This window comes from Peromyscus californicus, unplaced genomic scaffold, assembly GCF_007827085.1.
Source record: "Peromyscus californicus insignis strain IS unplaced genomic scaffold, ASM782708v3 Scaffold_23__1_contigs__length_62951481, whole genome shotgun sequence".
In the NCBI taxonomy this organism is placed as follows: Eukaryota; Metazoa; Chordata; class Mammalia; order Rodentia; family Cricetidae; genus Peromyscus; species Peromyscus californicus.
Genome location: NW_026294534.1, coordinates 19,482,812 through 19,624,731, shown reverse-complemented (window position 1 = coordinate 19,624,731; position 141,920 = coordinate 19,482,812). Strand labels below are relative to the sequence as shown.

Below are 141,920 nucleotides of genomic sequence, written 5' to 3'. Positions count from 1 at the left end.
TTGGGGGCCTTCTGAGGCAGGGGCTTGCTGGACTCAAGACCCTCTGGCCTCAGTTTCCCAAGCGCTGGAATTCCCGTTACTCTGCTGATACTACTGTAAAAGCCAAATTCTCCATTCTTTAATTTAAAACTTGGGGCCCAGAGAGAAGGGAGGTGTTAGTAGTTTCCTGGTGCGGCAAGCGTTCTCACGGGTCTTCCCGTTCCTTTTCTGTCGCAGGTGTGGCCACCTGAACCTCACCCAGAGCTCTGACATCCACTCCTCCCAAGGCACTGGGTCCAAAACTCCAAAGCAATCTAAGGAAGTAGTTTTTCCTCCTGCCTTCTCACATTATGCTCAAGGTCATTTTCAAGGATTCCAAGGTTGAGGGGTGTGTGGAAAGCTTGTGGGGAGCGTGTACAAAGTCCTCCAAAGGAATATCTGTGGGGCCGTGAGGATAAGTTTAAGGGAACCGCTAGCCCCAGAAACACTCTCAAAGAAACTGTCTATACCCACCCACCCCCGCCCTAGAGCTGAGGCATCTTCTTGTCGGCTCTCTAGCGCTATCTTGTGTCTTGTTCCAAAACAGCTACCAAGAGACGGTTTTGTCTTTTGATCGCATTTTTAAAAGTTTTGCAGACTCTGTGCTCGACCTCCGCAGCTCTGAAGACACCACTCCAAGGCTGGAATCAATTCCCACCTACAAGACTGCACGATCTGAGGCTGAGATGCTGTCCAGCCGCAAATACCCGCTCCCCCACTCCTTCTCCTCCCGAGGCTTTTTCTTCAGAGTTCAAGCCTCAGAAGGGCGGAGTGGGGCGAGCAGAGAGGTGGATTGAGGAAGATGGACTTTCCCTAGCACCCTACGACCTCTACCGCGAGCTGCTTCCAAGCGCGGCAGCTCCACGCCGCTTCTGTCCACGTCCACCCAAGTCACCCGCGGCGTCTAGACCGCAGAGGCTGCAAAGCTCACAGCGCTCCAGCCCGCGAACTGCCGCGGCTAGGCTCCAGCACTGCCCGCAGTGGGGCGGACCTGATGCAAGCAAATGCTTTGTGGCTCCGCCGCCGAGCCCTGGTTCACTAACAAGGGTACTCAGCCTGAGGGAGCGGCGGCTCAGCTGTGGTTTGTGGAGGAGGGGTGGAGGGGTGTGTGGCAGGAGGGTGGCAGGGGAGATGGAGGGGGACGTGGTGGTGGGGGGGGGGGGCTGGAGAGATAGCTCAGCAGTTAAAAGCCCTGGCTCCTCTTCCAAAGGTCTCGGGTTCGATTCCCAGCATCCACATGATAGCTCTCTACTATCCACCTCCTCTCTGGCTACCCACCCCCAACCCCCCGCACCAGGTACGAAGTTTGCACAAATAACATACAAGTAAAATGTCCATAAGCAAAAAAAAAAAAAAAAAAGAAAGAAAGAAAAGAGAAAAAGAAAAAGAAAGAAAGAAAAAACCAGAACGCCAGGTGTAGTGGTACACGCCTTTTGTCCCAGAATTGGAGACACAGAGGCAGGATCTCTCTTGAGTTTGAGGCCAACCTGACCTACATAGTGAGTTCCAAGCCAGCCCAACCTGGCTTAGGAAGAAGGAAGGAATTAAAAAGAAAGAAGGTATTTGGAGCATGATGCAGTTTCTGGTGTTCAACATCTTGCACCCCACTGAATGGGTCTCACTATCTCCCTTTCCTTAATACTATAATATAGGAAACTCACATTTAATTTCTTTGTATTTCAAGCAACAAGAACTGTTGTTTTGTATCATATTGTTGAAACAACATCCAAATTGCTCAACATCCTTAGTCATCAGGGAAATGCAAATCAAAACGACTCTGAGATACCATCTTACACCTGTCAGAATGGCTATGATCAAAAACAGTGATGACAGCTTATGTTGGAGAGGATGTGGAACAAGGGGAACTCTCCTCCACTGTTGGTGGGAGTGCAAACTTGTACAGCCACTTTGGAAATCAGTATGGCAGTTTCTCAGAAAATTGGGGATCAATCTACCTCAAGACCCAATGATAACCACTCTTGGGCATATGCCCAAGGAATGCTCAATCATACCACAAGGACACTTGTTTAACTATGTTCATAGCAGCATTATTTGTAACAACCAGAACCTGGAAATAACCTAGATGCCCCTCAACTGAAGAATGGGTAAAGAAAACGTGGTACATTTATACAATGGAGCACTATTCAGCTGTAAAAAAAAAAAAAAAATGACATCATGAAATTTGCAGGCAAATGGGTAGGACTAGAAAACATCATCCTGAGTAAGGGAACCCAGACTCAGAAAGACAAACATGGTACGTACTCACTCATAAGTAGATACTAGATGTAAAGCAAAGGATAACCAGACTACAACCCACAGCTCCAGAGAAGCTAGGAAACAAGGAGGACCCTAAGAGGGACGCATAGATCACCTTGGGAAGGGGAAACAGAGGAGATCTCCATGAGCAAACTGGGGATGGGGGAGTAATAGAGGAGAGGGGATGGGGGATGAGAACATGAGGGAACTGGATAGCCAAGCTGGGGGAGGGACAGAGTGGGAAAGCAATGAAAGAGATATCTTGATAGAGGGAGCCATTATTGAGTAAGGGAGAAACCTGGTGCTAGAGAAATTCCCAGGAATCCCCAAGGATGACCCCAGATTAGACTACTAGCAATAGTGGAGAGGGTGCCTGAACTGGCCTACCCTGGTAATAAGATTGGTGACTACCCTAATTGTCATCATAGAGCCTTCATCCAGTAACTGATGGGAGCAGATGCAGAGATCCACAACCAAGCACCAGGCTGAGCTCCAGGAGTCCAGTGGAATGAGAGGGAGGAGGGATTATATGAGCAAGGGGGGGTCAAGATCATGATGGGGAAATCTACAAAGACAACTGAACCAAGCTCGTAGGAACTCACAAACTCTAGACCAACAGCTGTGGAACCTGCAGGGACCGGACTAGGCCCTCTGCATACGGGAGACAGTTGTGTATTTTGGTCTATTTGAGGGGCTCCTGACAGTGGGATCAGGATCTATCCCTGGTGCATGAGCCGGTTTTGCTGACTCCCCATGGGAGGCCTTACCCTTTTGGAGGAGGGGATGGGGGTGTTGGGGAGGGAGGGAAGCTGGAGGGAGAGAGGAGGGATAAGAGGGGATCTGTGTCTGGTATGTAAAATGAATAGAAAAATTTTTTAATTAAAAAAGAAAAAGAGGCCGGGCGGTGGTGGCGCACGCCTTTAATCCCAGCACTCGGGAGGCAGAGCCAGGCGGATCTCTGTGAGTTCGAGGCCAGCCTGGACTACCAAGTGAGTTCCAGGAAAGGCGCAAAGCTACACAGAGAAACCCTGTCTCAAAAAACCAAAAAAAAAAAAAAAAAAAAGAAAAAGAAAAAAACAGCATCCAAGTCTGTGTAGCAGAGAACGACCATGAATTTCTAACATTCTTCTGCCTCCCTCTCTCCTGAGAGCTATGGTTTATGCAGTACTGGGGACTGAACTTCATACACGCTAGACAAGCACTCTATCACAAGCTGAGTACCCCGGCTTGTGTTTCTATTTTGTTGTTTGGTTTGAGACAAACTCTCTTGTAGCCCAGTGACAGGCTTATGCCACCATGCCCACTGACCCAACCCATGTTTTTTAGTACATTGGATGCCCAGACTGCTACTATGAAATGACACAGTTGTGGTTATATATTGTGTACCCTAATAAACTTGTATGAAGGTCCGAGGACAGAGCCAGCCACTAGATTAAACACAGAGGCCAGACAATGGTGGAATACACCTTTAATCCTGTCACTCGGGAGGCAGAGATCCATCTGGATCTCTGTGAGTTCAAGGCCACACTGGAAACAGAGCCAGGCAGTGGTGGCACATACCTTTAATCCCAGTACTGGGAAGCACACATGCCTTTAATCCCAGGAAGTGACATAGTTAGGCGGAGAAAGGTATATAAGGCGTGAAGAAACAGGAACTAAAGCAGTTCAGCTGAGACCCTTTCAGATGAGGACCCACAGGCTTTCAGTCTGAGGGAACAGGATGGCCTGAGGAACTGGCAAGATGAGGTTGGCTGTGGCTTGCTCTGCTTCTCTGGTCTTTCAGCTTTCACCTCAATATCTGGCTCCAGGTTTTTTATTAGAAGACCATCTAAGTTTTGAACAACACATACTTTTTTACTGTACCACAGTCATGACATCAGATTTGTCTGATTTTCTTTACCGTTTAATATTCACCCAGGTTCCAAATACACAGTGTGGTAAATAAGAGGCTGTTTGAGCATTAATAAAAATTATCTTTAAAAAGTTTCGGTTTAGAAAAAAATTTCCCCTCCAGAGCAGGCATGGCAGTACATACCAGCATGGGAGAGGAGGAAGCAGGAGAATTGACAGTTATAGCCTGTAACACATAGCAATATCTGGTCTTAAAATGCAAAGGGGGGAATGGGGAATAGAACAAAAACAAAGCTTACCATCTGCCCTGTCACTGAGAAAGCAAGCCTTTGTTTCCCGAACTCTTGTAAATATTAACTCTCGTAAAGATTTCAAAGATAACCAGTTAAGATAATAAAACCCTAAGAGACCACGGTTAAAACTGCTAACAAACACAGAAGTCTGGGCTCCAGGTTACTGAGAAAAGTAAGACGGGCTTACTGGGTTGTCTGCTGTACTGCTCTCTTCCTTAGGCTTTCTACTGCTGTGAAAAGACACCCACCATGACCACAGCAACTCTTATAAAGGAAAATGTTTAATTGTGATGGCTTACAGTTCAGAGGTTTAGTCTGTAATCATTATGGCAGGACCTGATTGCATGCAGGCAGGCATGGTGCTGGAGAAGGAGCTGAGAGTTCTATATCTTGATCTCCAGGCAACAGGAAGTGAACTGTAGCAGGTGTAACTTGAGCATAGAAGATCTCAACACCCACCCCCCACAGTGACACACCTCTTCCAACAAAGCCACATCTACTTCAACAGGTTCACACCTCCTAATAGTGCCACTCCCTATTAGCTTATGGGGGCCAATTACAATCAAATCACCAAAACTACCAAGTATAACACTCTGATAAATGTGGGTGACCCTCTCTTCAGATGCCTCTCTCTGGGGCAGCAGTTCTCAACCTGTGTGTCACACCCTCTTTGGGGATCCAATGACCCTTTCACAGGGGTCTCCTAACACCATCTGCATATCAGATATTTACATCACAATTTGTAAGAGTAGCAAAATTACAGTTATGAAGTATCAACGAAAATAATTTTATGGGGGGGGGTCACCACAACATGAGGAACTTTATTAAAGGGTTGCAGCATTAGGAAGGTTGAGAACCACTGTTCTAGGGCATGTAATGCTGTCCTTTCTTTAAATGTTTTTATTAACATATATTAATCATATATAATAATGGGCTTCATTATATCATTTTCATATGTGCATAATGTATTTTGTCAAATTCACCCCCTTTACCCTTTCTTGTCCCTCTCACTTATACTAATATCCTTTCTCTTCCAAACTAGTCTTGTCTTTCTACTTTCACATCCTGTGTGTGTGTGTGTGTGTGTGTGTGTGTGTGTGTGTGTGTGTGCATGCGCTCACATCAGTGAATTTCATTAGGATATTTATAGAAGCATGGATGAGAGTTTGTTTACAAAAACATGGGTATCAGAGCAATAGCCACACTAGTGAAGCAGAAGTCTTTCCCTCTCCCACCTGCCGTTAACTGTGTATCAATCTTCAGGAGAAATGAGGCTTCATAATCTACTTCCTGTCTGTGGTGGTTTGAAAGAAAATGGCCCCCAAATAGAGTGGCACCATTAGGAGGCGTGGCCTTGTTGAAGTAGGTGTGGTCTTGTTGGAGGAAGTGTGTCACTGTAGGGGCAGGCTTTGAGGTCTCTTTTGCTCAAGCTTCCCTCAGTGTGACTTTCAGTCAACTTCCTGTTGCCTTCAACATGTAGGACTCTCAGCTACTCCTCCAGCACCACATCTGCCTGCATGCTGCCATGCTCCCCACCATGATGATAATGGACTGAACCTCTGAAACTATAAGCCACCACCACCTTAATGAAATGTTTTCCTTTGTAAGAGTTGTGGTCATGGTGTCTCTTCACAGCAATAGAAACCCTAACTAAGACACCCTCCCATGACAAGGTATTGACAGGTCTATCCTAATTTACTGTGATAAAGACCATGACCAAAAGCAGCTTAGGGAGGAAAAGGTCTTTTGGACTCACACATTCCGATGACGGTCCGTCACTGAAGCTCAAGCAGGGCAGGAACCTGAAGGTAGGAACGGAAGCAGAAACCATGGAGGAATGCTGCTTACCTGGTTTACTGTTCATGCTTGCTAGACCTGGTTTCCTTATAACAACCCAGGACCACCTGCCTAGTAATTGGCACTGCCCAAAGTGGGCTGGCCCTCCCACATCAATCATTAATCAGCCTGTGTGACACACAGGTTGCGAACTGCTGCCCTAGAGAGGAGGCATCTGAAGAGAGGGTCATCCACATTTATCGGAGTGTTATACTTGGTAGTTGTGGTGATTTGATTGTAATTGGCCCCCATAAGCTAATAGGGAGTGGCACTATTAGGAGGTGGCCTACAGGCCAATCTCGTGATGGCATTTTTCTCAGGTATTTCCCTCTTCCTAGAGGACTTGTATCACGTTGAGAAAAATCTAACCAGCATAAAGTCCTGTCTAGTGCAGGTAATTACAGCTGTTGTGAGTTTAAGTGTGCCACAGCCCTGTCGTGCCTGGGAGTCAGTCATCCCAACCTTCCCTGTCCCTTTCTCTCCAGCACTTACATTCTTGCCCTCATTTCTGTGATGTTCCCCACTGAGCCATGGAGTGGGTGATACAAACATTCCATTTCTATCTGAGTATTCAACAGTCACTTTTTTTCTCCTCTCTTGTGTATTTCATTCTGTGTGCATTGGTGTTTTGCTTGCATATATGTCTGTGTGAGGGTGTCCGATCTCCTGGAACTGGAGTTACAGACAGTTGTGAGCTACCGTGTGAGGGCTGGACATTGAACCCTTGTCCTCTGGAAGAGCAGACGGTGCTCTTAACCCACTGAGCCATCATCTCTCCCAGCCCCAACAGTCACTTATTCTCAACACATTGACCAATTATGTCTCTGCAGTCAGGCTGGCTACTGCAAAAGCAGCTTTTCCAATGAAAGTTGATCCTTCTTTTTAAGCTTCCTCCCTTCCCCCAAATGCCCATGCTTAAATGTATATAAAAACTGTTCTTCTTCATAAACTCAGATTTAGCTTCCCCCAAAAATAAAATAGCCATGGAAGAAAATGTAGAGTGAAAGAGGCAGAGGAAAAAACACCCTGACTCTGACTTGACCCCAGGGCCAGGGCTTGAAATCCCACTAATCCCTGAGCTTTCCCCAGAGTCAGGCCACAAAACCCCACCAATCCCAATCCCCACCACCACCACCCCCCACCACCACCCCACTGAGAAACCCTATATAAGCTCTGTACCCTGTTCAGGTTTGCGGCTGCTTCTCACCCTGGAGGCAACTGCCCTCCTGGATTCTTCCTTTCCAATAAACCTCTCCAGTAAGGTTTGTTGTGTGGTGTGACATTTTTGCCGAGCAGAGCCCAACTGTAACAACTTTTGCCAGAGCCAGAGCAAAGCAGAACTGTAACACTTTCGCTGAGGGAAACTTTCCCTTAGCAGAGCAGAGTTGTTAGACTCCAGGGGATGTGAGCAGAGCTGAAACACTTCTCCAGAGAAGAAAGAGCAAAGCTGTAACAACGTTGCTGGGGAAACCATCTCCTCTGGAAACCCTCCTCCTTCCCCTGGAGCAGAGTTGTAAACTACTACACTTACAGTGACTTTGTGATCTTCCTTGACTGCCAGGATACCTTTCCATCCAAACTGCAACACTTACAGAAAACTGCTTTTAAATCTTGAGAATCTCTGAAGAGTGTGTCTCAAGCCCTGAGTTCAAAGCCCAGCACTGAAAAGAAAATTGGATTTTCTCCACTCACACCGGAGTGTGATTTGAACTCTAACCCAATCCCTTGCAAAATGGAAATAGAAAGTAGTGATTGGCACTGTTGTGTGCCATGGGATGTTTGCTTCTGTTGGGGGAACCCTTGTTGGAATTCCTGGCCACTCCCCCAGCTACATGACCGCACATACGCAGTTCAGTAGCCAAGTAAGGAGCCTTACGTCCTACGTAATCCATGTGCTGCATGATCACACAAGCTATGCACATGCGTGGCGTAGCTCTGTAAACCCATATGCACATGTGCAGGGGAATCCATAAGATTCCCAGCCTTCCCACCCCACTACTCCCCACCCCCACCGTCTCTCTTTGTTGTGTCTTCCACAGGCCTGGTCACGCTCTCTTCTGTCCCTCCCTTCTCCTCATAAAACTCTGATAGTGGGTTTTGTTGTACCTTGTGGATTTTCTCGCAGGGTAACAGCGCTGCTTAATGAATAACATTGCAATGTTGGTTTTAACGCAGAAGCGCCCAATGTTATTCATTAAGTTTGATGGCATGCTAACCTTGTCCTGCTTTCTAGAGACTGACTTGCTATTTCAGTTGGATGGCTTGGGGCTATAGAAAGCAGTAAGTTAGGCAGGGCAAGTGCCTGGGAACCCTATGTCCTTTATCACTCCTTCCGGCCTCCTAATCTCCCAGAGGACTCTCCTCCAGTGCCGTGGAATGTTCCTGTGACCCCTGAACTTGCCACCATGGAGTCCTAAGGTTCTGTTGCTCTGACAACCCATTACCCACAGTGTCTGTATCAGAGCTGCCAAGGTTCTGGGAGAAAGAGACCTGAAGCAGGGTCACAGCTGTTGAACATTTACATTCAGCTATGACTAGTCTTTCTGTGTTCAGGGACATACCCCCTGCCCAGAAGCTGGAAGGTAGCTTACTAAAGACCTACAGACACGATGATTATCCTAGCAAGATGTTCCTGGCCTACAAAGGTAGGGGCCAATCATTTCAGGGTTTAAGGTTTTCTACACATTTTGACTGGCTGTAAGTGGGCAGTGGCCCCAGTGGAGGAATGAAGAATAGTCCATGCCCCTGCAGTTGGAAAAGCTTTAGTATATTTAGTATATTATATATACTATATTTATATTTAGTATATTATATATAGTATATTTAGTATATTAACAAAACTGCCTAGGAGAGCACTGAGGATTCCAAGTCATCCCATTCCCTGTGCCCTTTGCTGAGGACTTCTGGGAATTTGGGAGGAGCCAAGTCTTCTTCTCTATCGATAGAGTACCTGCCAAGCATTCCTCAAGCCCTTCATTCAATCCCTAGCAAATAAACCAAGTATGATACTCACCTGTAACCCCAGCATCTGAGGGGTGGAGGATCAGATGTTCAAGGTCATTCTCAGCTACAAAGCAAGTTCAAGGCCAGCCTGGGAAGCTTAATGAGAGGGGGAGAGGACAAGGAAAGACAGACAGACACAGACAGACAAAAAGACACAGAAAGAGAGGGGCAGAGACAGACAGAGAGCCCTTCTCATATGGAATCAGGCCTCCCCATCATGAAAGCCAGAGCGTACTTTGTTTAACTTATTGAATGTCTAACTTATTTTGTATGTAAATTGTAAACTTTAAAATGCATAGGTTTCAGCTGCCTTTGTTGCTATTCTGTTTTGTTTGTGGTTTTTGTTTTTCAGACCATGTCTTGCTCAATAGCTCAGGCTGGCCTGAAGCTATGGACCAGGCTGGCCTGAAAATGATCCTCCTGCCTCCTCCCCTCCTTAGTGCTGGGGTGACAAGCCTGGGCCATCAAGCCTGACTTAGCGGAGGTTCTTGTTGTTGATGGTGGTGGTTGTGGTTGATATACTGTGCACCCCAAAAAACTTATCTGGGGGTCAGAGAACAGAACAGCCATTATAATAAACATAGGTTTAGGCAGTGATAGCACATGTCCTTAATCCTAACATTCGGGAGGCAGAGATCTGTCTGGATCTCTGTGAGTTCAAAGCCACACTGGAAACAGCCAGGCATGGTGACACATGCCTTTAATCCCAGGAAGTGATAGCAGGAAGCAGAAAGGTATATAAGGCCTGAGGATTAGGAACTAGAGCCTTTTTAAAGCTTTTAGCTTTTAGCAGCAGTTTAGCTGAGATCCATTCAGATGAGGACTCAGAGGCTTTCAGTCTGAGGAAACAAGATCAGCTGAGGAATTGGTGAGGTGAGGTTGGATGTGGCTTGTTCTGTTTCTCTGATCTTTCAGCGTTCACCCCAATACCTGGCTCCGGGTTTGTTTTTATTAATAAGACCTTTTAAGATTTGCGTTACAGGTGGTGTTTTGTTTTTAAACACAATCGCTGTTTTATGAAAAGAAGCAAGAAGGGAGGAGAGAGAGAGAAATATAAGTGTTCATGGGTACTTTCCAAAGCCCCAAGAAACACACACGAGACTTGTGGTTTATGGGCCACTGTCCCAGAGACCCCAAGACTGGGCACACAGAACTCCCTTTGACGTTTCTCCACAGTCTGCATGACCGAACAAGGCTATCCCTGGATTTCTCTCGTGGTGCGCAGGACTCGCCTGCAGATTTCACAGGACCCCCTCTCTGAACTATGAATACTTACCCAGGATGGGCATGAAATCATTCATCCAAGCCGCCTTGGAACTCCTCTTTGGAAAACACAGCCAAGCCATTGCTGAGAAAAGGGTGAGGCACCGAGAGGAGATACAGGCCTGCATGACACACAAGGGCCTCCACCTTGACAAAGGCAATTCCCAAGACTCTGAAAGTCCATAGATTTTGCACTGGGAAGCCAAGCTGGGATCTGAGTCTAAATCCTTCTCATTCAGTCACTCAGTTGCACCCACCCCCGCTGCTGGTTTGAAAATTCTAAGTAGGTCATTTCAATATAAAAGGAAAAAGAGGGGTTGGGGATTTAGCTCAGTGGTAGAGCACTTGCCTAGCATGCACAAGGCCCTGGGTTCGGGTCCTCAGCTCCGGGGGGGAGGGGGGGGGAGCTGAAATGCTGAGCATGTGTAAGGCCCTCAGTCCAACCTCAGAACCAAAAGTAAGACAAAAATCTGAGTCTGGGGTCTGCCGGTGTGACCCCCGATCCTTTAAAATGTTCCTTTCACGTACTGCTTGCTGACAGGTAGGGGGTGTGCACACTGTTGGTGACAGTGGAGCCTTCCAGCTTGGGGCCCAGTTTCTCAGGACGTGGCGTAAGAATTTGAAAACCGTTTGCATTGTCTCATGTCAAAAGGGTGAGTGTTGCCAATTCCTGCCCTGTGTGTCATCCTCCGCTCTTACCCTCACTACCTGTCAGGAGGAAAAAAATGGTGGCTATGCCAAGCTATGTCCACCCTTTTCCTGTGACTGTCCTACGTCAGTCAGTAATCCTTACCCCACCCTCTGGCATCTCTGCCGCCTGTTTCTCCATTCCCATGGACCCGAGCTGGTGGGGGGTCTGTGTTCCCACAGAACAGTATGGACTCATCTTCCAGGACATGGGCTTTACAGTGTATGAATACTGCATCTGGAACCCCAAGGAGTTGTGCCCAGACCCCACCTTGTTCTTCGATTTGATGGAGGTAGGAGGTCCCCCACTCAGAATCGTCTCCCTCTATAAACCTGGCTTATGGCCTATTCTTCCCCCTGACTTGTGGGCCTTCGATTGGCTTGGATTTGCCAGGATTTTTAGTGAGAATAAACCTAAGAGATTATTATTTCTCCTCGAAATGCCTGGTGTCACCGCCACATGGTTAGAGGTGGTGCCTTGATGAGACAAGTGTCTTCCTACAGCATATCCCAGCTGACAGTATCCTTGTGATTGGGAACATTATTGACTGCAGGTTCACGCAAACTCAGTGGACAAATCTGATGTCCATCATTAAGGTCAGCAGAACTTCCTGCCACGCTCCCCCCGGCCCCTATCACATCTGCTTCTCCCCAGCAACCTCGTTCTTTTGGATTTTTTTTTTTCTTGCAGAGCAAGCATATATTCCCATTCTTTGACGTTCCCTGTCAAGGTCTGTCCACAGGTGACCTGGAAGAAGACACCAGACTCTTACAGTATTTTGTGTTCCTAGGGTTTGAGTTCTTCTGCAGCCAATCTCTGTCCAAGAGTTTTGGCATTTATGGTATGGTATGGGCAGAAGGGTAAGAGAAATGGGGAACAAAAGTGTTGTCATATCCATCACACAAGTGATTTTTTTTTTTAGTGAGCTTACAAAATAATGAGCTTCTTATAATGTTCTCTCTGTCTGTCTCTGTGTCTCTCTCTTATACACACACACACACACACACACACACACACACACACACACTCATATTTACCCCCACTGCCCTACCTTACCCCTCCACCAAAGGATAGATATTTTCGACATCACTTGTCCCCTGGAAGAAGGCTAGTACTCCAGAGAATCGCAGTGTGAGCAGAAAAGAGCACCCTTGAGCTAGAAGTCGGGCTCTGTGACTAAACCCAGCTACCCAAGTTACCCATACCTGTTCTAATTAAACTTTCACCCTCTCTGGCGTCTGCCTCCTCTGCCGGAAGATGAGGAGGAAGTACTTGGCAAATCTTTCAAGCTCTCTCCTCCGTGCACACTCTTGCTTGTGGACGCTCTTTCTGCTTTGGGGGGGGGGGGGGGTCAAATACTACCCTGGCTGGGCTGAGCTGGCGGCTCCACGGCTTAGCCCTGTCTCCTGCAAGGTTGGAGGGAGAGGTGGAGGTGGGATTCTGAGCCTAAGGGAGGAGACCGCGGGGTGAAGCTGTCTTTTTCTCAATGCTGCAGATGAAGGAGTGGGGATCCTAGTTGTAGCAGCCCTCAGCAACCAGGACCTGCTGTGCGTCCTCTCGCAGCTGATGAACAATGTCCAAGCCCTGTGGGGAAACCCTCCCGCCACAGGTGCCCGGATAATCACTTCCATCCTCTGTAACCCTGCTCTGCTTGTAGAATGGTAAGGGGTGGGAGGGACTGGGCAAGGGAGAGCGACTAGGGCTCCCACATTCCTACAGACTGCCCGGCTCACGGGATCCACCCAAGTGCTTCTTTTTCTCCTATGTGGCCTCTGTATCCCACTCACTCATGCACACAGCCATCAAATATTACTGAGGGCCTTTCTGTGTGCCGTGGCTCTAGCTATGCCAAGGGCTGCCCTGCCTTGCAGGGAGTGGACAATGGCACCTTTATTTTAGAAATAAGTCAATGAGTTAGTTATCTGAACACTTCCAGACTGATGGAACCCATTATTTTGTACATAAGCACACGCACGTGCACACACACACACACACACACACACACACACACACACCACACACACGAGAGAGAGAGAGAGAGAGAAAGAGAGAGAGAGAGAGAGGAGGGATAAGATGAATTGCTAAACAATCTTATTAATAATAAGATTAATAAGATTAAAAATAAGATTAAAAAAAAACAGGAGCCAGATATTGGAGTGAAAACTGAGAGATTAGAGAAGCAGAAAGAAGCCAGCCATCTTCTTACCGATAGGAAATCCTCAGCCCAAGAGAGAGCTTCTTCCTGTATATGCACCTATATACCTTTCTGTGCCCTGCCATCTTACTTCCTCTCTCTGCCCAGCTACATCACTTCCTCTTTCTGCCCAGCTCTATCACTTCCTGTCTGTCTGTACAGACCTCCAGACCTCTATGGTTAACTAGCACTGGGATTAAAAGTGTGTGCCACCACGCCTAGCTCTGTTCCCAGTGTGGCCTTGAACTCGCAGAGATCTGGATGGATCTCTGCCTCCCAAATACTAGGGTTAAAGACGTGTGCTACCACTGCCTGACCTCTATATTTAATATAGTGGCTGACTTTTTCCTCTGATCCCCAGATAAGCTTTATTGGGGTGCACAAATAAAATACAGAGAGAGAGAGAGAGAGAGAGAGAGAGAGAGAGAGAGAGATCTGGACCTGACACATTGCTCCGCAGGTAAAGGTACTTGCTGCCAAGGCTGATGACCTCAGGACCTGATGATTCCCAGGACCCACGTGGTGGAAAGAAAGATCCTACTCCTACAAGTTGTCCTCTGACCTACACACATACACACACACACACACACACACACACACACACACACACACACACTAAAACTAAGGAGGCAAAACCTGGGAGTCTACTTTTCATGCTTAAATTAGTATGGGGCCTGGGTCACTCAGCTTCCTGTTACTGCACTTGAGAATACTTGATGGGATTAACACCCCTCCCCCAGAAAAGAAAGGTTTGTGTTCACTCTCAGTTTTGGAAGTTCAATTGATAGTGTCCCTGGATCCTAGGGTGCAGCAACACATGGTGGTAGAGTTTGGGGTAACAAATGTTCACCTTATGATGTCCAGAAAGCAAACAGAGGTAATGAAGGAGCAGGACTCCTAATAACTCCCCACCCCAATGACCTAACTTCCTCCCACAACCAATAGTGACACAGCCTTTAACACGTGGGCCTTGAGGAGACGTTTAAGACCCAAACTACAGCAGAATCAAATCCCCTTCCCCCCATAGGTGCCACGGAGCCCAGGTTCCATCCATGTGCTTCCTGACATGGGTCAGGGCACGGAAAAAAATAGGAAGAGGGGAAGCTACATTGGGAAGCGAGGAGACCCCTCAGTCCCGTTTCTTCCTTCTTGCCTTGGCAGGAAGCAGAGTCTAAAAAGTGTTGTGGAGAACGTCATGCTGATCAAAGAGAAGGTGAAGGAGAAGCTTCGGCTCCTGGGGACCCCTGGGTCCTGGAATCACATCACCGAACAGAGTGGAACCCATGCCTATCTGGGACTCAACTGTAAGTTCCAGAACAGGACAACTCTCCCCTTCCTTACCCCAGACCTATGTTTTAACACTGAGCAGCACTGACTGGATGATCAGTTTGCAGCTCTGCTCTGGGCTTTCCTCACATCCTTGGAAAAGTGAGGCTGCTTCAGAGCGTTCTAGAACCCCACTGATGCTGACACTTCTTATTCTCTAATTCTGCCTGGGCTTGAGAGGAAATATGAGCCCTGTGACTGTCCCAGATCAGCAGGTGGAGTTCCTGATCAAGAAGAAGCACATCTACATCCCTAAGAACAGCCGCATCAATTTCACCTGCATCAATTCCAGGAACATAGACTACATCACACAGAGCATCCACGAGGCAGTGGTGATAACGGAGGGCTGAAAGGGGTAGTCTTCCCAAAGCTGCCCCTGATTGGAATGAAAGCTTTATGTCATCTTTGAAAAAAAATACTGAATTAATTATGCATTACTATGCTCACTCTTTCATTTATTTATGAAGCAATGTGCTGGCCTGGGGTGGGGGAGGAGCTTCAGTGCAACACACGCCAAGCATAGGTGGAAACCTAGATTCCATCCCCAGGAGATGGGTGTGTGTGTGTGTGTGTGTGTGTGTGTGTGTGTGTGTGTGTGTGCAAGAACAATTATCCTCATAGGACATGGTTCAGTTCCTAGCCATGTGGTTGGTACCAAAGTGAACAGAAGTCAGTAGATATTGAGAGGTGCGCTGTGTGTGTGCACACACATGTGCATGCACATATGTACTTAGTTTCAAGTGAGTGCAGTTGTCAACATTCATCTGGTGTCTCTTCCAGAAACACAAGCCAAGTTGTGCTCAAGTTGTTTCCTAATATGTCAATCATATTTGAGAAATCAAAAGGCTGAACCAAAATTCATGTGTAGACACTTAAAATTACTTTACCAGAATTAATTTTGAAAGAGATCAAAGATGAAATGTTGTTGGCAGACTTTGCTTTGGGCTTCCAACTCACAAAAAGCAACTGGGAGACTCATTAATTATGAAAGCTCGGCCAATAGCTTAGGCTTATTTCTAACTAGCTCTTACAACTCAAATGAACCCATTTCTATCAATCTACGTGTTTTCACATGACTCATGGCTTTTTACCTCTCATCAGCATATCATGTTTATCTTGCTTCCCTACGAATCTCCTGGCATCTCTGCCTTCTTTCTTCCCAGTGTCCTCCGTGTCTGAAAATGCTGCCAAGCTTGGCCACTTTTTATTAAACCAATGAGAGCAACACATCTTCACAGTGTACAAATATTCTAGAACAAATGGCTGTCTTAGTCACCATTCTATTGCTGTGAACAGACACCGTGACCAGGCCAACTTATAAAAGAAAGCATTTAACTGGGAGTGTGTTTACTGTTTCAGAGGGCTAGTCCATGACCATCATGGCAGGGAGCATGTCTGCAGGCAGGTGTGGCACTGGAGCAGTAGCTGAGAGCTCATATCTTGATCTACAAGCAGGAAGAAAAAAGAGAGAGAAATGGGGCCTGGCATTGACTTTTGAAACTCAAAGTCCACCCCCAGTGACACATCTCTTCCAAAGGTCACATCCCCTAATCCTCCCTAAACAGTTCCACCAACTGGAACCCAAAGATTCAAATATAGCTCATGGGGGCCATTCTCATTCAAACCACAATAGCTGATGCTACCTAATTTCTAGTGTTACACATTATAATAATCAAGGTCTTGTGGCCTAAAAAGCAAGTAGATCAACGAAACAGAATAGTGTCCAAAAATAAACATTCCTGCTTATGAATAACTGGCTTCTTACAAAGATACAGGAGCAACATAACAAATTATGCCACGAAGGCTAGATCTGAAGGGAGGAAAGGAGGGAAGAAGAGAGAGAAAGAGGAAGTGTGTGGGTTCTTGCAAATGTGTGTAAGTGTAGTGGAGGCCAGAGACCCACCTCTCCCTGGAGCTAGAGTTACAGGTGGTTGTTGGAAACCAAACTGAGGCCCTCTGCAAGAGCAGTGTGGAACCATCACGTGTACCAGGCTGGCCTAAAACCCTCAGAGATCTTCCCATCTGTGTCTCCCAAGAGCTAGGATTAGAAACATGTACCACCACATCCAGCATAATATAGTACTTTTAAATGAGCAAAAGATTGATTGTCTTAAAGGGTGAAGGGAGTTGAGGGGCAGGGAACAGAGAGGGATCACCACTGGATCCCTTTGGAGAGAAGTGATGTATGCTCACTAATTTGATGGTGGTGGTAACTCACAAATGCACACACACACATCAAAACTCATCAGATCGCAGGCTTCCAATGTGTGTGTCAAACTAGACCTCAATTTTTACCAAGTAGGATGGAGGACATCTGTAATTCTAGCACTTGGGAGGCTGAGGCAGGAGGATTGCAAATTCAAGGCAAGCCTAAGCTATATGTTGACATGATCCTTTCTCAAAAAATATACGTCTATACATATGAAAAATGTACATGCATACATAATAAAACCTCAATAAGAATTCGTATATGAGAAGAATGATAGTGAAAAGTTGAGAGGCCAGTGTGGTACAGAATCCTTATGAAAGCAGAGGACAGGGGCTGGAGAGATGGCTTAGCAGTTAAGAGCACTGGCTGTTCTTCCAGAGGTCCTGAGTTCAATTCCCAGGAACCACATGGTAGATCACAACCATCTGTAATGAGATCTGGCGCCCTCTTCTGGCCTTCATGCAAACAGAACACTGTATACATAACAAATAAATCTGAAAGAAAAAGAAAGGAAGGAAGAAAGAAAGAAAGAAAGAAAGAAAGAAAGAAAGAAAGAAAGAAAGAAGGAAGGAAGGAAGGAAGGAAGGAAGGAAGGAAGGAAGGAAGAAGAAAGAAAGAAAGAAAGAAAGAAAGAAAGAAAGAAAGAAAGAAAGAAAGAAAGAAAGAAAGAAAGAAAGAAAGCAGAAGACAGAAGGCGAAGGCTGCTGGGGAGATCAACATGCTGGGTGGTCAGGTTAATCACTAGGCTACAGGCGTGTGAGTTGGTGGCTAGGTGGAATGGAAGAAGAAATTATGTTAAGGTGGAGCTATTGATGCACTCCTTAAATACAGGTCCTACTGTAGCCGCCTGTTTTGAAAGAGGGTGATTTTCCTGCCAGGCATGTTGTCTCCCCAGTCAAGGCATAGACAGCAACAATGTTTATTCTCAGATCACGTTCTCCTGCTATACAGACTCCCAGCCCAGGGAATGGAACCACCATAGTGGGGGCGGGGGATCTTCCTAAACCAACCTAATCAAGATAACCTCGAACAGGCATGCCCAGAGGCCCATTTCCCAAGTCCATCTAGATCGTACCCAGTTGACGTTCGAGATTAACCGTCACACCGTGTCTGAAAAATAATAAAACAATAACAATAATGTAAAATCACATGCACGAAAGCCACAGACAACACGAAAGGACTGAAAATGAGTGATTTGTTAGGGACGGCCGCAAGTGGGCAACGTTACTATTTCACCTGTTGCGTTATGGAGTGGAATTAAAATGGGGAGGGAAACACTTCCTTTGTGGGAGATAATTGCCAGTCTACGTGAGCGGCTCAGCCCAAGACGCTAGAGACAGACAGGCTTAGGTTCCAAAGATGGTCAGGACACCTCAGAAGGTAAGAACAGTCACTAGCTGCTTTGTGAGCGGTTACTGTGTTGTAGAGATTATGGGCTGCAGAGCTGTACCGTTCCAAGAGGTTTAAATCCATCATTTCGTTTAACACTCTAATAATCCACTGATGAATTACGACGATTACTATTGTGATTTTTACCATCCTGCTCAATCACACTTTTTCATGTATGGGATGAATGAATGAGTGTGTGTGTGTGTGTGTGTGTGTGTGTGTGTGTGTGTGTGTGTGTGTATTCTGTATAGTTTCTGTTCCTTTAGGGAACCCTGACTAGCACACCAATCCAGTCACTTTCCACACCATTATTCTCTCATTTTCAACACCATGGGCTCTTGCACATCACATGCCCTGTTCCAAGCAGGGCTACGGGGGTCTCAGAGTTTCTGTGCCCTGAGCCAACTGTATTGTGATGGCTAAACTTATATTTTAAGTTTAAATCACTGTGATTAATAGATCTATAGAACAAAAATGCCTCTAACCTGTAAGCCCTCTTGCCCAAGGACAGATAACAGGGTTGGTTGCCCAAGTGCATAGGATGTACTTGATCACACACAGGCAGGGGCTACATAGGCCGGAAGTATGTCAGGATGTATGCTTGCCCCATTGGATGAAGGTGGGATGTGGGTTTTGCCTTTATAGGCACCGGACTCACATAATTCCGTGGCCATTCTCTGGGAATCCTGGGTATGAACCTAGCTAGTGCCCATCGTCCTGGTCAGTCTTTGATACAGCCTGCAAATTTGACTCAAAAATTGTGGTCATGGTCTTATGTAGACGAATTTCTAAACAGTCTTATTAAATAAGAAACACAGAGCCAAATACAGAGTTAATAGCCAAAGAGATCAGAGAGCCACAACTACCTAATCTTACCACCTCATTACCATTGCTTCTCCAGAGAGAGTTTCTTCCTGCCTGACATGTTTTTATTACCTTTCAGTTCTGCCTTCTCATTGGCTCTAAACCCAAACCACATGACTTCCTCATCACTGCCTGTCTATACAGACCTCCAGGTCTCTGTGGTTGGTACTGGGATTAAAGGCTCTTGTCACCATACTTGGCTGTGTCCTTGACCACATAGAGACTCTGCCTGCCATGTGATCAGATTAAGGGCGTGGGCCACCACTGCCTGGCTGCAGTTTCTGGCTCACTATGACCTCTGATCTCCAGGCAAACTTTATCTATTAATGTACAAATAAAATCACATTTCAGCACAAATAAAATGTCACCATAGTCTTATTCTTGCCCAGTGGGATTAGCAATACATACTGCCTTGGGGACACCTAATTGGTAAAGAGCTGCATCCTATCAGGCTGACCAGAATTTAAACACAGCAGAGTGGGAATTGGTTCCATTGCACTTCATAGAACTGAGAGACCTATTGCCCACCTGAGGACACTTAGAACTGAGAAATGATTCGCCTACCACTTGAACTTCAGGGACAGTCACATCTAGTGGCTACAAAAAATGTCACCTTCTAGGTGGTCAAGCACAACATCCTGTACAGTTGAGGCAACCAAACTTGTTTACAGAAGCTAAAACACATAGCTTGTTATCTCACATGAACAACAGCCCCCAGCATTCTAGGAACTGATCTGTCCTTGGGCAAGTGGGTCTTACAGGTTCAAGGCACTTTCGTTTGGGAGGTGGTGGCGCACACCTTTAATCCTAGCACTCAGGAGGCAGAGGCAGGCGGATCTCTGTGAGCTCAAGGCCAGTCTACAGAGTGAGATCCAGGACAGGCACCAGAACTACACAGAAAAACCCAGTCTCAAAAAAACCAAAAATATAGTAATTTAGTTTAAACATAACTTTAGCCCTCACATTCCCTCTGCCCAGCAGCACTTGTCTACCCTGCTTCCCCACCCCCAGGTACCAGCTCTTACAAGACAAGTAGATACCAAGCACTGAGAGGTGGTGGGCTCTCTGCCAGCAGCCTGAGTTCTGTCTGATCCTCTCTTCCAGACAAGGCGAACACATCCCTGAGTCCCTGCAAATCTGACCCAGACCACAGAGAAGTTAATTTGATCCACACAGCATACTTAGTAACCCCCTATGTGGCCTCTCTGTCCCTTTCTCCAGACAGAGTCCCTGGCTGGCTAAGAATGCAGCTATTCCCTCCCTGTCTGGCTTGTTTATAAATTAAGCCCCCTGAAGACCTCGGGCCGTCCTGTAGTTGATCTTGGCTGTCATTTTGACTGGATCTGATCTGTGAAGGTATTTTCTGAAAGCATTAACTGAACAGGAAAGATCTTGCCCCCACTGCCCCCCCCCCCACCCCACCCCAATCCCCAGCAAGGATAGCACTTTCTGATGGTGGCCAGATATAACGAAGTCTGGAGGGAAAGCAGTGCTGCTTTGCCTGCTGACTGTTCTCCTTACTGATGAATGCATCTACCTTGCTGCTGCTGCTGCCGCCACCACGGCAGCCACCACCATCACCACCACCATCACCACCACCATCACCACCACCATCCTTCACTAACAAAGAAATCCAGCTTCTTGGGCCTTCCAAGCTGCACCGAAGACTGGTGACTCTCCAGGAATTCTCCAGGCCTTCAGCACCAGATTGGAACTGCTGAGAGATCCAACCTGCAGCTACCAGGGCTCCTGGCTTCTCCAGTGTGCAGGTAGTCATTGTTGGACTCGCTAGCCCACATCATGTTAAGCATTCTATTAGACCCCCTTTGTAATATATTCATCCTATGGATTCTTCTCCTCTTAAGAACCCCGACTGATACAGGCCATGTGGTTAGACTCTCAGTTTGTGTTCCTCACTCAACACAATCCTGCTTCTTCGAGGAGGCAGTTTGGAAGGTGGGGTTGTAGCTCAGTTGGTAGAATGCTCGCTTAGCATGTACCAGAACGGCATAAGGGTGTGGTGACTGCACGCCTGAAATGTCAGCAGCTGGTAGGTGGAAATGGGAGGATCAGAAGTCGAAGGTCTAAGGCGAGCCAGGGATAAGAAGCCCTGTGTAAGTGGTGCATGAGCGAGTGTGTGCGTGTGTGCGTCTGTCTGTCTGTTTGTGTACACGTATGTGTGTGTGTGTGTATATGTGTGTGTATGTGTATGTGTGTGTGTGCGTCTGTGTGTGCCTGTGTGTCTGTCTGTCTGTGTCTCTGTGTGTGTCTGTCTGTCTGTCTGTCTGTGTCTGTGTGTCTGTGTGTCTGTCTGTGTCTCTGTGTGTGTCTGTCTGTCTGTGTCTGTGTGTGTCTGTGTGTGTGCCTGTGTGTCTGTCTGTCTGTCTGTGTCTCTGTGTGTGTGTGTCTGTCTGTCTGTGTCTCTGTGTGTCTGTGTTGTGTGCGTGTGTGTGTGTGTGTGTGTGTGTGTGTGTGTGTGTGCGCGCACGTGTGTCTTTGTAGTTTGGAGAACAAGGATTTGAGGCATCACTTTTCCAGCAGCTTTCTTGTGTTCCTCCAATGAAAATGAGTTTCCTAGGTAGAGGAGTCTATAACCAAAGAAATTTAGCTTTTCTACATTTTCTTACAACTTTTTTTTAAAAAAGGAAAGTCTGGTGATTTGGAAAGTGTGCTTAGGAATAAGACAGGCCTGGGTTCAAATCCATGTTGTGTTAGACACTAGACAAGTTACCTGTTCTCTCTAAGTGGTTTTTCCTGTGTGAAATGAGGACAAATTCTCTTTTATATGTCTGGTAAGGGCGAGTAAGCTCACTTAGATCCCTTACATGAGAGTTTGACTCGTGGTGAGCACTTGATGAGTTAGAAGGAGTCATTTGGCAAGTCCCAGTGTCACTGAGGTCTCCAGGAAGGACTGTGTGGAGCCCCCAGGGCCAGGACATGGTCACCATGACAGCTGAGTGGCCTTCTTGGCTCTCCCACTTCCAACGAATGCCTGCAAATTCGCTTGTTTTTATTTTGTGAAATAAGGTCTTGCTAAACAGCCGGGCTAGCCTTAAGCTCACAATCTTCCTCCCTCAGCCTGTAAGGTGCCGGGGACTCCGGGTGTGCACACCACTCCTCCTCCACTTCTCCGGGTGTGCACACCACTCCTCCTCCACTCCTCCGGGTGTGCACACCACTCCTCCTCCACTCCTCCGGGTGTGCACACCACTCCTCCTCCACTACTCCGGGTGTGCACACCACTCCTGGTGGTGTGTTTGCAGATTGTGATCCTTCTGCCACACCACTTCCGTCTCCCTAGCTCTTCGCTCCGATTTCACCTTTGTGATGTCCTTTGCACTCTGGGATTTCCTCATTCAGTCCCCAACCACACAAAGCAGTGGTCCTGGAGGACAAGTCACTCACAGTCCCTGATTCTTCCAGAAAAGGATCGTGAGACAAATGAAAACCCCAGATGCGTATCTGGTGGCCCTTTGCCTTCCTGGCCTAAGGTAAGGGCCTATGTCCCTAGAAAAATACATCTTCTCGCATGCACATATAAAATGCATATGCAACGGCAGGAGCTCTTGGACCACGTGAGCTCCATCATCTCCTCAGCATCTGAGGGACCCTGTCAGGACAGGTGCCATCTTCAGTACCTTCGCAGGCAGTCACCCCAGAGTCACAGCCGCAGGAAAACTAGTCTCTACACCCCCATCTGCCTTCACATGAGCAGGAGGCACCAGTACAGGGAAATTGCCACTGCCTGAGGAAATGTGAGAACAGCAAGTCACCAACCACGCATTGAACGCCGCCCTCAGACAGTGGAGAAACTGTGACGCAGGAGCTTCCAGAAGCTTCACAGTTTCAGTAAACCCTCATTCGGGAAGCACTGGTGGCAGTGTGGACCCGGCAGGGGTAAGTGACAGAAAGCAGGAGAAGGGCGCTCCGCAATGTTTCTAGGACTGTGACAAAAAGCACCCTGAAGAGTGGCTGCACAGTAAGGTAAGTGTATGTCACTTCCAAACTGCATTCCTAAGATCCAAATTTTGCTGGGTACATTGTTATATGCCTTTAATCTCAGCACTGGAGAGGCAGAGAGGAGTGCTTTTAGTTTAGTCTACATAAGCAGTTCCAAGCAAGCCTGAGCTACATAATGGGAGCCTGTCTTAAAAACAAAGTCAATTTTATGTGGTTTTCACCAAAGCACTTTTTGCTTTGAGACAGTGTCTAACTGCGTCACTTGGGCTGTGTGGGAATTCACTGTGCGTCCCAGCTGACCTCCAACTCAAGATCCTACTGCACAGCCACACCTCCTGAGGACTTGGAATGCAAGCATGTGCCACCATGCGTGGCCTTGTGTTTTAACACAACTTTGGTTACATAGTGAGACCCTGTCTTAAGATATAGTCCTTATTTATATATGTACGTATGTATTATTTATTAATTTGTTTATCTATGGTGTGTGTGTGTGTGTTAGATGTGTGGAGGTCAGAGGACAACTTGCCAGAGTCAATTCTCTCCTTCCATTGTGTGGGGCCTGAACATCAAACTCAGATAATCAGGCTACGAAGCCAGCTAGAGTTTTCCATGCCTTTGAAAAAAGTTCCCAGGGCCGCACTTGCCTCACAGGCACCAAGCCCTGGGTTCCATCCCTAGCACCACAAAACAAACAAACAAAGAAAAACAGGTGTAAGAACACATACCTGTAATCCCAGCACTCAGAAGTTGAAAAGGATCAAAAACTTTCTCAGCTACACAGAAAGATTGAGGCTATGGAAGGCAAAGGCCAGACTGCCCTGTCTCAAAGAGAAAGGGGGCAGGGTGGGAGGGGGAGCTTCTGAGCAATAAATCCTCCAGATCTTTTAGGGTCAGTCCCGATGGGAGTCAGTGGCAGCTTTCGGTCTGTGAGCTGTTTCATCAGCAGTAAGTTTTGATCATGGGTGGATCACTGTGGTCCAGCTGACAGAATGAACACAGAGCCCTGGGAAATTGGTAGGGTTTCTTGGAGAGGAGTTAAAATGGCCCACTGATGTGTCCTGGAGTCTATGAGGCTTTTTCTGGTTATCAGCTTTTGAGACAGCAGGTGGCGATGTTTAGCAAACTTGGGCACTGACAAGAACCCTGAACTTCGAACTTGGCAATTGGTCACCTGTAGCCTGCAAACCACCTCCTTTTATGACCACAGCCAAATATGGTTTGGGACACAGGACTTTTCTTCCCTTTTAAGCTTTTTAGAGCTCCTTAGTGGGCCCTAGGAAGAAAGGCAGCTGGATCTGTGATTGTGAGAATGTGGTATGTGTGTGAGAGTGTGTGTGTGTGTGTGTGTGTGTGTGTGTGTGTGTGTGTGTATGTGTGTGTGTGTGTGTGTGTGTGTGTGTGTGTGTGTGTGTGTGTGTGTGTTCTGGATTCAGATTCCAAATGCCTCTGGAATGCAGTTCTGCTGAAGTCCTGGGTGGAGGACACCTGAAGTCTTTCTGGAGAGGTGAAGAAATTCAGAGGCATCCCAATGCCTCACTCTGCCTTCAGTAGCTCTGCCGGCTCCTCATGGTATTGGGTTTGCCACCTTCCCTCAGAAAGATGAATGTGGGCCCAGCAGCTGAATTTAAATCCCAGGACTTGGGAGGCAGAGACAGGCAGGTGGATCTCTGAGTTGGAGGCCAGCTTGCTCTACAGAGTGAGTTCCAGGACAGCCAGGGCTACACAGAGAGACTCTGTCTAAGAAAACAAGAAAAGAAGAAAGAAAGAAAGAAAGAAAGAAAGAAAGAAAGAAAGAAAGAAAGAAAGAAAGAAAGAAAGAAAGAAAGAAAGAGAAAGAAAGAAAGAAGGAAGGAAGGAAGGAAGGAAAGGAAGGAAGGAAGGAAGGAAGAAAGGAAGAAAGGAAGAAAGGAAAAGAAAGGAAAGGAAAGGAAAAGAAAAGAAAAGAAAAGAAAAAAGGAGAGAGAGGAGAGAGAGGAGAGAGGAGAAAGAGAGGAAGGAAGAAAGGAAACAGAGAGAGGAGGAAGAAGGGAAGGAAAGGGGGAAGAAGGAAAGGGAAGGAAAGGAAAAGAAAGAAGAGAAAAAAGCTGAATTTGGGATGCAGGTGGCTCAAGCGGGCCCTGAATTTCATCCCTAAAACTGCCAAAAACAAAAACAAAACAAAATGAACAGAAGAAACTGGAACTTCCTAAAACATTGTCTTAGATAGTTTTATATTTGTTAAAAAATATATTATTTTTAAAGCCCTTCTATTACATTTGTGGGGTGGGGGGAGTCCCCTGTGCCACCACATTTCTGCAGAAGCACAGGAACAACTTGCAAAAGTCAGTTCCATCCTTACACCATAAATCTCTCCTTCCATCGTATGGGTTCCAGGAATTGAACTCAGGTCATCAGGCTTACCTGTTGAACTATCTCACCAGCTCCTGATATTTTAATTTTTATGTTCATGTGTATGAGGTGTGTGTGTGTGTGTGTGTGTGTGTGTGTGTGTGTGTGTGTGTGTGTAAGAGAGACACATGTGCCCAGTGGCTTTGGAGACCAGTCAAGGGCATCAGATCCCCTGGATATGGAGTTATAGAAGGATGTGAGCTGCCAGTGTGTGCTGGGAACCAAAGCTGGGTCCTCTATAAAAGCAGCAATTACTCTTAAACACTGAGACATATTCCCAGTCCCATCTTAGACATATTTCAAAATTAAATCATATTTATATACTTTTAAAGGTTTGTTTTATTATCTATTTTTGTTGTTGTTTTTCGACACAGGGATTCTCTGTTTAACAGACTAGACTGTTCTGGAACTTGATCTGTAGACCAGGCTGGCCTCAAAATCACAGATTTCCACTGTATATCCTGGATGTCCTAACCCTACTCTGTAGACCAGGCTGGCCTGGAACTCACAGAGATCTTTCTGCCTCTGCTTCCCCAATTCATTTTTAACAATACACACACAAAAAAAAATATTCTAGGGTTAAACTGTAGCTGAGGTGGTAGTTTACAGAGCACAAGAAATCCCTGATTCAGTCCCCAGAATCACATAAATGAGACTTGGTGGCACATACCCATGATCCCCCAGCACTTGGGAAGTAGAGACAGGAAGTCCTGAAATTCAAGGTCTTCCTCAGCTGCACAGACATTTGAAGGCCAGGACCAGATGGCTCAGCAAGCAGAGGTGCTTGCTGCCACACTTAGCAACCTGAGTTTGGCATCCAGGACCCACATGGTAAAGGAGAGCACTGACTCCCATACCTTGTCCTCTGACCTCTACATGCATGCCTCCGCACCCACACGGTAACACATACACCCATATACATGTTATCTTACAAATTAAAGAAAAAAAGAAGTTGAGAGAAAAAAAAAAATTCCAGGTAGCTTGCTAATCTAAATGGGGAAAGGAAAGCTATACATATATCATTGTAAAAGAGAACATATTCATGACTTTGAGACCACAAAGAATTTTTTAGACATGGCACAAAGCACTAATTATAAAAATATTAATAACTCAAATTGCATTTAATTACACTCAGGAGCTTCTTTTCTGCAAACAGTGCCACTGAGTGTATAAAGGGGGTTTCAGAGTTTGAGAAGATATGTGTATTATATTGCCTTGTCTTTTTTTTTTTTTTTAAGTAGGATCTCCTTCCATTGCCCAGGTTGGCCTTGAATTACTATGTAGTACAGGTTGCCTCAAATTCATGGCCCTCCTTCCTCAGCCTCCTTTCACCAGAGATCGAAAAATATTAGTAAGGAGACAAGAAAAAAAAAAAAAGAGTACTAAAGATATGCAACAGTGTATCACAAAGATCTTGCTCATGTGGCAGAAAGAGAAAGAAAGAAAAAAAGACCATTAGATATTGGGGAATTATAAATTTAAACCACCGCTCAGCCCAGAGAAGGGAAATACTTCTTTAAAATACATCAATAAATAGTAAAGGTGGACACAACTGTGGGAAAACTGAGTCTTTCAAACATTGGTAGGAGTATGAATTGGCGTAGTCTCTTTGGGAAACTGTTTGGTAATAGCTCTCATTGACAAACATATACTTACCCCATGACCTAGCAATTCCATTCTTGGGTGTGAGTGTTCATCTGTGTATATGCACCGAGTCACCTGAAGATGTATAGTAATTTTATTCCTAAAAATCCAGTATTAGTTTCCTTGGGCTGCTATAAAAATGTACTATAAGCTTGATAACTTAAAAAAAGGAAAAGTATTCTCTCCCTGGTGTTCTGGAGGTTAGTACTCCAAAGCCAGGCAGAGTATTAGTAGTGCTGAGTTCATTCTAGGGACTCTGGGCAAGATTTTATTCCTTGTCTCTTTCAGCATCCAGCTGGTAGATCTGGCATATGTGTCCGTTTTCCATTACTGTAACAAAAGACCTGAGATGATTGACTTAAAAAGAGGACAGGCTGATTTTAGCTCACAGTTTTAGATGTTTCTTAATCAGCTAGTCCATTACTTTTGGACCAGTAGTAAAGTAGCTCAATATGGCGGGAATGTGAGGCAAAGGAAACCCTCATCTCAAGATGCAAAAGAGAGAAAGCAGAAGAGGCAGAGGTCCTGCTGGTCCCTCCATGTTATGTCCTCCTCCTATGATCTCCCATTAAACCTTACCTCTTAGAGTAATACCACCTCACACTAGTTACTGGTCTGGGGACTAAGATTTTAACCCATAAGCTTTGGGGGGGGGGGATGTTATGTGAATAAGCCCTAGATAGAGCACCAAAGAAAGGATCTGCCAAACCTAGCTTTGGTGAACCAATGAGTTGATTGATGTTACTTATGGGAGCACGGCCAGGGTTACTTAGAGGAGTATGAATGACTCAAAGGCAAATGGGTCACAAAAAGGCCCACTCCACCCAGGACAGCTTCATCCCAGGAGCTCCATAGGCTTCTCCTCTCCCTCAGCAACAAGTTACTGCTTTAAGAACCTTGGGATTGGGCCTTGTTGATCTTGTAGCTTTCTGAGCTTCCTGAGCCTCCTAAGTTGCCCTCCCTGCCTTGCTGACTCTCACAAGCCTCCCTCCAGGAGGGAGTGCTTCGATTGGGAGAAAATACAATACACAACAGGAGGCCTTCCAGATCCAAACCTCAGCAATGTATCCCTTGAATCTCGGCCTCTTTCTCCTGGCTTCTCCTTTTCAGTCCGTGCTGTCTCCTTCTGCTTCACTCCCACGCTCTCCCCTCCACCCTTGGTGTTGGGGAAGGAAGATTTTGCACATGCTGGCTAGGCAAGCCTCTTCTGTTGCATTCCAGGCCCTTCCCTGATCTACACCCTTCTCCCCAATGTAAGGAGAAATTCTCCAGATATCCTGATTGTTCCAGAAGACGTTAGTGTCACCGACATGAACTGAGGAGGGCTTGCTGCCTCTTGAAGTGGGGGATGTTCGAGAGAATGTTATTCCAGGAATAATGTACAACTCCAGGAGTGAAATAAATCCTAGCGTGGGTAAGGCGGTAGGATTTCCCCAACGTGGACTCACATGAGGGACTCTGAGGCTGAGTGTGATCCTCAGGTTCAAAGTTCACATACTTGTACATGTAAAGTGGCATCAAAACGGAAGAGGAGACAACAGGAGGTAAGGCAATCCACACCTGACCCTTGGCCAGCTCTGCCTTGTAGAGAACTATGCCCAGGGGTCCCAGCGGCTGAAAGAAGAAATGCTAGTGGCTGATGTAGGAAGGGCTGGAAAGAGAGCAAGCCTCTAAGGGGTGGCTTTTGTTTTTTTCGAGACAGAGTTTCTGTGTGTAGCTTTGGAGCCTGTCCTGGATCTCACTCTGTAGACCAGGCTGGCCTCGAACTCACAGAGATCCGCCTGGCTCTGCCTCCCGAGTGCTGGGATTAAAGGCATGCGCCACCACCGTCCAGCAGGGGTGGCTTTTAATGGGACAACTCAAGCGGTTTGGCCTGCAAAACATCTGCCTTCCCTGAATGTCACAAAAGGCTCTAGAAAAGTCAGGTGGGGCTTGCAGCTAGAAGTACAGAAGACTTTCTCATCTGCAGTCCAATGTTCTACTCCTGCTATACACTCCACTTTACTTTTATAATAAATAAGAACAAATAAATAAACATTGAATGAAAAAAAGTGTGTGTACAGGGTAGTGCTGTGGCAGTTGCAGAGATTTGACAGGTGAATGCAGAGGAGTTTGAGAGTCATTTATGTCTCCTACTTAGGTGTCTTCTACTCACAAGAAATTGGAAGACCTAGCAAGCTAGAAATGGGGGTGCAGAGGTGAGATGCCTATTTCCTGTGTACACTAGAATAAAACAGTGTTCAGTCGAAGGGCCCAGAGACACACTAGGAAATAGGAGACATGGGAAGTCTTTGTGCATAATGGGTAGAAGTGGGGGCACATTTGTCCTCCGGCCTTGGAGTTATTGAGGGATCTAGAGCTTTCTCTGAGAGGTCTTGACAACACCTTCATGTCATCTGTGACAGCCTTGTTAAACAAAGGCAATAGCACTAAGTATGGAAAAAAAAAAACCGATGGGCATTATCTCAGTCTACTTCTGCCAGGCTTTTCTCTCAAATTTTTTGGGGGCAAGGTTTGTTTGTTTCTTCTTTTTGGCAGTACTGCGTAATACTTCATGAATCTCAGACAAAGGTTCTACCACTAAGTCTCACAGGGCAATGGAAAGAGACCCTGATGTTGGAGACCTGCACTTCCTCATCCCTAATGAGTCAGCCCAGAGACTCTTGTTCCTTTCTCTGGCAGTCTGCTTTCAATTGCTGTAATAAACATCATGCCTAAAAGCAACCCAGGGGAGAAAAGGGTTTATTTCCATTTTACAGCTTATAGATAGTCACCAAGGGAAGTCCGGACAGGAAGTCAAGGCAGGCATGAAGCAGAGGCCATGGAGGAATGCTGCTTACTGGCTTGCTCCCCATGGCTTGCTTTTCAGCCTGCTTTTCATATATAACCCTAGACCACCTGCCCATGGTGGCACCATCCACAGTGGGCTGGGCCCTCTCTCATCATCAATCATTAATCAAGAAAATGTTTCACAGACATGCCTGTAGGCCAATCTGATGGAGGCATTTTCTCAATGAAGAGTCCCTCTTCCCAGATATATCTAGGTTTTTCTCAAGTTGACAAAAATCAACCAGTTCTGCATGGTGGCGGCACACGCCTTTAATCCCCAGCACTTGGGAGGTAGAAGCAGGTGAATCTCTGTGAATTCGAGACCAGCCTGGTCTACGGAGCGAGTTCTAGGACAGGCTCCAAAGCTACACAGGGAAACCCTGTCTTGAAAAAAACAAATAACAAAACAAAACAAAATAAAAACCAAAACAAAACAAAACACAAAACAACCAAAAACAAAAACAAAAAACAACCAGCACACTCCTCAAACCTTCACAATAGAAGGCAGGCAGTCACAGCCAACCTAGTGGACAGGTGCCAAGGCAGCTGGACACAAGAGGCTAGACAGCTATTTCCCAAGAGCTGGGTGAATGAATCACTGTGTGTGTGGACGTTTGTCACCACCACACCCTGGAATCTTCGGCAAAGAACGAGAACAGGCAGCCATTATTACCAGACTCTTCCAGCCCCTCCTCTGGACGGCCACATCACCCACCTAAAATTCCTAGAGGTCGTTTGTTTTTTTGAGTTAAACCTTCTTGTGGCCGCGGTTGGCCATTCAGAAGGCAGTGTCAGTGTCCCTGGGCTTGAATAGCTCTTCCCTCCGCCCCCAGCACCGATGAGGAGGAAGCTGCGGGCTTCTACAAAATCTGCATTCCAGATCGGAGCTACCTGCCCATCCCGGTCACTGCCCGTGCAGAGGCCCCGGAGCCTCGCGGCTGCTGGCTGTGCATTGTTGCTATTGCAGGACAGCTGCTGCCCCGCCTGTCCAGTCTAACCTGCCGGGCACCTTGCCTGTGTGCTCAGGGTTGACTGAAACTCTCTTCCTCTTTCAGTTGGACCCAGGAGTAGGCGGGGCATGGTGGGAGGAAGAGCAGTTCGCTCTCTCCACCCCTGCCGGCCGTGGGGAGGTATTTACAAACACTCCCAATGGCCTGGGAAGATTGCTGACCTGCCTTAGGATCACCAGGGGCGGAGGAAGGGTGGTGCAGTCGGTGGGCAGCCAGAGCCCCGAGTCTGCCAGCCTTGCCATAGCCCTCTCACCGTGCCTGTGTATCCCTAGTCCGGTTACGGTGTTGTCAGAATGGGAGCAGACTCGTTCTCACTCAGTCACTGAGTCTTGGGGACATTGTGCTGAGACAAAAAGAAAAAAAAAACAACAACAAAAAAAAAACACTTTGTAGGTCCGCAACTGGGCGGGAAACATCCCAGTCCTTCTTGATTGACAAATGTCTGATTCCCTCCCTGACTAAGCCTAGCCCCAGGCAACTCACTTGACCCCTGCTAGGAGTCCACTGTCTGAGAAAACGGGTCTTACTTACTGTGTGCTGGTGGTGAGGCGGCCCTGCCCTCCCCCGTCCTGCCCTCTTTGCTTAGTCAGTCTCTGGACCACAGAAACCCAAACACACCAGGTCACACACGCTCATGATTTCCCTTTCCTCACTCTACCCACCCTTTCTTTATCCCTTTCATGAGTGAAGAGATGCTGTCGCCTGCTCACCCTGAGAGACTGCCCAGCTCTGGCTTAATCCTTGCTCCCTTCCTTGTGGAAGCAGCACACAGACACAGGCACACACACACACACACACACACACACACACACACACACACAGTGGGTGTGGAAGCCAAGCAACATGGCCCATGTCTGCAATCTCAGCCCTCAGAGAGCAGAGACAGGATGAAGAGAAGTTTGAGGTCAGCCTGCTGTACGTGCAGATACCCTGTTTTTCTTAAAAATAAGTAAATAACGAATACAGTAAAAATAAATATTTAAGAGCATTTTTATTTTATAAGTATGTTTTGTTTTGTTTTTTGCCTGCATGTATGTCTGTGTACCACATATATGCCTGGTCCCTGCAGAGACCAGAAAAGACTCTCAGATCCTCTTGAACTGTAGATACCTGTGAGCCACCACTTGGGTGCTGGGAATCAAACCTGGGTCCTCTGGAAGAGCAAGTAGTGCTCTTAACTGCTGAGCTATCTCTCTCTAGCCCCAATAATTTCGGAGGAAATCAGAGCTGAAAACTTCCTCCCAGAGCCAAGTTGGATGCCGGATCTAGACTTTGTCTAGCTGGGGGACACCGAAGAAGCAGGACAGCCAATTGCGTGTAGACTGCAAGAATGGGCATGGTGCAGGCAGAGGGCACAGGGTAGAGTCTCCAGGGGGAAATGACTGAAGGTAAACAGCTGTCACCTGCTTGTTCTTCGCTGTCACAGCTGTCTGGTAGTGGGCACAGTGGAAGGATGCTACTGCTCACAGCCCTCCAGAGGCTGGCTTGACAGGTCTTACACTGAGTAGAAACTCCAAAGACTGGTGTTGATAATCTGCATGACCTGGCCACCTTGGCAGTCTTATTTCCACCACCACCACCATACCACCATCACCACCACCATCACCACCACCTCCTCCACCACCATCATCACCACCACCACCACCACCACCACCACCACCACCATACCACCACCACCACCACCATACCACCATCACCACCACCACCACACCACCACCACCACCTCTGCCTAAAGACTGAGAAACAGGAGTTGAACAAGTCACCTGCCTTCAAGGTAGCTACATCAAGTCAAACCTTGGGGGAAATCTTTGTGAAGAAGTGCTTAGTACTTAGGTAGATGGGGGCAGCAAGGACAGCCAAAAGGACAACCGGAAGCAGCTCGGGTCTGGAGGGAGAGAAACTGTCTGGGCTGTAGGCTTGTTTGTCCAGAAATCAAGGAAAAACATAGGGGTGGGACCCAAAGAGGAATGCCTTCAAGTCTCTAAGTGAGAAATCAATGCAGCTGCTGGTGATGCAACACAGCAGGGGTTCCAGATGTTAGGGAAGCAATTGACAGGCCGATGGGAGGGAACTCAGTGGAGGGGAGGGAAGCCTGGAGACCTTGGCAGGACCTGGTATTCTGAGAATGTGGTAGAGCAGGAGGAGGTGCAGTAAATTCTAGCAGTGGAGGCAGGACACCAGGGTTCTATTCCCAGCTTTAACGCAGGACCTTGGATGTGTCACATCTTTTGCTGAACTTCTCCTTAATCATAAGACCTAAAAGCCTCCAGAGCTACATTTCCAGTCTAAAGACTCGCCACAGGAGACTTCAGCCTTTGAAGGCTGATGACCTGAAACACACGGGGAAGTCACCAGTCTGCTAGAGACTGGGAACAAGAAAGCAGACAGGTGGGTGGGAGGTCAGAGATGGAGCCCAGGGACAGACGCAAGAGTCTAAGTAGGAGGAAATGGGGAACCAAGGGGATTGGTTTGGCAATCCCATTTCCAGTTCCCCCTTCTTGCTCTTCCTAACCTAGTCTCACCTTATTTGGTGAGGGCAGGAAACACAGGCTGGCCCATCACTTACCCTCCCGCCCGTCCCCTGTTCCCCTTCGCAGGCCCAAATAACATCCTTATACCGTCCCTGGTGCTTGCCTGCCTTCGGTCAGAGCAGTACCCAGGGGACCAGAGCAAGGGGAGCAGTGCTGGCGGTCTTCTTGCTTACCCTGCGCACAGTTACCACTTTCGGAACCCTCCCCACGTGTACGCAACCGTGCTGGGAACGTAAATGTATCACTTTCTTTACAGCCGTCCATGGGGGGACTGTTGCCTCGTTTTACCCGTGATGAAACGGAGGCCAAGTTTTAAGTCATCGACCCAACGTCACCCATCTGCGGCTTGCCGGTGCAGGCTTAGAAGTGAAGCACGATTTCCAAGCCAGAGCTTCCTGTCGAGCTCCTGTGCCCTCCTAGGGACTCCGGCCGCTGAGGACCTCATCTTGCAACGCTACCTTTCGGATCCAAAAGCTTCTTCGCGAGGAGCGAGCCCACGTGACCTGCCTTTAGGTTTCCCCGCCTTCGCCTGGCCCCGCCCCGCTCTCCGCCCGGCCCTCCCGGGAGCCCCGCCCCACAGGCAGGTGGCGCGCGGGCCCGGGGGCGTGGCCCGGGGGCGTGGCCGGAAGCCTTAAAGCGGCCCGGGAGCCGGGTGGGCGGTCCAGATCGAGGGCAGCGGCTACTACCTTGTGGCCTCCAAGGCGGGTGCGGCGTCGGCCACCATGTCCCTGGCGGCCTCAGCGGGCCGGGGCCTGGGGACCATGTGGTCCCCAACTCACGTGCAGGTGACGGTGCTCCAGGCGCGGGGCCTGCGGGCCAAGGGTCCCGGGGGCACGAGCGACGCGTACGCGGTGATCCAGGTGGGCAAGGAGAAGTACGCCACGTCGGTGTCCGAGCGCAGCCTGGGCGCGCCCGTGTGGCGCGAGGAGGCCACCTTCGAGCTGCCGCCACTGCTGTCCTCGGGGGCCGCGCCCTCGGCCGCCGCCGCCGCCGCCGCCACCCTGCAGCTCACCGTCCTGCACCGCGCGCTGCTCGGTCTCGATAAGTTCCTGGGCCGCGCCGAGGTGGACCTGCGCGAGCTGCACCGAGACCAGAGCCGCAGGAAGACGCAGTGAGTGGGCGCGGGGCGTCGAGGGCGGAGGAGGGGTGGGGAGGAAGGGCGATCGGGCAGCGCTGCTCCTGGGGGGGGGGGGGGCGAGCCGGGCAGCCACCGCGCGTTGGCCTCGCCCGCGAGTCTCACCTAACCCGGCTTCTCGTCCGGCTGTCACGTCCCAGCTCTCCCAGGATGGGGGCTTTTTGGAAGGCAGGAGAGGTTTTTGAATCCTCCGGGCGCCTCGGCACGCACAGTCAGCGCTAGATGAATTTTTGATGAATTGAAACAATATGCGGGTAGGAGAACTCCTGTTAGGTTGGGTAGTGTGTGCCTGATACGCGCTTTAATTTAGGTGGAAGGCCCCCTGGGTATTTTGTTAAGCTTGACGCTTTGAGCTCAAGAACCCTTGGGGACTGGGAGCAGAGAAAACTAATTGGAGGGAAAGCCCCAGCACCCCAGAGCTGGACGGTTGCTGGGCGAATGGCTAGAGGAGGGGTGAGGACAAGAATGGGGGAGGGGGGAAACCACCAGCCTGGTGATTGCTGATTCCCACCTGGAGCTGCCCCTCAGAATGAACTCTGGAACAGTTTGGTGTTTTGCTTGGGGTCTGAATTAGTGGGAGATGGTGATTCCAAGATCAGTAGAAATGAGCATTGTGACTCGTTGGAGTTTGGTAAATTCGGTCTGGTCCTGATTCCTGGTAGGTGGCTGTTCACTAGCCCACCTATTGCTCCTCAGTTGAAGGTTCTGCCGGAAAACCTGGGCAAACCCCAGTTCAGTTTAAGGTCTTAGAGCTGTATTTGTTCTTGTTCACTGGTGTTTGGAAAGGGCAGCTTAACCACTGGAGCATTTGATTATGTTCATCTCATGTACCAAAGAAAGCTTAGATTCGCCCAACTGGTTACTTTGCTTGACCTTAGAGATGCCAGTTATGTTACCACCTAAACCCTAGTTGATGAAACCCATTCGTTCAGTCCCTGCACTTGAGATACACAGAGTGTTTTAACTTTTACTTGGGGGTGGGGCAGGAGGAGCCAGAGCAACTGTAGTTTCCAGGCTAGGGTGGTTCAGTTTCAGCGTGTCTGATTCGTTTTTTTATGGGCACAGATGAATAGGCATTTCCAAACTCAAATAAAAAACGAGAGTCTTGACTTGAGGCTGGATGGGGTATCCCGAAAGAAACATCCACCTGCAATGGATGTTTGCATACCGTTCCCGCGGAGCGGAAGCGGAAGCCATCCTTATTTTCCATCTTGAGTAAACGGCGTTTGAGGGGCTTGGGTTGTTGACTGTTGGCTCTTCTTCATATTGTCCCATTCCAAGATGAATGTTCACGTCTCTGTTCACTGTTTCTTATATGACGACTTCATCCCCTTGCAAGATAGATTGGGTCCCCTGCCAGAGATGGGGCTTCCAGAGTGCTGGGTCTGATGTATGCTTGGTCCTGACTCACAGTTGGGTTGTTCTGGCTCCAAACACCCCAGTTTCCCTATTTATAAGTAGAGCATGCTGCTGCCCTTAATTGATGTTTGTGAAGAGTCGCTGCTTCCTGGATGAATGAAGCCAGTGTAAAGGTTCAAAAGGTCCTGCACTGCTGTGTGAGGGGTGAAAACCCTCGTCCTCATGCTCTTTCAGCCCTGTATCATTTTTCCTCATTTTCTCTAAGGTAATCCTAAGCCTACATGGCTGTTCCTGTTTCTGTCATGTGAGCGGGTTACCACTTAGTCACAATATTGACTGGCAGGGAAATTGTGCTTACTTAGTGGGTTTTTATAACTGCCATAGAATGTCTGCTTTTCAGCAAGTAGGTGATATTGCAAAGTTTCCATCTACCGCTTTCTGGGACTTTCCTAGCTGCTGGGGGAACCCTGTTAAACGGAGCCTGTCTGATGCCCTGGTAGAACTCTGAGGTGCCCCAGGAAGCTGAGAGTAGAAGACTAAGATATAGCCTGAGAGGTGTCAGTTTTAACAGAAAGAAACAGGTTTGGCTAGTTGTTAATGGTTTGATTCTACCTTATATGTTAAAAATCAGAAACAAAACAAAATCTAAGATCTTGGTCTGCACTGGCTCTCTCTGTCTGCCTGTCTCTCTGTCTATCTGTCTGTCTGTCTCTCTTTGTGTGTATGTGTGTGTTTATGTTTGTGTGTGTAACAAAACAGTTACTGAACAGAGGGTGGCTTTTTTTTTTTTAGTTTCAGACACTGAAATTTGAGGTCCATTATCATGTTAAGAACGCACTTATTAATTATTCTCTTGATAAACCCCTATATAGCAAATTTACTTGCAGACAAGAGAATATGCTTTTTTATCATGATTCTGAATTTTCTGTCCTTAAGTTTAATGTGATGATACACATATTTAAAGTACCAAGTAGCCTACTATATAGGGCAGCCTAATATATAGGCAGGATACATTTAGTAGCAGGGAATGTGTGGCCTTCAGTTAGGAAAGGTAGAAAGGAGTTGATTTTACTCTTGTATCTGTTAAAGACCTGAGGTTTCAGTGGGCATTGGTTAAATAGGAGCCAGTTAAGTACCGTGATAGCAGCAGATCTGAGTCGGAAGTACATTCAGGTAGACAGTTTGTAAGACCCTCAGCCCAGCTTTCTAGTCTCCTGTAGTAGACTGATTTTAAACCAAAGCAGGTGCTAAAAGCAACAAAATGTGGGAAATAATCTCTAGGCTAGATCTATTCAGTCTGAGGGCCGATATGCAAGTAAACACCATAAAATGTAGTGTTGCAGTCACTTTCAGGACGTTAAAACAGGGAGGGGGTGGTGGAGGGTCTGTTTCCTGTCTCAGCTGAGACTCCGGTGTCTGCCTATGGAAGCGTTCAGATATTGTAGAGGTTAGATGGTGTGAAAATTTTTGAAGACAGTCAGATGCTGAAATAAGTTACCCGTGGGAAATTCTGGATTATTAGAAATAAGAGTTGAGGAGTTACCTTTCTGAGAGGCTTAAGTGCAGAAATGGCTTAGCTGACCATCGATGTCTTTAAGTCACAAGTAAGCCGTTGGAGGTGTGCTCTGGGCTCCTTATGCCCATTGAAGTTGTTTTATAGCAGGGTGGAAAATTTAAGCAATATTGTTACTGGTTACACGTACCCACCCCCACCCTCACCCCCTTCTTTCTTGTAATTTCCCTTAAAGATAACGTTAGGCCTTCCTGGAACCAATCATCTCTCAGGCAGCACGGTCCCCTCCCACTCCAGTGTAGAAAACTGAGCTGGCTCTCTGTGCGTCTTGTGATAAGCACCCCTCCCTCATCTTGGCCATGGGATGAAATGACCACAGGAAGAGAGGACCTCCAAGATGTCACTAGGTGATGATGCTGTTACTTGTGATTTCACCTGTCACACGCTCAGTAAGAATAGAGGGAGTTCTGGGGATCCCCTGTGCCCGTCTCAGATTGCAGGTGGGCCACCACACCTACCTGACATTTACGTAGATGCTGGGGATCAGAACCTCAATCCTCAGGGTTGCGGGACAAGGGTTTTAGCCATTAAGTCATCTCCCCATCTCCCTCCACCTTATTAATTTGAGACGGGGTTGTTATTATTTGATTGGCCTGAGCTGGCCAGCCAATGAGCTGCAAGCTTCTACCTTCAATTGCTCCAGTGCTGGGGTTGTAGACAACACTAGCTGCTGTGCCTGGCTTTTACATTGTGCGGGGATCCGAACTTGGGCCCTTCTGCTTACCTGACAGACACTTTACCAACTGAGCCATAAGTACTTTTTAGGACTGCTGTATGCCAGATGCTGGGTATAAAGTGCCAGAGAGGCATGGTGCTTGCTTTCAGGAAGTTCAGAGCCCTCGTTGGGAAGTAGATCGTAAACAAAGGGACACAAGGAAGAAATAGTGGATTGTGCTCAGTCGTGGGGAGGAAAAGAGCAAGTTATCAAAAACAAAAGGCTGGCCCAGGAGAGACCACTGGCAGGTGAGGGCCTCGGCCGCTCTTTAGAGGATTGGGTTTGATTCCCTGCATGCACTGACTCAGATTTCCGACCCCCTCTCCTGGCCTCCAAGGACACTGCCTGCACATGGTGAGCAGGCATGTGCAAGCAAAATAAGACAACAGGAAAAAAAACCCCACACATAAAATCCAAATTAAAAAAAACATATCTTGGCCGGGCGGTGGTGGCGCACGCCTTTAATCCCAGCACTCGGGAGGCAGAGCCAGGTGGATCTCTGTGAGTTCGAGGCCAGCCTGGTCTCCAAAGCGAGTTCCAGGAAAGGCGCAAAGCTACACAGAGAAACCCTGTCTCGAAAAACCAAAAAAAAAAAAAAACCAAAAAAAACAAAACATATCTTAGAAAAAAGATTTATTAGAAAAAAAAAAAAATGATCAGGGCTAGAGAGGTGGTTCAGCAGTTAAGAGCACTTGGCTCCCCTTCAGAGGACCCGGGTTCCATTCCCAGCACCCACATGACAGCTCACAGCTGTCTGTAACTCCAGTTCCAGGGGATTTGATGCTGTCTGTCCTGCGAGGCTAGTACATGGACATAGTGCACTTGCATACTCACAGACAGAACATCCATATGCATAAAGTAAATAATCTAAAAGGAAATTATTTTTTAAAAAATGATCATTAAGAGTATGCTGTAAAGAAGGAGATTGGAAAGCAGGATATGATGGCACCTCTAGCCTCAGTTACTAGGAAGGTTGAGGCAGGAAGATTGCTTGATCCTGAGAATTCGAGGCTAGCCTGGGCTGTATAGCAAGAGCCTATCATAAAATAATAATAGGTAAGCCTTTGGTGCTGGGGATTAAACTCAGGGCTTTATGCATGCTGGGCATGTGCTGTACTACTTACTGAGCTACAGCCCCGGCTATGAATATTAGTGAATAAGATGGCCTCTGAGACAGATATCTGAAGAATAAAGAGGAATCCAAGGAAGTGCTGTGCAAAGGCCCTGAGGCAGGGGTACCTAGGAAGCTGGAGGATTGACTGTGTATAGGGTAAGACTCAAAGAGAAAGGAATAGGAAGCCACCAAGAGTTAAACGCAGGATGGTGTGGGACAATTTGAACACGGCCTAGTCTGGAATCCCAGATGAAATGGGAGGCTGTCGCAATAATTGAAGTAGTGGGTCCTTTCAGAAATGTTTTATAGGTTTAATTGCCCTGCTTCTGGTAGGGGGTGCGGGGGTGGGGGGGTGATAAGATTAAACAAGTAAATAAAGGGAGCTACGTGTTGAAAGTGAACCAGGAAACAGTTCTGCTTTCTTTCCCCAGCAATCACCCTGACACCAGGGTGAGGTCACCGTGACAAAGACAACTTTGGGCAGTGCCACTTGCGAGTTGTGTCCTCTGTCGAAAGGAATGACTCGGGCATGCCATTGAAAGCAGGGTGTGGATGTGGATGTCTACAGATGCCGATTGTTTCAGTACTGGCCAAGGACTCGTTTGCTTAATTGTGTGGCAGGTGTGCTCTGCGAAGTTGATGATGTCACAGTTTCAAGGAAAACCTAATATCACACGACAATGGAGAGAGGAGCCCTGTACAGAAAATAAGACTCAGTGTTGGAAAGACTTGGGTCTCTCCATCTTGCTAAGTTCCCTTCTATCCAAAGACCTTTATAGTGTTTCTATAGCTACCCTCCGAGGAAGAGTTTTGTTAGTATCTGATAGGTCATTTGAATGGTAGTTGTTAACTTTGAAATGTAATAATTATATTATAAGCAGTGCGTGTACTCATTAAAACGCCATCAACTCCAACATGTAGCTGCTCAGCTATCCATTAAAACATTCTGTCCTGGGAAATGCTGCTTCTCCCTCTCTCCTCCAGGAGGGACAGCTAGCTCTGGGTTAGCCCCAAGGATGAAGGTGCTCAGGACTGAGGTGGAAGAGAGAGTGACAGGAGACCATTGGATCTTTTCATCTTAAAGCAGTTCCCAGCATGCCCTTTGGTTCTGGATCTAGCGCAGGCCTCAACCTCAGGGCCTTTGAACTCCAGCAAAACTGTAACATCCAAGCCTTGTATTGGCAAGTGGGTCTTTGTCCCCACAAGGTGCGCCCTGAGTCAGACAGAGGTCGTGCCCTCAAGAAACCATGCCTGAGGGGTCTGCTTTCACCTGACCACTCCCGGTCTTGTTTATTGTGTGATCAGGGACTTGGTCATTGTTGAGAGTCCCTGAGTGGCTTACTGTGTGAATAGCTGGGATTCCTGCATGGTAATGACAGTTTGCATTCAAGGTTTTGATTTGTTTGGCTAGTTGGTTGGTTGGTTGGTTGGTTGGTTTGAAACAAGTAGTCCAGTCTGGTGGAACCCACCAGCCTCCAGCTTCTGCCTCCTGGGTACTGGAATTAGAGGAGTGTACCTTCACAGCTGGCCAGGAGAGCCTCTTTTCCTGAAGGGATATGTTGATAATCTGGTAAAGAAAAACCGAGGGTCTGAGCGCCCAGGGTCTCCCTGGGGGACATGAGGAATGTGCCTTGGAAAGAAGAAAGGCAGCTGTAATGACCTTCCCTGAATGCTGGCCTTTGCGCTACCCGAAGGGAAGGCGGTTACAAGCGGCACCAGAGATGGGTTGCTGGAGAGGTGGCGACCACACACTTCATTTTTTTTAGTGCCCTTCTATGATCAAGGACGTAGCAAACCTCCCGAAGAATTCGAGCTTCCAGGAAGCCTGCTCTAAAAAGGCCCCTTGTTATCACCAAGAATGTCTGATTTGAAGGGCAGTCCCAGCAGGCTGAGTCCTGGGGTATTTATTCAGGGCTGTGCTCTCTCAGAGCACCGGTCCCTCATGGTCAGTGAACGTGACCCGCCGTTCACCAACGTGGAACTTTTCACTTTTACTAATCATGTGTTATTAAGATGCGATTTTAAAATAAGATTCTTTGGGTATGTTTTCTTCCTGCTTTGAACTTACGGTGATTACGAGATAAATCACAGGTTCTCTGCTCCCTTGCCAGGAGCTCATGGGGGGAGTAGTTCATCTGTTGACAGGGTAAGGAGTGGACTGAGTGTTCTTTGATGTTGGTCGCCGCGGAGGTTTGTTTTCTTTGTCTTGGCCAAGGCCTGGGGGAAGCATCAGACTATGGGCTTTCCTTTCCCATCCCCAAACTCTCTTTTGGTGAGGGATGTCACGGTCGTGATAAATTAATTCCTTTGGCAGGCCAAACAGGGTAACATTGGTGGCAGTTATAGCTAGGCAAGAGCCGAGATCCCAGGTCTCGTCATACAGTAGTACCATTTGTGGCTTTCTTAAATACGATCAACTTTGTAAGTAGATAATGTCAGGAATGATAGGCTTCCATGTTGAAAAATGAGTTAAATTTCCTTCTGTCCCTCCCTCCTTTTATCCTTTCCTTCCTTTTATCCTTCCCTCCTCCTTTCTTCCTTCCTTCTTTCCTTCCTTTCTTTTTCTTCTTCAAGACAGGGTCTCTCTGTGCAGCCCTGGCTGTCCTTGAATTGGCTCTGTAGACCAGGCTGGCTTCAAACTAGGAGATCCGCCTGCCTCTGCCTCCAAAGTGCTGGGATTAAAGGCATGTGCCATCGCCACCTGACTGAGTTAAATTTTCTAATTCTTAGAAAATATTTAATAAGGGTGCTTGAATTATTGTTGTCTGCGTATAAACACCCCGATCCACATGGTGAGACCGACTGTCATGCCCGGCGGCGTTGCTAATCTCAGGAGCCGCTGGTTCCCATCCACCCACTGGGATAAAAACCCTAAAGTCCTCGGTGATGATCTTCACATTCTCCAACAAGTTCCAGAACATAGACTTTGATTGTGATATTTTAAGTTCTTCCATTAAAAAAGAAAAACACCCTTTTGGACATTATATAATACCAATTGTGTAGGTGAATGTTTTCCTACATCTTCACATGCAAGTCCGTTGATACTTACGTTAGATGGGCATGTTTGAGTATTTGGTAACGTAGTTAGAACTGTTAATCTTCTCCATTTCTGTGTCAGGAACCTTTTGACTGGGTCAAATGTAGGCTACTCAGGTGGTGGGATGTCATGTAGCCATCAGAATTGGGGATATGAAGATTGTAAGGCGTGTGCCATATGCTACAAATAAAATTGCCTGTGCATTCTGATTCCGGCTAAGTAGTAATTATAGCTGCAACCTACAGCAGTCCTTGTTCTAGACACTTCACATGTATTAAATCATCTAAAGTTTATGGCATCCTTCCGAGGCAGGTACCCCTCAGCCTTGTCTCTCAGGGGGAGCTGGAACCAGAGAAGGGTTAGGCAAGTTGCCCCAAAATCTCTCCGTTTGAAGCCGCTCACTATACTGGAAAAGAAATTTAGAGGAGGTATATGAAACTGTAGTCGTTGGATTAGCATGGGCTTGAGTGCGCTTTTAAAGGCACACTGATTTTTCTTTTTCTTGTAACATGTCTAACTTTTGTATGTGTGTGAGCAGGTGATTTTGGTTTTTGCTTTTGTTTATTTTTGCGACAACAGGATCTTGCTATGTAGCTCAGGCTAGCCAGTACTCTCTCAAATCCTCCTGCCTCAAGTCAGAGTGCTGGATTCCAAGTGAACTCCACCATACCCTGTTGTCTTGATCACTTTCTATGAGAATTTCTAAAGACCAGACATCATATAAGAAAGAACCAAAAGCTTTTTTTTTTTACATTTCCTCCCTCTCTCTCTCTCTTCTCTGTGTGTGTGTGTGTGTGTGTGTGTGTGTGTGTGTGTTGCAGTGCACATCATATGATGTTCAGAGGACAACTTGAGTCTGCTTCTCTCCTACCACATGAATCCCAGGGACCTAACTCTGGTCATCTGGGCCAGCTGCAAGTCCCTTATCTGCTAAGCCATCTCACTGGCCTCCAAATCCTTCTTCACCTGCCTTTCCTGGGTTTTCTTCTTCATGTCACTTACCAGCTCTTGGGACTAAGTTTGGTGGCTCCTAATAACTGGCTTTTCAGTGCTACTAAAATGGCTGTTTTAGAGGTGGGTGTTAAAACAGCAGCAGGAGCCATCCCCTGCTCTCAGGGTGGACTCGTTCTTCCAGTGACTGACAGTGGGCAGCAGGAAGGGCTCAGGAGTGGAAGGTTAGCCAACCGGTAACTCTGTAATCAAAGTTAGACCCTGTTGACATCTGCCCACCTCATTCCACGACAAAACTTGCTAAACGGCATAGCTGCTGTAGAGTACACACTGCCAACGTGTTACAGGTCATGAACGTCTCTGCCTCTGTTGCTCCACACTGCTGCCATGCTATCCAGGGCAGAGAGGTTTTGAATCTCAGCAGCCCACAGTGTGGCATTCTGCCCTATTTATAATCCCTGGGGAAGACAGTTCCTGAGCGGCTTCATAAGACATCTCCATGTAGGAAAAGACTGTGTCCTGCTTCCAAACACCCTTAGGGTGCTGTTCTCTTCCTCCTTCCTCCCGGAGGAGCCATAACCCTCAGGGTTTTTATGCTGGGTTTCCATAGGGATGACGATTTGTGTGCTACATCCCATAATTGAGGTTTGGCCCACAAAGGGAAGTGTGTGTAGTTGTGCTGACCCTGGAGTCTAAGCTAGACCCAGAGACCCTGAAATGAACTCTGACATGTCTAGACTGGTGGAGCTGGTGGCCTTCTCTTTTCTGGACCCTTCTGGAGTAAAAAGTAAATGCTGTATTTATTAGTTCTCCAGGATAGGTGGCTGTGTAGTTCGTAGGGTCTTAAGTTAGTTGAGAGTCCTGTTTGTGATGAATTTGTACTTTAGTAGGAGTGTCTTTTTTTTTTTTTTTTTAATATGGAACGCTTCATAAATCTGTGTGTCATCCTTGCGCAGGGGCCCTGCTAATCTTCTCTGTAGTGTTCCTTTTTTTTTTTTTTTTTTTTCCTTCCAGTGTCTGTGCTGCTGGAGTGAGCACAGGAGAAGTGTCTTTTTATGTGGAATATTTTTGCATGCTTCACAGTGAGGAAGCGTCCAGCAGTTTTCCCGATGTTTAAAGTTAGAAATCGGCAGCAGGATCAGTGGCGAGGTTCAGTGAGTAAAAGGACTTACTGCCAAACCCTTCCGTACCCAGGAGCCACTCCTAACCGACTCCTCCAAGGTATGCTCGCCATGGCAGGGCTGCTCCCACACATGCAGTGTGTGCACGCACAAATAAATAAGAAACAAATAAATGTAATTTTCAATTTTTTTTTTTTTTTTTGGTTTTTCGAGACAGGGTTTCCCTGTGTAGCTTTGCGCCTTTCCTGGAACTCACTCTGTAGCCCAGGCTGGCCTTGAACTCACAGAGATCCGCCTGGCTCTGCCTCCCGAATGCTGGGATTAAAGATATGCGCCACCACCGCCCGGCTCAAAATTTTTTTTTAAAGAAATAGAACGCAGGCTGTCCCTGTCGCAGTTCAACCAATGCTTTGCGGTGTTGGGTGCTTACTTTTCTCCCCAGCTAGAGTCAAGCCGTGGGTCTCTTCCCCACGTAACTGCAGTGCAAAGCGTCTCGGTATGTTTGCGTGGCATCTTGAAGACCGCGATGTCTCTACAGGTGCTCACCTTCTGGAATGGGAAAGGCGTGTTCGCTCCAGCCACAGAATGTTTCTGAGGCACCCCTGGCACTTTACCCCCAGTGTGAGCTTTACGCAGGGATGCGATGGGAGAGCTCATCTTTTCCCTCATCTCTGGAGGAAGATCCTGTCTTCCTCAGCATCCCCTAATTCATCCTCCCTTCTTCCTTCTCCCTGTCTCCAAGAACAGGATTTGGTTCACTGAGTACCCCAGGTCAGTCTCTCATGATCCCCCTGCCTCCGTCTCCCGAGTGCCAGCTAGGATTATAAATGTGATTGTTTATCTTCTTAAGACACCACTGTATAGATCTAGGAAACATGAACAGTGTTTTATATATTTTTAGCTGTTACCTTATCTTGGAGCCCTCACCCACCCGAACCCCTACATAAACACTACGAGGTAGATTATTTTTCACATGGGAGAGTACAGAACTGGTCATTGTTTCTAGGAGAGCATAGGGAAGGGACGACACATGTAAGGGACCAACTCTCTTGTTCTCTGGTATCTCATGTGATCAGGATTTTTATACTGTACCGGTTGTTACTTAAAAATATTACCTAGAGCCTGGCGGTGGTGGCGCACGCCTTTAATCCCAGCACTCGGGAGGCAGAGCCAGGCGGATCTCTGTGAGTTCAAGGCCAGCCTGGTCTACAGAGCGAGATCCAGGACAGGCTCCAAAACTACACAGAGAAACCCTGTCTCGAAAATCCAAAATAGATAGATAGATAGATAGATAGATAGATAGATAGATAGGTAGATAGATATAAAAGCTAGAAGGGCTAGCCCAGTGGTGGCGCCCTTGCCTCATATACACAAGATTTTAGGATTTTACATTTTGATAGGTGAAAGACTTTTTCATATCGTGGCCTTAGAAATAAACTTGTTGCATGGGATTATGGCTTTCCTGCTGCACTCTGCCCTTTGGACAGAAAACTGAGCCCAACCCTGATCGAAAGATAACGGACGCTTTCCGGCTCTATGTGAAAGGTAATGCCGGAACACCTACACGGCGGCCGCAGCTGTGTGGCCATGCTGGATCAGAGATTATTTATTAACTGCTTCTCTGGGGGGACAGGAAGTAAGTGAATTAAAAAAAAACCCACCCAAAAAAAATAAATGGTGTTGATAGTAATGTTGAAGCCCACAGCCATAATCCAATTTGGGATTCCAGAGGGTGAGTCATTCGTGAAGTTTGTTAATGAAGTTTTCAGGCTCAAAACCTGGGCTCTGGCAGATCAAAGGCTTGCCCACCGACCCCAGGGTGCCACTAAAGAGACAAGTAATACTGAAAAGCAGGAAAGGGGGTTTATGGCCACGGTGGGAAGCGGTCTAGGCCTCTGACTTGAGGTGGGTTTAAATACAGGGCAAACAGTATGCATAACTAAGCAGTTTTGTCGTGATGTGACACCCCCTCCCCAGCATCCAACAGCATAGTGTACCCTGTTAAATAGTCATATGAAAAGTTGCCAGAACCAAGTGAAATCTCTTCCTGGGAGACAGTTTCCTCCTCTAGCCTGCACCAGGCTTCCTCCTTTTCCTTTCCTCAGTATGAGACTCCTGAGGAAATTTTAATATTTGGAACACAAGTGTCTCTTTAGAATATCTTGTCTGCCCACAAGAACGCAACCCGCAGAATCAACCAAGCAGGGCTCCTAGGGCCTTACAGAGACTGAATCAACGATCAGGGAGCCTGCATGGGCCTGAGGTAGGCCCTCTGCATCTCTGATATGGTTTCTGGTTGCGATGCTTGGTGGTCTTGTGGGACTCCTAACAGTATGTGTGTGTGTGTGGGGGGGGGTAATCTCTGATTTTACCTGCGCTTGGGACCCTTTTCCTCCTGTTGGGTTGCCTCATCCAACCTTGATATGAGGGTTTGTGCCTGGTCTTACTGTAATTTGTTATGTCGTGTTCAGTTGATATCCCTGGGATGCCTGCGAGCTCTTTCTCTCTCTCTCTCTCTCTCTCTCTCTCTCTCTCTCTCTCTCTCTCTCTCTCTGGAAATTAAGGAGTGAATCTAGGGGAGAGGAAAGGTGGGGAGGGCTACTGGGAGGAGTGGAAGTAGGCAAAACTGTGGTCAGGATGTAATGTATATAAAGAATTTAAAAAAAAAAAGAAAATATCTTGTCTGCTGCTACGCGGTTTCACTGTGGCTTCTGGTTAGGATGATGTCAAGCATCTCTCAGTGGCCCAGCTTTTTAACAGGATTGTATTGGCAGAAGCATTCCTTTTCTTTCCTTGCTGTAGTCGGAACATTCTAGATGGCATTTGCTGGGATGCTTGCTACCTGTGACTCTGCTTTTCACACCCCTAAAAGGAGCCCTGGAACTTCCTGGGTCACCTGCTGACTGACTTCAGGCTTGCTTATGAAAATAAGCAGCAAGCAGAGTTGGTGAGGTTTCTGCTCACATGTGGTGCTGGAAGTTTCCAAAGCCAGTCCACTCCAGGGCTTGAGTGACGGGTAATAATTGGTGGGGAGCCTTCTGGGGTTGGCTACGAGTTTGCTTAAAATAAGCACTTTGGCCCAGGTAACCAAGGCAAGCCTGCTGCCAGGAATGGTCAGGTGGCGTGCTCTGTGAAGGTCTCGAATGTGTTTGCATGCCTCGGAAGACTAGTGGAGAAGCACTTGCCCCCAACCCCTTCTCCCTGAGTGGCCTTGCTGCCTGCAGCCCCTGCTGTGGTCAACTTGAGTTTCACATTCAACTTTCGGCCACTTCTCCTTTTCAGGTGCCTACAAGTAATATTACAAAAGCCAGACACCTTTCATCACCAAGGCAACCGAGTTTACCACGTGACTGTCAGGGAAGAAAAATACAAATAATCCTCTCAACCTCTTGACAAATATGCAAAGTATTCCAGGCCAGGCCCTGCCCTGGAACAGTGTACTGGAAAGATAGGAGGCTTGCTGGGAGAATCGAGTTAAAAGCCGGGCTCTCCCAGCTGGGGCTGTTTCTCCCTGAACACTCCTTCACATCCGTGGCTTCAAGATCGTGAAGGGTTTCTCTTGGCCAGTCCCAGCTGGCATCTCCCATCATTTTGCTGGGTCGTGGCTGGGATTGTTGATGCAGTAAGTTCTTCCTGGCAGTTCTGTGTGTGGGAACTTCAGTGGTCCTCTCACAGGTTGTGAGAGGTGGCAGGCTACGCTGGCGTTCCCACCCACCCCCCCTTTTTATTTTGGGATATTGGAGTTGAAAGTGTGTGAACTGGGTTGTAGCTGTGCAGTAGAGCGGTTGCCTGCCACCTCTGAAGCCTTGCAATTTGATCCCTAGCACCCCACCACACACATACAAACTCACTCATGTGCGCACACACACACACACACACACACACACACACACACACACACACACACACACACAGAGGGTAAAAAGTGTCTTAGACTCTCCTCAGAAAGAATTTGAAAATGAATCAGGAGTATCAGCTTAAATAGTGCTTCTTGGTCAGGAGAAGGAAGAGGAGCTCAGAACATGGAGAATCCTTGCTACGCTTTGCAGCCACGTTGGAATTGTAGCAGTTTCTCTAAGCTTCGTTTCCCTCACCTGTAAAGTGACTGCATTATCCACTCCATGCCATTCTGTGAGGCTCAAATGCCCACGATGCAGGGCACGCTGCAAGTGCACTTGGAGGGTTAGGGTTCTACATGCCTGTGTACAGAGTGAGCCAAATGGCAGGGGAGAGGTTGGCCTTTGCTGAGCTGCAGTTGAAGGTGAGGGAGGAAGTCATACTCATTTGGACAAAACCATCATTTCCTTAAAGTCCAGGCCCTGGGCTTTTAAGTAGGTCACTGAAAGAAAAAAAAAAAAAGTTCTCCATTTGTGAGATGGCCTGTGGGTGTCTCTCTGGAGTTGTCCTGTAATGCACCTGCAATGACCTGAGCTCCCAGTTCTCCAGAGATCAGGTTTCCAGATGGAAAAAAAAATGCCAAGGAAATTCCCCTTTCTGAAGTTTGCGGTCAGAATAGGTCTGGTACCCCAGCGTTTGCCATATCTTGAAGTAGCTTGCAAAGGGCCATGTAAAATACTTGAATGATGTTTGAAATATTCTTTTCTGATAGCTAAGTCAGACATGAATGCTTTCTGGTCAGTTCTTCATTATTTCAAATTGTGACAAAATGCAAAATTTAGCTTTTTATTTCTTATGAACCTGGGGATTGAATCCAAGGCATCTTATAATGCTAGGCATGTGTTCCACCATTGACCTACATTCCCAGCCTAAAATTTACCCTTTTAACCAGCTCAAGTGTGCAGTTGTGTATCCTTTCACATTGTGTAACCGGCACCACCGTCTGTCTCCATAATCTTTTCGTTTTTTCCAGTTTGGACTAGAGTTTAGTACCCTTCAGGCATGCCTTCCCTGTTCTGCCCATCCCCCAGTCCCCTCAGCCCCGTTCCACTTTCTATCTCAATGAATTTGACAGCTCTGGGTACCTCATGTTAGTGGAATCATAATACAACATTTGTCACTTGTAGCTTTTTTTATCCTTTTTTTCTTCTTGAAACCGAATTTTATATGTTCCCTTTCTCCCTGCCAGGCTTTGTTCCTTTCTATAAGCTTAAAAGAATTTTTTTTAAATTTTATGTGTATTGGTGTTTTGCCTGAATGTATGTCTGTGCACCATATGTGTGTGATTCCTGTGGAGGAAGAAGAGGGTGTTGGATCTCCTGGAATTGGAGTTACAGATGGTTATGAGCCGCCATATGGGTGCTGGGAATTGAACCAGGATCTTCTGGAAGAGCAGCCGGTACTCTTAACTATGGAGCCATCTGATATTTATATATAAATTTGTATAATAACTGTCCCTATGAAGGAAAATACGACATTGGAACTAATTTGATAGAACTCTTCTCTTTATTTTGAGGTGGGGTCTTGCTTTTTTCAGGAAGATTTGAGTGTTATTCTTTTTCTTATTGAAAATAATTTTTTCATACAATATATTCTGATCACAGTTTCCCCTCCCCCAACTTCATTCAGATTGCTACAAGACCAGATCTTTCCACTCATCCAACTCCATGCTTCTTTCTTTAGAAAAACAGGCAAATAAAACAAACATACCAGAATTTTTGTTTTGTTTTTCGAGGCAGGGTCTCTCCATAATTCTAGCTGTCCTGGAACTCAGAAATGCACTTGCCTCTGCCTCCCAAATGCTTGGACTAAAAGAATGTACTGCCATCGCCTGGCTTAACATACCAGAATTTAAAGAAAAGAAAAAGAAATTACAGAAAGCAAAACCCATAAAAACACAAAATCAGAAATCATAATATGCAAGTAAAAGATCAGTAAGGTTAAAAATATCCAAACAAAGCAATATGAGACAACAAGTCCACAAATACACTGTTGAGTTCCTTTGTTGGCCATTTACTGTTGGGCACGGGATCTGCCCTTAGGTGTGGTTTGTACACCGAGGAAGACTCTGTTGGAGAAAATTAGTTTCTGTTTGCAAGTGGTTGTCAGTTGGAGATAGTGTTATGATACTGCATGTGTGGGACCTCGGCTGGCCAGGGTATCCCACGTGTGAGGGAAAACATGCCGGGCAGATGTAGCAGCAGGCGGTGGCACATCATTTACAACCTAGGCACTGCATCCGTGAGGAAATGAGTTTGCTATAATAGAGAGAAGAAGAGAAAGATAAGGAAAGCGGGAGACAGAAGGGAGAGAGAGAGGAGACGGTAGAGGGTACACACCTCATGGGAATAGAGAGAGCGGAAGAGAGAGAAGAGGGGAGAGGTTTGCCTTTTACGTCAGGATACCGGGCAGCCCCAAGGGCCAGGTCAGAATATTAACGTTGGTTTCTAAGGGGCAGGTCAGAATACTAACAGATAGCTTTTGAGTTAGGGATGCTGGGACCCCATCTGACTTAGACCAACTGTGGTGGTCCTGTGCATGCTGCCACTGTCTCTGTGAATTCATATGTGCATAGATCCTGTTGTGTCTGGAAGACACTGTTTCCTTGGTGTCCTCTGTTCCCTCTGGCTCTTACAATCTTTCCACTTTCTCTTCCACAGCATTCTCTGAGCCCTGGGGAGAGGGATTTGATAGAGATATCCCACTTAAGGTTGAATGTTCTAAGATCTCTCACTGTCCGCATATTGTCTAGTTGTGGGTCTCTGTTAGTTCCTGTCTTCTTGTTTTTCTGAGATAGGGTCTCATTATGTAGCCCTGGCTGTCCTGGAACTGGATATGTAGACAGGGCTAGTCTCAAACTCATAGAGATCTGTCCTTGGCCCCACGGGTGCTGGGATTAAAGGCGTGCACTATCACACCTGACTAAGGTAGGGTCTTTTCTACACTCGCCTCAAAGTTGTAGTCCATTCCCATTCCCCTAATATCTGGGGCATAGGCCTGCATCACTGTGCCAAGTTCTTTTATTTTTCAGAAAGAACTCTTCATTGGATCATTATTCTAGATGATTATAAGGGTTGAGGATAGAGCTCAGTGGTGTAGAGTACTTGTGTGTTCAAAGCCCTAGGTCCAATCCCTAGTAAGATGCATCGGACTGCTCTTGTCTAGCATATAGACAAAAAAACAAAACAAAACAAAGCCCTCAAAGATAAAAGTGCCGGGCCAGGGATATAGCTTGAGGGCAAAACACGTGCCTGTTCTGCTTGGCGCCATTGTTCGATCCCTTGTCCTACAAAAATGAATGGGTAAATAAAAGCCAAGTTCTGTATTATCTCACACCTGCTTACTCCTCCTCACTGAGACAGTGTCAAAGAGCATTTGTCTGAGAGGTTAGAGCAGCAGAGAGGACAATTCACTGATGCATCAGGAGCCCCGTTGGAGCTGCTTCCATCCAGAGGTAACCTCTCGTCCTTTCTTCCTTCAGATGGTACACCTTGAAGTCCAAGCCAGGAAAGAAGGACAAAGAGCGAGGGGAAATTGAGGTCGATATCCAGTTTATGAGAAACAACATGACTGCCAGCATGTTTGACCTCTCCATGAAAGATAAGTCTCGGAGTCCATTCGGAAAACTGAAGGACAAGATCAAAGGGAAGAATAAGGATAGTGCATCGGACACCGCGTCTGCCATCGTCCCCAGCACGACACCCTCGGTCGACAGCGATGATGAGTCTTCTTCCTCAAAAGACAAGAAAAAGAAATCAAAGATTAAGACTTTGTTTTCCAAGTCGAATTTGCAGAAGACGCCGCTCTCCCAATCCATGTCCGTCCTGCCTACTTCAAAGCAGGACAGAGTGCTGCTGCGTCCTGGAGACTTCCCGTCCCGGTGGGACGGTGATGACAATGAGGACGAGTCCTCCTCCACCTCAGATGGTGAGTTTCTGTCTTTGCTCACTCACCTGCTTTCCCAGTCTCCCTGACTTTAAGGAGGAAGAGGCGGATCTACAGGTTTTAGTTACCACAGTCATGACGGTGATGAAGTTCACTAGGGCTTTGTCTAAGAGAATGTAAACATCTTCTCCAAGGGTTTGGAGCTCACCGAATAAGTGCATTTGAGTTTGTGTTTGTTTGGTTGGGTTTTTTGCTGCTTTTTGTTTTCTCACAGTCCTGGGGATCTGACCCAGGGCCTTGAGTATGCTGGGCAAATGCTCTCACACTGACCCATACCCCCAGCGCCTGTTGTATATGGAAGAATAAAAGTTGTAGGACCTTGTCGTGTGTCTGATACTTCATTAATTCCTCAGATGTCTGTTGAGCTTCTGTCGTGTGCTTAGCTCCCATGCGGCACATCCCTGATGGAAGCTAAGTAGTCCAGTCTCCTTAACTCGAGTCGTGGACTTTGAACTTTCAGCTTCATTTACTGAATCCCTTTTAGTGGCCAGCTTCTGTTACTCTGTTGGGAACATTGCCTTTTCCATTGGTTTAACACAGAATTTCTTAACGTCAGCATTGCTGACTGGCCTGGGAATTCTTCTTGTGGAGAACCGTCCTGCGTGTTGTAGGATGCTTAGGCAACACTAGCCCCTTCCGTCAGTTACCACGATTGAAGATGTGTGCCAATGTTGATAGATTGACAGGTGCCCCTACCCATTGCAACTACTTATTACCACCCGCGCACATCCTCTCTGGATGAAAATGACGGCGTCATACATGCTGATTAAGAACTCCGTCACTGAGCCATACCTCAAATCCCTCACTCATGTAATTTCTTTTTTTTTATTGTTACTAAAGATTGAACCCCAGAGCCTTGTGCATGATAGACAAATGCTTTCCCTCTGAGCTGTATCCTCAGCTTCATTTTTTATTTAGAGTGTCCTTAGGTCAGAGGCTAGCTCGTGGGGGTCAGTTCTCTTTTGACCACGTGGGTCCTGAGGACTTAACTCAGTCACCAGACTTTGCAGTAAATACCTTCACTTACTGACCCATCTCTCCAGAACTTACCCCTTTTTGCTGTTGCTTTTCTTCCCAGTCCTGTCCCACAAGAGAACATCCAGTGGAGAGCATACACAACCGAACCAGACCAGCTTCAGCCTTCCCAAGAAAGAAGGGCTGTCCTTCCTCGGGGGCCTCCGGTCCAAGAATGACTCCCTTTCGAGATCTAACCTCTGTATCAACGGGAATCATGTTTACATGGAGCAGCCGGAGGTCAAGGGTGAGATCCGGGACAGCAGCCCTTCGAATTCCCCGTCCCCGCAGGGTTTCAGGAAGAAGCATTTGTTCTTGTCCACTGAAAACCTGGCTGCCCGGTCTCCCAAGGAACCGGGGGAAGGAGATGGCCTGACCTCTGACAGGCGACTGTCCGACTCTTCCACCAAGGAGTCTGTGAAGTCCATGTCTTTGCCATCCTACCGACCTCTGACCAGTGGAGAGAGTAGAGAGAGCGTGTCTCCAGCAAACGTGGAGGCTACCAAGGAGACAAAAGACAGCAAGAAGCAGGAGACCAAGAAGTCCTCTTTGCTTTCTCTGGTGACGGGCAAGAAAGATGTGGCCAAAGGCAGCGAAGGCGAACCTCTCCCCACTGTCTCAGAGAAAGAGAAGGAAGGGAAAGCCACGCTCGTGGAAGCCCAGCTGGGAGAGGAAGAGCTCGGGAGAAGGTCTGAGAGAGATGCTGTTCCTGTTGCCTCCCAGCGGGGCAACTCCCTGAACCCCTTTGAAGATGTGCCGATCTCAAACCCAGAAGCCGGCCCGGAGCCTAAGTCTGAACCAAAGCCACCAGTTCCCGCTGCAAGGACTCCCCAGACCAAAGCTGTGAAGCCTAGGTAAGTCTTAGTTTTTGACCTCTGGGACCTTTCTCTGACACTACTTTAGCGGTCTCCACTGGAGCAGACCTGGTCCGACTCAGGATGTGTATGCGAAGGTAGGCTAGTCTTAAGTCCTTTGCACCGGTCACCTCTGCTGGCCTGGCCTGCCCAGCACAAAGGACAGGGGTGTTTCCCAGCCTAAAGCCACAGCTCAGCCGTCCGTAGGTGGGAAGTTGTTTTTCTCAGTGAGCTAACCAGACTCCGGTGAAAGGAGACAGTTTGTAGCCCGTTCTGAGCATGTGAGCTGAGCGTTCATGGTTGTGGTGGGTACATGGGCAGAACCTGCGTTAAAGTGTTCCGTGCATGCTGCCCAGTGGAGGTGGCTGCCTCTCCCCCGGTACTTGGCATCGGCTTGCAGGTGTGAGAGACCCTTGGTCCACCCTTCAGTGTACCCGTGACCTTCTGTGACCTTCTTTCTCTGTCTCCTCTGAACCTGATCATAAGAGCCTGCCTAAACTGAAGGAGCTGCTTTTCTGAGTGACTTTCACGGTGACATTTCTCTGGCATGGGGGCGGGGAGACAAACTTTTTGGAGATTGTGCACACTCCTCTCTTCAAAATCCATACCTGTTGCCTTGTGTTAAAAGCCTTTTGAGATGCTTTTGCCTGGTCATACTGTATCACTGAGGGAACTGTAGGCTGTTGGTTGCTCCAGCTGGATCTGTCCATGTGCATTGCTACAGACCCTTGTGTGACAGGTGTGCTTGATGCTCAGCAGTGTCCCTGTCTGTGGGGAGAGTATGTCTCAGTTGTGGAATATTTACTTAGCACGTATGAAGCCCTGGCTTTGATTCCTCAGCACTGAGGAAAAACAAGGTGACCCATCTGTATGTCAAGATTTGCGGTTCCCTTGACTTTGTAGATACTGCCCCAAGTGTAAAAACATCTGTCCTTCTTTAATGACTATTTTTGTATGTTTCTTGAAGTGCATCTGCAACTGACGTGCAGATTTTATTGTGTCCTTTTTGCAGACTGAACGTCCCTCCAGCGGCTCAGCCCCAGGCCAGGCTTCCCTCCCCTGACTCTGCTCTCTTTCCTGCTCTTCCTTCTAGCTCTCCTCAGGCACCTGTCTTTTCAGAGACACAGTCCTCTGAAAGTCCTTCTGCCTCCTCTTCTTTCTCATCTCCCCTGGCAGCTCCCATCTCCACATCTACTCCAATTGAACACTGGCCCCCCACAGGCAAGGGGGAGGTCCATTCTGAAGAACCTTCTTTGCTCCTCAAAGCAGTTTCTCAGAAGGAGAGTCTAACACCAGCTCCGAATAGTGGTTCTTCTGCCTCAGGATCGCCTTGCAAACTAATTACCATCCCAGTGCAGGAAGGGACGGAAGAGTCTTCAGAGGGCAAGACCAAGGAGACAGGCACCAGGACAGAAGGCCAAGGCCGCAGTGATGAGTCAGGAAATAACCCCATGGGGCAGCACAAAGACCTCCTGAAGGCTCCTTTCCCAGAGCAGCACTGGGTCCCCTCCCCTGACGAGGCCCAGGAAGTGTCCTCTGTGCTTACACTCAGCAGTGGCAGCATTGCGGACCCCGCTGAGAAGTCTCCCACAGCGAGAAACACAGACTCTGAGCATCAGTCTAGGTCTTTTGTGGAGAACGATCAGAACAGTGGAATGACTTCTGCAGTCACAGAAGCGACGCCCCCTCTTCAGGAGGAAGAGGCGGCCTCCCCATTTGGCAGCATAGCACAGAAACTCAAAGAAACACTGAGTGCCAGTGGAGGTCAGAAGAAAGTCAAGAAGCGTGTGTCCTTTTCTGAACAGCTCTTTGTGGAAGGAGAAACTGAAAAACCCACCGAGCTTGAGGAAGAGGACGAAAGTCGTCCTCAGCAGCTGACACGTGAAGGGGCCGTTGCCGGAGCCGTGCCCGGTGAAGAGTCTCCGGAGTGTCCCCACACAGCAGGCACAGGGGAGGAACCTGTGACCACGGCAGCTTCTGAAAGCCAGAGTTTCTCAAAAGATCCCACAAGTGAAGCCAGCCCAGCAAGGGGTACCCAACTCTTGAGGGTCGAGGAGAACGATGGCTTCGTGACTCAGTATCAGAGCAAAGCCAGCGATCACGAAGGGCTGCTGTCCGACCCCCTAAGCGACCTTCCATCTGCCTCTGACGTGAAATCTCCTATCGTGGCTGACCTGAACCTGTCTCTTCCTTCCATTCCCGAAGTGGCATCAGACGATGAGAGAGTAGATGAGGCCGGGGATGGAGGAGGGGGAGCAAAGCTGGTTGGTCTAGAAGTGGGAGTTTCGCCCACGAACATGTCACCTTCCTGTCTGGAGAAGGCACGTGGGTCCGTGCTCACGGAGAATCGCCATGACTTCAGGCCCGGAGCTCCCACGGCGGCTCCTTCCGAACAGACAGCAGCACTGGGAACTCCTGAGCCACCTCTGAGCAAGAGCTCCAGTGTGAATAACCAGTTACCAGGCCCTGGGACTGTCGAGGAAGAGGAACTGAAGCAAAGTGGGAGGCCAGATCCGCCTCTCGGCATATCCCAGGACCCTCCCGTGCCCAGCCCCTCGCCCTCTGAGACCTTTCCTGCTGCACGCTCTTTGCCTAGCTCTCCATATTCTGACAGTCACCACAGCAGTGTAGCGGAATCTCCAAAAAAAGCAGCAACAGAGGGCCCCGCTGGTAAAGTTGAAACTGTTGGCAAGAAGAAGCCACTTCTACAAGCCTGGGTCACACCCTCAGAGATCCACCCAGTCTCAGCTCCGCCAAGTGCTGGAGCTGGGGCAGCCAAGCACAGGTGAGAGATGATGGGGGAGATTGTCTTTGTGCGCGGGGAAGATGCCCTCTCTTTGCTTTTACCTGCAGAGACCATGTCTTCAAGCCGAAGGGACGTCCTGATGTCAGAGTTCGCCTGTTTTGCTGGCAAGGCTTGTCACACAAGGGCCATGTACTTTGTGCTTGCAATCACTCAAGATCCAGCAGCGTGTGTAGCAAGAACTTAATAGTCTTCAAAGATAGCTTGCTTAGGAATGCTTCTCCAGTGTGACGGAGCTCTGTAGCTGTGGAAGTGTGGGGCTCTGGTGTCTCCAGGGTCTCAGAAGCCAGCAGTAGATGGAGTGGTAGACCAAAGCAAGGCTGAAAACTTCCTCTGAGAACTGCTCAAAAAGCAGCTCCCACGTGATATGCACTCTCCCTTACTGTAGAAACCAGAAGGTTCTGCAGAGAGAACCGCTCAGTGGAGTCCTAGTCTGTAGCTACCCACAAGGATGAGAAACTTTCTTTCTTTGTTTCTTCTTTATTGTTAACATTATTTTATTTATTTATTTTAATTAATGAAAAAAATTGTTTTTGCAGTGCTGGGGATGGAACCTGTGGCCTCGTGCATGCTGGACAAGTACTACGTCCCAGCCTTGAGAGACCGTGTAAATGTTCTTGTGTCCATAAGCAGACTGAGGGACTTAGCATCTGTTGGGGACCGCGCCACCCCCCTCCCCAAGACAAGGATGAGCTTTGCTGGTTGTGTGTGGCTCTCTGATCCGTTTTACTTTGAATTCCACAGGAGCTGATGCATAAGCTGGATGTTGGGCCAGAGATGATTTTCTGCCCCCTTTCTCATGTTGCCGGCAGCCATCTTTGAGATGGGTAGTTCTCAGCTTTGCGGTTACGGAAAGTTTAAGGATCCTTTTCTTGTCTTTCTAGGCTTCATCCCGTGAAGCCGATGAACACAACACCCACCAAGATTGGAAACCCTAGCTTGGGGACTGCTGCCATCATCAGTGAGAACCTGATCAACGAAGCCATTATAAAGGTGTGTGTTCTGAGGAGTTGGCAGTTTGTTAAGATCTGCAGAGCTTGCACGTAGAGCATCACCATTACAGCTGACCTCAGTTGTTGCAGCTGCACAGGGGGCTGATGGGAGGAGAACTCGAGCTCGTTTAGTCTGGAACAACATAGGAGCAACATAGGAAGATGCTGTCTCAGAACAAACAGCAGCAAAAGTTAAAGACCTTGGGTGGTTCTGGGAATTACTTACGCAGACCTCTGATGAGTCTGGAGTCCGGATAACCTCTAAGGGCCCCCGGACCGTCCATTAAATGGATAAGTACATTTCCTTGTGATTATTTATTTCTCACTGACCTCTTTCTTGTCTCTAGCAACGTGATTGTCACTGGCACTGTCTGTTTACGAGTGTGGTGGTACTTTTTTATTTATTTGTTTTCTTTTGTTTTTCTTTAAGACAAGGTTTCTGTAGCCCAGGCTGGTTTAGAACTTCACTGTGTAGCCTAGGCTGCCCTAAACTCATGGCAATCCTCCTGACTCAGCCTCCTGAGTGCTGGGGTTACAGGCAGTGTTTATCTGGCAGTTCTCTTTAAAGAAAGAATTCCTTTTCCCTCTCTGTCTCTGTCTCTCTGTCTCTCTCTCTCTCTGTCTCTCTCTCTCTCTCTCTCTCTTTTTCTTTCTTTCTCTTTTTGTTTTTTGTTTCTTTGAGACAGGGTTTCTCTGTGTAGGCCTGGCTGTCCTGGATCTCGCTCTGTAGACCAGGCTGTTCTCAAACTCAGATATCCACCTGCCTCCTGAATTCTGGGATTAAAGGCATGCCCCCCCCACCACCACCCAGCTTCTTTTTTATCTTTAGGCAAGGATATAAAATTCTTGATACCGATGTACTGGGTTTTATCGCTGTATTTCAAAATAGTTGCCAACATTTAGAAAGTTGCAAACACAGCACAAAGAGCTCCTGTCGACCCTCATCCAGATTCGCCCGTTGTTCCGGATGACCCAGTTCACTTTGTCTCCTCCTGTTCCTTCCTGTCCCGCCTGCTCTCTCTCTCCATACACCTCTGCGTGTGTAGTTTGGGTGTGTTAAATCTGAACCATGGAAAAGTAGATTGTATGCATCATGTCCTTTTTCATGTCTAATGTTCTTGGGTGTGAATTATATGTGCATCTCCAGGTATTTGTGTGGGTGTGCACATGTGTGTGGAGGCCAGACGTTGAAGTCCGTGTCTTGCTCTATAGCTCTTGACCGTTTTTCCTTTTAAATCATTTTTTTCATATAATATATTCTGATCATGGTTTCCCCTCCCTCACCTCCTCCCAGATCCTTTGCACCCATTCAGCTCCGTCTCTTCTCGCTCTCTCTCTCTCTCTCTCTCTCTCTCTCTCTCTCTCTCTCTCTCTCTCTCTCTTCCCTTTTACAAAACACACAGGCAAGTAAAAACAAAGCTTAAGCCAGAATAAAAAGAAAAGGCACATACACAGAGACACACAGATAAATGAAATAGAAACCCATAAAAGCACAAAATCGGAAACAATGATATACAAGCAAAAGGTTAATAAGGTTAAAAAAAATCCCCAAACAAAGCAATATGAGACAAAAAAAATCTACAAAAATACCATTGAGTTTGTTTTATATTGGCCGTCTACGCTGGGCATGGGGCCTGCCCTAAACCCCCCCAAAAAAATCTACAAAAATACCATTGAGTTTGTTTTATATTGGCCGTCTACGCTGGGCATGGGGCCTGCCCTAAAGTGTGGTTTGTATGCCCAGTGAGACTCCCCTGTAGAACCTTTTGCAAGCGGTTGTCATTTGGAGACAGCTATTTGGTTAGGGACGGGGATTCGTATCCACTTTGCCCTCTCGGCACTGGGACCCCCGTCTGGCTTAAGCTGGCCATGCTTCCACAGTCTCCGTGAGTTCGTTACGTGTATCCGTCCTGTTGTGTCTAGAACAGGACTTCTTTCCTTTTTGTCTTCCATTCCCTCTTCCTGCCTCCTCTTCCACAGAGTTCCCTGAGGCCTGAAGGGAGAGATTTGATAGAGACATTCGAGTTTGGACTAACTGTTCTAAGACCTCTCAGTCTCGGCATATTGTCCAGTTATGGGTCTCTTTATTAGCTCCCATCTCCTGCAGGAGGAAGCTTCTCTGATGACTGTGAGTAACACAGTGATCTATGGGTATAGCAGAGTGTGGTTAGGAGTCTTTTTATTGCTAGGTTCCTTTAGTAGTATCTGGTTTTCTCCCAGGTCCATGCCTGTCTAGTCTAAGGTTCTTGCCACTGGAGCATTGTTGGGTATGGGTTCCATCTCCTGGAGGGATTTTTTTAATCCAGTCAGATAGTGGTTGGTTACTCCCACAACTTTTGTGCCTTTTTTTTTTGGAAGACAGGTCTCTCTACATAGCCCTGGCTGTCCTGGAACTCACTAAGTAGACCAAGCTAGCCTCGAACTCAGAGATCTCCCTGCCTCTGCCTCCTGAGTGCTGGGATTAAAGGCGTGCGCCACCACGCCTGACTTTTTGTGCCAGTACTGCACGAGGATATGGTGCAGGCAGACCACCACTGTCGATTGAAGGGTCGGCATTTTCCTGTCTCCTCTGGTAGCGTGCAGAGGACCTTCCAGTGCCATGAGCACTGGTCAGGAGGGGCGAAGGCTCTAGCTAGGCCCCCGTGTGGCTCTCTGTGCTCGGTGAGTTATGTGGGTGTTGTCTCCGGCAACGGTGCTTTACCGTCAGTTTGTGGGGAGTAACCAGCAGCCTTAGAACAGCCTGCGGGGTTTGGGGGATCCATGCGGCCCTTTGGCCAGTAGCTTAATTGTGTATAACTCATTCCCGGTGCTAGAGGTTTCACTCGGTGCCGAGAGAGGTCTAGTTGAGGCTTTGCCTCCCTGTTATTTGGTGACTCCATTTGTATTTCCTTCACTATTTTGAGACACTTATACTGTAGTAGGTTTCCACATGACCCCTCGAGTGGCCTTCAGTGGCAGTTGTCTCTCCCTTATCTTCCTCTTCCCTTCCCCTGTCCACTTAATCTTCCTGTTCCAGTCTCCCCTACCCCCATCACTCCGTAACTATACATTCTATTTCCCCTTCCTTGGGAGATCCTCCCCTCCCCCCAGCCTTACTATACCTAACCTCTGTATACCTTATATGGATTGTAGCTATCGAAGCTTGAGAAGGTAACATCCACATATATCCACAAAAATCAGAGTTTGTCTTTCTGAGTCTGGGTTACCTCACTCAGGATGATTTTTTTTTTCCTCGCTCCGTTTGCCTGTGAATTTCATGAATTTAGTTTTTTAAACAGCTGAATAATATTCCGTTGTGTAAATGTGCCATATTTTCTTTACCTTTTCATCAGCTGATGAGCATCTAGGCTGTTTCCACTTTCTGGCTACTATGAGTAAATAGAACAGTATTGAATGAGCAAGTGTCTCTGTAGTAGGGTGTCGAGTCCTTTGTGTATATGCCCAAGAGTGGTATAGCTAGCTCTTGAGATCTATTTCCAGCTTCCTGAGGAACCGACACACTGATTTCCATAGTGACTGTACAAGTTTACACTCCCACCAGCAACGGAGGAATATCCCCCATGTCCACATCCTCAACCGCATGAGCTATCATTTGTTTTATTGATCCGACTGGTCTAAGATGAAGTCTCAAAGTAGTTTTATTTGCATTTCCCTGATGACTAATGATGTTGAATCTTTCTTTAAGTGATTCTCAGCCATGTGTATTTCATCTTTTGTGAGCTCTGTTTAGTTCCGAACCCATTTTTTAATTTGGTCATTTTCTTGATGTCCATTTTTTTTTTTAGTTCTTTAGTATTTTAGATATTAACCCTCTATTGGATATGTAACTGTTAAAGATCTTTTCCCATTCTGTACCCTCTCACTTTGTCTGAATTATGATTTCCTTTGCCATATAGAAGCTTTTCAGTTTCATGAAGTCCCATTTATTAGTTGTTGATCTTAATGCCTGTGCTATCAGTGTTCTGTTCAGAAAGTCTTTTCCTGTACCAATGAGTTCAAGACTATCCCCCACTTTCTCTTTTGTCAGATTCAGGGTGTCTGGCCTTATGTTGAGGTCCCTGATTCATTTGTAGGTGAGTTTTGTGCAAGGTGATGAGTATGAACCTATTTATAGTTTTCTACATGCAGACGTCCAGTTCGACCAGCACCATTTTTTAAAGATGCTGGGTTTTTTGTTTTTTGTTTTTTGTTTTTTGTTTTTTTTCTAGTGTGTGTTTCTGGTTTCTTGGTCAAAAATCAGTTTGGGTGTGTGGATTTTAGGTCTGGGTCTTGAATTTGACTCCATTGATGAACGTTTCTGTTTTTATGCTAATACCATGCTATTTTTATTATTGTAGTGCTATGGTACAATTTGAGATCAGGATGGTGATACCTCCAGCAGTTCTTTTATTATTTGGGATTGTTTTAGCGATCCTGGAATTTTTTTTTTTTTTTTTTTTTTTTTTTGGTTTTTCGAGACAGGGTTTCTCTGTGTAGCTTTGCGCCTTTCCTGGATCTTGCTCTGTAGACCAGGCTGGCCTCGAACTCACAAAGATCCACCTGCCTCTGCCTCCCAAGTGCTGGGATTAAAGGCATGCGCCACCACCGCCCGGCTACGATTTTTTTGTGTTATTATATGAAGCTGAAATTGTCCTTTCTGTTTTTGTGAAGAATTGTTTTGGGATTTTGATGGGAATTAAACTGAATCTATAGATTTTCTTTGGTAGGATGTCCATTTTCACCGATAATCCTATCAATCCATGAGGATGGGAGGTCTTTCTGTCTTCTGATGCCTTCTTTTATCTCTTTCTTCAGTATCTTAAAGTTTTTTATTAGTAAGTCTTTTACTTGCTTGATTAGAGTTATCCCAAGATATTTCTTTGGAGACTATTTTGAAAGTATTGTTTCCCTGATTCTTTCTTAGTCTGTTATCTGTATATAACAAGGCTTCTTTTTTTTTTTTTTTTAAGCCTTGTATTTTTGAGATATGGTCTTTTACTAAACCTGGAGCCCACTGATCCAGCTGAACTAGCTGGCTGTCCAACTCGAGGAATCCTACTCTCTGGCCTTCCAGACCTGGGATCACAGGCACATGCAAGCACACTTGGCTTTTTCTGTGAGTGCTAGGAATCCGCACTCACGTCCTTATGGCAAGCGTGTTACTCACTGACCCGTCTCCCCAGCCCCACCTAAATTGTCGAGTGTGTAACTCGTAAGAACAAAAGAATTCTTCAAAATCCAGAAGTGTACTGTTGAATTAACAGCTTTCTCATCTCTGGCATGTGTTTCCTGGTTGTCCCAACAAGGGGACAACCCTGTTCAGTTGTTTGCGCCGCAATCCAGGCCTGCCCCTTACACTTAGATGTACTGTCTGTGTATCTTTTTTTTTTTTTTTTTTGAAGATTTATTTATTATGTACACAGTGTTCTATCTGCAAGTATGTCTGCCCAGCCGAAGAGGGCACCAGATGTCATTATAGATGGGTGTGAGCCACCATGTGGGTGCTGGGAATTGAACTCGGGACCTCTGGAAGAGCAGCCAGTGCTCTTAACCTCTCAGCCATCTCTCCAGCTCCTGTCTGTGCATCTTTCTCATTCTGGGATGATTTCTTGGCTTTTGTCCTTCAATTACTCACTTTTTTCTCTCTCTCTCTTTTGGAGGGTGCTGGGGATAAAATCCAAGACTTCTTACTTGCTAAGCAAACACTCTACTAATGAGGTGTGTCCCAGCCCCTTTCTAGTTTTAAAATCAGAGTTAGAATACTGCCTTGTTGCGAGCCCCGGTCTTTGACTGGTGACCTGCAGTGACCAGGGATGTGTTCTGTTTCAGATATTTGAGGGGGTTTCAGACTGCTGCTAAGAACTATGCTTTCTGGTTTTTGAGCCCTCACTATCCTGAAAGACCAGGCTGGCCTTGAACTCACAGAGATCTGCCTACCTCTGCCTCTTGAATGCTGGGATCAAAGGTGTGCACTAACAACTTTATCAAACAAACAAACAAAAACCCTATTTTTATAATAGTTTCTTTTTTTGGCTTTTTGAGACAGGGTTTCTCTGTGTAGCTTTGGGCCTTTCCTGGAACTCACTCTGTAGCCCAGGCTGGCCTCAAACTCACAGAGATCTGCCTACCTCTGCCTCCCAGTGCTGGGATTAAAGGCGTGCGCCGCCGCCGCCGCCGCCACCGCCGCCGCCACCACCACCACCACCACCCACTATAATAGTTTTTTAAGGGTTATTTTGTTTTGGTTTTTGAGACAGAGTCTCAGTATGTAGCCCTGGTAGACCAGACTGGCCTCAAACTCAAAGATCTCTTACCCTGCCTCCTGAGTGCTAGGATTAAAGGCATATGCCCGGCTATTATTTTTTAATAAAAAGGTTTTGTCAGGCATAGAGGCAGAGGCAGGAGGATCTCTGAGTTTGAGAACAGCCAAGACTATACAGAGAAACCCTGTCTTGGAAAGAAATAAAAAAATAAAATGTTCCTGTCACTTCTGAAAGATTTTTGTTGTTGTTGTATGTATGTGTGATACTGGCTCTGGCATGCTAGACCACACAATTCCCAGCCCCCAAAAGCATTTTTTAAAATACTGTATTTTTATTATTGTTAAGATGTGTGTGTCTATGTGAGTATGAGGGCAGGTGCCCTAGGAGGCCATAATCATTGAAATCCCTGGAGCCAGAGTTGCAGGTGTTTGTGAGCCACCTCAGGTGGTTGCTGGGAACCAAGCTCAAGTCCTGTGGAAGGGCAGTACGTGCTCTTCACCCCCTGACCCATCGCTCCAGCCCCCTGCGAGCGTTTTTCTGTGATTGATTACTAACTCTCCTTCCACTTCTGCCATCAGGAGCTGGGTTAAGCGTTCATTGGATTTTGGAGATTGGAGTCTTGAGTAAAAGTGGCTCAGCAGTGATAATTTTTGCTGAAAACGTTAGCGTCACCTAGTTCTGTCCTTGACCTCTTTCCTTATAAAATGGGCCAACAAGGTAGCATTGCTTTCAGAGCTACCTCCAGCGCCAGAACCAGGTACCTGCAATGGTTTAGCCCCGACAGTCTGTACCTGCTGTAACTCCATCCATCCTCCGACTTGCTTTGCTGGCTTCTGTGTGATAGTTGCCAGTAGAAACAGCACTGTCTCCCAGGAGGTTGGTTGGTTGTTTTTCTGCCAAGAAGGTTTTTGTTTTGTTGTTTTGTTTCCCTGGTAGTTACTAGGAAGTTGAGCCAGAGGACAACATAAAGATGACGACATTAAATCTAGCCATCTAGCAGTTTCCCCTTCCCACTTCCTTTTAATGCAGACAGCTTTGTGACTCTTCTGATTTTATTTATTTTTATTTCATGTGTATGAGTGTTTTGCCTGCGTGTGTGTATGTGCACATAAAGTGTGGGCCTGGTGCTCATGGAGGCCAGTGGAGGGCACTAGGTTCTCTAGAACTGGAGTTAAAGATGGTTGTGAACTACCATGTGGGTGTTGGAAACCAAACCTTGTCTGTCTGTCTGTCTATCATCTATTCTTTCTATCATCTGTCTGTCTGTCTATCATCTATCTATATCTATCATCTATCTATCTTACATCTATCTATTTATCTATCTATTTATTTTTGATTGGCAGATTGGCAATTGGCAGATTGACTTGACTGATGTACTAGGCATTGAGCCCAGAGAGAAACAAATGCCTCCTTTTCAGAAAGTAAGCAAGGCCCTTGGTTCCCATTTTATTTCCTCTTCAGAGTTCATCTGGTCAAGGCTTTCTCTCCTGGGACTGAGTAAGACAATAACTTAGTACAGAAGAAAAGCATCCTTCTCACTTCATGACTGTGTGCCCACCGCTACCCCTTGGCCTGCCATAAATCTCTTGGTCTTGGACCCTCCCAAGTAAATATTCCAGGTAAATTATAGAAAGCTCCTTGGAGACTGCTGTTGGCCTACTGGAGAATGGCAGCTTTGTAGTGAGCATAAAGCAGTGTTTGTAAGAATAACCTCAAAATAAGAGCGTTGGGAAATGAAATCACACAGCCAAAGTCAGTGAGAAGCTAGCAGGTCATTGCAGCGGTGTTTTGGGTGTGTTGGTTTTGTTTTCCCCCCTTGGCTGCTGTTTCAGGGCCTCCATTTTTAAGCAACCACTTTGCTGGCTTTGACAGCTTCTCAACGACTATGCAGTGTGTTGTGATTATGCTCACCTCATAGTTCTCCTTCCCCTCCACTTCTGCGGACATCCTTTCTTCCTAACCAGCACTAAGTTCTCCTACCTTATGTCCTTTCTTCCTGTAAACCGCCTCTGCCCTGTGTTCATGAAGACAGCATCTCGCCAGGCTCCTTCCCATCCCCACCCCCAAACCCACCCCCTCTCCTCCGGAACGTTCTCTGTGCCCTGGAGAGGCTGCTGTCATTGAGGGCTGAAGCCCCCCCCATCTCTACCCCCACTCCTCCGGAACGTTCCCTGTGCCCTGGAGAGGCTGCTGTCATTGAGGGCTGAAGGCCCCCCCCATCTCCACCCCCACTCCTCCGGAACGTTCCCTGTGCCCTGGAGAGGCTGCTGTCATTGAGGGCTGAAGGGCCCCCCCCCATCCCCACCCCCACTCCTCCGGAACGTTCCCTGTGCCCTGGAGAGGCTGCTGTCATTGAGGGCTGAAGGGCCCCCCCCATCTCCACCCCCACTCCTCCGGAACATTCCCTGTGCCCTGGAGAGGCTGCTGTCATTGAGGGCTGAAGGCCCCCCCCATCTCCACCCCCACTCCTCCGGAACATTCCCTGTGCCCTGGAGAGGCTGCTGTCATTGAGGGCTGAAGGGCCCCCCCCATCTCCACCCCCACTCCTCCGGAACATTCCCTGTGCCCTGGAGAGGCTGCTGTCATTGAGGGCTGAAGGGCCCCCCCCCCCTATCTCCACCCCCACTCCTCCGGAACGTTCCCTGTGCCCTGGAGAGGCTGCTGTCATTGAGGGCTGAAGGGCCCCCCCCCCTATCTCCACCCCCACTCCTCCGGAACGTTCTCTGTGCCCTGGAGAGGCTGCTGTCATTGAGGGCTGAAGGGCCCCCCCCCCCATCTCCACCCCCACTCCTCCGGAACATTCCCTGTGCCCTGGAGAGGCTGCTGTCATTGAGGGCTGAAGGGCCCCCCCCCATCTCCACCCCCACTCCTCCGGAACATTCCCTGTGCCCTGGAGAGGCTGCTGTCATTGAGGGCTGAAGCGCCTCCAGTCTTTGCAGATAACTTGTAACTAGGAGCGTGTTGTTTACCCAGATGGTTTTAATGCTTTTACTTTAAAATAGGAAGTCCAGCTAGGTCCACAAGTCTCATGCTGTGGTATTTGGAGGAGCAGGACACACATTTGAACTTATGTCATGGACAGGAACCTGAAGGGAAAACTCCAGCAAAGTCCTCCTGAGAACTCACACCTGACAGTGGTCGCCATTTTCAGTAGTGAATATTTTTTGGTACCTTTCCGCTTCCTGGCCACTGATGCCTTTTTATTTATAATGCTGGATTATTTTATAGCTTCTAATGATTTCAAAGTTGTAGATATATCCTTTACTCTTTGATTACAGAATTCAGACTGAGATTTTTTTTTTTTAATGTGCATGTGTTTTACCTGCATATATGGCTGTGCGCTACATGCATGCCTGGTGCCCACAGACCCAGGAGAATGCATTCGATCCCCTGGAATTAGGGATGATTGTGAGCCACCATGTGGGTGCTGGGACTGAACCTGGGTTCTCTACAGGAGCAACAAGTGCTCTTGACCACCGAACATCTCTCAGTGTTCTTGTTTTTTTTTTGAGACAAGATTTCATATAGCTCAGGTTGGCATTGAACTCCTGATCCTTTTTCCTCAGCCTTCCAAAGTGTTGAGATTACAGGACTGTGTCACTACAACCTGCAGTGTGCAGCTCCCAGGTGATCTGACAACCTCTTCTGGCCTCCATGGGCACTCACACTTGTGTATACAGACAGTACACAGTCATACCTCTTCTGGCCTCCATGGACATTCACACTTGTGTATACAGACAATACACAGACACACAATTAAAATTAAATCAAATCTTTTTAAAGAAATGTTACATATAATTGTGAAAGTTGAAAACAACATAAATATCTAGTAGTACAGTGATGGTTAAAATATACTTGAATTAAATTTTTCTATTAAATCAATTTCAACTAAAATTTAATTATGTGTACAAAATAACGTAAAAGGCTGTTCTCAGGGGAGATGGCTTAGCTATAAATGAACTCTCTACCAAGACTAATGACCTGAGTTCAGTCCCTGGGACCCGCAAAGTAGGACAGAACTGACTCGCTCAATTTGTCCTCTGACCTACATACATGTCCCATGGTTCACTTTCAAAAGCGCTTTCTCTCTCTCTTAGTCTGAAAATAAATGATGTAATATTTTTTTAATTCTATATTGATGCCAACATTATAAAATATACCCTTAAAAATAAATAAATATATAAAAGGAAAGGAGTAGGGATTTCTTTCAGTTGGTAGAGTGCTCGCCTATCATGCATGAAGCCCTGGGGTTGATCTTCAGTGCCACATAAACTGGGTGTAGTAGCACATGCTTGTAATGGCAGCCCTGGGGAAAGACAGGAAGATCAGCAGTTCAAGTCTACCCATGTTTGAGGTCAGCCTGGGCTACACGAGACCTTGTCTCAAAAAGCAAGAAGGGGAGACCAGCAAAGAGGAGAGAAAAAAGAAAGCTGGTGTGTGGCACACACTTGTAATCCCCAGAATTGAGTGGTGGAGGCAGGAGGGTCAGGAACTCGGGGCCAGCATGGGCTGCATGGGCTGCATGGGACCGAGGCTTGTAGAGAAGGAAGGGATGGAGAGGGACCGAGTTACAGATTTAATCACGCTGGGCCTCACGCTTGCTAAACACACACTCCGTCACCAAGCTACACACTCAACCACTCATTAGTATTTCTTAATAAAACCCTTATATTGTAGAGGTGTGATCTAAAAACCTCCAGGGCATGTTTCTTGGTGTGAAACATCAATGGACACCTTTTTTATTATGGCCAAACGTGTGTGACATGAAAGCTTCCCGCCATACCTTTTTCTTTTGAGACAGGGTCTCACTCTGTAGCCCTGATTGGCCAGGGACTCTTGATGTAGACCAGGCTGGCCTCAAACTCGAAGAGACCTGTCGACCTCTGCCTCCTGAATGCAAGGATTAAAGGTGTTGTGTGCCTCCACAGCCCAGCCTCATCATTACCGTTTTTAACATAATTTAGTAGTGTTAAATACATCCACATTGTTGTGTGTCCAACAACATTTTGTTGTTGTTGTGTTGAGATACTGCCTCACTGTAGCCAAGGCTGGCCTAGAGCTTGCTTCATGATGTAGGCTAGCCTCTTCTGAGTGCTAAGATTACACGTGTGCCATCCATCATGCCTGGTTTGATCTAGTTTTGGAAGTCACACACAGAGTGACTGCAGGGGCAGAGCATTTAAGTGTCGTGCACAAAACCCAGAATTTAATCCTTAGCAGCAAGAACAAAAACGGTGAACAACAAATGTCACCCCCTCTGACTGGACATCCTCAACAAGCTGAAAGCAAGCAGGGGGGAGGGGAGAAGCAGATGTTGGAGAAATTGCCCAGCTGTTCTTGGGCCACCTGACTTGGACTCAAGCTTGCTGGGTATGTGAAAACGGCATCGTGTGTGTCTAAGCCAGCAAGTGAGCGAGTGGGATTCCTCTGAATTCTGTCTCCTCAGGCAGTTGTTCCCTGGAGGGGCCAGGGGCTTCTGCGCTGCTGTTGAACTATTACTGTTAGTTCTGCCAATGGCTAGCTTGGAGATGGTAGGCTCTTAAGGTATTGATCTTCCTGGTAGAGGTTGAAAGTGGCAGGGTCCTCAGGGCAAAAACCTGTTCCTGCCTTGGAGTTCTTTGGGCAGGAGTCACCTTGAGTTGCGCTGGAGTCTTGCGTCCTTGAATTTGTAAATCTGTTAAGCTGCAGATTGCCAGGCCTTGCCTCTTCCTCCCTCCGAAGACCTTGATGTGACTTGATACTTCTTACCGAGGCTTTATCGTTCATGGCCTTGGGCTTGCAGTCAGTCTCCTTGTCCCAGATGATAAATGCTCCCGAAAAGCAACTGTTCCGGATACTTGCTCCCATCAGAAACAGGAACAGTTAGTCTTTGGGACAGGCCACCGTGTACCCAGACAGTCTGGTCTGGTGGCACTTGGCTTTAGCTACACTATACATGTTTTGAGATTGCGGGGTAAGTGTCTCTGGGGTCTCGGAGCGGGTGTAGTACTGGCAGACGAACTGAGTTGGCGGGTACCCTGCCGTGTTGGCAGGAGGGTGCTCCCCCACACCGTCTTTCTGCTCTGCCTTGGGGCTTATCCCAGCTCTGTATTGATAGCAAGAGTTTTAAAGGCTGGTTTCAAACTTAAGAGATCAAGTGGTCCATCAACTTCGGCCTCCAACCTGAGCCTGGCTGATTATGTGACGACTACTACCTGATGATGCTTTCTACTTCTTTTCCCCTCCTCCCCACCAAGGCCTCATTATGTTTCTTTTTTTTTTTTTTTCTATGTATATGGTTGTTTTACAGGGTGGGGGTGGGGGGTGGAGGAGGCTAAAAAGAGAGTGCTGGATTCCTGGGACTGGAGTTACAGGTGATTAGGAGCTACCATATGGGTGCTGGGAATTGAACCCGGGTCCCCGAAAGAGCAGCCAGTGCTCTTAACTACTGAGCCATCTCTCCAGCCCCCTCATTACATTTCTTGAAAACATGTACCCAGAGGCAGGACCAGGGGTCTGAGAATTTTAAGCCAAGGAAGGTTTCTGCTTTTGAACTATTGTGCTAGGGATGGAACCTAGGGCCTTTACACCTGGTAGGGAAGTGTTCTACTGTTGAGGTGCTCCCAGACCCCTGGTTCTTACATTTGCCAAAGGATCATAAAGCAGAAAGACAATAAGGAAGGAAGGAAGTAAAAACGCACGCAACCAACCCATGCACACTCTACAAAGTCCATGGTACTTCTCTCAAGTCAGCCACCTGGTTTCAACCTGTGTTGAAAGTGGATTTCCAAGCCAGGTGTGATGGCGCACGCCTTTAACCCCAACACCTGGGAGGCAGAGCCAGGCTGATTTCCGTGAGTTCGTGGCCAGCCTGGGCTACAGAGTGAGTTCCAGGTCAGCCAGGGCTATGCAGTGAGACGCTGAAGAATAACAAGAAGATGCGTTTCCGAGAGGCTCCCGTGGCTGCTGACATTCCCTTTGCATCCCTTTCAGATGTCTGGTTTCTCTGCTGCCTGGTAACCGTTTCCCTCTTCTTTCCCTCTCCAAAGAAATACCAGCCCTCGGACCCCGCCTTCGCCTACGCACAGCTGACCCACGACGAGCTGATCCAGTTGGTCCTCAAACAGAAGGAAACCATCAGCAAGAAGGAGTTTCAGGTGCGCGAGCTGGAAGACTACATCGACAACCTGCTGGTCCGAGTCATGGAGGAGACCCCCAACATCCTCCGAGTGTCGACTCCGCTTGGCAAAAAGGCTGGAAAGATGTGAATCGCAGGAAGGAAACGGAGATGTTTTGTGAGCTTGTTTCCACTACCTCTCGAGGTCAAGGGCATGGTCTGCCTAGTAACCAGCACACAGTCAGTCTCCTGTCGCCGGTGTGCGTTGTCTGTCTGAGAGTTAATTCTCCTAGAAACCAGGTTAATGATTACAATGAATCTTTTCTATACATTCCCAGCATTTTATTTTTAAATGCCACTGTGCCTTTAACTAAGTTGTAAATATAAGGTTTGATCCTGAGCCACCGATTCAGGGGCCACCATCGGAACTAATGTATTTTAATACTGGGGTTGTCACCCTTTGATACTGAGATTTTCAAGTATGTATCCTCCGTGAAGCCAGGCTTAGGGTGCCATCAGAAAGGGACTGTATGGACTATGGGCACTGTTTCACCTCCTTTCCTGGCCTCTGAGCGGCTCAGGTGTGGTAGATGCTAAATTTTTATGTCCTATAAACTTCTCAGACTCAAGGGTTGTTTTGGTAGGGTTCTTTTTTTTTTTTGGTTTTTCAAGACAGGGTTTCTCTGTGTAGCTTTGCGCCATTTCCTGGAGCTCACTTGGTAGCCCAGGCTGGCCTTGAACTCACAGAGATCCGCCTGCCTCTGCCTCCCGAGTGCTGGGATTAAAGGCGTGTGCCACCACCGCCTGGCTTTTTTTTTTGTTTTTGTTTTTGTTGATAGGGTTCTTGTTTGGGGGGCATTGTTCTGATTTATATAAGGCTGTTGTATAGCCCGGGCTGGTCTTGAACTCACTGTATAACTGAGATTAGCCTTTTTCTGATCTTCCTGCCTCCACTTCCCAAGTGATGGGATTACCGCCACCGTGTTGAGGCCTCTTGACTGGAGCACAGCTGTTTACAGAAAGCCTCCGAGCATGCTTCTTAGACTTTGAACAAACTGCCTCTTCCAGTTCCTTCTCCCTTCTAGCCTTAAAAACACGCTCCTCGTGGGTGGGGAGATACGGCTCAGTGGGTAAAGGGCTTGCACTGCAAGCCTGAGGATCTGTTTGCATTCCTGGCACCCATGCAAAAAAGCCAGCAGGAGTGGCAGGTGCCTGGGTGGGGGATGGGCTCAGAGAGGCGAGTGGGCAGAGACGGGCAGATCCTAGGGGCTCACTGGCCAGCTGTTCTAGCCGAAACAGGGAACTCCGGATTCAATGAGGGACCCTGTCTTAATAAGATGAAAAGCTACCTTAAATAAACCTCTGCCCTTCATATGCTCCCACATAGGTGAGCACACCCCACACGTGTACAAATGCGAGCGCGCTTGTGCGATCTCTCTCTCTCTCTCTCTCTCTCTCTCTCTCTCTCTCTCTCTCTCACACACACACACACACACACACACACACACACACACACTCTGTGCGTTGTAGATACATAGGGCCATGTCCCGGAGATATGAAGGAATTAAAGAATCACTTTTCAGGCTGGCTCAGCGGTTAAGGGAACTGGCTACTCTTCTAGAGGGACCCGGGTTCAATTCCCAGCACCCACACGGTTGCTCACAACTGCCTGTAACTCCAGTTCCAGAGGATCCGACACCCTCACGCAGACACACATGCAGGCACAGCACCGGTGCACATTCAAAGAAAACAAAAGTCCCTTGTCACTCGAGTAGGGGAATGGTCAGAGTCCCTCCTCTCCAGCTATCAGGGTTCCTGCTCCTCAGTTGGCCTCTCCGGTGCCTGGAGAGAGGACTAAGCGATCCGGACACTTACTCCAACAGCCTGTGAGGTAGAGAATGACGTTAGGAAGGGGCCTTGGCCATGGCCATGCTTCCATTTGCGGGTCTTGGTGGCAGCCTTCCTAGAAGGGAGGAGCCAGAGTCCGCTAATTCCTCAAGATGAAGGCGCCGTGGGCCAGGGCTGGGTAAGCGCTCAGTAGTCCAGCGCTCGACACCCCCACACGCGCTTTTTGATTGCTACTTCCTGATCTGGGGGAGTTTCGTTGTTGCTGCTGTTTTGAGACAGGATCTCACTAGCTTCAAACTTTCGTCCCTTCTGTCTTTCCAAATACTGGGATCACCAGTATGTGTCACCATGCCTGGTAGATTGCTGTATTTTTAAACTAGATTTATACATATAAAACTATATGTATAGATATATAGAGAGGTAGATACATAGTTATAGTTATATATATTTATATATAAACTAGATTTATATGTATCAATCTTGTTTTAAAATACAGCTATATATATATATATTTTTTTTTCCCCCTTAAACTCAGTCCCATTTTCACCAATAGAGGGAATTTCATTGCTGGTCACCTCATACTGGAATTAAAATGTTTCATGTTGTTCATTTTTCTCTTCTTGGTTGTAATAAAAATCTTGTGAAATCTTAACATCTCTGTTAGGGGAAGTCACGGGCCAGTGGAATGGACAGGGTGGAGGTGGTGGTAGTTCCAATGAAGAATCTCTCTCTGTGTGTCCTTATCATCCTGAAGATGAGGAGCATTGCTTACACTGGAGCACTTTAATCTGAAGGGCAAGACTGTAACTTGATTTATCTAATTAGCTGTTAATGATTCACAACCAATTTTATTTAACCTCTCCTACATAACTAGGGAGCACTGCAGATTTCTGGGATGATGTGTAATTTTTTTTTAGTACTGTGAAATTCATTAACATGCCTATAAAGAAAACTATATTCACTTGAACTCTGAAAATGTACATGTATATGTCTGTTCTGCATCATGGTTTTTTTTTTACTTGATAAAAAGGCATTTTTACTGTGATAACCTAAGTACACGGGGGAGGAGGGGACTGGTTCTGGGAGGAGTCAGCCTTGAGAACTAACTGCCTTGTTAATGATGGGTCTGGAGGTCTCTGCTGCTACTAGGACTTTTGGTATGCTATTGAGTCAGCTCTAGAGAGGACCGTCTAGGTGGAGTGAATTCCTGTGCTCTGAAATGCCACTTGGGAACTCTGGAGAATGTAGGGCAATTGACTTCAAGGTCTTCACTGGAAAACATTGCATTTCTAACTTGGCTGTAGCTCACAAATTATATAGAGGTCACACCCACTTAATAACTGTTCTTGAATATGCAGTTGGGGGCTGAGGGAAGATACCAAGGGAAGCTGAGCCTGGTGGCAGAGGTTGGTGATGTGGAGAGCCCTGGAGCTCCTGAGGCTGGCCACTGGTTTGTGCCTGTAGCTGCCACCAAGGCCAGCGTGAGAGGCCCTGGAGGAGCCTGCGCTCTGGAAAAAGAGGGGCTTTTTCCTTACCCTTGCCTGGCTGCCTCCAGAAAGGCCAGCCAGGGTCTGAGGGGGCATTGGATTAAATGCCAGCCAACTCTGATTGGAGGTCAGCTTCCTAAGAACAGTCAGCCCTTGACCCAGTTGTTTCATATCATCTCCTTGTTGGCTTTGTCGCGTGGACTGGCCTGGCTATTTTATTCCGGTATGTTACCCTTACTTCCACAGCAGAAGGAAGGAGCGAGCAACCCTGCCGTGTGCCATGCTCCACAGCTGGGCACATGCATGAGAGATGAGCTGTGTGCTTCCAGCTTCTCAGTTCATGGGGCGTCAAGAGAGGCTATTCCATGATGCTTTGCCGATTGCTCTAGTGAGGCCAGAGTTCTTCACACACACACACACACACACACACACACACACACACACACACACACACACACACACACAAACACAAACACCCCACCCGGGTTCTTCCAGCCCACCTTTTTTTCTTTCCCTACTTTCCTGGTGCTGGGGATTAAACCCAGAGTCTTGTGCACATCAGTCCGGTGCTCTGCCACTGAGTTATCAAGTACTGGAGAATGTAGGGCTGGACCCCCCCACCCCACTTGGTGATGTTTTATCTTTGTTTTTTTAGGCAGGTTCTCATGTAGCCCCGATTAACCTTGAAATGGCTTTAAGGGCTACTGATGACCTTTAACTCCTAATCCTCCTGTCTCCACTTTCCAAGTGCCGGGAATAGCAGTATGCTACCACCCCCAGTTTTTTTTTTTTTTTTAATGGTGGGGGTGGCGGGTTATTGATTGAGGATCCTTCAAGACTAAAAATCCGTCAGTTGCCTTAGATGGGAAACATGAACCCACACCAACCCCAACTCTGGATTCTCCTACCTACTCTGTGAGCTACTAAATTGGCTTTCCTCTCTCTCCAGCTGAAGGCTCAATGGTTTTTTTTTTTTTTTTTTTTCAAATTACAGAATTACTGCTCCTTGAGTGTTAATTTGGGAATTTTACTTACTTGGTATTGCTTTTAAGAAATACCTAAGGGAGCCGGGCGGTGGTGGCGCACGCCTTTAATCCCAGCACTCGGGAGGCAGAGCCAGGTGGATCTCTGTGAGTTCGAGGCCAGCCTGGGCTACCAAGTGAGTTCAGGAAAGGCGCAAAGCTACACAGAGAAACCCTGTCTCGAAAAACCAAAAAAAAAGAAATACCTAAGGGATCAGGCATGTAGTTCAGTTAGTACAGTGCCTGCCTTACATGCACAAAGCGCTAGGTTTGACACCCCACCCCCACCCCATTGCCAGTACTACAGAAGCCGAGCACTGTGATGTACACTTGTAATCCCAGCCAGCGCTTGGGAGGTGGAGGCAAGGTGACCAAAAGTTCAACTTCATCCTAGCAGCATGGGGAGTTATAAGTCAGACTGGGATATAGGAGACCTTGTCTTAAAAACAAACAAAACCCTAAAATTTCCTAACACTAAATAAAATGATACTACCTTTCAAAGATTTGCGTCTGTATTTCACTTCGGGTGTGATGAAAGTTCCTTCTGGGGGTTGGGGATTTAACTCAGTGGTAGAGTGCTTGTCTAGCAAGAGCAAGGCCCCGGGTTCGGTCCTCTGCTCTGAAAAAGAATAAAGAAAAAGAACGAAAGTTCCTTCTGTCTTGTTGGGAAACTTCCTAGGGTGGTCGTATCCCATGATGGTCTCTCCTGTGAAGTCCTGCAGCTACCACCACGCTCAGTGCCAGAGAGTGCCTGAGCACCTTGTGGAGAGGACAGAGCATCTCTGTCCTGACTTTTTGTTATCCTCATCTTATCCTGAGGGACCATGGCTTTCACACAGTGTGAATGTCTACCCAGAAGTCTCCAGAGGGAAGTCTTTGCCTGGGGGTTCAGAAGTACCCCCCATCTGAGAAGCAGATCCTGGGTCAGTCAGCTCAGCTGATCTGATAGAGGCTGTTAGGGCAGATGAAGGCCTCTCTTCCCAGGCTTATCGTCCTCAGCTCGACTTTCCATCCAGGCTAAGTCTGAGCAAGGAGAGCATCTGCTGGCCTTGGGTGTGGAGTGTGACTAAGTCTGTCTGAGCAAGGAGAGCATCTGCTGGCCTCGGGTGTGGAGCGTGGCTCATAGGCCTTGCTCTGTAGACTCTGGAGAGGGGCAGATACTGTTTCTCACAGAGATGAGATCACATTGCAGAGCCCATGGTGCTCTAGGTTGGGGCCAGGGGCTTCCATAGGACACTGATAAAGTATCTTCATTAACGAATTTGAAAACAGATTCATATTCATTCGTATTCTCTCATTTTGGGTTGGGCTTTTTTTTCCTTTTTCTTTTTTTTTTTATAGTAGTAGTAGGAATTTTTATTTTTTCCTAAGTTTTCATAAATGACTAGGTTTGGTTCTCTTGTTTGGAATCCTTTCAATTTGGTTCCTGCTAATGCTACCAAGCTTAGCACTTACAGTCAGTCAGCCTAGGGTTTTCAAATTCCAATTCAAGGAAGGATACTTACCTTGTCCTTAACTTGGCTATTATTAACAGAAAGCTTTTGTTATTGATAGATAGGTAGGTAGGTAGGTAGGTAGGTAGATGGATAGATAAAAGCTTTTGATAGATTAGATAGATAGATAGATAGATAGATAGATAGATAGATAGATAGATAGATAGATAGGGGGATAAAAGCCTTTGTTACAGATAGACAGACATAAAACAAGGAAAATAGCAATAGAATATATGAACAGCATAGAAAGGAAACTTTCCCATATCTGGACTTCTGAGCTGGAAGAAGCTGACTCCCAAGGCCCGAGGGCTCAGGAAGCATCTGCTCTCAGCCAGGTGGCCTTGAGTAGTTTCCGGTGCTGTCACTCTGACTCTTGACAGGATTTTTCCTCTTACACAAGTAGACGCCCTTTACCTGAAAGATCACTGTTTTGTTTTCAATCCCATACATTCTCCAAAGCCTCATATTAAATACTGGGTGACCAGCAAGAGGGCTTTGTACAAGAGGTACTTCCCACACAAGCCTGGGGACCTGAGTTGGGTCCTAAGAACCCACCGTGGAAGAAGAGAACTAGTCCCTGTGAACTGTTCTCTGGTCTCCACATCTATACTGAGGCTCATCATGTGTGCCTGTATGTACAGACACTAATAAATAATTTGTAAACAAATGCTTGATTGTCAGCTGTGGCACTCTTGGGAGGTGGTGGAAGTGTTAGGAGGAAGGTAGAGTGAAAATAATTTAGGTCATTGAGGATGTTGGGAACTCTACCCCTTCTGAGATCTCTTTCCTGGCCACCATGAAGGACCAGCAAAGCTCTACCATGTGTCCCAGCCATATATGCTGCGGCGACATAAACCCAGAGCAGAAGAGCCAGCCAGCCTTGCATGAAAACGTAAGATGGGAAACCCAAATAAGCCCGCCTTTTCAGTTGATCCCACTGGGTTCTTTGCTCCCGTGGTGGGAATCTCACACAACCACACAGTACCTGTTTAAACAAAATGTACCTCGTGAACATGACCATGATTTGTAATAATCCATATTTTGCAACATGCACTGATAAGGATTCAGAGGGAGACACACACACCCCACCCACTGCCAGCTAACAACCAACCACTCACCAGGAGCCAGGTCCTTTCTGACACAGCTTATGACTGCCACCTGTGGGCTAAAAGGGGACCTGCTGGGGGAGGGCCCCTGGCCTCAGCCCACCTTGAAATACATTGGCAGGGTGTTGCCCGTCCTTCAAACCCAAAGTGTTAACACACAGCCTTCCTTAGTCCTTGAGCTTAATAGCCAGACAAATGGATCTTGTGTTTGGGGCTTCCTTTTTGGTGCCATGTAGCTAGAGTTTTCCTGCCTGGTCCACAGTCAGGACAAATTTCTGTCACCTGCCAGTCCCACAGCCACTCAGACCCGACCAAGTAAACACAGAGACTTATATTGGTTACCAAACTGTATGGCCGTGGCAGGCTTCTTGCTAACTGTTCTTACAGCTTAAATTAATCCATTTCCATTAATCTATACCTTGCCACATGGCTCATGGCTCACCGGCATCTTCACATGCTCTTTGTCATCGTGGCGGCTGGCAGTGTCTCTCTGACTCAGCCTTCCACTTCCCAGCTTTATTCTCCTCCTTGTCCCGCCTATACTTCCTGCCTAGCCAATGGCCAATCAGTGTTTTATTTATTGACCAATTAGCAACACATTTGCCATACAGAACATCCCACAGCAGTGCCATCTTGAGGATCCCCAAGATCTCTCCTCCTGGAGCATCCTGACCATCATTCAGTTCTGACCTAAAACTGGCTTAGTTGGCCCAGCATCTCCCACAACCAAAATCTATGGTGATATATTGTATACCCTAATAAAGTTATCTGGGAATCACAGGACAGAGCCAGCCACTAGATTAGACATAGAGGCCAGACAGTGGTGGCACACACCTTTAATCCCAGGATTTGAGATCTGCCTTTGTTTGGGAAGGACACAAGCCTTTAATCCCAGGAAGTAAAATGGCAGGCCAGAGAAAGGTATATAAGGAGTGAGGAAACAGGAACTTGCTTTCTTGAGGCTGAGGATTTTGTACAGGTAAGAACGTGACTGACTTGTTCTGTTTCTCTGATCTTACAGCTTTCACCCCAATTTCTGGCTCTGGGTTTTTTGTTTGTTTGTTTTGTTTTAATAAGACCTCAAGGGTAAATGTTCTCAGCTTTTTAATTCTCTATTCTATCACACAGAAACATGTATCCTGAGCTCTGGAAAGGGTCACATTGGTGACAGAATTGTGGCCCCCCACAGAGTTAGTTGAGGAGAGAAAGCTGCATTTGCCCTTGCATGGGATGAGTGCTCGGTTCAGGCTGCACCTGAGTGTCAAAGTGAGGATTCAGCTGGGTGAGGTAGCATGTACCTACAGTCGCAACTACTCAAGAACATTCTGGGACTTCTGCAGAGATTGCTGCAGCCAGGGCTCTTGAGATCTCCTAAACTACCTGACTTTGTGGATTAGAAAGGGAGTCAGCAAACTGTGGCTTGTCGCCTGTGTGTATCCAGCTTGTTGCCTGTGTGTATACAACTTGTATGTTGATATGATGAGTGAAAGAAAAATCAAAATGATAGTATTCCATAATACAGAAATTACGTGAAATTCAAACCGTAGTGTTCCTAGATAGGAGATTCATTAGGCAGAGCCAAACTTATTTATGTCTATGGTTATTTATGTCTTTGGTATTTTCACTTTATAATAGCAGGGTCAGGTAGTCCAATTTGTTCTTGAAAACCAAAATATTTGCTCTCTGGCCTTTTATAGAACACACTTGTCACCCTCTGTTCGAGAATCACTGTGGGGCAAGCAGATAACGGTCTTCGATTCTAGGAGAATTAGGGAAAGAGCTCAAACTGAGGAAGTGGAGTCCACATAATTCAATTCTCTCAGAGACTTTGCATAGGACCAGATAATCCATAGTTTCCCGGAAGCGAAGATCCTGAGGAGTGACTAGTATTCCTGCAGAGTGTAGCAAAGTGAGTCGAATGACCACTTCTTATCGATCACATGTCATCTGGGAGTGGTAGCACACTGACAATTCCAGCAGAGGCAGAAGGATGATGAGTTGTAGGTCAGCCTGGGCTGTAAGGGTTTGTCTCAAAATAATAAAAAAAAAATTTTTTTGAAAAAGATAAGAAAAAGTTAACAGATGTCTTTGATCTTGGATGTTCAAGAAGTTGGGCATATTATTCTTCAGTCCAGTCCTCTCTCCCTCTCTCTCTCTCTCTCTCTCTCTCTCTCTCTCTCTCTCTCTCTCTGAACAGAAAGATGACTAAGACCCAGGAGAGTTGTGCCCATACTGCACTGTGGCTGTCTTGTTAGTGAGTATTGGAGAATGAATGTTCACTACAGAGCTCAGGTGATGGAAAAGGAAATCCAGTCAGAATGGCTCTAAAGCCTGATGGGACGGCTAGGCTTGGGGTGACAGTGAGAATCCTCAGAGTGAAACTGGCCTAGCCACAAAGTTGCAGTCCAGAGAGCTGAGAGAAGTCAGTCCAGCTGGGGTTGAGTTACAAACCTCACTGGTGACTCACGCTAGATTAGAAGGGTCTAAAAATGATATGATCTGAGGAATTCCATCTATTTAGTGCTTCTCCCAGGCCCACCCAACACAGCTATTCACAGCAATTGAACCTTCATACCCAGTGTTAGCCCTCCCCAAGACGATCGAGCCTCAGAAATTTGCCGTCAAGGGGAGGTCAGCCAGACTAACAGTGTGCTGGAATGGATGTATCTAGTCTGGGGTTGGGAAGTGGGGGTGGAGGGGATTCCTTGTCTCTAAGCCAGCCTCTCCTTGAGCATTTTCCTCTTCAGTCTCCCTTCTGGAAAAAGCCCAAGGTCAAAATTGGCATTGCACACATGGACCGTGCCTGGAATGTCTTCTCAGCAGTCTCTCTGGGCTGTGCCTGGAGCTACCTCTCCACGTCTCCCTCCCCAGTAGCTCTAAACCAGCCCGTGTGGCATTCTACTCAAGAGTGCCTCAGATAAAACAGTCAGGGCACTGGGTGGCCAGTCGCTCTCCAAAGAGTCTGTGGGAGAAAGCACCGGGAATGCTGTGCCCTGAGCTCTTATGACGCAAATAGTTTCAAACACATCAACTCCTGAGGAGATGGAGAATCACTAGGCATACTCCACTGGGCAGAGTGCGACCTGGATCTGTCTGAGAAGTCTGTCCTGTCAAAGCAGGTGTCCTTTATCTGTGTCCATTCTTCCGGCTCTACAGTTGTAGAGGGAGGCTTTATTATAACACTCTGCTTCCTCCTTGCATTATGGAGGAAGTGGAACATCCAGGTCCTGTAAAATTCTCCCTTTTCTCTTTAAATGCACCGAAGTTCAAGAGCTGCGTACACTAAAGGAAGCGAGCAACCTGATATGATTCTGTATAGTAATTCAAGAATGACTCCTTAGCAGAAGCAGTGGCACATGCCTGTAACCCAGCACTCCAGAAACTGAGGCAGTAAGACTAAGAGCTGGAAGTCAGCCTGGGCTACACAATAAGACCCTGTCTCAAAATTAAAAAAAAAACTGGGGGCTGGATAGATGGCTCAGTGGTTAAGGGCACTGGCTCCTCTTCCAGAGAACCCAGATTCAATTCCCAGCACCCACGTGGCAGCTCACAGCTGTCTGTAACTCCAGTCCAGTTCCAAGGGATCCAACACCCTCATACAGTCAAACCAATATACGTGAAATAAAAATAAATCATTTTTTTTTTGTTTTGTTTTTCGAGACAGAGTTTCTCTGTAGCTTTTGGAGCCTATCCTGGAACTCACTCTGTAGACCAGACTGGCCTTGATCTCAGAGATTCGCCTGCCTCTGCCTCCCAAGTGCTGGGATTAAAGGTGTGTGCCACCACTGCCCGGCTAGAGTGTATTTTTGTTGTTGTTGTTGTTGTTTTTGTTTTTTTTTTTTTTTTTTTTTTGGTTTTTCGAGACAGGGTTTCTCTGTGTAGCTTTGCGCCTTTCCTGGAACTCATTTGGTAGTCCAGGCTGGTCTCGAACTCACAGAGATCCACCTGGCTCTGCCTCCCGAGTGCTGGGATTAAAGGCGTGTGCCACCACCGCCTGGCTAGAGTGTATTTTTTTAAAAGATTTATTTATTATGTATAGTGTTCTGCCTGCATGTATGCCTGCAGGCCAGAAGAGGGCACCAGATCTCATTCTAGATGGTTGTGAGCCACAATGTGGTTGCTAGGAATTGAACTCGGGACCTCTGGAAGAGCAGCCAGTGCTCTTAACCTCTGAGCCATCTCTCCAGCCTAAAAGATTTTTAAAGCCATTCTTAGCCAGGCAGTGGTGGTACACACCTTTCATCCTAGCACTCAGGAGGAGGAAGCAGGTGCATCTCTGAGTTCGAGGCCATCCTGGGCTACAGAGTGAGTTCCAGGTCAGCTAGGGCTACACAGAGAAACCCTGTCTTGAAAAACCACCACCAACAACAAACAAACAAAAACCTACAATTATTTCTAGTGTTAATTGTGTTGCTCTTAGAGATCGGAATAAAAGTGTCAACTGTACTGTCTGAAACTGGTAGATGTCCTGAGGTGTATGAATGTGTACACGTGCCAGGGTGTCAGACAACCAGAAATAAGTCTTCACTCCATAGTTGACACAAGTGAAGACAGAAGGGGACTTCGAATGCTAAGGCCCATCAGTGGCTATTGTGCAGGCGTCCTCTTCTTTTATGGACTGGAGCCCCCAGGAAAAGAAGCACACCTTTAATCTCAGCACTCAGGAGGCTCTGTGAGTTCGAGGCCAGCCTGGTCTACAGAGTGAGATCCAGGACAGGCACCAAAACTACACGGAAAAATCTTGTCTCAAAAAACAAAAACAAAAACAAAACAAATAACAACTGGATGTGGGCCAGGCAGTGGTGGCACACAAGGGTCACATGCCTTAAATCCCAGCACTCAGGAGGAGGCAGGTGGATCTCTGTGAGTTTGAGGACAGCCTGATCTACAGAGAAAGTTCCAAGACAGCTTCAGACACATGTGCATGCACACCAGCATGACCACAAATAAGTAAATAAAGTTGTGCTGAACACAGGTTGTTTAAAAATAAAATAAAAGGAGCCAAGCCAGGTGTGATGGCATAAGACTGTGATCCCAGGACTTGAGAGGTGGAAGCAGAAGTATCAGAAGTTCAGGGTCATGCTCAGCCCCGTGGTTTAGACATAGTCTGGACTACATTAGACCCTGTCTCAAAAATAAAATAATAGGGCCAGTGAATGGCTCAGCAGGCAAAGATACTTTCACACCAAGCCAAATGACCTAAATTCAATCCCTAAATCTCCCACCAGGTGGTGGTGCACGCCTTTAATCCCAGCATTCGGAAGGCAGAGACAGGCGGATCCCCGTGAGTTTGAGGCCAGCCTGGGCTACCAAGTGAGTTCCAGGAAAGGCACAAAGCTACACAGAGAAACCCTCGAAAAAACAAAAACAAAAACAAAACAAAACAACAACAACAAAAAGCCCTCTGGGCTGGAGAGATGGCTCAGCCGTTAAAGGCTAGGCTCACAACCAAAAATATAAAATGCTAGCTTCTACCATTCCAGAATCTAGAATGGCAGATAGCATCTGAAACCCATAGGAAAAGTTTACCCATTATCCTCTAGCATGCCCACCTGTGGCCCCCACCTTTGTATCTGGTGAATATTTTGATATATGGCTTTGTTTGTACTTGAATTTGTTCCTGGGTGCTAGTCCTCCTTTTTGGCTCTAGAATAAATTTTTTGCTTATCCTCTTTAAGGTGAGAATTATGGGGTTTTTGTTTGTTTGTTTTTCATGTTACTCTCTAAAGACATCTAAGTCTACCACTCAAGATTTTAATTCAACGATCTCATTTTTTATTTATTTAGAGACAGGTTCTCACTATGTTGTTCTGGCTGGGCTGAACTGATATGTAGACCAGGCTGGCCTCAAACTCTTTGTCTCCCAAAAGCTAGGATGAAAGAAGTATGCCACCACACCTTTTTGATTTATTTGTGACAAAGCCTCGTGTAGCCCAGACTGGTCTCCAGCTTGTTGTATAGAGGAGGATGACCTTGAACTCCTGATCCTCCCGCCTCCATCTCCCAAGCACTAGGATTATAGGTGTGTGTACCACCATGTCCGGCCCAATTCCCTTATTTTATAGTTGAAAACAAACAAAACAAACACAAAAAAAAATAGAGTTTAAAAGACAGAAGAATCTGGGCAGCCTTTAATCCCAGCAATCGGAGGCAGAGCCAGGCATATCTACGTGAGTTCGAGGCCAGCCTGGTCTACAGCGCGAGATCCAGGACAGGCGCCAAAACTACACAGAAAAACTCAGTCTCGAAAAACGAAAAACAAGAAAATAATTTAAATAATATAAATTAAATAGTGTTTCGCAGACAGCAATTCCTTATCTCTGGCATGTGTCAACTCCCAGCGTGTTCCAATCTCAAGACACCAGAGAACCTGAGACACAGTTAAGGCCAGGAACCTTTCTTTCTAACTCATGTGTCTACCCGGGTCCACAAACGAGATCGGAAGGGGCGTGCCGCCACGGGGCGGAGCCAACCACTAGTCGGTTGTCCAGCTGACCGGAAGAGGAAGGTGCAGTCGGAATAAGGGTCCCTCCACTTTTCTGCAGCGGGGCAGTTAGTTATACGTTCTTAGGGGTGGGTGTCCCCGGGGTCCGTGACCAATGGTGAGATGCCGAGCGGCAGCCGCTGCCCGGACTGCGGCTCCTCTGAGCTCGTGGAAGACTCGCATTATTCTCAGAGCCAGCTGGTGTGCTCCGACTGCGGCTGTGTGGTCACCGAAGGGGTCCTTACGACCACCTTCAGCGACGAGGGCAACCTCAGAGGTACTGGTACCTGTCCTGGGGCCCTGGGGAGAGCCTGGGGCGGTGGAGTGCTTAAACCCACATTCCTAGCTCCCTCCCCCACCCCGCGCCCCCCCCTTTTTTTTCTTTCTTTTTTTTTTTTTTTTTTTTGGTCATGTGCACAGTTAAATGTGGGAGAAGCTCGCTCCAAGTAAATTAGCTGGAGGAGGGTGCTAGTCATCTGTGTTCCTCAATACCTACTATGGTGTCTGGCGTTTAGTGGGTATACTGGATTGTGGATGAATGAGACGGGAAAGGTTTCACTCATCTTATTCAACAATCTCATTCAGCACCTAATCAGTGTTGAAGGCTGGCCGGTAAATTATTTGGAAATACAACAGGAACCATTACCCCATAGCAGTTTGTAGCACCAATTAGCAAAATGCTCCTCCTTTCCTTCCACGCCATTGCTTAGTAGTTCTCAACCTATGGGTCTCGACCCTCTTGGGAGCTCGAACGACCCCTTTCACGGGTCTTGTAGCCCAAGACCATCCTGCATATCAGCTCTTTACATTATAATTCATAAAACTAGCAAAATTACAGTTATGACGTAGCAACGAAACTAACTTTAGGGTTAGGGGTCACTACAATATGAGGAACTGTACTAAAAGGGTCATGGCATTAGGAGGTTGGGAACCACTGGAATAGTCCTTGACTAGTGCAGCCCTCGAAATGGAATGTACCAGAGAAATAACTTGGAAAATTGGAATCACCAGCGCTGCTTTATATAGTTCTGTACCGACTGTCTCTGGATTTGGTGCTACTGAAGACATAAACAGCCAGATGAGCCTTTACTTTTACATGGATGGGTATCCTCTCTGAGATGGGAAGTAGATACATAATAATTTGCAATCTCCCTGGTCTGATGTGGTCAGGGGGCAGGGAAATGGATGAATGAATGGAGGCCAGCTGTGCTATTTGTTATTATTTGTTATTTTACAGAAGTGACATATTCTCGAAGCACAGGGGAAAATGAACAAGTTAGCCGCAGCCAGCAACGAGGTGAGAAGCAACCTTTTTCCTTAAATTTCAGCTTTGCTTTTATTTACATGATTCTTTAATGTTTGCTTTTAATATTTGTATGGGTGGTTTTTTTTGGTTATTTTTGGTTTGGTTTGGTTTTTTGAGACAGGGTTTCTCTGTGTAGCTTTGGAACCTGTCCTGGAACTCACTCTGTAGCCCAGGCTGGCCTCAAACTCAGAGATCCGCCTGCCTCTGCCTCTTGAGTGCTGGGATTAAAGGCATTCACCACCACCGCCTGGCATATGAGTGTTCTAATTGCATGTATGTATGTGCACCATGTGCATGCCTGGTGCCCATCGAGTCAGAAGAGTGTGTTGGATCACATGGAACTGGAGTTATAGGTGGTTGTGAACTGCCAGGTGGGTGCTGGGAACTGAACCCCAGGTCCTCTGCTAGAGCGGCAAGTGCTCTTAACTGCTGCGCCATCTCTCCAGCCCAGAAAATCAACTTTTTATGATACAGTGGCTTTAAGGAAAATTGTCTTGATGTCTGAGTCCGTCTGTGTGTGTTCTTGTTTTCGGCGTTACTGATCTAAGATAGGCTAGAAGAGAGCAATTGCTGATGTGGTGTAGGCCTACAGTCCCAGCACTCAGGAGGTGAGGCAGGAGGATAGGCTTGGAGGTCAGCCCAGCTACATCGTGTGTCTTAAAAACCAAAAGGAATAGCGGTAGATGAAGCTTTGGGTCCACACAGGGCTTAACGTAGCCTCAGGGAGCCTGGGTAAAGCTTGACTTTGGAGCTAGGGGTGTAGGTTGGTAATAGAGTATGCACCTATCATATGTAAGGCTTGGAGTTCAATCCCCAGTACCAAAAAGAGAGAGAGAGAGAAACTTTGCCCTGTCCATAAGTCAAATTAACTCATAGAAGGTGGTGGATTGAATGTGACCTTTCCACAAATGTTCTCTACCTTGGAATGGACCATAGTTCTAAAGGGCTACAACTGCAACTCAGGGATAAAGAGCATGCTTGAGGATCTCGAGTCTAGCTCCAGCACCATAAAACACATGGCCACATCAAGTGTTCTGTTAGTACAGAAGGGCGTATTATTTATGCATCTGCTATATATGGCCAGTTTAACAGAACTAAATTAAGTCCTAGCTGGTCTCTCTGCTTGCTGTGTGTTTTCCTAGACCTCCGTCGGGTGAGAGACCTGTGCCGGATTCTGAAGTTGCCCCCAACGTTCGAGGATACAGCAGTCTCCTACTATCAAAAGGCCTATAAGCTGTCTGGCATCCGCGCTGCTAGGCTACAGAAGAAGGAAGTGTTAGTCGGATGCTGTGTTCTAATCACCTGCCGGCAACATAACTGGCCCCTCACCATGGGAACCATCTGCACCCTATTGTACGCAGATCTGGATATGTTTTCCGGCACCTACATGCAGATCGTGAAGCTTTTGGGGCTGGATGTGCCGTCTCTGTGCCTGGCAGACCTGGTGAAGTCCTACTGCAGCAGGTACTTGTTTGTCTAGGGGGAAAGGCTGGGTAGGAGGTGCCCTGGCGGATGCATGCCTTCACCAGAGCCTGTCTCAAAGGGGGTGGGGGTCTTTCCTTCCCATTTCACGCTTACCACTGAGATCAGTACCATTTGTACATTTCCAGAACGCTGTAATCTTCCAATCTCCTTTCCATCACAGGATTGGGATAATGTTTTTTAAAAAAATCCTTAGCCAGCCTTGGCATAGGGCTACTGAGTTGCCGACTCCTGCTTTACGAATGGAGATCATTCGATTTACGTGGCTGGGGCCATGTGTCACTGTATGTAGTGGCAGGGTCACCTCTATATCAAGTCCAAAGATGCTAGTCAATGTTAGAACAAGGTTCGAACCTGAGATTTTAGTGAGATTCTTAGCTGTTTGGTTTTAGACAGTCTCCCACAGCCCAGGCTGGCCTAACAAGTATACTTTAAAACAAAACCAAACCACAAAATGGCTGACCAAGTATGGTAGCACATATCCTTAATCCCAGCACTTGGGTGGCTGAAGCAAGAGTTATCTGGAGTTCTAGACCAGCCTGGACTTCATGATGAGACCCTATGTTAAAAAAAACCAAACCAACCAACCCCAAACAGTAATGGTTGAAACTTGGTCATATCCCAAGTAGATGCATATAATGGTACACTTTCTGTATAATAGTACACTTTCTATATAATGGTACACTTTCTGTATAATGGTATACTTTCTATATAATGGTACACTTTCTGTGTAATGGTACACATTCTATGGAGTAAATGAGGACATTGGAATTGTGCCCTAGGAAGGTGCTCAGCTATGTTAGCGCCCTTCACCTGGCACATTTCCCACCCAACTTTCTCAGTACCTCTCTCCCCAGTGATCTTGACCGTCTCTAGGACAAAACAGCTTCCCCATCCACCTTGGGTAGACTGCCCCTCTCGCCCTGGAAGAACACCCGTCATTCACCTGACCTTCCTTCTGGTTGTTTCAGCTTCAAACTGTTCCAGGCTTCCCCATCCATGCCAGCCAAGTATGTGGAGGACAAAGACAAGATGCTGTCTCGAACCTTGCTCCTGGTGGAGCTGGCAAATGAGACATGGCTCGTGACTGGGCGGCACCCCTTGCCTATCATCACTGCAGCCACCTTCCTGGCGTGGCAGTCTCTGCGGCCCTCGGGCCGACTGACATGTTCTCTTGCCCAGTTTTGTAAGTTGGCAAATGTGGATCTGCCCTACCCGGCTGCCTCTCGTCTGCAGGAGCTCCTGGCTGTGCTGCTTCGGATGGCCAGCCAGCTGGCCTGGCTGCAGGTGCTGAAGCTGGATAAGCGGACTGTGGTGAAACACATCGGTGACCTTCTCCAGCACCGCCACATGCTGATCCGCATGGCTTTTCGAGATGGACCAGCGGAAGTGGAGACCCACGAGCAAGAGCAGCGGGGGCAGGCACAGCAAGAGGAGGCGGGGGATGGTACCTGCGATTTGCCCAAGAGGAAACGCCCTGCCAGTCCCCCGCCTCTCCTCCCACCCTGTATGTTGAAGCCTCCCAAACGGACCCATCCCACGCCCTCTGTTTCTGTAGTGACTGGAGATGAGGACATTTCTGACAGTGAAATCGAGCAATATTTGCGCACCCCTCAGGAAGTCAGAGACTTTGAGAGAGCCCAAGCTGCTAGCCAGGGAGCCCTGAGTGTCCCTAACCCCCACTGATGCACATTCTTCAAGGTGTATTCAAGAATTCTGACTACGGTTTGCTAATAGGCCTGTCCTGTTGCCAGAAGTAAATGTATATGACCCTTGGGATATTCCTTTAAAGGAACCAAGAGTAGCAGTTAATTGGACCCAACGTCCTAGAGAAGTTGGGAGGCGTGTGGGATGTCTATGGGTGGGAAATCCTGTCCTTGGTGCAGGCGGGCAAGTTGGCCATCTCCAATCTGGGATGGATTCCTCCTAAGACTGCTGAAGATCTGCCCAGCTCTCTTCTGCCTCAGTGTGAAGTAAACATTGCTGTTGTTAAAGAGCTGGCATTCCTCATGGTGTCAACCGTCACATGAGCAGGAGCAGCGCCTCCTGGCCCAGGTTCAGTTAGGTTCTAATGGTCTTACGCTTTCGTCAGCTCCGCTACATCATTAACAAAAGGACCATGGGTGGACTACAGCTGTCGCTCAAAGGGCTTTGCAAGATTTTAATATATTAAAACAGAGAGGCATCTGCTAGAAAACATTCTGTTGTATAAAACCAGAACTTTTAAAACAGGTTTTCTTTGGCACTTCGTCGTCCGTCCGTCCCTCCCTCCCCCCCTCCCCGGCATATTGCAAAAAGCTCTCCAGTGCTAAGGCATTGGCAGGGTATGTAAACAGCAGCCAGCATGTGTGGTAGAGTAATACAAAGCGTCGCCTCTAATATTGTCTGTGCAGCAAGCATAAATAATGGGACCCATCTCAAGGAGTGTGGCCTCTCCCCCACTGCGTTCTCTCACCTGACCAGACCTGGGGTCCCTACTGCTTCACAATTCCCAAGGATTCCTCTCCTTCCATGTGGTTCTGTAGTTGAAGGCATTTTAAGTTGGGGGGAAATGGTTGCTGGGGTTTTTAGTGTGTAGTGAAAGCAGACTGTTGGGCAACCAGGACCCAGGTACTGCCTCCGAGTCTGGTTGGGTTTCAGTGAGTTGGGAGATGGTTTGGCATTTTAGGTTTCTAACTGGAGTTAGAAATTGGATTATTACCATGGCTTGGCCACAGAAAGCCTCATGGAGGCATTTTTCCTCAGTCCCTTGGAGATGGACAGCTGAGAGCAGGCAGTGGGTATTGTAATTGAGCAGCTAAGTGGAACCACTCTTCAGACCATGGTACAGGTGGTGCCCGGATCCAAACAGCAGCTCCCTCCCCTTGAGTCTTTAGGCACCTGGCCGCATCGCTTTCTCAGGTGTTCAGGTTTTGTTCTGGAAGACTTGTGTACCACCCCCTAGGGATCATGTCTCCCTAACTGTGCACCTCTCTCTCCCACCTGCCCCCCTCCCACGGGACTTAGCTGACCTCTAGAGTTGCCTACACACTGTCCCCTCCCCCTTGCATAGTTGATCTGAAAAGGCAGCACCTGTTATTTCCCCGGCAGGGCACCTGGCTCACCTGCTAGGGCGGTTTCCCAGGCCAAAACTGGGCAAGAGGCCTGGGATCTTAGCAGTCACACGGTGCCTCCTGAGGCTGGTGAGGAAAAAGCAGTTCCCAGGTTTCCTGAGCCTACCTGGGCTGTGCTTTTCCACTCCGTTTGTGGGTCACCCCACAGACCGACGGAACTTTTACCCCCTACCTGGGAGGGCACACCAAAAACTTTTGACCATCAAAACTGGTCTAAGCTGATGTCTGGGACTGTCTGTCGCTACTGCTGAGGGATAGTCCACCAGACAACCGGCAAGCATCTGCCTCTCCCTTCCCCAGCCCGGGTAACTAAAGATGGTGAGCCCAGGGGCAGTCATCAGCACGGCCACCTCAAACCTACACATCGGTAGACAGCTTGGACCGCCCAGGAGGACCTGCGAGTTAACAAGCCGGTGTGGCCCGCCCATCCGAAATCTGGCCCGCCTCTGCCCTAGACGGTGGTCTCGCTCTTCCAGAGGCCGGTCTTCATGCAGCCTCCCGCTATGGCCTCTGCACCACCGGTCACACTGGAATCCTCATACTTGCCCCCCTTGGGGGCGCCGTTCAGACTGCTGGTGTTGAGCGGGTATGAGCGGCGCTTGCTTTCCCGCTCCAGTGCGCTGCCGCTGCCCTTGAGGTTGTCACGGCTGGCGCAGCGGCGCTGCCCGGGGCGCCCGGTCTCGGAGATGGGCGCTGCGCTGGTGTCGCTGCCCTCGGACGGCGTGAGCATGGGCTCACCCTCGAGTGGGAGGCCGTCGCCGGGGCTGTTGCGGCTGCTGCCCGGGTAGCTGTCAGAGGGGCTGTTGTGCAAGCTGCCGCTCTCACTGGACAGCAGCTCGGGAGCTCCCGGGGACGCGCCCCGCGCGCAGCGCCTTGAGCCGGCTCTTGCCGCCAGTCTCTCCGGCTCGGTGCCCCTTGGCCCGACTCTTGTGTACTCGGCGTCCGTGATGCAGGTTGTTATGGTGCCGGGGAGCGAGGCTGCCACGGGAGCCCGTGGGCTCTGGCTCTCCATCCCCGCGGGCAGCCACGCCGGCCTCGCACACCTGACTCTGGGCTACCTGCAGATTGGTGAGTTTGCACGGGGGCGGCGGCGCGCGGCCACTGCTGCCACTTGGGGAGGACTTGAGGGAGGCTGGTCCCTCCCCCAACACTGGGGATCCATCCTCCGCAGCCGTCGGCAGGGCCCGGGGTGGGGCGTGGGAGGCCGAGGGTGACGCAGGAGGGCAGCAGGCGCGCCAGGAAGCCCGGACATCCCTACGCCTGGCACAGTGGTGCGTGAAGACAAAGAGGCCCAGAGCTGACGCTGCCACACCATAGAGACAGCTACACACCACTCCGGGCAGCCAGCGCTGAGACACGGCCAAGGCGCCACAGGCCCACATAGCCAGGTACAGGAAATGTGTGGTCATCAGCGCCCCCAGCTGGACTCCCGGAGAATAGACGCCATCACCAACCTCTGGGGGCGCAGGCGTCCCTACCCCTGCGCTAACCGTAGCCAAAAGGGAACCAGAGTCACTCAGGAGGACGCCACTGCTCCTGAGCCTGGTGGAACCCCTCAGGTCTTCCCCTGGCTCCGGAGAGAGCCTACTGTTACCCTGCTTAGGATTCTGGGCCATATGACCCCGTAAGTGCAGGCCGGCACACAAGAAGTAGATCCAGGTGATGGGCAGGATCAACGCCACCGGTATGTAGAAGGCACCAAGGCTTGGACGCCACACCAGCCAGCAACTAGGGGGAAGACAGAGGTATAGTGGATGAAGAGTTTGGAGAGCCCTGGAGGCGGGGCACAGGCTGGGTGGTTGATGAGGTAGGTTGTGGGGAAGAGGAGAGGTGAGGCAGGACCTGGCTTAGCATGCAGGGGGCGCTCTGGCCGGGTGGAACAGCGGGCAGGGGGCTGGTGTGGAGGTTGGGGCAGGCAGATGGTGATGAGGAGGCAGTGGTGCTCACTAGGGACTGTGGTCCCGGTAGTTGTGGATGTTGACCGCAGCGGTGATGCCGCAGATTATGAGGGGGATCCCTCCAGCAATCAAATAGAACCTGGGGGAGGGCGGGGTTTGAAGGTCAGAGAAATGGAGCGCTGGCCGTAAGAGAACCAGGTGCTCGGAGCCCTGGAATTGAATGTCTCTCTCATCTCCTCTGTCCTCTTAAAAATCTGTGTGATTTGGGGAGGTGGGGGGAGGGCAGGGATGTAAGGCCTCCTAAGGGAAGGGCAGCTTCTTCAGAACTTGGCCAAGAACTGTTCTGAGGGACAAGAGCCAAAATTGTTCTCTCCAACCTTAAACAGCCTGAGGGAGGGATGTCACGAAGGTTTTTAGGATTCCCACCCAGCGCCCTTTGGTGTCAAGCCCTTTCCCTATCCTTGTCACGCCTGAGAAGCTTGTCTCTTGCCTTTGGAGAGAGATCTCCAGGGATCTTGTACTCACCTCCCCCAGACACCCCAGCTTTGCTACACCTGTATTGGGTCTTGAGGCCCCTCCCCGTAGCCGAGGGCTGAGCGCACTTACCGGAGCATGGGGCGAGGACCAGGTGGGGCTGCATCCCCTTCCTCTGGAGGGGGTGCCCTCCAGGTGAGCTCCTTGTGGAGGACACGAGCCTTTACCCCCATCCAGAGCAGCGTGGACAAGGACGAGTAGTGCAGAGTGATGCCCACCTACAAGGTCAAGGCACTGAGGCTTGGGACCTGAGCTGCTGACTGGGCTACACCCTGGAACGTCAATGGCCGTGTATGTTCCCACTCTCCCCATGTCTCCAGCATCCCACCCAGGTACTCGTCATACTGGTCCCTGCTGGTGCCCTCTCTGCTTCCAGCCGGGGCTCGCTCTCTCGCACCCCAGGGATTCTCCAGGACCCAGACACAGCAGTCTGGCTGACACATGACCGCTCCTCCACCCGGATGCCCCGCTCTCCGCTTTGAAACTCCATCTCCAGTGATTTTGGAGCTAGTCTGACCATTCCTGTGACTCCACACATCACCCCTTTTCAACCCTACAAGGCTAGCACAGAGAACAGAGGAGCTGAGGGCTATGTCCATAAACCTTATTCCTCTTGCTCTGCCCCCTCTTCCTCTGAAGTCACTCAGTTTGGAGGGCCCATCCCCTTCTTACCGCTTGGCAAACCATTTGGTAGTTGGTGAGAGTGATGCCCCCCACGAAGACAGCAGAGGTCATGGCCATGTGGAAACACAGATTCAACAGCATGTGCCAACCCTTCCGGGACACGTGGATGGAGCTGCCCCAGAAAGAGTCTTTATTAATGAGCTGTCCAACCCCCTACAGCAGTAGTTCTCAACCTGTGGGTCCAGACCCCTTTGGGGGTTGAATGACCCTTCCACAGGGGTTACATATCAAAGATTCTGCATATCAGATATGTACATTATGATTCATATCAGTACAGTTATAAAGTAGCAATGAAGTAATTTTATGGGTGGGTGGGGTCACCATAACCTAAGGGAACTGTATTAAAGAGTCTCAGCATTAGGGTGGTTGAAAAACACTACCCTACAGTGTCTTAAGACCACTGGGAGAGCCAAAAAAGAGAAAGCAAATGATCTATGGGCATGTGTATAAATGTGCTCCAGGCCATGGGAAAGACGTCCTTAATCTCCCCCACTTCCACCTCCCCACCCTCAAAATGTGCCCTTCAACCCCAGAGCCTGGCCAGGTCATGTGGACCTGCCTGAAGAAGAAACATCTGCCAGCCTGGGGTGAGGCCCCCCACCCCACACTCCCTCCTCCCTGGAGCAGTGCTCACCTGTGGTTAAGGATGTAGGTGATGATGGTGGAGAAAAGGCAGAGTAGCAGCAAGGCGGTGCAGGGGTAGACAACGGGATGCAACCCAGCTCCAGAACCTCCTACCTCCCGAGGGAATGCACTCAGCTCCTGGGAAGGCGGGGGTGAGAGGGCTGAGCAGACCCTGTCTGTCCCTAAGTCACTTTCCCTTATATTGACAATTGCCTGCCTTGGACCTGTATATCTGGATGCTTCAGTGCATTTGGTAGGTAGAATACAAGTATGAAGACAGTCACTCAAGAAGCTGGCCTCAGGAAACACTGACGGCCTCCCTTCTAGCGTTCTGCTTTTCTTTTTAGATGCCCAGTTGAAAACTCAAAGACAACACTGGCTGCTCTTCCAGAGGACCCAGGTTCAATTCCCAGCACCCACATGGCAGCTCACAACCACCTGTAACTCCAGTTCCAGGGGATGTGACACACTGACACAGATATACATGCAGGCAAAACACCAATGCACATAAGATAAAAAGAAGGAAATCACTTTTTAAAAGTTCAGATGAGCTAAGAGGAAGATGGCTGTCTGTGAAGGACTGTGTGTCTGCTCAGTATCAGCAAAAGCTGGATGAGGAATGGAATAGGGAGCGGATGACTATACATGTTCCCAGGTTTCTTTTCTTGATTTTTTTTTTGGGGGGAGGGTATTCAAGACAGGGTTTCTGTGTGTAGCCCTGGCTGTCCTGGAACTCCCTTTATAGACCAGGCTGGCCTTGGACTGACAGAGATCCACCTGCCTCTGCCTCCTGGCTGCTGGAATTAAAGGCGTGCATCACCACTGCCTGGCACCAGGTTGCTTTTTAAGTAGAATTCAGGTCAAAATAGGTATGGTGATACATGCCTATTATCTCAGTGCTTGGAGGCAAGAAGATAAGCAATTCAAGGTCATTCTCAGCTTGGGCTGGGCTACAAGAAACCCTGTCTCAAAAACCAAACCAACCAACCAAACAAACAAACAAACAAAAATACCAAAAACATAGGCCCTGAGGGCCAAGCTAGATGGCTCCAGATCCGTCCTGAAAGATGGAGAGGCATGGACAGGCTAGAGGGTCATTTCCCATGAACTTTGCCATCAACAAAGCACAAGGCCGCTGTCCTTCCTGTATTGTCTTGTGGCTCCAAGTGATCAAAGTACCACAGTCCCTATCTCCCATGCATCATGTTCCCTTGCCTCCCTCCCTGCATCTCTGTGTGCGCACACACACACACACACACACACTCCCCCCTCCTCTCTCTCTCTCCCCCCTCTCTCTCTCTCACACACACACACCCCTCCTCTTTCTCTCTCTCTCTCTCTCTCTCTCTCCCCCTCTCTCTCTCTTTCTCTCTCTCTCTCTCTCTCTCTCACACACACACACACACACACACCCCTCCTCCTTCTCTCTCTCTCTCTTTCTCTCTCTCTCTCTCACACACACACACACACACACACTCCCCCCTCCTCTCTCTCTCTCTCACACACACACACACACACACCTCCTCCTTCTCTCTCTCTCTCTCTCTCTCTCTCTCTCTCTCTCTCTCTCTCTCTCTCACACACACACACACACACACACACACACACACCTCCTCCTTCTCTCTCTCTCTCTCTCTCACACACACACACACACACACACACACCCCTCCTCTCTCTCTCACACATACACACTCCTCCCTCCTCTCTCTCTCTCTCTCTCTCTCTCTCTCTCTCTCTCTCTCACACACACACACACACACTCACACACACACACACACACACACACACACTCCTCCTCCCTCTCTCTCTCTCTCTCTCTCTCTCTCCCTCCCTCCCTCTCACACACACACACACACACACACACACACTCCCCCCGCCCCCACACACCCCATTTTACACACCATGAGCACAGCCACGTTGCCCAGATGCCGGCAGTCCAGCGAGCTGACATTGGGCTGGCTGAAGCGGAGCCTGCAGCCTTCGGAACTCCAGCCCCCGGGCCCCTCCTGGTTCCACCAAGCTGCCATGGGGTCAGCTCCTTCAGCCCAGTGCCGCAGTGAAACAGCCACTGGCTCGGTCAAGTTCCCCACGCCGCAGCCACCTGCAGGGACAGGGAGGTCCACACAGTCACACGAGGCTGTGAGTGGCAAAGCAGAGCAATTGTCACGGTGGTCAGAGCATGCAGGGATCCTGCCGACCTGGGGACAGAGCTAGATATGGTGTAGGTGACAGTCTACCCAGGGAGACTCAGCCAGGGAGTGGGGACGGGACGGGACAGGTGAAACCATGGGAGGCCTCCCCACCCTAGGTGCCCAGTGAGGCATGGACACTGGCTGCAATGCTAACCCAGAGGGAGGGACAAGCCAAGTGAGGAGGAATCCCTGGAAGGAACAGTTGGCATCTGGAAAGAGGGATGGATGGGGTCAGGAGAAAGCCTGAGGAAGGAATTAAGCAGAGCCACGTGGGAGAAAGTGCCTGTGACGTGGATCATACAGCCCCCACCCTACCTCCACATCGCTCCATCAAAACAGTTATTAACCCATGCGGTTGACAACATGGACTGACCCTTCCTCTGAAGACCTATCATCCAGGTCTCAGAGAGACTTGGGTTTACAAGGCAGGCCTCCCTGGCCCCTAACTAGGTTCAGATGACACCGTGACTCCACAGTCCAGGCACCTTGCCCTGCCTCTCACGTCTAATGACTTGGTCAGTGCCTGTCAGCTGAGGTGCGCACTCTTCTTAAGGGCGAGGACCCAACTGTCTGGTGTTCAAGCATATCTCGGCCCAGCAGAGACTGACACGCTAAGTCCTTAACAAGCGTTCCCACCCAGACTGGAAAGAGCTCATTTTAGGAACAGGAAAGGAGCCCAGGGTAGTGACGGCAACACCTTCATGGCACACAGGACCCTGCATGGCATGTAAAAGAAGGTAGATATTATAAACCAGTGATGCTTGAAGGGGCTCTGGTGGTGTGCACAGTGGTATTTTCAGAAGTTAAACTGGGTGTTCTATTTCTGGGATATACAATGTGGATCCTACTGTAGATAGAGATTGCCTGGTGAGCAAGCCCAGAGTTTGGAAGGTAGAAGGAAAGAGGGATTCAGAAAGATACGTGTGGGCAGGTAGTAGGGAGAACTGTTCCTGATGGGACAGACCAACCAAGGACAGGGTTACAATGATCCACTCAGCTCCTGGGGACCAGACCACAGACAAGACAGCGTAACCTTCTTTCCTGCTCTGGTCTCTACCCTCGATGCTGTGTCTAGAAGTCCTAACTACCTCTTGGGATTTACTGTGCCAGTCCCACCGCTGATCCCAATGCCACAGCTGTCTTGTCTTTTAGGACACTTCTCTCCAGAGCTGCTGGCCTAGCAGTCTTAGGCGCCTCTGGCTGGGGTAGCTCTGGGGGGTGTTATTCAAGTATTCCACTACTCGGGAGGCAGCAGCCATTGTGGGGCAGGCCATGGCCTTCATGTTTTCCTCCTTATAACAACAAAGGTAGTGCTCATGCAGTATGGCCTACCAGCCTGGGCCCAAGGGTGGGGTCTGGCATGAAGGGAAGGGATTAAGGCTTTGTGCTCACAAGCTTTCTGATATGTCATATGCTTAGGATATAAAATTGTCCTCTGTCTGGGATGTAAAACCACGTACCCCAAATCCTGTTCTCCACCAGTCCCTTCCTTCACAGGCCATCTGCACTCCCACCCTCCTTGAGACACTCTGAGGTCTCTGCTATCCTCTGCCAACTGTACCAGGGCAGGAGGGAGCCACAGATAGGAGCAAGGAGCAAGACAGACATACAGGAAGTGAGTCCCTTACTGGTTCCTGCAAATATGACCGGGGTGGCCACACCACGCCTCTTGCCAGGCCCAGCTGCTCCAGGACGGGAAGTGTTGCCATGGCTGCGGAAAAGACGGCCATTTCTGAAGACCAGCAGTTGCAGGGTGCAATCTGGAGGGACTGGGGGAGCCAGGGCAGCCGGAAGGGTTGAGAACAGGCTGGGGGGCAGCTGGATGGAGGCCAGGGCCACGCTATTCTGAGGGGACATAGGAAGTCCTCAGAGATACTCAGCATCCCTGGGTTTTGATGTCTCCCAGTCCCTTCCTGTCTCCTGCCTTGTCCCTCCTCCCACCTTTTACCTCCTTCACACCCCCCCTCCACCGGGAGACACCTGTGTATCTCAGCACCACCCTCCTCAGCTTCTGGTCCCCCACCCCCACCCCCCTCCCCTTCCCCTGGTGCCCACCTTGATGTGGAAGGATGATAGAGAAATGTTGGGTCTCCCAGTGGTGCAGCGGAAGCGGAGCTGCTGATCGGCTAGGGGCTCGGGCTCCAGTGGGACATTCTGGCCAGGGCCACCTGGCTGTGCAGCCAACAGGCCTGCCTCCCTCCTCTGGAAGGCCGTGCAGGTCAGGCCCACATAGCTGTGAGGCTTGATGAGGTAGGCCTCCAAGGCCACGTTCCTTGAGTTCTAGGGACGGAGAACTTGTCACCCAATATTTGAGATATAGTGGCCCTCTGCCCAAGACCACACAGGTCCGCGCTTCAGGTCTGCTTCAGCCACGCCCCTTACCCTTTATGGCTCACTGTCTTTTCAAAGCATGGAAAGTCTTACATATGCCATGGGGTCACCCACACGCAGACACAGGTCTTCTCCTTCCCTTGGAGATATTATTGCTCTCATACACTCCCTATCTTCCACCTGCTGATTATGCTGCCCCACCTCAGCTGTCAAGCAGGATCCATGTCTATGACCGTCTCCGCCCCCCCCATATGTCCCCGAGTATCTAGCACAATGTCTTACCCATAATGCTCTACTATGGTTGTACATTCTAACAGCTTAGAAATGTCACCGGCCCCTCGGTGACCTTTCCAACACCCCCCATTCCATTGAAAGTGCTGTCCACACTGAGACAAAGCCTCCCTTTTCCCTGCACTCAATCCCAGTCTGCTCCTCTTTACTTCCATCCGCTTAACCCCCCAACTCAGTTCCCAACCACAAAGGCTCACACCACAGTGTGGATCGCAGCTACCTTTGCATCTCCCTGACAGTTCACAGCTGAGTTGTGCTTGCCACCATGTTACCAGAGCCTGATATGTGTCCCGGAGAGAGGCAAGCACTAAGAATCACAAAAACTGGCCCCAGTCCACTCTCAGGCCCCTCCACCCAGTGCTAGCCCCTGAAGAATCCCCCTCCCACGCCAAGCTACAGTACCACAGAGATGTGCTGGGCATGGGGGCTGAGGGCAGCTCCTCCAATGCGCTCCAGGGCACCCACAATGCCGCTGCAGGCTTTATCTTCTCGCTGTGCCAGCCACAAAAGGTGCTCATCCACCAGCATCAGGTTGCTGGCCATGTCCACCATCACCTCCACCAGCTGAGGGAGGGAGGGAGGCAGGGCAGTCACTGAGGGCAGCAGTGGTATTTAGGACCCAGGGCTGGTGTGTATGAGGCCTGAGATGATGGGAGGATGGCTTCGGGGGGGGGGGGGTGGGGGGCAGAAGAGAAGTTGAATCTCACCTCTTTGATCTGGTCAACATAACCCAAAAATTTCTGGATCATCTGAGCCACATAGACTACATCCATCATGTCTGAAAAGCTGGCAGCCTCAGCCGTGTACACCCGGAGCTGGTGGGCCAGGGTCAACGCATTGGAGGCGTTGATGGGCATCTGGGGGCATTGGGGGAAAAGAAGGTCAGGCTGGCTTCCTTCTGTCTCAGAACCTAGGGCCACAGGGCAGGAGAGGAGCCAAGACCATCTACGGAGACCATCAAGATCAAAAGTGCACAATGAGTCCCTCTCAACACAATTCTAGGGACACTCAAGCTAAGCATCATTATATCCCAAGGGTGATGAAGGTATAAATCACTGTGATGGTGGATGGAGCAGATAGAGTAAGGTATAGGCCTGGCTCCTGGAAAAGACAAGCTGGAGGACAGCACCAGGGGAAAGGGTGCCAGCCCATGGCCCTTGCTATACCCACTTTTATCTATCTATCTATCTATCTATCTATCTATCTATCTATCTATCTATCTATCCATCCATCTATTTTTGAGACAGGGTCTCACTATGTAACTCTGGCTGTCCTGGAACTTACTACATAGACCAGACTGGCCTTGAACTCACCCACACCCACCTGCCTCTGCTTCCTAAAAGGTGTGCACCACCATGCCTGGCAGCTGTACCCCCTTTTAATGCACCCTTGAGAACAGAGGTGCAGCCTCCCCCCATGAGGTATCAGGCTCCATCCCAGCCAATTCCAGGAATCAAAGTTGGGGGGGGAGGTGCCCCAGCCTCACCAGCACAAAGGTGTAGAGCACCCGAGTGATGTCATTGGTGTACAGACAGTGGGAGTAGTCCCCGGGCTCCCAGCGGCCAGCTCGGTCACACCGGCGTGAGGCTCGGGTACCTGGGGCTCCCCCACTCAAAGGCACAGAGGTGAAGGGGTACTGTAAGCAAGACTGGTAAGCCGTGATGCCGGCCAAGGTTCGTGGCCACCTAGAAGTAGATGGAGGAAGCTGCCATGACCAAGACTCCTTCAGACAAATGCCATCCCCTCCCAACCTCAACCCAGGACTATGACACCAGACCCCTGGAGGCTTGGTGAAGGGTTCAGTCAAGACTGTCCTGGCAGCCATCGTGGGGTTCTCAAGTTCTGCTTTCTCTGTTTGTTCTCACAATGATACTGTAGACAATATATAGGGGTACAACGCAGGGATCTGGGTTCACGGACAAGCTCTGCCGTTTATTGGACGCGTCGCTGATCTTTTCTGGGCTTTGGCATTCTCAGATCTACACTATGGAGAATAATACCTACCTGCCCTTCATACAGATAGGGCCTTTGGAACGTTTAAGATGTGACACTGTTTGGAGAAACCTTCTGCATACTAAAGTGGGAGGAAGCAATTAAAAGATGGTCATCCTCTTGAGGGCTAACAGCAGGATTGTGAGCTAAATAAGAAAAGGCAGTCCTTGGGACTTGAGGAAGAAGGCAAATGGGAGGCCCTAGTCACTTATGCTCTCAGAGGGAGGGTGCAGATGCCGGGGCGGGGGCGGGGGGCAGCCATTTATAAAGCAGACAACCTGAAGTCCCCGCGGTTGTTGGTCACACGCTCAGCGGGGCAGTAGGAGGCGGAGGTCTCCAGCACCACAATCTCCACCTTCTTGCTGGTGTTGCCTTGGCCCGTGGACACGGAGCACTCCCACTCCCCTGAGGCCCACACGCCGATGTGAGACAGGGTCAGCTCACTGCGGGGGGGAGAGGTGGGGGGAACCGGCTTGGTGCACTAGATAGTTTTTCTCGTCAACTTGACTCAACAAGCTAGGGTCAACCGGGAAGATGGAGCCTCAACTGAGAAAATGCCTCTGTCAATCACAGTGGCCTGTGGGCAAGGCTGTTGGGAGCATTTTCTTGATTTCTGTTGGGTGTGAGAGAGCCCCGCCCACTGTGGGCGGGGCCACTCCTGAGCGAGTGGTCCAGGGCAGTTTAAGAAAGCAGGGTGCGCATAGGGAGCAAGTCAGTGAACACTGTTCCTCTCTGCTTCAGCTCCTGACTCCAGGTTCCTACCCTGCTTGAGTTCCTGCCCTGGCTTCCCTTCCTTTCCTCCCCAAGTTGCTTTTGGACGGGGTGTTTATCACAGCAATAGGAAGCAAACTGCGACCTTTGCTGAGCACTCAGGCCCAGCCCAGCCCTCCCCTCCATGCCCCCCACCCCCTACAGCCCATCTACCTATGCCCTGTTCTGGGACGCTAGCTCGGGTTCTTCTTTTAACCGAGTAAGAACTAGATTTGCACACGTACTCTTTTTCTTCTGATTGGAGGGGCACTGTAGGCATTGTAGAAGGAGTAACAAACGCCACCTAGCCTCGTTTTAACAAGCACTAGCCTCGTTTTAACAAGCATTTGCTATTTGGGGTGGGGGGGGCTTTAATTCTAACCTCTATTCAGACCATTTATGATTGTATCTTAGCTCTTTATAATCTCTCTCTCTCTCTCTCTCTCTCTCTCTCTCTCTCTCTCCCTCTCTCCCTCTCTCCCTCTCTCCCTCTCTCCCTCTCTCTCCCTCTCTCTCCCTCTCTCCCCATCCCCCTGCCTGCCCTGTCTCCCAGGACCATGTCAACCACGGCTACCCCTCCCCATGCCCTAGACCAAAAAGAGACCACACAGCCTGTACCTGGTGATGAAGGTGCAGTCATGGATGAGGTTTTCTGCGAGGACGATGCCTGCCTGCTCATCACCCTCCATAGGGGCCCCGTTGTGGTACCAGTGGATGCGGGTATCATTGCCCAAGTAGCTGGCAGAGCACTGGAAGGGCAGACGGTCGCCCTGGAACACCACTTGGCGCAGGGACGGGATGAGGTAGTGCGTATGAAGTTCCAGAGCCCCTTCTGTGGATGAGACATCAGTGATGAGGCCTGAGTGCATGCGAGTGCGTGCCCGTGAGCCCATGTCTGAGAGTGGTCCAGTAGTGCAACGCATTAGCTCGCTGTACTTAAAGGGCAGCACACGGTGAAGGTGGAATCCCACAGGGCAGGTCCAGACCCTCTGCCTCTAGTGATCTCTGGTTGGGAGTGAAAGGGACCATAAAGAATCCTTTTAGATAAGAGGAAAACAGAGGAGTATACAAGCGGAGACCAGATGAAAATATAAAACAAGCAGGAAGGAGGGGAAACTGTGTTGGGGATGTGAAATAAATAAGTAAACATACTGGAGCAAAAAAAAAAAAAAGAAAATATAGACAAGCAAGTAGTCCTACAAGAGGTCTAGGCATGCTGGTGGAGGACCACCCCATGGAACTAGGGGAAAGAGAGAGACCTGGAAAACACGTCCATCATATAATACACGGGGCCCAGAGAGGTCTGACCTAGCAAGCTGTGTGTGGCTGAGGGGCTGGCTCGTTGGGGGCCTGGGACAGGTTTCTCACCACAGCGGAGCTGGGGCTCCTGGAGGCTGCTCAGGGCTCCGAGCATGCAGGGCACTGGGGTAGGCACAAAGCGTACGCTCTGACAGCTGCACAGAGTGATTCCGGGCCCAGGGCAGCAGCCAGTGCAGGTGGCAGTCGCAGGTCAGAAACTCGGTGCCCAAGTCCCTGCAGGGCGGGTACAAGGAACAGTGTGGGCTCACGGGGTGGGGGTGAAACTAAGGAGGAACGGGGCGGAGAAGACAACCTCGGCACACGCGTGCCCTGCTACTCGGGACATGATTAACTTGGGGGCATTCCTGGCCGTCTGCCCACTCAGCAGGCATGATGCATGCCCCTCAGGGCTAGAAATGGCCCCAGTCCAAAGTGCTGAGTGGAAAATGGGAGTTTGAGGAGGGACAGTGTGGAGTGTCAGGTAGGTAAGGTGGCTCAGAGGATCTGGGAGTTTCTCTTGGAGTGAGGGGAGGGCTGAGGTTTGGGCTTCAGAGTCCCCTAGGTCCAGGGTGTCCTCCCTCCTGGGTGGAGGAAGGGACCAGGGGATTGCTCCTGTGCTGGGAAAGATACTCACACAACCTTAAGAGCTGGCAGCTCATCAAAGACCCCAGGCTGCAGACTGGAGAAGATGTTCCCAGATATGTTTCTGCAGAGGGCAGGGAAGAGTGAGATGAGATCTTAGGGTCTCCCTGGGCCAGGAGGGTAGAGCCCTGGAAGGAGAAAATGCAGGGTACCGGAAGGGTCTGGCTCAGCCTTCTTCCTCCCAAGCCTTCCCCTCCCCCTCCCCACTTCTCTCTCTCTCTCTCTCTCTCTCTCTCTCTCTCTCTCTCTCTCTCTCTCTCAGAAACCTATCTATTACTCACAGTCTCAGAAGTCTGGGGAGGCCTTGAAATGTCTCAGAGGCAAGACAGCCAATCCGGTTGTTGGAGAGATCTCTAGAGAGAGGGAGACACACTCAGCAAGTCCACTATACAACAGGTCGAAGATTCACTTCTGAGAGAGACATTCAGCTGGAGATGATGTGGGCAGTACGCTTGGGCCCTCTGCCACAGCAAGCTGGAAACAAGCCCCCAACAACTGGCCCCAGTCGATGGACTGAGTAGAGGCTTGGTGTCTGAGAAGGGACAGGGCAGGGTGGCTAGTTGGGGTAGTTGCTCATGGTATCTGGGAAATTTGGCGGGGGGGGGGGGGGGGGGGTTAAAGAGAGAGCTGGGGGTGGGGTGGGCAGGACATGCCACTCACAAGCGTTTCAGCTCTCCCAGACCTAGGAAGGCTCCAGGCTGCACAGTGCTGATGACGTTGTTCCTCAGGTCCCTGTGGGAAGAGTGGGGAGACCTTCGCACTTCTGCCTGAGGGCTACCCTGCTCCTTGGGTGGGGGCATTCTGTCACTATGGGCGGGTGCTGGTTTTCTGTGGAGCTTGATTCCCTTCTAAGTCGGCTTTCCTACACACCCACCCAACAGCTCCCTTCAGCTTCTCTGGCCACCGACAAGAAGTACTGGTGAGAGAAATATATGCAAGCTCAAGTCCTGTGAAAAAGAACAAATCTGGGTTGAAGATGCAGTGGACTAACTCAGGGTTCACTTGCCTAATGATACGGAGAGTTGTCGTGTTGCAAATGGAAAGCCAAGCCACAATTATCTCGGGCTATCTTTAGTTCGCTTAATAGCCCCTTAGCCCCTACCTTTGTATCCAGCCCAACATCCTCCGGACTGTCAGCTAAGACCTTTGTAACTTAGCAGATAACCAGCTTCCTCAACCCCAAAGCTAAGAATGTCCTCAGATAGCAAGTCTCCAGGAGAGCTGATTTCTCCACTTCGCTGTAATGCCTACCTACTCTTTTCATAGATTTGGTAAATATTTGCACTGATTTATGGATTTCTTTGTTCTGGGGCTATCAGGTTCATGTCGCCTCTTCCGTGGTGGAACACGTAATGCGGAGCAAGCTGAATCCATTCCGAGGTCACGGTCACTCACCTGTGGCTCAGAATGAACTACCTTTTACTCCCTTTGGGACCAGAGCTGTGTTTTATGTCAACTTATCTAAGATGGTACAGGAGGCTTTGGATGGCCAGAAAGGGACAAGGAGTGGAGAAAGCTTCCGGTGACGAGATAGGAGACTAGGTTTCCCATGTTCCGTCACCTGAGCCACTCTAGGACCTTACAGGACTGTTCAGGGAAGCCACCGAAAGTAGCTGTACCTATCCATCAGAGGGAATTTTATAGTTATTGTATTCCTACAGATCTCTCTTGGGAGCTTGTGAGGAAACCTGCAGGGAGGCTGGTGGGCCAGCAATACACTATGCCCTTGTACAGCCCCAAGCTGAGGTTGCCAATCACAGGTACAGATGAGGCCCAGGGCTAATAAAACCTGGGCAAAGTCTCCAGCCCTGCCTCCTCAAGAGGCTAGCTGATCCACCCACTGCTGTCAGGAGGTGGCAAAGAAGCTATCTCCAGGCTGAGCAGATCACAGCAGGATGGACAATGGCTTCTGGGGGCCATTCCACGCCACATGGTGTAGCATACCACCGGTGAGTCTCACAGCAGCCTCTGTTCAGTGGCTCAAACACCACCGAGGCAGGAGTTCAAATCTTGGCCCTCCCTCCCCTCCCCAGAGGCGACAGCTAGTTCCCCAACTAGGGGGACATGCTTGTGCCTAGCTAATGGCACCAGCCCAATACCTACCACACCGGCCTCTGCTCTAAGGGCCAAACTGGATTCTGGCCCACTCATCTTCTGCATCATCCTCTATGCTATGGCTAGGGAGGGCTACAGATCTTGACCCACCTACCCAAGGCTCCATCAAACCTCGTCTTTCGTAAGCCAACACAGATTAGAACCAAGGTTGTGTCATCTTGTCTGGTCCTACCTAAAAGAGCTGGGGGAGGGAGCAGGGAGTGAAGGAGGGCCACTCCTGGGGGAAGAAGATGGAACTTTAACAAAGGTATCTGGAGTCAAACTGGTTTCCAAGACTCTACCATCCCAGCCAGTTTCAAAGAGAGGCTTGGGTCTGCATACGAAAGGCCCTGGAGACTGCTCTGAATTATGGACAGGAGAGAGTTAACTGGAGCTGGGTGAGAGGAAATGGGTGTCCAGGATGGGGAGGTGCTGTCCTATCCCACCAGGGGGCCCGTTTGTGCAGTCCCTGTTGGGGAAAGAAACAGAGACAAGAGGCAGAGATAAAACTTCTGTTTAACTAGGCTCTGTCTCAGCCCCTCTCACACCAGACTCCTTCAAGGTGAGTCCCCTCCAGACAGAAAGGAAAGCCAGCCTCAGGACTCTGCTTTAGAGAAAGGTAGAGTTCTGGGAAGGTGCCCCTCCGTGCTGGGCACATGCAGGGAATGCTGCAGGGCCTGGCCTAGCCCTAGGTTGCCTGCATGGCAAGACCAGAGGGCAGAGTAAGTCCCCCTGCCCAGGACTGCCCTTCCTGCGCAGCCCCCTTTCGGCCGTCAGGCTCCACCCTTTCATCCCACCCTCCTCTGTGGATCCAGCATGTGCCCCCTGGCCTCTGCTGGGGTCTGGCCATTCTCAGAGCTCTGCCTCCCACCCCCATGCGCAGGGGCGGGCCGAGGGAAACACATTTCTCATTGTGTCACTTCCCTTCATGGGCTGCCAAGGGGCTGAGGCGGCAGCCCCCCGCCCCTTCCCTCTCTGCTCGCTTGTGTTTATTCTCATTTCCTCCCCGCACACCCGCCCCTCCGTGAACCCCACCCGCCTGCCCCCACTGATGCTCTGCAGATGGGAGCAAGGCAGCCGTGGGGCCCCAGCCCCTCTCTCTGCCCTGTTTCCAGCAGCTGAGACACTGGAGGCCCTCTCTCTCCAGGGCAGCTTCCACGGGAATAGGCATTCCTCCCCCTTTCCTCAAGGGAGGCTCAGGGGGTGACCAAGATGGTCTCTTGGGAGTGAGTTTTCTAGGGGGTGGGCCAGTCCTGGGATACCAGGTCTGGGGGCGGGGGCACAGGCCAAGGACTGCTCCTCGGGTCAGACCCTGACAACTCTTTGCGCCTATGGACAGCCCAGGTCTCCCGGTCCCCGAATAAGGAAAAGTGGCTCAGGGCTGTACTCCCCAGGGACAGGAGGAAATGCCACCCTAGGACCTGCATAGTCTAGAAATCCAAGGCTTTTGTCAAATGACTGTTTGGAGCCCTTCCTGTTTAGCATATTCCTGGGAAAAGCTGGTGAGGGCCTGGACTCCCACCCCAGAAGAATGTTCTACACCTAACATTGGACACAGAGTCTTGGTGGGCTGTGGAATCCCAGCTAAGAACCCTTGCTCCAAAGAACTAGGGCTGGGGCTTTAGTGGGAGAGAACTTGCCTCAATGTGTGCAAGGCCCCAAGTTCCATTCCACAAAGGGGGGTAGGGACCAAACACACAGACAGTCCGCTCCAGGTATGGTGGCGCATGCTTTTAATCCCAGCCCTCAGGAGGTACAGACAAGTGAGTTCAAGGCTAGCCTAAACTACACAGTGAGACCCTGTTAAAAAAAGAAAAGAAAAGAAAAAAGACTCTTGCTCCAGATTAATCTAAACTGGTTCTCCATTAATTAGCTGAGGTTACAAACCAAAGCTGTTTCTAGAATATGGACTCTATGACTCCCTTCTGCTCCCACAGAGCTCTGCTGTATATGGAACCTGGGAAAGAGGCACTGTGTTGATGGAGTGTCCACATCCCCATTGCCTTTGACCCAACCTTGCTCATACCGAGTTCCCTTGACTCTAGACACACCCTTCTCCCCGCTGTGGGTGCCAGCATGAAAGAAGGGGCTCCTGAGAGCAGAAATGGAGGGAGACTTCCCAGGGCAGCCACACCCTGTGCCAATCTTGGGAGAACAGAACCCCCGAACCTGCATGCATGAGTATGGCAGGAAGAGAAGATCAAGGCTAGCCGAGGCAGTGAGGCTGAAGCAGGAGGCTAGGCGTTGGAGGCCAGCCTAGACTACAGATCCAGAACCTGCCTCAAAGAAATAAACAGCAGGGGAAGCCAAAGTGAAACAAAAAGCCCACAGGGCAAAGGTTTCCAAAAGAATTCAATCACAGTAGCCTAAAAGAGAAAAGTACCTAAACCTCCATCAATGCACACATGAGTAAAAGACTTAAAACATAGTGTGTTCAGTCCATGAGCGATCTACTATTTGCCCACAAAGAGGAATGAAGTGCTGATGCGTGTTAAAGCATGGATGACCCTGGAAAATGTTACCCTGGCTAGAAGGACCTAGTTATAGAAGACTACATATTATATAATTCTATTTATATGAAATGTTCCTAACAGGCAAATCCATAAAGTCAGGAAGCAGATTAGTGGTGACTTAGGGCTGCTAGAGGAATGGGGAGTGACAGCTAATGATTCAAGGTTTCTTTTGTGGATGATGAAAATGTTCTAAAATTAGAGAGTGGTGATCACACAGGTTTCTGAAATATACCAAAGCCCACTGGCCGGTGCCCTTTCAATGGGTGGCATAAATTACGTCATGTTAGATTTGTTAAGAGTGTGAGCTGACGTGACTGTGTGTGTGTGTATATGCTCACACACAGTCAGGCCGAGCAGGGTTGCGCAGAACTGGCTCCTCCTACCCCCCCACAGACCTCCCTGCTTGTAGGTCTGAAAACCAAATTATAGGTTTGCTGGCCACACAGCAACTTGCCCTCAGCCCTTCAAGGTTTCCAGAGTTCAACTAGAAAGTGCAGGCTGGCTGCAAAACTGGCCAGAACACCCCTGTAGGTAGAGAGGCTGGAAGAAAAGAAGGGATCCTGTGGCCAAGGACATCCTTTATGGCCCCACACTCTCACCTTCCCACCTCCCAGGACTTCTACCCCAGACACCATTCTACCGATATTTATTGAGCACATACACTGTGCCAGGCACTTAGGCTGACCAGGGCAAACAAGAGGGGCTGTCCCTGAGCTTGTAAGCCACCCCGTCAAGGCTTCAGCTGTCTTGGAGTCCAGGACAGCTTCGAAGTGTCCTTCCTCCCCGGTGGTGTTGGCGTTAGTGGGAACGAGAATGGAAAGGAGAGACAAGAAGAGCCCCAGGCCTCACCCTGGGCCCCGCCCACAGATTAATGGAAACCACCTGGCCAGTGAACAGCCCATTCCCATGAGCATCTGCTTCTAATGAGTACCCCAGCACCCGCTGCATACCAGCCCCTAGGGCTCATTAATCTCATTAGGCAATGACAAATCATCCCAGGCTGAGCGAGTTCCCCTCCTTGAGCCCTCGGCTCCAGCTTCACACAAGCTGCTGCTGAGGGCCCATATCCACCCGGAGCCTCACACCCCCACGCGTACTAAGTCCCTCCCCCTTGACCTCTTCTGGGGGCTGCCTGAGCGGTGGTCTCGTGGGTGGGCATGGAGGCATCTCACCGAGCCCTGAAGAATTTTCTAGCAACCTGTTCCTCGTCGCACGTGACTGGTGGGGGATCTGGACAAACATACAAGGCACCCGAGGAATGAGTCCTCCGCACAGGGGTGGGGGTGGCTCTGTGGTACATGGCTTGTCCAGCATGCGCTGGGCCCTAAGCAGCAGCAGCAGCACCATAAAAACAGCAAAAGCTGGCCCTACTGACACACAGCTGATTGTATCTGTAGCCTCAGCCCTCCAGAGGGCAAAGCGAGGTGCACACGGAATTCTAGGCAACCAAAAAGACCTGCAAAATGGCGCTGCAGGTGAGGGTACTTGGCCCTCAGCTTGACAACTTGCATTTTATCCTCGAAACCCATGTGGTGGAAAGAAAGGGTAGACTCCAGGACCAGGTCCCCTGATCTTCATACATGTACCACGGCATAAACGTAAAATATTAAGACAAGAAAGGGACATCATTACATTTCAAACACACAACTGCCTGAGTAAGCCTGGGAAGTCTGGACAGCTACAAAGAACGGGAGACCAGGCTAACACCTTATGTAGAACTCATCAAAAGAGAAAGGCATGGACGGCACTGTCTTCACTGAGGAAGCCTGTGCTCCAGTGCTCTAGAGATGAACTCATCTAATCCCCATAACAACTTCTCCGAGAAGAACCCCTAACCCCATTCTCCACACGCGAGGCTCGTGGAAGCATCCAGAAACAAATGCAAGGAGCAGGATTTGGTCCCAGGCCTCTTTATACCGGACTAAGGTCATGCTTTATTTCTGTTTGTTTTGAGAGGGTCTGGGGTATAGCTCTACAGAGCTCGCCCTAGCTAGCCAGGTCCACATGGTGAATTCTAAGCCTGCTAGGATTACAGGTGTCCCACCATGTCTAGCTACTACACCTGGCCCTGGCTCCTGCCACCTACACTGCCCCAGATGTCTTTCCTTTAGGTCACAAACAGGCTTGGTCAGAGGGACCTTAGGGAAAGAGCGCTTTAGGCTTGTCTGGGCCCTTCTGTACACTCCCTGGGCTGGTCATGAACTGCCTGCGGCAGACAGGATTTCTGGCTCATCATACCCAGTTGACAGAGATGGGTCCCCCTAGATCCTAGATCCACCACTAAGGTCCTTCTAACCACAACCGCTTCTCCACCCATTCTGCTTCCCTTCCTCTGCCCTTCCACCCCACATTCACACAGACACCTCTGTCCATCTGCTTGTACCCTTCCCAGCCTCACTCAGTCAGCGCCCTGAATTCCAAAGCATGTGTATAGATATATATAGATGGCATGTGTATCTACTGCCCACTCTTGGCCAGCAAAGTTACCGACACACTGAGACACACACAGAGACATACTCATACTACCCTTTCATCCATTAGCAAAGACCTAAAGGGCTCTCAGCAGTGGGGGGTGGGTGGGGGGGGGGAGGGTGAGGGCACATTCTGTAGCCTTACCACTGCAGTTGCTAGACCAGATCCCAGCCCTCCCCTAGGACTTGGCTGTCTACAGACTGTGGGATATAGAACTGACATGGCCTCAGCTGCCCATGCCTAGACATCCCAGTCCCACTGGACAGAGAGATCAGTGTTTCCTGGGCACCAACTACACACTAGGCCACAATGTCACAATTGTGATGAATAGGCCCCCAGTCTAGGGGTCATCTGGCACGTTGGCTTCCAACTTCAGATGAGCATGAGAATTGCCTTCCTGCTCAATAAAATTCCCAGGCCCCATCTGACCCAGTGACTTACCATCTCCAGGAATGAGACACAGGGCTTACATGACTTATGGACCCTGTCCCTACCCTAGTACAATGGTTAGTCACACGTTCATCCAGCTGGGTGTCATGGCATGTGCGGATAGGCCGAGCTACTCATGGGGAGAATTGTTTGAGCTCAGCATTTCAAGGCCATCCTGTGCCACACACAAGCAAACCACTCCTGTTAGACCCTGCCGGGGAGGTGTTCTGCAGATGTGCAAAGATAATCAGCTGACCTTCAGGAGATATCTTCAATAATGCAGTTGGACATCCTGTAATCGGACGAAGGCTCAGGAGGAAAAAAAAAAAAAAACTGTGGAGAGGAAATTCTGTCTCAAGATAGCAGCATCTTTTCCTGTCTGACTTCCCAGGCTGCCCTAGGAGTTTGGACTTGACAGTCCCCACAATCACAAGAACCTGATTTCGACTGCAACCCACAGAACCAGAGAGGCTATATAGCAGGGGGGACCCTAGGATAATTGTGGCTTATAATAAGTTTTGGTTTTACTCAATCACTGGGCAAGCCTCAGTGAAACATTTCACTATTAGGAAAGAATTGGTACTGTATCAAGCTGATAATAGAAATAAATAAATAAAGGAGAGAGAACCTGATTTCTTAGAACACACACTCATCTATCAACAAGGAGTGACCAGCAAGCTAGAAAGCCTGAGGTCCCCAGCCCCGCCAGGTGCCCTCCTTACTGGGGTGTGCACAGCCTTTGCCCCAAAGGCTCTTTCTCCACTTCACTCAAGTTCCGATCTCCCCAGGCAACAATCTGATCTCCCAGGAGAACAAGATGTTAAGTCCATGACTAGCCTCACTCTATCCCCTCCCTATTTTGACAATGGGTACCCCACACTTAGCAGCAATTATTGATCACTTCAACAGTGGTTCTCAACTTGTGGGTTAAACGACCCTTTCACAGGGGTTACCTAAGACCATTGGAAAGCACTGATATTTACATTACAATTCATAACAGTACCCAAATTACAGTTGTGAAGTAGCGACAAAATAATTTTATAGTTGCAGGGGTCACCACCACATGAGGAGCTGTATTAAAGGTTCGAAGCATTAGGAAGGTTGAGACCCACTGCCCTAGAAGGTTGTGATGCTGGGTCTCACCACTTCAAAAGAGAAGAGGCAAATGACTACAGAGTAGGAAGAGAACAGGGGGATGTAATGGGTGTGTGTGTGTGTGTGTGTGTGTGTGTGTGTGTGTGTGTGTGTGTGTGTTGAGAAGAGGGCTTACTGAGTTGCTCATCCTGGCCTGGAACTTCTAGTCTCAAAGAATTTCTTTGCATATATGTCTCCCAACACATAACACATCATTTGTTATTTCCTGGGTCCTGTCAGTAGAGAGAAAGTACATAAATGGCCTGAAGGCAGGCACTAGGTCTGCTGGCTATAACCCCATCACTGGGATCAGGACCCAACATATGAAGGGGCTCCATACATAGCTGTCACATGAATAGAGTGACTCATACGAGCAGAGCTCCCAGCTCAGATTGGGAATTTTATTTAATTTTTTATGAAAATTAAATAAGTTTTGAGACAGGATTTCACTGTTTGCCCTGGCTGGCCCAGAACTCACTATGTAGACCAGGCTGGCCTTAAACTCACAGAGATTGAATTCTCCTGAGAATTAAAGGCTTGTGCTACCATGTACAGCATTTTTTACAGCATTTTTTTTAAAGATAAGGTTTCACATAATCCATATAATCCAGAATGGCTGCATATTCATTTATAGACATTTATCACCACACCCAGTTTACAGGTGCTAAGAACTGAATCTAAGGTTATGTGCATGTTTGTTTTGGTTTTTGGTTTTTTGGTTTTTGTTGTTTTGTTTTGTTTTGTTTTTGAGACAGGGTTTCTTTGTGTAGCCTTGGCTGTCCTGGATCTCGCTCTGTAGACCAGGCTGGCCTCGAACTCACAGAGATCCGACTGCCTCTTCTTCCCAAATGCTGGGATTAAAGGCGTGCGCCACCACCGCCCAGCCTTGTTCATTCTTCCTGGCCGATTGGGCCATATTTGAGGCCTCAGAGCTGGGAATTCGTGCCTTTCTATCTTTTCTCATGGCACACTCCTCCAATACCCAACAGGCTGGCTATCAAGACATCCTTCCTCGCACTTTCAAAGACCCACGATGCACGCTCCCTGTCCGTGGTGCTGGGGAGAGGCGGTCAATTTGGTACTCTGTGTGGGTAGGAGGGAGAGTAAGTAGTCCTTGTATCTCCGAAGGAAGAGGAAACAAAATGAAGCAAGAAGACAGATGGAAGATGTCAGAAGGGCCACTGGAGATTCAGAGAAGTGCCAGGTGCCAGGAAGGAAAACGTAGGTTTGCCTTTCTCCCAAAAGATTCCTGAAGAAATGTTTGGTTTCCTGCCCTCTTAAGATCAAGACATAAAATTGGGCAGTGGTGGTGCATGCCTTTAATCTCAGCACACGGGAGGCAGAGGCAGGTGGATCTCTGTGAGTTTGAGGCCAGCCTGGTCTACAGAGGGAGTTCCTGGACAACCAGGACTACACAGAAAAATGCTGTTTCAAAAAACCAAAAAGAAAAAAAAAAATCAAGGCATAATGACTCAGGGGTTAAGAGCACTGGCTGCCCTTCCAGAGGACCAGAGTACAATTCCCAGCACCCACATGGCAGCTCACAACTGTATGTTAGCTCCAGCTTCAAGGGACCTGCCACCCTCACATAGACATGCATGCAAGCAAAACACCAGTGCACATAAAAAATAAAACAAAAACAGAAAAAAATCCAGTCCCAAATGCTCAGTCACATATGGAAGAATGAACATGTTCCTTCACCCGTAATCCCAGCACTTAGTGAAGCTGGAGGCTTGAGGGCCCAGGGGCCAGCCTGGGCTACATAACAAGACTCAGACACACTCTCTCTCTCTCTCTCTCTCTCTCTCTCTCTCTCTCTCTCTCTCTCTCTCTCTCTCTCTCTGTATGTGTATAGCCCTAGCTGTCCTGGAACTTGCTCTGTAGACCAGGCTAGCCTCAAACTCAGAGAGCTGCTTGCTTCTGCCTCCCGGGTGCTGGGAATAAAGGTGTATGCCACCACGCCTGGCCATAAGGCTATCTTAAAAAAAAAAATAAAAATAAAGAAAAAGAAAAAGAGAGAAAAAAGAAATCCCAACAGAAGATGCCATTAGAAGCCAAGAGGTAGAGGCTGCAGATGGAATGAGGACCCAGGTTCCCACTAGGACCATGCCACATTCTATATAAATGCAACACCTCGGGAGAGCCTTTCTCTGAGCCTCAGGCATGAGCTTACCGATGGCCTTTGGTCATTATCACAGCTATGAGCCGCAGAGTCAGAGGACCCTGAGCACAGAGCTGTGACCCTACACTGTACCACCCTCCCCTTCCTCCCAGGACCCTCTCCTGTCTCCAGCCTGCCCCAGATCACTTTTCTGACCCCACGTGGACTTGGCCACGTTTGTCTCCCACCAAGGTCACTCAGTCTCCCTCTTCACCTTGGTGGGTTTGGCAAACTCTTTCCGTTCCACTGTGTAAGAAAGCTGAACACAGTTAAGTGGACATCTCATCTCTGCTGCCCTGGAACTCTCAAGTCTTGATGACACCTCCTTTGAATATGTCTGAAAGAAGCCCTCAAACTCCTTTGTGGTCACAGGTACAGAGACATCTGTGATCTCCACCACACTGAAGTCACACCTTCTTCATTTATATTTCCCAACACAGAGATCCAAGGCTTGGGAGTAAAATGGTACAAGAGGGGCCAAGCGTCCTACTGCGTGAATTAGGAATGCCTCTCGGAAAGGGAGACGAGAGGTTGCAGAGGTGGGTATGGGTGGAAAGGAGAGCAAGAATTAGTCCCCAGGAGAGAAGAGAGCCCAGGACAAGCGACCAAAGTGATGGCACCGGCTGGGTTCTGGAAGCATGGCAGTGGCTTAATTCAAGCCCCCGTGTGGCAGGTTATATGACTTAGTGCCTGAGTCAGGTGTCCTGCTCTGTCATAGCTGAGCCCTCAGCCTTCTGCATTCTCACTTTCTTAAAGCCTGTGGCCCCGCCGGGCGGTGGTGGCACACGCCTTTAATCCCAGCACTCGGGAGGCAGAGCCAGGCGGATCTCTGTGAGTTCGAGGCCAGCCTGGGCTACCAAGTGAGTTCCAGGAAAGGTGCAAAGCTACACAGGGAAACCCTGTCTCGAAAAACCAAAAAAAAAAAAAAAAAAAAAAGCCTGTGGCCCCTAGCTCCTGCTCAGTAACTCTGTCCCACAAACCGCCCCCACCCAGCCCCAGGGGTCATCAGCAGGAGAGGAGGGCCTCCAGGACAGAGCAAGGACCCTGCCCCAAAATGCAGCTTTACACTAGCAGGGGTGGGGGGGAGGAGAGTCAGAAAGGACTGAGCTCCCGGCCCTCTCCGTCCAGTACTCCGCCCCCTCCAGGCTTTGTTTGTTGATTTGTTTTTCTGGAAGGAGGAAAAGAGGGCTCAGTCACATTAAGTCTCCCTCAGCCATTTCATGCTGGGCCCCCAGCTAGGAGGAGGAGGAGGCGGCTGGCTCACTCAGCCCTCTCAGCTAATTGCTCATTAAAGAGCATTAATGAGCTGCCTTTCACCTCACCTCCGCCTAGAACAGCGCAGCATCCCTGCTTTTGCCTAGTTCACCGGGCAGTCGCTACTTGGAAAGGCCAGTTGCTCCCAGCACGCCGTATCTTCTACCAAGTCCTATACCGGACTTGGCTCTGCAGGTTCTAGTCTCACCTGGCAACCCAAGTCCCTCATCCTTCCCAGAGGGACACTCCCACCCTTGACTAGCACGCCCCCCCACCACCACCACCCCACCTTGCCCACGCACTCCTGGGTACTTACAACTTCTCCAGCAGGTAGAGTCCCAAGAAGGATCCATTTCGGAGCGCAGTTATCTTGTTGTTGCTCAAGAGCCTGAAGAGACAGGAAGGACATAGAGATGTGCTGTTAGAAGCTAGATGGTGCCAAATGCAGACTGAGTGGGACCCAGGTTCCCAAGATGGCCATGCTGCACTCTGTAAATGCCACTGTCTGCAGTTAGGCAGCAGGCACCCCACCTACCACTCTAGGGGGTGGTGTAGGGAGAAACTGGTGAACAGTCCAGCCCTAGAGAGAGCTTCAAGTCATGGGTTTCAAGCAATGATGCAGTGAAGGACCCATAGACTGGATCTGATTTGAGATGGGGCTCAGCAGATGTTAACTTGTGACAGCCTACTTCCACTAGGGAGCCTCAGTGTCAACTCCGCTGGGCCTCTGCCATGCCCACCGCAGGGTTTCTGTCCTTGCGGAAGCCCTCCCTCCCTCAATCCAAAATCCAGAGCAGAGTGATGGGGAAGACTGGCCTCGTCTGGGTCAGGTATGGAAGAGGAGCCCTGAAGCCCCACATGGAGGCTCACTCCTTTAATCCCAATGCTTGGGAAGTAGAGGCAAAAAGAACAAGAGCTTATTGAGGCCAGCCTGGGCTACCTGGGACCCAGCCTCAAAAACAAACAAACAAAAAACAGAAGGGAAGGAAGGGGAGGAGGAGGAAGCCCTGGTGGAAGAGAGTTTTCCGACACCTTCCTTGGAGTCCAGGACTCTACAGAAAGGTCTCCAGTCCAGAGGGGCTGAACCGTCACTGTGTCCTTGCCTCCCCAACCTGTAGAAAGATTGACGGAGCCCAGGATCTGACAGAAGGCTAGGCCTCCCCTTTGCAATGCCTGCTCCGACCGATGTTCTGTTTGTTGACCGGTTCTGTTTTGGGAGAGAGCCCCCCCCCCCCCCCCAGTCTCCTCTTTGCCCAGCCACTTGGCCTTTTTCTCCCAGACTTCTTATTGGGAGGAGGGAGTTCCAGACCAGCCAAAGGGTTCAACCCTCCAGTTAATTGCTTATTAGAAAGTTTTAATGAGGCCTCTCAACCCAAACTCCTGGCAGCCCTGGGGCTGAAGCAAAGGGTTTCCCCTTCTTCGCTCGGCTCTTACTAGTGGAAAACTCACTGGAAGGCCCAAAGTACAAACCTTAAACCGTCTCTGGAGTAGACAGCCTCTGTGTGCTACGGTATACTGAGGGGAGGGGCTAGGAGCCAAAAGTAGAAGAGCTGTCAAGATGTGCCACCCCCCACGCCTCATGGGAGTGAGTGAATGACCCCATGAAGCAGGCAAGGAGCCCCAGGCCCCGACTGGGGGCCTTTGGAATTCTAGGTAAATGCTCCACTGCTAGGCTATATCCCAGGCCCTATACTGGCGAGGATGTGGGAGGGGGTGTCTCTGGATCAGTGAATGGGTTAGACACCTCATCTTTCTTCTCCCTCCAGATAGAGCTCCCCCAACTTCCAGTACAGTCTAATAGTCCTTCCAAAGGTGACAAGGGGTAGTTTCCAGCAGAAGAATGACTTAGGGGAAATTACTGGGCGTTCAAAACGCTACGTACACACACACACACACACACACACACGCACGCACGCACACACACACACGCTCGCGGTGATGTATTATGTCCCCCAGTATACTATGTCCCCCAATAAATTTATCTGAGGATCAGAGGAAAAAGCCAACCACTATAAGCAAATATGGAAGTCAAGCAATGGTAGCACAAGCTGTTAATCCTATCACTTGGAAGGCAGGGATCTGTCTGGATCTCTGAGTTCAAAGCCACGCTGGGAACAGAGCCAAGCATGGTGACACACGCCTTTAATCCCAGCACTAACCATAGAGGTCTGGAGGTCTGTACAGACAGACAGGAAGTGACAGAGCTGGGCAGGAAGAGGAAGTGATGTAGCTGGACAGAGAGCAAATGAGTGAGCAGAACAGAAAGGCATATAATTGTGGGTATACAGAAAGTAATTCTGTCTCTTTGGAGACGGAGGTGTCAGTGAGGTGAGGTTAGCTTGTGGCTTTTCCTATTTCCCTGATCTCTCAGGTCTCAAGCCCGATATCTGGCTCTGGGTTTTTATTTAATAAGACCATTTAACAATTCGTCTACACACACACACACACACACACACACACACACACACTCACACTTCATCTTAATATTCCAAAAAGCATATCACTGATACCATCTGTGTGCTGCATACTTGTAACTAGCATCCAGGAAGCTGAGACAGAAGGCTGAAGAACTGAGGGATAGCCTCCACTACAGAGTAAAACATCTATCTCAGAAAAGAAAAAAAAAAAAAAACAAAGCATACCATGGCAGAACTGAGCTACAGCTCAGAGGAAGGACGTAGAAAGAACATGTACATAATGTGCGTGAGGCGCTGAGTTCAACCCTAACACACACAGCAAAAACAGAACGAAAACCAAAAGGTCCCTCAGACATAGGAAAACTAAGAGCTTCTTAGCAAACTCCCTTCTCTTGTGTTTTGGATCCAGGATGCCAGCACAGGGCTCCTATTCACAAGTGGAGAAGCCACAGAGAACATTAGGGCTCAGGCTCGGAAAATGGATGTGATCTTGGAGTGGGAAACAGGTCTGAGTTCTGGGCAATGTCTGAGGACTGGGGGTTCCAGTCTGAAAAACACTGACATTAAAAATCCTACACACTAGCTGGTGTGGTGGCACATGCCTTTAATCCCAGCACTCAAGTGCGGAGGCAGGCAGATCTCTGTGAGTTTGAGGCCTCAGGCCATTGAAGGGATACATAATGGAGCACTCTCTCAAGATAGATAGATGAGAGACAGACAGACAAACAGGGAGGGAGGGATGGATGGATGGACGGACGGACGGATGGACAGATAGATAGACAGATAGATAGACAGAGAGACAGATAGATACATAGAAGCAGATCTTGGGTTGGAGAGATGGCTCAGCAGTTAAGAGTACTTTTTGCTTTTGCAGTGGACCCAGGTTTAATCAGCACCCAGAAGCGCACACCCATCCATAACTCCAGTTCCAAGGGGACCCAATGCCTTCTTCTGGACTCTGTGGGCAGCAGGCACCCACATGGTACATATATATACATATAGGCAAAACACAACCATAAAGTATATTTTTTTTATCTTAAAAAAAAAGGCACAGGTTTTTTTTTTTTTTAAAGGTAAATCTTTAGGCCAGGTATGATGGTTTGCACACCTTTAATCCCAGCACTTGGGAGGCAGAGGCAGGTGAATCTCTATGAATTCCAAGTCATCCAGGGCTCAGACTATCTCAAAATAAGTAAGTAAATAAATAAATCTTTTAAGAAAAGTTTTTTTTTTTCTTATTCCTATACTAGGGGACAGTAAGATGGTTCAGTGACTAGAAGCACTTGCTGCCAAGAGAAATGACCTGACTTTGGTCCCCAGAATCAACACAGTGGGTGGAGAGGACGGATCCTGCAAGCTGTCCCCTGACCTCCACATGCACACGCACACCCACACCCACACAAATAAATGTAGGGGGAAGTCCTGAACTAACAAACGTTCTTATTCCCTCTTTTCCTGTTTTTCCTCCCTTTTCCTCTCTCTCCCTCTCTTCCCCCCTCTCCTTGCATTCTCCTTAAAAAAAAAAAAGTGTGTGCACACGGAAAACATCACAGTGCTCGTGCCAGAGGTCAGCTTGCAGAGGCTGGTTTCTGCTTCTGTCACGTGGGTTCTGGGACCAGGCATGGTAGGAAGTGCCCTTACCCTTTGGGCTATCTTGACAGCCCTCCTTTCCTCCCCTTTCCCCCTCTTTTCTATTTATTCCTCTTAATTATGTGTATGTGTATCTGTGGTGTGGGTGTGTGCAGGTCAGAGGAGTTGGGTCCCCTGGAGTTGGAGTTACAGGTAAGCCACCTGATGTGGGTGCCAGGAATGGAACTCTGGAAGGGCAGTGCATGCTCTTAACCGCTGGGAATCCCTCCAGTCTCTGCTCTTTCTTCTCTCTTGAGACAGGCTCTTGCTCCATCGTCTAAACTGTCCTGGAACGCACGATCTTTGTGACTCTACCTACCCATCATGTGCCAGGATTACAGGCATGAGACATCTCACCAGGCAGAAAATGCTTTCTAGGGCTGGGGGGTGGTGGTGGCACACACCTTTAATCCCAGCACTCAGGAGGCAGAGGCAGGCGGATCTCTGTGAGTTCGAGGAAAGGTTCCAAAGCTACATAGAGAAACCCTGTCTCAAAAAACAAACAACAAACAAAAGAAAATGCTTTCTAATAAATAATTCTTTTTATATACTCCCAAATATATATTCATATCCCCAAATTTCCAAAATGAGAACCTGAGTTCCCAGGTAAAGAATCCTATTCAGAGGAACACATAAGTAGTAATGGGGTCCCCATATTTCCATGCCCTTCAGCCATCAGTCCTAACCCCTCTCATATATCCCAAACCTTTAACTTATAGCTGGCCCATAGAAATACAATGTGAACCACGTTTGTAATTTAAAATTTACTATCAGTCACATTTTTAAAGCGTGAAACTAATTTTAATAGAATCTGATTTAACCCAACATACCCAGAGTCTTTTCATTTCAATGTGTAATCTATTTACATTTTTAATTAGGTATTTTATTTCTTTCAAAGCTTGGTAATCTGGAGTGTATTGTACTCCAACAGCATATCTCATTTCAGGCCAGCCATGCTCTAAATGTGTGTGACTAACATTGTAGGGTTCAGGAGCATTGCAAAAGGTGGGGACCAGCCTGCGAGGCAGTCCAGGATGAAACTCAGGTCCATACCAACACATCTCTTAGCCTGGCCAGCTCCTGAACACATTCTTCGGAGACCTCCTGCAGTTGGACCCCTTCTCTATATGCCTCTGTGCTGGGGACAGCTGCAATCCATGATTTGGGCTTGACCAGCACAAATGCCATCCCCTAATATCTTAAAACTCACCCTTTTTTTTTTTCATTTCTAGATGCAGAAACTGTGATCCTGATCTCCACACACACAAAGGCGGGCATTGGGCAAACAGCTCTTTATCCTTTTCCAATGGGCCCCCTCCAGGTGGCAGTGCCCACTTTTGACAGACTCCAGCTGCATGGTTTGAGCCCCCAAATACCCAGAATTGGATTTTTTTTTTTTCTTTAAATCCCCTGAGCAGGCCAAGGAATTTTACTTTAAACCTGTATCATCCAGAGAATGTTCGTGGGTTGTTGTTGTTTTGTATGGATCTAGGAATTTATTTTTTACTGGTGCAGGGGATGGAACCTAGGGTCTGGCGCGTACTATACTCTCAAATCTGGAGACGTTATGGGCAGGTGAAAACCTGGACGTTGCAGAGCTGATAGTGAGGTGGCTGAACATAAATACACACACACACACACACACACACACAGAGAGAGAGAGGGGAGAGAGAGAGAGGGAGAGGGAGAGGGAGAGGGAGAGGGAGAGGGAGAGAGAGAGAGAGAGAGAGAGAGAGAGAGAGAGAGAGAGAGAGAGAGAGAGAGAGAGAGAACCTCCATCCCATAGGAAGGAAAAAATGTTCCCACCATTGTTGACTGTGTCGTGGGAAGAAAGCCGGGAAGCAGCCCCGGTGGAGGAGGGAGCTATGTCCCCTACAGCTCCATCCAGCTGTTCTAGACACAGTGCCAGCGTGGGCTTTCTTTGCTTACACACACACACACACACACACACACACACACACACACACACACCGTCAGATCGCCCCTCCTCAGGCTATACTTCTCTCACACTACTGCCTTGCAGGGAGTCAGCCTGGCCAATCCCTTCCAACCGCACTAACCCTACAGGCCCCCCAGAGACCTGGCTAAGCATCTTTGACTTCTGGCCCCACCCACCCCTCCTGCCCTCAGCTCATACTTTCAGTGGGAAGGAGGACCAGTCCCCCGCGGTTGGTCCCCTCTTCTCTATTCCAGAGTTTGAAATCTGGCCAAATACGGGGTACACCAAGGCCATTCCAGAATCCTCTCGGAGTTGGGGGTCCTATTTTTAGGGAGGAGAGTGAACACAGGAACTGCCAATGAGGAGGCCAGTGGAGCGGGTGGCTGGCGTCTCGGAGAGTCCCTGCGGCCTCTGGGTAGCCACAGGAACTCACCAGATACCACTCCCACATCAAAAGTGACCCTAAAGGACTCATGTAGGCCTTGCTCTATGGGGCATGGAACCAACATGTGCCGACACCAAAAGGTTCTCACGTGCCCAAGAGAGTCGATGTATGTGTCAGCCTCCCTCCTCAGATCCAACAGACTGGATAGTGAGGACCCACACTCCCTAGGGTTCAGCGTGCCAGTGGTTTAGGCCTTCACCAGCTTTGTAGAGTGTGGGAAAGGCCTGGCACCAGTACCCGCTGCTGCTGGTATATGTTAACAGGGAGCTGAGCAGTGAGAGGGAGGGAGGCTGTCTGCTTGCTGATAAGCTCCGCTATACCATTCAGGCCAAACCCGAGCTCCGGGATTGTCCTGTAGGATGGAGCTCAGGGCCTCTGGGTGTTTCCAGTGCCTAATAAAGTGTCTGAAACCTAAAATATAATCAGCGCCTCTAGGACACAAACACTATGCTGGGTGTGTAACTCAGTGATAAAGCGCTTGCCCGGTATGTGAAAAGGCCCTGCATTTGATTCCCCAGCATAAACAAACAAACAAACAAATAAATGCTGTGGATTAGAAGTTAACAAATGCTTAATATGCATGACTACCAAACATCATACTTTATCAATGAGTAATAAGCACCATGTTTAATGAAGGATTATAGGCAAGGGGCTGGAGAGATGGCTCAGCAGTTGGGAGCACTGACTGCTCTTCCAGAAGACCCAGGTTCAATTCCCAGAACCCACATGGCAGCTCACAACTGCCTGTAACTCCAGTTCCAGGGCGGTCTGACACCTTCACACCAATGCACATAAGATAAAGTTAAATAAATTATTTTTTAAAAAATGAAGACTGCCCTTCTGCAGCTTCCTTTCTCTTTCTCTAGGACAAGTAAGGTGCTGTGCCCACTCCTGAACTGCTTCCTCACTGCTTTGCTTGGCTGGAAGCCTGTCCAGGCAGCCCTGAATGACTTCAGGCAACAGAAGAGCCAGGTGGATCTTCCTCTTCCAGCCTTAGCACTGTCCAGACACTGCCCTAGACACAGAGCAAGCCAAAGACAGCCATGGGTCAAGGCCAAGACCAAAGAGACGTTGTCTCATCCTGACTCCCGCTTATTGGATTTCCTCTCACTTTTCTTGCAGGTCTTGTCTCCTTCCTCTAAATATCTCTACAAGGGCACACGACTTGGTAAAGAGTGGGCAAAACCAAGGCGTTTGGGCTAAGATTGGTCATATTGTTCTGTTTGGAAACAGATGGAAAAGGAACGGTTTTGAGCTTTAGAACTGAATCTACAGGCCAGAACCGCAGACCAAGTGCTACAGGTGTTTGTAGAAGCTGATGAGGGAGAATTGGTGGGGATTTTGTGGCCCCGGAACTCTTGCTGGGACACAAGAAATGGTGTCTGCTGTAGCAATCTACACTTAGACTTTCAGAGAAGCATTCTACAGGGGAAAGAGGGGGAGGGGGAGGGGGAGACCAGAGGGAGGGAGGAACTTTCAATCTACCTTAAGGACTACCGACTGTTGACTGTTGCCACTATTTAAAATTCTATCTCCAAGCTCGTGGATCCTTCAAAATGTAAACAGAGCTGGGGGTAGAAAAGGTCTTGGGTTTGACACTCAAAGAGTCAATAAATACATAAATCCCAACAGATTAATTTGCTATTACCTTTTCATTGATCTCTGAGACAGGGTTTCACTGTGCAGCCCAGGATGTTCTTGGTCCAGACGGAGCAGCATCACACTGGCTGATCAATCGTTCACACTTACACATAAGTTAGTCCCTCAATCTCTCCTCCCTAGTGTTAATTTGGAGCCCAGACCTGCCCAGCACTGTCCAGCTGGATCCTCTCAGTCTCCAAGGCTGTAAAGTCCCTGGGACAAAAAGCATGTCTCTCAGCTCCTTCAGGGGACTGGATGTGATTAGACACTGGCTGAGTGAATGGGGGCAAGCAGAGTACCCAGGAAGGGAATGCCCATTGGGAAGGAGTTCAATGCAGAGCCAGCTGTCCCAAGTCAGGGGCGGTTCCCTTCTTCCTCCCATTCCTATCCCACTATGCTACCCAACCCTGTCTATAGGACTGAACATCCATCTTTCCCCCAGCTACCTGGAGCCATTGCTCCCCCATCCATAGGTGAAGCAGAAAGCTGGGAGATGGTTCGGGAAAGGCGATGGAAGACCTGGAGAATCGATTGAGAGACCAAAGGTCTTCCAGTTCCTGGACCAGAGTGTCTTCACAGGCTCTGTGGGGTATTTTACACTTGTACTGGTTAAGCCATTACTAGGGGGTTCGAGCCCCTTTCCCTGAACGATGAAGGACAGAGTAGATGGATCTGCCTTGCTGCCAAGACACCTAACTCCAGGGCATGCCCACTCTGCCTGCCTGTCCTTGGAGCTGCCTGAGAGGCAGTTGTCCATCCCAGAGCAGGAGTGGGCTGAGGATGCCTGCTAGGGGGCCAACTCTGACTCTCTTAGCTGGGGCTTCTTATCTGGCTTTTTTCTCCTTCCAGTTTGGTTTGAGATTTTTTTCTTTTCTCTCTTTCTCTCTCTCTCTTTTTTTTTTTTTTTTTTTTTTTTTTTTGTTTGTTTTTCGAGACATGTAGTTTTGGTGCCTGTCCTGGATCTCGCTCTGTAGGCCAGACTGGCCTCAAACTCCCTCTGCCTCCAGAGTGCTAGGATTAAAGGCCACCACCCCCGGGTGCATTGTTTTGTTTTTAAGGCACATACCTTTAATTCCAGCACTCTGGAGGCAGAGGGAGTTAGAGGCCAACCTGGTGTGTGCACCAGGCCTTGGAAGCCACCTGGGGTGGGAGTTACAGGCATTTGTAAGCTGTAGGGTGTGAGTGCTGGAAACCAAGTCCTCTGCAAGAGCAGCAAGCGCTCTTTACCACCAGCCTCTCTGCTTTGCATTATTTTATTTTTTTTTTTTTAGCCCAGGCTGGCCTTGAACTGGCAATCCTCCTACCTCCACCTCCTGGGTGCTGGGATTACAAGTGTGGCACACCACATCCAGCTACTACAGCAGCTTTTGGCAGTGATAAAACATTTCCTCTGGGTGTGGTGGCACACACTTTTAATCTCAATACTAGAGAGGCAGAGGCAGGCAGATCTCTGTGAGTTCAAGGCCAGGCCGGTCTACATAGCCAGTTTAGACCAGCCAGGGCTATGCCAGACAGTGCTACATAGTAAGACCCTGTCTTGAAAAACAAAACAAAACAAAACAAAAAAACAAACAAAAGGAAACAAAAGTTCTTCTTTAAATTTCCTTCTGTCTACTAACTTTTTTCTATCTCAGCAACCCAACTCAAATGAAGAAAGGGAGAGCTATGTTTTGGAGCCCCTTCAACCATTCAAATCCTAGTGCTTGATGCTTCTGGGTCATGCCACCCAGGGTCTGTTACCTCCAGAGAGCGGGAAGCCTCCCAGAGGCCTGGGAAGCTTCACAGTTCCCAGTCTCTGTCCTGATTGCTCTTGAAGTCACCTGCAGAGGTGACAAGGGAGCCAGAAGCCCGCGGAGGAGGGCTTGGTGAGCTAAGGAAGGGCAGAGTTCTGCACAGGGGACCCCAGCCCTTACCAGCCTTTCCCACCCTGGGGCTGGCGTTTTCTCCAGTCTAAAGCACACGTTTGGACCTCCCCACACAATTCCCAGCAAGGCAGGAGCCCTGATAGCCGTGGGGGCTGGGGGGGGGAGAGGGGCGCCCATTCCTCCCCTTTCCTTTCCAGCTGGGAGATGTCTGGCTCCTCTACTCTGGCTACACCTCCCTCCTCGGGGTCACCCCATAGCTTGCCCTCACCTGGGCCCATCCATCTTGCATACCACCCCGTTGTGCCCCATCCCGCCTCCCCTGCCTCCCAGGGGAACATGAAGGAGAGGGCTGGGGGAGTGTCAGCTCACTCCGGCTTCTCCCCCCCCCCTACTTTGCCCTCCCCCTCCCTCCGTGGTCCAGTCCTGAAAGCAAAGGAATGTTCTGGAGTTTGGGAAGGATGGGGGCCCCTCGGAGGAGGGAGGAAGGGGAGGAGGCAACTCCGTCCTGTCAGTGTCTGAGCCCTAAATAGAACACAGCAGCCAGGCGGGGGGAATGAAAATAAACAGCCCCTCTCAGCGGCCCTTCCTGATGGTCCCTCAGCTCGGGGCCATTTCCCTTCTCTTTTTCCCTCTACTCCCTGGCCCGCCTCTCCCTCAGGGGTGATGGGAGAGTCACTGCTTCTGGGCTAACTGTGTGATCATGGGGAGCTCCCCTACCCTCTCTGGGCTTTGGCGAGGAAGCAGACAGAGGCTGAGTTGAGAGGAAAGACCTGGACCAACTTAGAAGCGGCAGAAGAGGGTCTTATCCCGATGACACACGTGTGGGGTACGTTTACAAACAGAACAATATGACCCCAAATTTAAGAGTCAACCGACAGTAGGTTCATGTTACACTAGTTTGCTGGCATGTGGTGGGTAGATTCTCAGAGTCACCATCAAGGACTAAGCTGTCGCACCCTTCACCAATTCCACGAGAGCCCACAAAAAGGGACCTTAGGGTTCAGAGTCCATGCACATGTCTTGATTAATCCAAGCAAATAGACTTCCCTAACCATATCCTGGTACCATTTGGGGCTGAAGTATATGTACGTCTTTGGGACCTGGCCTAAGGGGTCTCAATCTCTTAAGTGCAGTAAATAATGCAATCCAAATCCTGGGGGGGGGTTCTGCTTTCCTCACAGGGCTCCCCTGAAACAGGGCCATGCATTGTACCCTAATATCTGGCACCAGGAGTCTGGAGGATAGGCGTTCTCAAGGCCACAGAGCAGGGGCAGTCAAAAATCTCTGGCACCTGGGCAGGCCATCTACAGCCCCTCATGAAGGTGGATGGGAGGAGTCAGGGAGGCCCTGGGATTCCTCCCCTCTCCTCACTTGGGATAGGCAAGGGGGTCTAGGGGCTCATGAGGTGGGAATAAGACCTTCACCCTAGAGGGCTTGGGAGTGTGCTAGACTCAAACCTCCCGCATCTCTCCATCTCCGGCCTCTTCCCTCCTTCCTTTCCTTCTTTCTCTCCACTCTCCCCCTCCCCCTCCCCTGCTCACAAAAGCTCTCTGTACACAGCCACTTCCTCTGGCCGCTGTCTCGGAGCCCAGACCTTATGAGAACCATATGGGGGAAAGAGGGTAGAAGAGAAGGGGGTGGGGAAGCAGGCTGGGCCCGCCCCTCCAGCCAGCATCTTTCCACTGCCCTCAGGCTGTGTGCCTGGTGGTTGGCACACTTTGCCCCACACTCTCCTAACTAGATTCTGGTGGTTGCCTTGCCTGAGTCCCAAGCCAGAGCTGAGAGTCCCCAAGGGAGATCTTTGCAGAAGAGCCACCTCCCTGAGGCAGGAGGATCGGCAGGGTCCATCCATGAGGGGCTTCCCCCTACCTCTCCCTACCCAGGACCATCAGACGCCCAGCATGAGCACCCCAGCTAGAGCTGGGCACATGTGTGCACACAGGCCCTTCTGCCCTTTACAGGAGCGTCTGTGGTAGGCTGAGCAGGTTGCTATTCTGGGGGGATGAGCAGTGACTTAGCCCATGCCTGCTCCCTCCTCACTCAGCCTGAAATGGTTCCAGGTTAAGAAGGCTTTGGTCCTGCTGGAGAAAAAATTAAATGGATTTTAAATATAGAGTTTGGGTCCACTGGATCCCAAATAGCAAGACCCTCATCTGGCAGAAACATTTAGACTCAGTTAATCCCACACTGATCCACCTAGCGATCCCTCTAATATCTCCAGCCTTAGCTACAAAGCCTTAAGATGTGGGCCCAGGCTTGCTGATTCCTAAGACCCTTGTCAGTGCAGACGAAGTGGGAATTTATGGCACTGGCTGGTGTCCTCTGAGGTCCTCCTGGGGAGATTTCCTTCGGCAGATATCTATTATCAGTCCTTCCTGGAATCCCTTATTCTCAAGCCTCCTCCCCCTCTAACTCTCAGAGCTAAGGACCAGAAAGCAGGCCTTCAGCCACTGCCCAGGTTGGAGAGGTTCCCACTCCCAGCAAAACCCTCCCCACCATAAGCCACCCACCCTAGGACCTTTCCCCTCAGAGAGAGGGCTCATAAGGGCTCCCGCTCGCTTGGGGCATTTGTACCCACAGCTGCCCAGCAGACAGGGCTGTGAGGCTGGGGGGTGGGGTGAGAAATGGATCAGGAAGGAAGCCAAGAGCTCTGCTTTCCTGGAAAACTGCAAATGAAAGTCCACCATGGAGGACACAAAGCAAAGGGTGGGGGAGAGGGGACCTGCGGTCTGCAAAAACAGACGGCAGGGGTTGAGATAACGGGGCGGGCGGCGGGCGGAGGAAGGATTTTTTTCAATGAGGTAAACAGGACTGTGCAAGGGAGGCCCCCACTAGCAGACAGGGACCTTATCTGGCACTTGGAGTCCTAGCCCTAAGTGTCTGCCAGGCTTCTATCTTGAGGGTTTCTGTGACTGGGAGCTGGGGGACCCATTCTGGAGAGGAGAAGAAGGTCCTCAGTGGGACTGCAGCAAATGTCTGCGAGGGAGGACACAGCCACAAGGTAAAAGCAGCTGGCTCAAGTCTGGCCGCTCAACCCGGGTGACAAGCTAAAAAAAAAAAAAATGAAAGGGAAAATCTGTGTGGAAAAAAAAAGAACACAGAGGAGTTAGAGAGGGCGAAATGAATGTTCTGTTTTGTTTGAGACAGGGTCTCCCTATGTAGCTCAGAATGGCTTGGAACTCACCGCCCTCTGGGATTACAAGCACGACCCCGCACCTACCATGACTCCCCACTTATAAGGGGGTTTCCACCCTGTTGGCATGGAAAGGGGGAGCAGCACCCCATTGACAGCCTTTCTTTCTCATCTCAAGATGCATTTTGGGGTGCGACAGTGTGCTTGGACTGAGGAATGCTCGCCTACCTTCTGCTGAGAAGACCCCTGGGTCTTTTCCCTTCAGAGGCTGCTGGCCCGGGTTGGGGGGGGACCATCAGGATCATAAATGGGGAAAGCTAAGAAAAACATCTGGAGAGAGATGCAGAGTCCATCCCACTCCAGACTGATGGATGAGTGGGCTTCCCTGGTCTGTCCTTTGCACTGTTCAGTCAGGTGGGGACCAGTCTCTTCAGAAGGTATTGTGAGCCAGCTAGGTGAATGGCCTGAGAGGGGAGGGGAGCCTTTCCTTAAGGGTGGGCTTGAGGCTGGGGCAGGAAAGTAAGTTACGTGGAGTCTGCTGCTACATTGTCATGATATATTCTCACCAAGAGCTGGTCTCACTCCTTTGAGTGGCGTCGATGGGAATTAGCCATGGCTGGAACGCATTAGTTGCCAAATCATTCTAAGATGTACTGCAAAATCACTTTTCTATTTTTTTTTCCCCTCCCTTCCTTCTGCCTTGACCATGTTAGGATTCCCTAATCCCCACCAACAGACATACAAGAGACAGCTCCCACACATGTGAGTGTGCTGAGCCTCAGGAGCATGTGCGGTTACACAAATCACCTCCACCCCCAGCTGCACCATCACTGTGCAGCTGTGTGACACAAACATCAGCCCAGCTAGTGCTCACGGGCAAAGCATTTTGCGCCTCCCTAACTAAGTAGGCTGGGAATGCCCAAGCCTTCTAGGACCCTTAGCATTACTGGACACTCAGACCTACTGTGAAAAGTCTTAGCAGCCACTGCCATCCCCCAGAGCTTGCATGGAGGCTGAACAGGGAAGAAATGCCGCCTCCACTCAAAGGCACACAGGCGTGTGCATGCACACACCCCAGCTGGAGAAAATGCAGGCCAGCTGGCTAACATCACAGGCTGACCAGTTGTGTCCTGTCAGGAAGCCGGCAGCCTCTGAACCCACCAGAGGACTTACTGTATTGTTCTGGGGACAATCGAATAGATGAAGCCAGCCTCAGCTCTGGGCTAGGGGTGGTTGGAGAAACGGTTGCCTCTGCTCCGGGGTCAGGATGACAGGGAAGGGGAGGCGGTTTTTAGGCTGGATCTTGAACAGGAAAGCAAGGAGCCACCGCTAGGGCGCGACCCTCAACTCCACGTCGTGCGTGGAGCTTGGAGCACATGGCCAGCACAGGAAGCCGCTGGGGTGCGGGAGGCTCTCCTCGTGCGGTTGCCGGAACTTGAGACTCGAGTTAAGGAGCACAGGCGCTCGTGACCAGTGCTGAATCGGGCCCCAGAAGAAAGGAGAACACTGGAGGGAGCCGGGAGGCACGTGCCTCCCTTCAACTGGGTTGTTCTACCAAATCTTTGAGCAATTAAGTCAATCGATAAACAGTCAAGGCCTGAATTATTTCCAGGGGGAGCAAAGGAATAGACCAGAACCCGTTGCCCAACCCGAGTTCACTTCCCAAATGTGGACAGCGGGAGAGAGCCCAAGAGGGAACTGGGACGCGGAGGGGGGAGCAGGAGGGTTCATTCAGACCAGAAGCTCCAGCATTCCAAGGACAGGCTTAGCGGAGCTCACTCTCCTCCTGCCCAGTTGAAGCCCGGCTGGGAGCAGAGCTCCGCAGGCCCGGGGCGGGGCACCGCAGACTCAAGTTATCCCAGTTAGCGTCCAGGCTCGCCAGCTGAGTCCAGGAGGATGCCCCCTCCCCGCCCTCGTGGGGGTTCCGAAGCCTCAGTAAGAACCACAGCCATCTAGGGGGCCCCTGGCCCGGATCAGCCTTCCCACTCCCACCCAGCTCAGGGCCCCTTAAGGCTGCAATGCTAGCCCACCTGGGACAAGGAACACGGATGTCCTTCCAGCGCCCACTCGCACTTCACCTGTGCAGGTGAGAGGACTCCGCGGTGCCTCTCTCTCTGGGGCACACCCTGGTTCCCGAAACTCCTATCCTTCCTCTAACTCAAGTTTCCCGGCTGATGCCTGGACTCAAACTTTACCCAGTCTCTCAAGTGGCAAGATCGCCCCCCTGCTTTTGGGTCCCACTCGTTGTCCTGATCGGGCATAGGGTACTCACAGGGTGATGGTGCCGTTTGGCAGAAGGCCGGGGTCCGGAGGTTCGGGGAGGTCCCCGCCGCCGCACACCACCCTCCTTCGAGCCGGGTTGTGGGCGCCGCCACTTAGTCCCTTGGGCCGCTCCCCAGAGCACTTGCAGCCGCGGATGGGGACCGGGCAGCCAGGCGCACCCCGAGTTCCGGGAGCCAGGAGCAGAAGACACAGCAGCAGCAGCGGCGGCGGCAGCAGCGGCAGGCGCACGGGCGGCACCGGCATCCTGCGTCCCCCAGCGCCCATCAACCCATCGCCCCGCGGGGACCTACAGCTTAGGAGCCAGACGGCGCGCCGGCCGGAGGGACCCGGGCGTGCTGGAGGCGTGCTCAGCGGGAGCCCCGGGCGCCCGAGGGCGGGGCGGGGGGCCCTGGGCGGAGGCAAGCCTCGGGGTCCCCGCTGCGGCGCCCCGGGGGCATGGCTTACGAGCACAGGGGCCCGGCGGGGCGCGGGCGCCACTGACAGCGCAGCGCGGGTGGCCCCCGGCGGAGCGGCCCGAGTCTCAGCGCAGCGCTCCGAGCCGACGGGAGCCCGGCCCCTGCGCGTCGCCGGCTCGCTGTGCGCGCGGCTGAGACCTAGCGGATCGCGCCTGGCTCCGGCCGCTGCTGTCGCCGCAGCTCCGTGCCATGGATGGGGGCAGCTCGGCGCCGCGCCGCTCCAGCCGCCAGCCCCCGCCCGCCTCCCTCACCGCCTCGTCACTCTGCGAGGCCCTAGCGCCGCCCGATGCGCAGCTAGGCGGCTGCCCTCCTTCAAGTGCAAGCCTGGAAGCCGGCTTGGACAGCCACCCTCTCCCATTCTCCCTGCACCAAGACTATTTTTCCATCCCGACTCTTTCTACGGGCCAGGACCCTTTCTCGCCACAACCCAGCTCAGACCTCCAAGGCAACCATTACTTTTTAACAAAACCCTGTCATCCGCCTACACCCTTGTTCCTACTAGGACTTTTGCTGAAGTTCCGGGCTTGGTCTCGGTTGTCTGGGTGCTTCATGTTAGGGGGTTGAGCTTTGCTCAGAATTAAGGTCGTTCTTGGCCCCTGACACGATGGGCCGATCTAAAGCTGACTCTCACAGTACTGTTCCCACCCCCAAATTTCGACCGAGGCCACAGCAGGAGGACGCAAGTCCGAGACAAGGAGGCCATAGACCTTACCCTGTGAGCAGTGACCTTGCCCAGCAGGAGGTGCATGTCATTAGGCCAAGGAGAGGTCAAAGGCTAAGGCAGACGCTGCCAGAGTTAGCCCCCTGTTAGCGAAGGTTGGTGTGGCATGGTGTGGTGTGGTGTGTGTGTGTGTGTGTGTGTGTGTGTTTGGGGCGTGGGAGGCAGTAAATGAAAGGAGAAAAATAAGAGAAGGCCCAGGGACCTGTAATAGGGTGTGGGCAGAGCCTGTACCAGGAGTCAGGGCATCCCAGTCTAGGTTTGGAGGCCCAGCAATGCCTTTTATTAGCTGTTTGACTTTGAACACAGCACATAACACCGAGGGGAGTGTAATCTATTGGGTCCTGCTCGTCTCATTGTCTATGAGTGTAGACTGTGGCATGAGAAGGAGGAAGTGTCCAGTCGCGGGTAGGATCTGACTCTGACAATTGGGCAGGGGAATGAAAGTGCCCAGTGGACACTGCCTCAAAAAGCAGCAGGAACAACAACCAACAGCTGGTGACAGATGTGCTGCAGGGCCAACGGAAAAGAAGGCCGGGGTCAGAGGACCCGGGTGCCACCTTCTCAGTTTCCCCACAAAAGATGACCTTTTTGTCTCTTCACCTCACTGCTAGGTAGCAGCGTCAGGGCTGGGGTGGAACTGCTCCCCACCCTTCTGTACCAGTGGAGTGACCCCACTTTGGACCTGCTGGGGTGTCCAGTGCCTTTTCTGCCATGGTGGTCTGTGAGCCAAGTCTCTGAGCATCTCCTTTGCAGGGAAGCAGCTTCTCTCCCTGGCCTGACTGCAGCAGACACATTAGCTTGCTTTCTCAGCTTTCCCTCGCTGGGTTCCCTGCTCAATCCCTGTGGCAGGCTCTGTTTCCTTCAACTTCCAAAGATAAATAAATAGTGATTGCAAATGGAGGAAATGAGAAGTGGAATGGACGCTCCCAGCAGGAGCCCTGGGCCCGGCCTAATGGAGACTGCATTCCTCAGGAAAGGGGCCAGAGATGGGCAGAGACCAGGCACGTATACCACACTGCCTATCTTCTAACCCGTGTGGGTCAGAGATACACAGAGCAGAGCTGTGGGGCCTCTGACCCTGTCACAGCTTCTCTGTGGCTTCTCTTTGCTAAAAGACAAAGTCTCAGGAGGAAGTCTCTTGTCCCATGAACCCTCTGGGGCTCACAAATTACAGATGACATTGGAAGCTATAGAGAGGAGGTACATTGTGGTAGGCATGAGATGCCCAGTGAGGGGACCTTTCCACAGCACTCACACCCTGATGGGCATCATTTTGACTTCTGCACAATGCACAGAGTGTGGGGTGCATTCCCATTTGTATATATGGAGGGAGAAACCCAAGTCTCGAAGAGCAGGAGTGAGCACTTCCCTTTGAAATTCCAAGTGTCCCCTGAGCCATTCAATGCTTTTCCCCATAAGTTTCATTCTCCTGCCTGTGCTCAGGGAAAGGTTTGACTTGTGTGTGTGTGTGTGTGTGTGTGTGTGTGTGTGTGTGTGTGTGTGTGTTAGAAGACTGCTACCTGGTACTCACCTATCGTCCCACTACTGAGACATGATACTCACCTGAACCCAGGAGTTAATGGTCAACATTCTGTGATTGTCTTAAAAGGAAAACAACCCAACCCAACCAGGGGCTCGTGCAGGCCAGGTTGGCCTGTAACTCACTGCACAGCCAAGGATGATTTTGAACTCCCGGTCCTGCTAGCCATACCTCCCAGGTGCTGGGATTACAGGAAGATGTGTCTTCACCCAGTTCTGCGGTTCTAGGGATAGACAGTACCCAGGGCTCCATGCATGCGAGGCAAGCAAGCACTGTATCAACTGAGTCACATCCCTACCTGCCCCCCTCCAAATGTCTTGCTTTGAGGCTTCGTTTTTTTTTTTTTTTTTTTTTTTTTTTTTTGGTTTTTCGAGACAGGGTTTCTCTGTGTAGCTTTGCGCCTTTCCTGGAACTCGCTTTGGAGACCAGGCTGGCCTCGAACTCACAGAGATCTGCCTGGCTCTGCCTCCCGAGTGCTGGGATTAAAGGCGTGCGCCACCACCGCCCGGCTGAGGTTTCGTTTTTGAAAGAGAAAAGAAACTCACATTTCATTCCCATTCTCAGGCAATCTAGTTAAGGAGCCCGACCAATTAAATAAATTGTCAGGAGGATTAAGAATTGGCCTTGACTGACGTTGGCTACGTATCAAGTTTGAGACCAGCCTGGGATATCTAAATTCCTATCTCAAGGAATGTAAACAAATAAAAATTATATATCTATATAACTATATATAATAAAATTATATAAATAATCCATATATATGCATGCACTTATGTATTCAATGTATATGTGTATATATATAATATACATTAATACTAAATGCTTACCATGGTGCATCTCCTCTCAACAGTATGCCAATACTATTTGTATTCTAGTCAGCCTCAGATGTTTTGTGGGACAAAAGACTTCCTTAATAGACTTTGTCCAAATTTACACACACACACACACACACACACACACACACACACACACACACGTTGAACCCAGGGCCTTATAAATTCTATAAAAGTGCTCTACCACTGAATCACACCCTTCTCCTTAACTATACTTGAGAGACCTTGCAGCGAAAGTTGGGATTAAGTACAAGATAACAGGGTAGAGGGGCTTACCAAGAGCAGAAGATACCCGACCCGTTTCTAGGAAAGTGAGTTCCATAAACGTCAGGGAGTTCACAAACACTAGCATACTGCCCCACCCACTTTCTTTCTTTCTCCTCTCCCTCCTCCTCCTCTTTTTCCTTTTTGATAGTCTCTTGTTGTGTAGCGCTCACTAGACTGATACTCTATATGTAGCCTAGGCTGGCCTTGAAAACTCAAAATCCTCCAGTCTCTACATCATGAGGGCTTGTGTTACAGGCATATGTCGCCATGCCCACCTCCTGCCTTACTCATAAAAGGAGTTGGTGGGACTTAACTGACTTCCATGCCTGGCTTGTTTCACTAACATAATGCAAATGATATAATTTTGTTTTTTTCTTTAAGACCAATTAATATTCCATTGTGTATATATATCATATTTATCCAATGATAGGCACCTTGGTTCTGGTTTTCTGGAGCACAGCAGGATAACTGTTGCTTCTAATAGTCCATAGTGTAGTTCTGTCTTTTCTTCCTTTGTGGTGCTGGGGGTCAAACCCAAGGCCTGTATATGATGGATAGAACTCTTCCATTGACCTACATGCTCAGCCTATGTGACATATTTCAGAATAGCTGTAAAAGTACCAGTACATAGGAATTATTAATATTAATGTCTAAGGAGAACAGAAGTACTTTTAGTTTTCTGAAACAGGATCTTTTGTAGCCCAGGCTGGCCTCAAATGACCTCAGACGCCTGATCCCCCTGCCTCCATCTCCTATGTGCTGAGATAATAGGCATGTCTCATACCCAGCTTGGGAACAGCTTATTATACTAATTTGAGAATTACATATTGAATACATAAACTAAATTGTTGCTCTGTTCTGCATACCCATGTACAAACACTATATCTAAAAACTTCTGAGTGTAGTATGGTGGTACATGACTGCAATCCCAGCACTTAGAAGATCCAGACAGGAGGACTTTGAGTTAGAGCCCAGCCCATAGTATGTACTAGGAGCTTGTCTCGAAGGAAGAAGAGGAAATAAGATTTGGTTCTTTAGTTCTCACAGCAGAGGGAGGTCTACCTACCTACTATCTATCTATCTATCTATCTATCTATCTATCTATCTATTCATCATCTACCTACCCTCTCTTACCTACCTACCTACCTATCTATCTGTGTGGATGCGTGTTTCTGCATGACACATGTGTGTGGGGGTATGACTGTGGGGCCCAGAAGAGGGTGTTATATACATTGTCCTGGTTAGTTTGTTTTGTCAACTTGACACAAGTTAGACTCATATGGGAAGAGAAACCTCACTTGAGAAAACACATTCAGCAAGCAAAGTGGCACTTGCCTTTAATCCCAGCACTTGGAGGCAGAGGCAGGAGGGTTTCTTGAATTCAAAGCTAGCTTGGTCTACAGAGTGAGTTCCAGGACAGCCAGGACTATGAAGAGAATCGAGAGAGAGAGAGAGAGAGAGAGAGAGAGAGAGAGAGAGAGAGAGAGAGAGAGAGAGAGAGAGAGAAAGAGAGAGAGAGACAGAGAGACAGAGAGACAGAGAGAGAGACAGAAACAGAGACAGAGAGACAGAGAAAGAATACCGTCGTCACATTTTCTCTATAGGGTTTTCTATACCCCTTCTGCCTTTTGTTGTCTTTCAGAGGCAGGATCCTGGCAAGACCACAGGGGAGTTCATGGCAGGCCATTGGCTTGATCTGCAATGTGGCATTGGACCACTGCTTCTGATTAGCCCTGAGCCACAGTGAGGCACAGGGCTGATGTGCCCAGTCCTATTTCCAGACAGCTTTAGAGCAGTGGTTCTCAACCTTCTAATGCAGGGGGACCACACCATGAAGGCTGAGGCTGAAGCTGGAGTCTGGTCTTGCATCTATCTCTGTTGTACTTTCCCCTCTGTAAATGAGGACAAAATGAAATGTCAAAGGCCATAATTAGGCTGGGGCTGTAGGTCAGGTGGTAGAGTGCTTGCTTAGCATGCACAAAGCCTTGGGTTGGATCTACAAAACTATGTTAAAAACTCTAACTCCAATACTCCAGAGGTAGAGGCAGGAGGATCAGGCGATCAAGGTCACCCTTGGATAGGTGGCCATCCTGGGATATAAGAGATGCTGTCTCAAAGCAAACAGTTGAAAAAAGCAATGTAATTACAACATATTTAATTTAAGGAGTTTAATTGGCTTTTGTTCCTCATTCTATTTTTTTAAATCCTGCTCTCTTTTATGTGTGTTTATTGTTCTTGAATCAGGCCATACTTCAGTCTATAAAATGAGTGTGTCAATGAGCCAAGCAGAGGATGCTGATTTTACAGCCCAAAAAGGGCTGAGAAAAGCAGAAGCAGGAAAGAAGAGTGATTGGTGCTCTCAAAGTTATCTTTCCTGACCCCAAAACAAACATAGACTAATGGGTTAGAATAAAACAACAAAAACCAGAAACAAACCCATGTGCCAACACCCATTTGAATCGAGCCAAAGGAGCCAAACATGAAGACTGGGAGAAAGCTTAAGCTTCAAGAAGTGATGCTAGGAAAACTGGATACTATGTGCAGAGGTATGGAGAACTGGGTACTATGTGCAGAGATGTGGAGAACTGGATACTATGTGCAGAGATATGGAGAACTGGATGCTATGTGCAGAGATGTGGAGAACTGGATACTATGTGCAGAGATGTGGAGAACTGGATACTATGTGCAGAGGTATGGAGAACTGGATACTATGTGCAGAGATGTGGAGAACTGGGTACTATGTGCAGAGATGTGGAGAACTGGATACTATGTGCAGAGATGTGGAGAACTGGATATTATGTGCAGAGATGTGGAGAACTGGATACTATGTGCAGAGATGTGGAGAACTGGGTACTATGTGCAGAGATGTGGAGAACTGGATACTATGTGCAGAGATGTGGAGAACTGGATACTATGTGCAGAGATATGGAGAACTGGATGCTATGTGCAGAGATGTGGAGAACTGGATACTATGTGCAGAGATATGGAGAACTGGATGCTATGTGCAGAGATGTGGAGAACTGGATACTATGTGCAGAGATATGGAGAACTGGATACTATGTGCAGAGATGTGGAGAACTGTATACTATGTGCAGAGGTATGGAGAACTGGATACTATGTGCAGAGATATGGAGAACTGGATACTATGTGCAGAGACGTGAAACTAGATCCTATCTCTCACCCTATGCAAAAATAAACTTGGAATAGAGCAATGACTTTTGGATACAAGACCCAAATAAAAGATACAAAACTTTGATCCTTTCAGAAGGAAATACTTCAAGATATAAGCACGATGGTCTAGAAGATGGCTCAGGCATTAAGAGTACTGACTCTTGCAGAATTAGAGTTTGGTTCTCAGCACTCTTATTGGGCAGCTCACAACCACCTGTAATGCCCACTCCGAGGGATGCGACATCCTTTTCTGGCCGTCTATGGCACACACACACACACACACACACACACACACACACACACACACACACACACACCTAATAACAATAACTCTTTTTTTTGTTGTTGTTTTATGGTTTTCCAAGACAGGGTTTGTCTGTGTAACCTTGGCTGTCCTGGAACTCACTCTGTAGAGCAGGTTGGCCTCACAGAACTCAGAGATCTGCCTGCCTCTGCCTCCCTAGTGCTGGGATTAAAGGCATGCACTACCACTGCCTGGCTAACAATAACTCTTTTTAAAAAGTTCTAAGCATGAATAAGTACTTTCTGAGTAGGACTCTAACAAGTCAGGAGGTCATAAGAATTGACAGATGGAACTGCATCATATTATAAAGCTTTGCACAGCAAAGGAAACAATTACCAGAATGAAGAGACAGCCTACAGACTGGAGGAAAATTTCTGCATGCTATTTATCTGATAAAGGGATTAACATCCAGCATATATGAAAAACTCAAAAGATTAAACACACAAATCAGAAGATCAAATAATCCAATGAACAAAGAGACAAAGAACTGGACAGTGCTCTTGAAAGGTGCAAATGGTCATTAAATGGATGGGAAAATGTCCAACATCTTAGTCATCAATGGAATGCAAATTCAAACTACACTGAGTTGAGGTTGAGCATCATGTCATACCCAAGCAATTTGGGAAGAGGCATCCTGGATTTTCCAAGACCAGCCTGAGCTATATAGTGTTTCAAAAACAAAAGCAAGAAGAAAATCCCACTACATTGAGACTCCCTCTCCTCAACTTCAGTCAGAATGGCTACCATCAAGAAAGAAGCAACAGGGCTAGGGATGTAGCTTAGTTGGTAGACTGATAACCTAGCATGCATGAGACCCTGTGCTCAATCCCTAGCACTCCATAATGCAAGCGTGGTGGTAGACACCTGTAATCCCAGTACTCTGGAAGCAGAGGTAGGAGGATTAAGGATCAAGAGTTCAAAGTCATCCTTGGCTAGACAGAGAGTTTGCAGGTATGTGGGCTACATGAGACCTTGTTTTTAGAAAGAAATGAGAGATAGGAATGGTACATGTTATTTATCCCTAGCACTTGAGAGGCAGAGGCAGAGGCAGATGGATCTTTGAGAATATGAAACCAGACTGGTCTACATATGAGTTCCAGGCCAGCCAGAGGTACATAGTAAGACCCTGCAGATAGAGAGAAAGAGGGAGAGAGAATTTGAGAGAGAGAGAGAGAGAGAGAGAGAGAGAGAGAGAGAGAGAGAGAGAAAGAGAGAGAGAGAGAGAGAGGTGAAGATGGGGCAGGGAAATTCAAGCACCATGTGTGAGTGTAGACCGATGCAAATGAGTGTGAAGGTTTGTTTGTTTTAAAAGTAAAACCAGAACCAGCACACAGTTCAGTTAGACCACTCTGTATACACAGCAAAAAGCATCAAAGCAGCAAGACTAAAGCTATCTATCCACCCATGCTTATAGCAGCACTCGTCACAATAGCTATGCTATGGATCAGAGTAGGTGCCTCCCAAAAGATTAGTGCATGGTAGGAGGCAAAAAGATTATAAGAGCCAGAGGAATAGGGAGTTTCCTTGCTAGACTGTGTCTCCTAGAAATGTCAGAAGTTGCACCCATGAAATTTCACCAACATGGCTGCCTAAACTTGACCTGAACAAGAATGTCACCAGTAGACATGCTAACATGAAAGGAGGAAGCCTGTGAGGCCTCAACCCTAGACAAAGTACAAAGGCAGCTAAGGAATGCCTAAATAGTCAAAAGGGTCTTCCTTGGGAAAGAGCACAGCAATTGGTTATCCAATACTACATGGTCAGACCTGAAAACATGAGTGACATCATACAGACTGAGCAGGTTGTATTCATGTATCTAGGAAGACACACATGTGCACATACACATACACACATATGTAACGGCAATGAAAGGAAAAGGACACCTTGAATTTGAAAGAGAGCAAGGGATGGTGGTATATGGGAGGATTTGGAGAGAGGAAAGAGAAAGGGGAAATGCTGTAATTATTATAATCTCAAAAAAATTTTTCAAAATTTAAGACAAGAAAATGCAGTATACATTTACATAGTCAATCCTAAAGAACAAATATAAGTCATTTGCAGAAAAGTAGAAGGAGTTGGAGGATGTCCTATAAAGTAAAATAAGTCGGGCTTCGAAAGACAAATGCAGCATGCTTTCTCTCATAGATGGAATCAAGTTTTAAAAAAATAGACATAAAGGGGCTGGCAAGAAGGCTCGGTGGGTAAAAGTCCTTGCTGCACAAGCCTGGCACGTGCGTTCGATCCACAGTAAAAATCAGAGACTGGGGAAGGGATCTTCTGACCTCCGTATGTGTGCCGTGACACGCTCACACACACCACACACTTGCACACGTTTACACACAATAATAATAAATACATAAAAACAATGTGAGGGTAGAACGGGGGTGACTACTTGGGGGTGTGAGGTTCAGCGGGAGAGGTGACAGGGGGAGAGAGGCCAGTGTGTGTGAAAACGTATACAAGCTGGCCTGCCCAGGACTGGGCTGTTGCCTCTAGCTCCCGCCGTCTCAGAAGGTTATATAAAACAGCTTGCGGACATGGAACATAGGTGAGTCCGTTTTGTTGTGTTCTATGGGACCTAGTGCAGGAGTTCAGTCCAATCCAACAGCTTCCACAAACAACAAATTTCCTTTGTGTCAAACCCAGGCCCTTGTACCTGTGAGGTAAACCTAATTCCCCTGAGCTACATTCCCAGCCTGGTCACCTATAGAGTTGACTTAACAAGTGTATTTATTCTGAGGAAATGTGATGATGGCAAGCACTGTGTCGGTGTGAGAGGCTACGTCTGATTTGGCCTTTATGTGTGTGTGTGTGACATGATCTCACTATGTACAGTAGACTGGTGTCAAATCAAATTCACTATTAGCTCAAGTTGGCCTCACACTGGAGTTCCTTCCACTCCTGCTCTGTCCACCCACTGCTGGGATGGCTGGCGTTACAGGTATGGTGAGGTACAGGCATGCCTGGCATAGTTAGTTCCTGGTGCCTAACAGAGATTCTAAAATGCTTGGAATTTCTCGAGTGGGTGTTTGTTTGTTTTGAGACAAGGTCTTGCTATGCAGACCACGCTGCCTCAATCTTAGAGCTGCCCTCCTGTTTCTGCCCTCCTGCTTCTAGTGCTGGGTTCACAGGGATGCAGAACCATAGTGGTAGCTTAGTTGGTATTTCCCAAGTCAGTACTAGGGATCGAACCCAGAGCCTCGTGAATGCTAGGCAAGCACTCTACCACCAAGCTGTGTCCC

General features: G+C 48.9%; 4 protein-coding genes, 1 long non-coding RNA gene and 1 pseudogene across 12 annotated transcripts; 4 read left to right on the top strand and 2 right to left on the bottom strand.

Annotated features, from left to right (window-relative positions):
* The first annotated feature begins 8,354 nt into the window (after positions 1-8,354).
* Got1l1 (glutamic-oxaloacetic transaminase 1 like 1) lies at positions 8,355-15,483 on the top strand. Its single transcript, XM_052751931.1, is given in 10 exon segments — positions 8,355-8,899; positions 10,434-10,507; positions 10,509-10,616; positions 11,062-11,173; positions 11,391-11,500; positions 11,712-11,804; positions 11,899-12,049; positions 12,704-12,869; positions 14,564-14,706; positions 14,936-15,483. Coding segments are annotated over 10 exon segments (1,215 nt in total). The 5' UTR covers positions 8,355-8,784; the 3' UTR covers positions 15,079-15,483.
* A 7,323-nt stretch (positions 15,484-22,806) lies between these two features.
* Positions 22,807-75,715, top strand: Rab11fip1 (RAB11 family interacting protein 1). 4 transcript variants are annotated; one of them, XM_052751927.1, is made up of 7 exons: positions 22,807-23,174; positions 33,809-34,663; positions 51,936-52,381; positions 53,478-54,267; positions 55,280-57,052; positions 57,955-58,063; positions 71,333-75,715. In XM_052751927.1, the coding sequence occupies exons 2-7, from the start codon at positions 34,275-34,277 to the stop codon at positions 71,549-71,551; spliced, it is 3,726 nt and encodes a 1,241-aa protein (XP_052607887.1). In that variant the 5' UTR covers positions 22,807-23,174; positions 33,809-34,274; the 3' UTR covers positions 71,552-75,715. The 4 variants fall into 4 exon arrangements, with proteins under 4 accessions (XP_052607887.1, XP_052607888.1, XP_052607886.1 ...); XM_052751928.1 differs by lacking the exon at positions 22,807-23,174 and having other exon boundaries at positions 32,755-34,663; positions 55,361-57,052; XM_052751926.1 differs by lacking the exon at positions 22,807-23,174 and having other exon boundaries at positions 32,755-34,663.
* Positions 44,348-44,435, bottom strand: LOC128119513 (uncharacterized; annotated as a pseudogene).
* Positions 75,716-84,856: 9,141 nt separating the features above from the next.
* On the top strand, positions 84,857-89,861 carry Brf2 (BRF2 RNA polymerase III transcription initiation factor subunit). The gene is made up of 4 exons (XM_052751925.1): positions 84,857-85,117; positions 86,078-86,137; positions 87,289-87,610; positions 88,600-89,861. Exons 1-4 carry the CDS (start codon positions 84,964-84,966, stop codon positions 89,312-89,314), a joined length of 1,251 nt encoding a protein of 416 aa, XP_052607885.1. The 5' UTR covers positions 84,857-84,963; the 3' UTR covers positions 89,315-89,861.
* Adgra2 (adhesion G protein-coupled receptor A2) lies at positions 89,764-132,066 on the bottom strand. Its single transcript, XM_052751924.1, is given in 21 exon segments — positions 89,764-91,600; positions 91,602-92,469; positions 92,689-92,778; positions 93,246-93,391; positions 93,846-93,969; positions 94,492-94,619; positions 96,383-96,582; positions 98,302-98,518; positions 98,729-98,953; positions 99,698-99,859; positions 100,003-100,152; positions 100,782-100,980; positions 101,566-101,730; positions 102,656-102,869; positions 103,406-103,442; positions 103,444-103,570; positions 103,971-104,042; positions 104,260-104,331; positions 104,639-104,710; positions 116,352-116,423; positions 131,377-132,066. Coding segments are annotated over 21 exon segments (4,023 nt in total). The 5' UTR covers positions 131,652-132,066; the 3' UTR covers positions 89,764-91,192.
* Positions 91,695-105,266, top strand: LOC128118994 (uncharacterized). Of its 5 annotated transcripts, none has more exons than XR_008221405.1 (4): positions 91,695-91,809; positions 93,351-93,505; positions 102,591-102,840; positions 104,860-105,266. It is a non-coding gene; the product is annotated as an uncharacterized LOC128118994 (long non-coding RNA). The 5 variants fall into 5 exon arrangements; XR_008221409.1 differs by lacking the exon at positions 91,695-91,809 and adding an exon at positions 92,026-92,129; XR_008221406.1 differs by lacking the exon at positions 91,695-91,809 and adding an exon at positions 92,311-92,425.
* Positions 132,067-141,920: the final 9,854 nt, after the last annotated feature.

Coding starts and splice junctions, on each gene's coding strand:
- Brf2 (XM_052751925.1), top strand. CDS start 84,964: ATGCCGAGCGGCAGCCGCTGCCCGGACTGCGGCTCCTCTGAGCTCGTG. Junction 85,118..86,077: donor CGACGAGGGCAACCTCAGAG/GTACTGGTACCT, acceptor GTTATTTTACAG/AAGTGACATATTCTCGAAGC. Junction 86,138..87,288: donor TAGCCGCAGCCAGCAACGAG/GTGAGAAGCAAC, acceptor GTGTTTTCCTAG/ACCTCCGTCGGGTGAGAGAC.
- Rab11fip1 (XM_052751927.1), top strand. CDS start 34,275: ATGTCCCTGGCGGCCTCAGCGGGCCGGGGCCTGGGGACCATGTGGTCC. Junction 34,664..51,935: donor CAGAGCCGCAGGAAGACGCA/GTGAGTGGGCGC, acceptor TTCTTCCTTCAG/ATGGTACACCTTGAAGTCCA. Junction 57,053..57,954: donor GCTGGGGCAGCCAAGCACAG/GTGAGAGATGAT, acceptor TTGTCTTTCTAG/GCTTCATCCCGTGAAGCCGA.